This window comes from Vidua chalybeata, chromosome 16, assembly GCF_026979565.1.
Source record: "Vidua chalybeata isolate OUT-0048 chromosome 16, bVidCha1 merged haplotype, whole genome shotgun sequence".
NCBI lineage: Eukaryota > Metazoa > Chordata > Aves > Passeriformes > Viduidae > Vidua > Vidua chalybeata.
Genome location: NC_071545.1, coordinates 5,412,263 through 5,556,441, shown reverse-complemented (window position 1 = coordinate 5,556,441; position 144,179 = coordinate 5,412,263). Strand labels below are relative to the sequence as shown.

Sequence of the window (144,179 nt, the reverse complement as noted above, 5' to 3'; positions counted from 1 at the left end):
GACTGATAACCAGGTACAGGGCTGGGTTTTGATAAAGGAAGGCTTTGACAGCAAAGAACAACCTGAACAGACAAGACAAAAGGGTAGGAAAAGAGAAACGCATAAAATCTTTAACAGCAGAGAAAGGAAGACTGCTGTGTAGCCTCAAGGTTTAAACACTGCCTGAGAAATCAGTCTCTTTGCTTCAATCCATTAACAGTGTATTTCAAAGGACTGGAATAGCTTCTGACCATCAAAAGCTTTGCCGACCAGCAGTGAAAAGCCCATTCTGCCCATTCTACACCATGAAAGAAAATGTGGAGGGAAGGAAAACTCCCTGCCAACAGCTGTGTGTTGTCAAATCTGAAATACATTTCGTCTGTGACTATAAATTTCTCCAACACTTACTTGACAGAATGCCTACCTTGATAATTGACCTTAATTCCTTATACAAAGCTTTTGAACCTTCATTATACTTACAGATTCATTTGCACAGCTTTAAGTAACTACACGGGGCACGGGGGGAATGTGCTGTAATGAGAGCAGGGAAAACTTGCTTGGGAGCCACCCAGCAGCACTGAAGAGGGGCAGAAGATGATCTGATACAAGGAGGCATTTTAATTCATTCTTTTCTGAAGTATATTCAGTAGAACTGTCTATTAATATAAAGACCCTAATGTAATCCTACAAACATTGTGTTTTCTTGATGGCTTTTAAGTATTGTAAGAAAACTGATCATTGTAAGAAAACTGATAATGACCCTGTGGTGAAGAATAGCAAAAAAGAAATGGTGTCTAAGAGAAATACCTGGAGAGCAAGTAATGCCACTTTTACAGTGCAATTTGAGATGTCTATAGAGAGTGATTTGGTTCTTTCAGTGTTTCAGGCTGATGTCCCTCAGAATGGCATAACTCTGCATTAGCAGGCTGAGGGAAATCTGTATTCTAGTGGCCAAAGCAAGTTCATATATCAAAGACATCCCAGTCTAATTTTATATACATAAAAGCAAAAATATAAACCTGCAATTACCCTCATCTCTCTGTCACAATGAAAGAGCAAAAATTCCTAAGCAAAGTGTCTGTATTTAGGAGCTGCTGCTGCTGCTGATTTCTGCAGCACAAGGTGAGGAACAGAGCAAGCCTCCCCACCTCAGGGCATTCAGAAAGCATCAGGAAATGTCTGTGTCACTACTGAAGCTGCAATCAGGAGCTGAGTTGAGTGCACAGTCCTGTGAATCAGAAGCAGAGTCATTCAGAGAGAGCACAGACCTGCAGCCTGTGCTCCTCGAGGGGCAGTGCCAAGAGACAGAGCCTGCCTGACGCTGCCAGGGAAGGAGGGGACATTGCCACACCTGGAGGACAGTGGTGGCTTCACTGCTTCCAGCTCCTGAGCTCTCTCTGCCTCTCAGGCTGCTTCTGTCTAAAGAAAACTTTGACAGTTTTGTCATATCACAAATTGGTCCCAAAGCCACGTTTCTTCTGAACACTTCAAATTAAAGAGATTAAGCAGAACAAGACCTCATGCAACAGATACGGAGGAGCTAAGTAAAATAAGAATAAAACTGGTATGTACATGAAGGTAAAAAGGAGAAGGGGACTGGAAGAGAGGGACTGATGTGCTCCTTTGACTTTTAGGGGCTGCAAGGCACATTAAAAGCAAAACAAACAGGAGTGATTTTCTCTGTTATTGATCTTTTAGTCACAGGGACTCCAAGTATTCTCAGGAAAGAATCTATTGGTATGACTCACAGAAAAAGGGAATCTAAATCAGGAGAGCAAAACCTGAAGATACTGAGCCAAAACAAAGTGTACTTCTGAAGGACAATATCTACTTTCTAATTTTTGCAGCTTGCACCTCTCAAGGCTTGACTTTCTTTGCTTTCTTTTCTCTTTCCACCACCACTTCCAAAATTGTTTATAAGCTCAGCTCCAGCTCACAGTATAAAAGGGAATGTAAATCAAAGAACACTGATCAGCCTTGTTACAGACAGCTTGTGGAACAGAAATGTCTGAGGCATCCTGGCAGGTTTGTTGGTTTGTTGCAAGTGGGTTTCATTTTCATCAGATGCCATCCCAGCTGTGGATACCCACACACCTGAAGGGTGCAAACACCATCGTTCTCTAATCAGGCCCATTTATGATAAGCTATAAAAATTTCATCCAGCAATACTTACATCAAGCCCTAAATCCTATTAAAGCAAAAGTTTATTCTTTACATAAAGGTTGCTGCATCAATACTGACACCATGGAACTCTGCCTGAAGTATTTCTGATTCCCTTTATAAGTTCTACGTTTCACATCATGGAGGCAACCATGACAACAAACCCACTGAAAAAGCAAACTATTTTCTGTCACTAAAGAGAGCTATCATTGCATCTCACTCTAAGAGCTGATGTAGGACTAATAGCAAGGCACTGTGGAAAACTTACATCAAAGCTGTCCTTTAAAATTCTCTTTTTTTCCTACCCTGAGAAAAAATTAAGCTTTAAATTCATAGTAGGTGCTTTTTCAAATGACATTAAATGAATACACAATTCCAATTATTACCTCGTCTACTTTATATTTTTACAGTCCTTATTAGATTTCATAAATTAAAAACTAGCACTATATTTCTTATGGATTCCTATGGGATTGCAATAAAAATAAATTTGATCATTTAATCCTTTTCCATGGTCAGTGTCATTGATGGGATTCTGGCTCTGTCTTTTAAGGGAGTTTCAAAACTGTCATTTTAGGCTCTTTCTTCACATCACAAATTGGCCTGTGGTAATGGCACTTTCAAGGTGATACTTCAGGGTTTCCCAATTTCTTAGATGATCTCTTCTTCAGCTACAAGCTAATGGTTTATTTCAGGAATATGACAAGCCAGATAATCACAGATTTACAAGAGAAGGCAAGAACATTTTTGGAAGAAAAACAGAGCCTTAGGTATTGGAAAGAGATCAGGAGAGAAAATATCAAGTCATTACAGGAAAAAAACCAGGGATATGATCACAGCCTTCCAAGACAAGAACAAGGTTGCCTGAGGAGAATATCACTTTGTGGGGGAAAAAAACCCCAAACAATTCCCCTTGGAGAAATGTCAAGACCCTACTAATGAATGAAGTGGAGGTCTGGGAGAGAATCTAGACTGGTGGAAAATTGGGCTAGACCTTTGGAGGAGGGAACTGGACCTTTGGAAAGAAGCACAGGAATTCCCTGGACAGTAAAATCATTCACAAAAGAAAATAGCTGAAACCAAAGATGAGGCCCTCACATGCTTACAATGAATTCCACCTTGTAAAGCTTTGACTGTCCTTGAAATCCTCAGTCCTTTTCTGGGAACAGTCTCTGTTTCCTCTGATGTGACTGCACCATCTGCCTGGTCCTACCTCACCAACAGGTGGATAATATTGCTACATTTTTGTCTCTATCAAGTATATTAAACGTCAAATTTCTACTTCTCTTAATGAAATGCCGCCAATTTTTTTTTAATGTTGGTAATTCTCTTTCACTAAAATCAGTGAAAGTGGTGAATGTATTTAGTCTGTTTTGTTTTACACTGAAATAGAAAGGTAACTCCAAAGACTTTTGGATTTCTGATTGCTGTTTCTCGTGAGGTGGTCTGGGGCACTGTCTGTACATGAGACATGGACATGTACATAGAGGGGCATAGGGATGAACCCCAGCAAATACTGGGAGACTGAAAAGGAAGAGGACAGTGCTTAGAAAAAATCATGATTTCACTACTCAGAGTCCCATAATGCTATTCATTCTCTAAAAGTTATCCAAATACTCACTTACACATTCATTCCGTTCCAAGGAAGTTACAGAAATTAGGTTTATGAAACCACACGCTCCCTACATTTTTACAGTTCCTAGGCCTGACAAAATATTTTTGAATAAATGAAAAGTGGAGAGAAGAGGAGAGAAACTGCAATGGAAAAAGGATGTAAGTCAGTCTGGTGAACACAAAAATGACAGAAACCATTTTCATGGTGTAGCTGAGCTGACTGCAGAGGCTGCTTTGACCTCTGCAGTGTCTGGATGCTCACAGATTCATTCAACTGCATGGTGTATTCCCCTGAAATCATATCTATTCTTTCAAGAAAGGAATGCAGCTGATTTTCCCTCCTCATACTCCACATGAGCTCTGATGATGGAGCATTAATATTGAACTTTGCAGAGAAATCATCCCAGATGCACCATTTTCTCTCCTGTATGCACTGTGTCTCTCTTTGAGATAATTCCACAAACTGTTGTTCTCAGTGAGGGAGTAAACCCCTGTTTTTTTAGTGTTTGTTCACTGGTATTAGCCTGAGGTGATGCAGATGTCAAGCCTAATGACATAACCCAAAACATGCTCTGAAACCTCTGTGCTGAGCAGCTGCCAAAGCAGCAACATTGGGATCAGCAGGTCTGAGATGGACACAAAAATATTCCACATTAATATGCTGTAGAATATTTTAAAACCAACATAAGAATCATTAAATACTTTGGGCTAAGCCCTTTGGAGGGCATCTGGCCCAACCCCACACTTAATGCAGGGCTGACTTCAAAATTAGATTTACACTAGAATTAGAGCCACGACACCACAGGAAGGATTTCAAAGGACTAAAAAGATTCTCCAGATTATCATACACAGTTCATGAGGTTTTGATTATGCTGAAACTCCCACCATGTACGTGCACTGCAAAATATGAGCACACTGGTTTATTTCCTTCAGCCTTTCCCCCTTTGCTTCAGGAAAATAAAAGTGACTTACATTGACTTCAAGACCTTAATGGATTTCTTCAATCTTCTGGGAGAGAGAGAATTCCTGACTGTTCACATAGGAAAAATGATGTTTTATCAAGTGTTGGTGAGTTGTGAAGGAGAAAGAAAATGGAATTAATGAAAGAAGAAGATTGTCCCCAGATATACAGGAGACTATGGACAATGCTGTGGAGACTTAGGTTCTGTGGGAGTGAGATTGAGACATAAAAGATACAAAGAAAAAGATATAAAAATTATATACCCAGAATAGGTCAATAGTGCATAACCACAGAAAATGTTAAGACTTAAGCAGTTTCTAAGACAGTGAGAACATAAAATACAGGAAATTAATGCATTGAAATGAAAAAAAAGGTCAGTCTGGTTCACTTCAAAGCCAAAAAGAAAAAGCAGTGAAAAAAAAAATCTCGTTTAGCCCTGTGGACAATCCAAACATCAAAGGAAAACAGTAAGAAAACCACCAAAATACCTGAGAACAACCAAGATGAGAAATGTTATAAGCAGACCTACATGATCATATATAGTAAGAGTTTTTACTCCTGCTCAACTCGGCTCAAGGAATATAATTTGGAAAACTTCTTCAGCAAATCAGTACCTGGTGTTGAAACAAAGCCTCCCTTTAGAAAAGAATTCAGCCTTGAATTTTCAGTCATGAAGAACCACACGTTTTGGCTAATACTGATTTATTTTGAGAGTATACCTCTTGTTTTCTGAAGGGAAAATCCTGATAAATATCTATGACATCAACTCAAACAAATACAACTTCCTGAAGTCATTCTAAAATACAGCATCTCATAATCAAAATTTCAGCAGAGGCGAGCCCATATAAGAAACTGAATTGCTCTTCACTCAACAATGTGAATTTTCAAAATTAGTCCAAAAGTGACTTAGGGAGAGATTCATTATTGAAGAATCTGCCTGTTTTACATATTTCTTGATCATGAGGACATCATTAACATGATTGAAGAAAATGTTTCCCTCCCTCAAATATATTTAGCAGCAAATGTCTCATACTAGTCCCAACTCCTACACAGACTGCACTAAGTGAGGACGTGGCTCCAACCTCCAGCTCATGACTGCAGCTTCAGCAGAGTAGCAACCAAAACCAATGCAAATGATTCTGTTTTCAGATGCTAAATTATTTACTGCATGGACAAGAAGAACGAAGCCCAAAGGAATGGAATAGTAGTGGGTGTTTCATTAATGCTGATCAGGAGCAAGGAGAGCAGATGTGATGTCTGACAGGAAGAGATGGTTTGATGGAGCGGGCTCTGAGCCAGACAAGAAAGAGGAGCCAGAAACAAGGCCAGATGTAAACAAGGCTGCAGGAATTGCCCCACAGAGCAATAATATACAAAAAAAAAAAGCAACATTTAGTAAATGATACGCAGGATGTGACTTCTGATTTGACAGGCATTCAGGAAACAAAACAATTTCAATTTTCAGACGTTGTGAGTCAAGCTGAGGACTGTGAACTCATCTGTGTAGGAGAAGAAGCTGAGAGAGGAGCTGGGGGATGAGTGGGATCACTTTGCTTCAGGAACTGCCTTCTGGATATTCCAGGCTGACACATTTTGTTTTGACATGTTCTGTCATTTTTTGTCACTTGTATCATGTTACATTGTCTCCTGGACTGTAATTAAGTTTGACAGAGGAAAACAGACCAGCTGAGACTTAACATGATGTGGCAGTTAATAGATATGCATATTTGTCAATTGTTTTGCTAAATAAACCTCCTTGACAATAGACTCTGGAAAGGACAAAGGAAAAAAAGATAAGGAGTTCTCTCCTGTGCAAAGAAATAGGAGAAGTAACTTAAGTTGCTGGAACTCTCTTGAGTGAGTCTCCATGTTTCCATACACAAAGAGAGGCAGGAGCTGCTGTTTGGATTCAGGGCACAAGCTCTTCCTAACTGTACTCCATAGACTTAATTCATTGTTCCCATGGAAGAGAAAAAGGCAAGTAAAGCTGAAGAGCCTCATTGCCTTCACCCTTCCCAAGCCCATGTCCCTGCCATGCTGCACCAGAGAGTCCATCAGCTGTGTGCAAGCATTTCCCAGGAGGGAAATCTCTTCTGGCAATGACTCCCTGTGCATTAAGCACTGCCCAGACAGCTTCATCTGATCCCACTGAGAGGATCCCAGCCTCAGGAAACGCTGCAGGGGCGGGCAGGACACAGAGGCAGCTCTTCTGGATGTTCTGCTGTGGCTGTGTAAGAGCTGAGCTGCTCAGCTCAGGTCACTCCACACCCAGGGGAGCTGCAAGGGATCCCAACAGGCCCTCCAGGGGCACTGGGGTCAGGAGCATTGTGCTGCCCTGCATCCCAACAGGGCTGGAGGCTCAGCCTCACAGCCTAGAAACAGGTCTCAAAACACAAACCAAGAGATGTATTCTTGCTTTGGGTAGAACAAGGTGGAATTTTGAGTAATGTCACTGTTTAGCTCAGAAATTCAGAGAGCACGGTCCACAGTACACTCAGCTGCAGTAGTTTGGCTCAGCTCCACAAGCTTTGATTGCACATGGCTAATTTACTCAGTCCCAGAGGAAATCTCACTCCATGCCATTCTAAGAAACTGCACTACTTCTCTAGGTCTGCTCAGTAACATTTCTCATTTTAGCAGGACACTAATTAGTTAGATCTAGCCTACAACCTATTAACTGCAACTGGGAGGGATGTTCAAAGTCTCTCTCACAAGAAAGCCATGATGACCACTGAGATGGCCCTGCAGTGATGTGGACATCATCAAGAGACAGAGATGTTTCTTCAGCTCTTCCTAACTTTTTCTAGGAACTGATTATGTAACTGTTAAAAAGAAAAGGTATCTTTTACAGCAAAGCTATTCTTTTAGGAAAATAGCTTTCTCCCTAGTTTAACAGTTTAATTCTTTAATCTCTCTCAACTCTTGACCTTCATTCAGATTTACATGTTCCTAAGTGGTACCCTGAGCAGCTGGATACAGAAGATGGCAGGGTGTTAACAGGGAATCCTAAAAGGTTGTGTTTGGGTAGCAGTGTGTAAATAGTGCAGTTGGGGTGGGGGTGGAAATCACACTTGTGTGCTTGAAACTTACATAAAACGAGACAGATTCAGAAATCATTTTACATCAGGTTCTATCATTACACTATCATCATATTGCTTGCAACAAGCACATGCTGTAAGAAGCTGAGGTGCTCCTGGAAGATGCTGAATGTTCTGAGGTCTAACATCAGTGGGAGTTCTCTAGAGACGGTGGCTGGTCCTGCACACTGGGAAAGCCAGAATCTCAAGTGACAGTATCAGAACCTAATTTCTGCTTTGTAATTAAATTGGTACAGTTTAAGTTGCAAAACAGTTTAAAATGAGCAGCAGTGAATTTTGCTATAAACATTTGTGCTTCAGTACTAATTGCTTCCATTATAAACACTGCACACCACATTCTCCTCAGTGTAACTCCAGAGGGTACATAGAGTTTCCCTAGAGATAAATTATATTTCACTACCTTTGCATGGTCAAAGAACTCCCATTTACTACTGTGAGCACTGTAAAAATGGCCTGATCAGCATCATTGCCGTCTTGCAGCAAAAAGGAACAGAGTGAATGTGGTCCAGGTGAGATGTGGCTACCTCAGCACTGCAAAACCCTTGTCCAGGTATCATTCCACCCTGGTAATACAAGGTATGGACTTCAGAGCATCTCCTGATGGACTTCAGACTCTTCTCCTCCTGGACCAAATCTGTCCATGACTGGGAATCTGACACAGAGTAGAGCTTATTTTAACAGCTGTTTATATGACACCTAATAGAGCTGTTTGAAATTTGTTATGGGGATGCAATAAAGAAGAATTGTGCTTTGTCCCACACTGAGCTGTACTTACAGATTATCTCTATGTAATTCACCATAAAGTTAGGCCATAAACTGTTTCCCTTGGTTATTTTCTGTTTTTTCACATTGTGTCTACAGGGAGTAGCTCAGCCCAGACCTGTGCTGTTCTGTACATGAACAAACCTTGAAACCTTCTGACTTCATTATTCTCCTTTCCCTCATCTCTGTTGTTGGCATTTCCATATTACTTGACACAGTGTTCTTGGTGTCTAAACACTTCCTTCTCTCTCCCTCTTCACAGATTTTTTGCCTGTGTATTTATTCCTTTACATCTTTTCTTCTTGCACTGGAGCCCCATCTCCCCCTGCGCAGGTCCACCCTGTCCCTCTGACATCCAGCACCTCCTGGACACTTCTGCCTCTCAGGTGGGAGCAGGCTTTACACTCCTCATCTCCCAGGGGCTTGGGCAGGAGGTTTTTTCTTGCAGTTGCTGCCAAATCTCACAAAGAGGCACTTGCATGCAGCTGCTCTGGGACAAGAACAGCTGAACTTCGCCAAAATGTGTGTTCTGAATTAGCAAACTTGGAATTGTGAAGCACAAGACCACAGTAAAAGCAGCTCCTCTTGTGACACAGCTCTGATATTTCCTTATCCATGATATTTTTCCTCTTGTAATTCCTTGACTACAGTTTGGTTGTGGCACTATGTGGAAGAAAACTCTTTAATAAAGAGCTGAAACTACAAATAAAAACTGAAGAAGTCTTACAGATCAGAAGATTTTGTTCTTTCCATGCACGTATTTTAAAGGTGGTAGACTTTTGTTCTGCTCGATTTCTATGAGATGAATATGATGTAGTTGTCAAAGATAAGGAATTGTATTCTGGGAAATGAGATGCTGGAATGTCAGAGGAAGAGTTCTTGAGCTTTGGCACTTAAAAAATCCATAAAAAATAAAAGAGAAGGCAAAGGAAACTTCAAAGAAATAAACTGGGGGGCTGCAACTGGATGTAGACCAAACCAGCAGTGAGCTTTATTTTGTCATTCATTTTGTCATTGAGTCATTCCCAATTTGAGATTTGGACAGATGCTTGCTTTGCTGAGGTCCTGCTCATTTCAGAGCTCAACCCAGGAAGGAAATGGCCCTTCCTCCTTCCTGGGCTTTGTGAGCTTCCCCCCACTCCCCAGGGGCTCCTTCCAGCACATGGGGAACACAACCCTCATCACTAGAGACAGCTGAATAATTCAACAACTTTGTTGATTAGTAGTCATTTTCCTGAACTTTTCAAATTGCCAAAGTATCACTTAATGAATTCATAGAGGAGCCAAGGCTTTGGAAGTAATCAGCCTCTTCAAATGAGTTCTCAAATTGAGGTTTCTGTCATCATAGCTGTGGAGAGCAGAAAGTACCAAAGTTTGGTTTCACCTTTTCACCTGCATAAAATTTATTCTATGTCTGCTCCAGACAGCCCTTGGCCATTCTCATCCCACTTTGAACCAAACAAAAAACTTTCACTCAAGTTTTTTCCCCTTAATTTTGATTTTGGTCAAAACCTGGGGGCAGTACATTTTGAAATGGCTTTTTTATTTCCATGCTGAAGAATAAACAAAACAAAAAAAAAAAAAAAAAAAAAAAAAAAAAAAAAAAAAAAAAAAAAGAGGAACATATGTTTTGAGGAGAATAGAATAGCTCAGAAAGAGAGGACTAAAATAATTTCCTTGCCTGTGGAAGTCTATTCTATTAGAAAACTAAAATCTTACTCTTATAATAAATGCAGAGTAAGGCATCCCCTCCCACTGCAGTGTCCAGCACTTCCAGTCTAAGATCAGACTTGCATCTAGTCTATTAACAAATGAGATTCTTACATCTCTTAAGTCATAATGAAGCAATTTGGCTCCAGCCCTGACAGATGTCTGGACCCAATTCCACTTAAGTGGAAAGAAGAATGGCTGAAAACCCAGCAGGTTGACCTGAAATATCCAAGAGCAGCCTGAAGGATGCACCATGCCCACGGGGGCCCTAAAGCCCTGGGGAACACCAGGAGACTCCACCACCACCCTGGAGACGGGCACAGACTTCATGAGATGAAACTGCTGAAACTCCAAGGTCACTGAGCTGGGCTCTGCACAGCACCTCAGCCTGAGTGATCTCTTTAAAACCACTCAGGTGGAGAGAGAGACAGAACTCCTCAGCCAGGACCATTCTGGGGGCTTCACTGGGACCATCTCGCTTTGCATCAGCTCAGACTTTGGTTTCTGCTTTTCCTGCAAAGAGGAAGAGAACCAGATCTTCAATAAACCTCCCTTTACCAAATTCAGTCTCTGTTTATTTAGATGATCAGTAAGATCAAGTTGCCACTGTTTCCTTCATTGCCTGAATTCCATCCTTGCTGTCTGTGATCTGAAATTCATGTTTCCCCCAGCACTGCCTTGGAGAAACATGGTAGAAATTCCAATAAGGACAATGAAGTAACACAGGCAACAAAACTCACAGTTACAGCTTCATGTACATCACAGCCCACAGGTTCTGACCAGAACCAAGCCAATTAATCAAATACAATGCAATTTTTTTTATTACGTTTCATACTATCCCTTTGCCATTGACAAAAGACTGTTCTCTGAAAGGATGTTGAAAACAATTTAACATCTAACTTCTGTTGAAACTGTCTTCTACCATGAATTTAGAATTGTCCATCTTTTATACTATTCTATTAAAAAGCAAAAATAAAACAAGGTTGGTTTTTTTTCACGATTGAATAAATGTCATGCTACTTCTATTTATTTAATTTGATCAAAATATTTTGAAGCTAAATTTCAGTCAAACTCAGCTTAAACCCTGACATGTTTATATCATCTTATAACAAGTTTGAGAGCAATGATGTGCATATAGTAAAATAAAAATATTTGGGAATTTGCAGTGTAAATATAGAAGCAATAGACCTGAGTGAACCCCTTAGCTGGGAAGAAATCTGGACTTTCTCTCTTTTGCCCAAGAGTTAAGAGAAGTGGAGTGGTATCTTGTTTTCTGCACTCCCAGCAAAGGATGTTTTCACCTCACCTTTACTTGATCATTGCCACATTAAATGAGCCATGAAAGAAGCTGAGCTCAGCTTACACCCAGGCAAGTCTTAGCCACAACTGCAGGTATTGACCTAACTGTACAGATTAACTTCTCTTTGGATCTTCAGGCTCTCCTTTCTCTGTCTCTTGGGGACTATTCAGGGCTGGCAGAGACTTCCAGCAGTGCCTTGCAACACTGCTGCCTGGAAACAAAGTGAGATCTCCAAATGGACTGGGAATTTGGCAGGAATCAAGAACCTGAGACCAGAATTTCAAAAGAGTTCATTTAAAAGCAAACCCACCACAGACACTAAATATATTTAAAATTCTGCCATTGTTTAATTATGTTTGGCTTTCCATTTTCTTTTGCCAGGACAACCCATGAGAAATGATTACAGGCAAGTCACTGCTTTTACTGAGGTAAAACAAAATTTATGCAACTGTTGTGTTACAAACACAACAGTTTTGTCTCCCAAGAACAATCATTCCATAAAGAGACAAACAAATATTCTCAGTTGCTTTTCTGGAAAAACACATTTTATTTACTGATGGATGCTTCATCCCTTTGCATCCCTTTCCAGCTGCAAAACTTCTCCAAGACACTGGGACAAGTGTAGTCCTGCCATCCTCCTTTGTGATTCCAAGAGGCTAAAATGAGTCCATTATGACCACCATGTGCTCACCAAACTATTCACACTTGTTTAGTAAGGTACACAGTGACTTACTGCATCTCCAGAGAAAATTACCACTTCTTACCTCATGCATCAGATTACAGCTAAATTATTGTTCTCATAGTGCAAGGCTCATGTTTTATTCAAATTCTAACCAGTGCATTAACTCTGCCACTCAGCCAAGATTACAGCTAAAAATAGAGAGCACATGTCCTACTTCAGAATATGTTTAACGTTACCACCACCAGCATCTCAGATTTCACATGTGCTCAGATTCCATGGCTTTGACCTTCAAGAGAATTTGAAGAGTGAAAGTCAGTAATTAAGTAAAAAGAGTAAAAGAAAGCCTGTAGCCCTTGGCCACATGGTCCCAGGTGGCACGTGCAGTTCTGCATGCTATAACGTGCACTTCTTCAGTGGAAGACATAGTTAGGTTTATTTGGATTGTTTGACTTAGGAATAATGGAGCACATAGGCAGGAATAACCATATTCCACAAGCAGCCAGGTCAAAATCAGAACACGTATATTCAAAACTTCTACGGATTCACAGTAAAAAATTGCACTTGAGCTGTATCCATCCTTCACCCTTGATCTGCCAGAAAATTCATGCTTCAGGTTCTGGGAGTGTGCACAGAAAGAACTAAGGGAATATGAACCTTTCTCTCTCTTGGATACAGTCAGTGGTGCTGCAAGCACCAAAACTTAGCCATGTACTGGCTTTCATCCTCACTTGTTTCCTTCTGCTCTCATCACTCAAATCAGCACTGAAGACTTTGGAGCAGGAGAATTCCAGCCCTGTTCTCAGCTGGTCCTTATCTGATTTACACCATTCCTGATGGAAGAGCTCCCCTGTGCTACAGATGCCTGCCCATCCAGTACAAAGCCAGTTCCACTCCTATTCCAGCCTAAATTCTGGGCCATCCAAATAGGGCTCAGACCAGGGTATGAGCAGAGACATGTAAAGAATATTTTGTTATTTGCATATTTTATTATTCTCTTTATTATTGATATTCTTCTCAACCACTTCTGAAAGGAGGAAAAAAATTCTAAACTCTGTTTTTTTCTATCATCATCCTTCAAATCACAACTCAGTTCTTGGCCCACATACAATTCCATTTTGACACTGAGTGCACATCAGAAATACAGTCATTTATGATTTAAAATATAGCTCTTTTTATTCCCTATTGAAAGACTTTTTTCTTAGGCTTTCTGGGTGTAAAGACTTGGACATAAATGACCCACAAAGTGTCCTAAATTGGCTTTACATAAATAAGAATTAAGCCTGAAGCATTTGAAATAAATGCTCATCCAGAAATGGTTCTACATTCATTAATCAACCTCTTCAGCTCCCAGTTTAGACACATTAGAGGTGCTCTTCTGAAGATGAAATTGGCCTGTAATATGTTTATAATCCTTTTTAAGTTTCTTTTGTGCTCATTTTACTTTTTCATTCTATTTCCTTGGTATTCTGAAAATTAAGGGGCTAGAATTAATGAGGCCTGTCCCACAGTGCTTCAAAAGATTCCAAAGCCAACACCTCCTGCCAAGGTTAAAGATGAAAAGTGAAAACAACTCCATTGTATTTTCACCTTCAGAGCTTCTTCCTGCCTGCCTGGGCTGCTGTAGTTCCCCACTGTATAACAAGGCACTTGCTGCATTTTTATTACAAAACTCAAGCTTTGTTATCTGTAATTCTATACTTTTTTATTCACTGTTTAGGTAATAGACAAACAAAAGAGAAGAAGTACATATAATATTAATGTTGCCCTCTCTAGCAGTTGTTTAAATGGAAAACAGTTAATTGGGCACTTTTTAATATTATATAAGGCACCTGGACTGGAAGGCTGTGTACCCATTGGTTCTGGAATGTGCCTGCATTTTCCTTCTGCAACATGGAGCACACACATGTCTCTTGGGAGGGAAGGGTTTATTCTGGTCATTTCAGCTCATGCAGTATTTATTCTGCACACTTGATGATGAATAAATTAAGAAGGTCACTTCCTGAGCCAGGACTTATGGCCAAGGCAAATCCATTCTTGCTTGTGGCAGATAAAGAAGGGGGTTATTATAATATACTGCAAACGACAAATGCAGAGCTTCCAACAGGAAAATCTCTTCAAATTTTCATATGCCACAGAGGGGCAGGCTTTTTCTCCTCTTTGGCAGTTCCTTTCCTAGAATCTTCAATTTCTGGTGGAGGTTTTCTCCAGCTTCCAGAAATGCATAGTAGTAAAGCAAAAGCCTGACATAAATTAGGGTTTTTTGAATAATAGTGATTTCCTAACTTCTAATATTGTCAAAGAGCTAAAGAAAGAATTGAAAGCTACAGCTGATATTTATTTCTGTGTATAAAGCTTCACACACCAGTTCCTAAAGATGTGAACTGCAAATTATGCAAGAACATGTTCTGCTCAAAGGATGTTGAGACAGGTTAAGATGCACACAGTGCTCAGCTCATCCAAGATGTGTTTGAGTGGATGGTGTTTATTGTTTTGTTCTGATTTTTCTGAGCAAAAAAACTGGCAAAAAAAATTCTTTCAGAAATCAAGGTTACTTCTAGACGGACAAAGGCTTTTAAGAAAGCAATTACCCTGAGGGACGTAGGACTCATTATCAATATTGCAAAAATTCTTCTAAAAAGAACAGGATGTTTTTAGTATCCATGCTCAATACTGGTACTGCAGGTATGAAACTCCACATTTCAGTTACTCTGAAACCAGGGCAACTTGCTTGGTGGAGTTCTGGGGCTTCTTAATGTAAATCAACAACTTCTCACTGAATTCAGTGCAGCTATCCTGACAAAAGCTTCTCAAGTAGTGCCACCAAAGCAACAAAAGTAAGTGCTAACCATGACTTATGGTACCTGGAACCTCCATAGTCCAGAAATCTGCCCTAGACAATCCATTCTTTGATTGAGTTGTCGATCTATAAATAAGAAAGCAGATTTTCTTTTTCATAAATATCTCTTACATTAAATGTTCCACCACCTTAAAAGGCTAAAGTGTCACAAAGAAATTAGCAAGAAGCAGCTGTTCGTGCACCAGTAATAAAGAGGAGAGCTCTCAGCAGCATTTTCCACTTTTCAGGACAGACAAGCAAACAAACTGATAAATACAGTATACATGAATGGTATCATTCATCATGGAGGAAGCAGGGCCTTCAAAGCAGGATCTTGCACAGGTGGGGGTAGGGTGTTTAGCAGACCTGTAAATGGCACGAATGAAATGGTTGATTGCCAAGGGGCAGGGAGGGCTCCCTTGTGGGTAAACAACAGCCTGAAGACCCATTTTCTTCTGCTGCCCATTTTATTGGCATCCCTGCTCTGAAATTCCTTTGCACTTGTTATCTGCTCTGAAAAATGCCCAGGAATGAACTTCAGACCTTTAAGAATGAATGTGGTGTAGGAAAGAGAGCTCAGTATAAACAAATATCTGTCCTTCTATCCTGAGCCACATGAAACTTGGCTTTGGAACCAACCAGACCTCATGGGTATAAAAATAAATGAATAAAGCATTATATTCACTGCTGCAGAACTGCTCACAGGAGTAAAGTTCACTGTCTTTAAAGTGGCATAGCATTTGTACTCCCAGTAGTAGTGCATTTGTCTTCAACATATATGTATATCGATAACTTTGAAGTATCTAGCAGGATTATACTATGGGATAAATTTCAGAGTTTCTCACCTAATTTTCTACTAAATATCTTTATGGGCAATTGAGCAAAACTGCTGCATTTCCAGCACTGTCTGATCTGTGTCAAATGCCTACCTAAGGGAAAGGACAGCACCTAGAACTGCCTACTTCTTCCTCAGTTACAAAGAGAATCCTGCTTAGAGAAAATCAGCTGAGACAAATCCTTTTCCAGCTGACTGAGAGAACAGGATTCAGCAGAAGTCAATGGACTATGCTCTCACTCATTAATCTTTTTTTTAATAGGCAGCAGGAAAAAAAGTATCATTGTGATAGCAAGAAAATATATAGATATTTTACTATGAGGGTTAAGAATTATGTATGCTTTAAATATTTATCAAAATTAATTAAACTAAATATTTACATGAGAAAGTAGAGATTAGTCCCCAGCAGTACTATTAAATCTTCCATTTACAGGAAGAGATAGCTGTGCACCTGTGAGCCTGGCTGCCTGTTCCCAGCAGGACAAGAGTCACATTTATTTGTGAGCATCACTCTCTGAGCAAGCAGGATGCCTTCAAGATGAAAGCTGCTCTACAGGTACAAGGTGACATTATTGCAACATTCATCTTCTGCTGAAATTTGAGCCCTAATTATCCTTTAAATTACACAGCATCTAGAGGCACAACCACAGCTAGCATGAGTTATGTGCAGGGTTGAGTTGTGACTATATATTACGAGGCATCATCCAAGCTGCAGACCAACGGGATGAGAATGAAGAAATCCTCTATCAGCTTGCCATACACTAATTTGTTAACCTGAGAGATAGATCTGTGCCCCATTGTCCCGGGAAGTGGACAGGACATAAATCCTCAGGCACTACTAAGCACATTTCAGAGCAGATCTTTATGTGATTATGAACTAAATGTGAAATTCTCCGCCTGGGGAGGAGTCACACTCCCTTGCACTACAGCCACGCTGCAAATCAGCTCTAACAGACTCCAGCTGCTGGGAAAGCCTCCCCAGAGCAGGTCTGTGGCCAGAGCTGGGCTGGGAACTGCCCAGTCCTCCCCTGCCTTGCACAGCACAGGACAGCTCTGAGCTCTCCTTGCACCCCCTCAACCCCACAGGCCCCCGAGGGGACTCAGGTTCCGGGGAAGGGTTCACAGGTGAAAAGAGATGCAGGGACCAGCAGCAGCTGTCTTGTCAGGAGATGCGACCTGGGGCCAGGCTTTGAGAGCCATCGAGGGGTCTGGCAGCCAGGAGCAGACAGTCTGCAGGCAGTAGGATGTGTGTGCTCTGCTCTGAGTCACGGGCTGCAAGGCACTGTCATCGCCAAGCTTCAGACAAAAGGAGCTTTGTCTCACCCACAGCAACCTCCTCTCTCTGATAAGTAGAGATCATCAAGGCCAGGAATGAGCTCTGACTTTGAAGATTGTATTTTTCTACTTGCAACAACACCAGGTTCATTTTGTGGTGAGAGTCCTTATTCACAGCCACACAGTGTCTACTATAACTGCCTTTGTCACATAAAAAAGTGTAAATGTTAACACTGCTGCAGCCCTGATTTTCATAATTCAGTACAAGATTTACAAGTCCAAGACCAGCAGCCATTAAAAAATATCCTGCACAAAATCTGTCCCTTTTCAATTCTATCTCTACGACCCAACATATATATTGCTGATTTTATCACACCATTAAATTAGTACCACAAAGTTTCATAACTAGTCCCAGTGACATTTAAAAATATTGTTTAGTACTATGGTAAATAACTGAAAGCTGTGCTTATTATATGGCTTTTTACAGTCTTTATCATTGCAGTGATTTACCATTTAAAGCTTTATAGCAACAATATATGGAGCGGTGTAAGTCCCATGGTGCTCACAATATTCACTCCCCAGCTGAGCCACTGGTTCAGCTGGATAGCAGAGTTTAAACTGGAAGGAAAGGATTTGTAAAGAACAGAAGCCTCAGGTACAGAGGTATCCATTTTATATCCTGCAATTAAATAAAAATTTCTGTGCTGTGTTTTTCCACAGTTTATGCACTTCTATAATCTGTGTTCCCTGTTCCTCAAGCTTCAGCACTGCTCCTCCACAGAGTTGAAGACACTTCTGCAAACTTTGGCTTATTTGAGGTTCAAATTCACTTTGTATTGCACATATCCCTTCCAGAACATATTAGTGCACTCAACCTGCAAAGCACTTGTCACCTCAGCATCTCTGTGCTGCATCCCACCAACTGCTGGGCACAATTTGCTGACACTCAGCCAGCTTTCCTGGCTCTGCCTTCCACAGCACAGAAAAATTTCCAAAAATTAACTCCTTTTTTTGGCAAACATCTATAGTCCCGCTTCTGAACAATCACTTGACAAAAGCTGGAACTGGAGGAGAGAGGAAGCTTCCTTTCCCCTCCCTGGAGGCTGTCCCAGTGCCTCTGACTGCCCTGCAGCCAGGAGAGGCAGCCCCTCATCTGCTGTGCTCTCACACTGGCAGCAGACAGAAAAGGAAGCCATAAAACAGCAAATATCCACAGCCACTCTCCATTTTTAGCAGTTTTACCCACCAGGTTTGTAAAGGGCTCTCTGTAGCCTTCCATACACCCAAATACCAGAAGGAAAATGTTGAGTGCTGTCCTGCTGGCTGCTCTTGTGGCTCCAGCAGTGGATCCCAGCCTGCAGCACACCAGGAGCTGGCATTGCCACTGTCCTTCCCTGCAACACCCCTGCATGGCTTTTTTCTCTCTCCATTTGTGGAGAAACTTTCTATTCTTAATGCTCACACAGCTGTGCTGTGCCAGGCTGCCAGCCCTGCCCCTGGGTCCTCAACAGCAGAAGTGGAACAGGGAACACGAGGGAACCCAAACATTCAGCACCAAGCCTGGTGCAGCCTTCCAGCTGGAGCCACCAGTGACTCCCACAGGTATTTCAGGGTCACTTTAAAACCCTTCACCCAAGTTGTGTGAGCCTCTGCTGAGGGATTGTGGCAATCTGGGTCCTTGTGCCAGGTTCCACACATTTTGGCTTCTTTTTTCTACCTCTGTTGAGGTTGGGATTGAAGGCACTTCAGACAATAGTTCACCTTCAGGCATAGATGTTTATTTTTTCTTATCTATGTTACAGTCTCACAGCAGTGAGTTCTGCAGTATTTCACTAACAAGGCACAAAATGGCTATCTTTTGTTACAAGGTCTTTTAAGGCTAAATTATCCAATTAAGAAATGACACCTAACTTACTTTCCCTTTTAACCCAATAACTAATCACTCAAAGTCCACAATGTGGATTTTCTGTCCAATTACAAAACATCACCCAAACCCATGAAGACGAAGGAAGGAGAGGTGAAGAAGAAGGACCAGCCTCCACCCTAAAACCTCCATCTTGCTCTTTCACCCTGTGATATCACACACTTCTAATCAACTACACACCCATAATCCCAGTGCTACCAATCAGCTTTGGGAGCCTTTTCCATGGCCTCAGGTCAAATGCAGTGCTCTCCTGGGAGTCAGTCTGTCAGCACAGAAAGTCTAAAATCCTCAGCATCCAGAACTCGGACACACACAGCCTCCAGAGCCCCACTGAGAGATCACTCAGGTGTGCCAAGGGCACACACAGCCTCGGGGCTGGTTTGATCCATCCCCCCTGCACAGGGCACAGGGTCTAACCCAGCCTCTCACTGCAGCACTGACACATGGGCTGCTGCATTTCCTCACTGCATCGACAGTTCCTGAGTTCCCAACTTAAAAAACCTGTCGAGCACAGACTTTGTTTGGCATGCTTATGCTCAGAATGCAGAGGGTTGAGCTAGTACTGAAAAAATTCTCAAGGCCTTTAAGAACTGATTTCCCATTGTTTCTGACTTCCAGACAAAAGCAACAGCTTTTGACATCTTTGAAAAATTCAAAACCCTGTAATTATTGCTCATCAGATGGTGGCTAGCAGCCCTGTGACATTGCATGATCATCTGAATTTAAGATTTTCTAATTTGATTTTCCACCCAGAGATATACCACCAAATTAAATGTGTTAATAGACACACCAAATGCCTAATAGCAATCCCATCTGCTTTTATAGATGAATAGATGACAATGACAATCTAATTTTGTAAATGCTTAGAGTAAATGAAATATGAAACACAAGTCATATTTTTAGATTTTTACATCTAGATAAATCCTTTTCATTCAGGTCAGAAAAGAGGATGCCATATTCCTGCCTGATTATCTTGCAGAGAGACAAAAATTTAATATTTCAGAAATGCTACATGTAAAAAAATTACCGTTAAAAAGTCCAGACTAAAAGACATTATATTTTTTTTTTGTAGGGTTTTCTTGGTTGGAGTTTCTGTCTATTTAACTGTGTAACCAGTGGGATTTGGAATATCCTGGCTTGATAAAATGGCATGTTCTTTTTATTTATGATAAGAATTTCTGAAAAGAAGGATCATACAATCAGCTTCATTACTTTCTCTGCTGCTTTTGAAAACTACTGCCATAGGTAATTCTGTTAAAATCAGGATTTTGTTTTTGTTTTTTGTTTCTGAGAAAATAGAGAGCTGTTCCCTTTAAATTGAATGATTTGACTCGTGTTAGAAGGCCTCAGAGTTTTATGCATACAGGAGCTTGAGCAAAAGGCCTGACAAATATGTGTGCAGCCAGCCCAGCCCCACTCCAATACTGAATAACAAACTCTGTAGACTGAGATCAAGGTGCTTATCTTCCTTAGATTTGGAGAGGAGCTTTTTTTATTTTTAGATTACACAGAAAAGCAAAAGAAAACATCAATTATTCTAAAATGTAAATTATACTCCTTCCTCAATAACTGTCCACAGTCACATTCCATCACATTTTAATCTCTAAGCATTAGTTAAATCCTACATTCAAGCAAAGGGAGAAGGACTCATCCAGGAGTAGAATTGCAAATTCTTGATATCAGTGTTGAGTACTTCTTCCACACCCTCCCTTCACCCCTCCACTAACATAATCAGTTACTCACTGCATCATCCTGACCCTCTACATCTCCTAACTTCCAGCTCACTGCACCTCCGTGGCCAAGGGAACGTCCCCAGGTGCCCCACTGGGACAGCCCCAGCTGCTCCTGAGGTGAAGCTGCACCATCTGTGAACACCAGGGTCCCAGAGGAAAGCATCAAATCCTGGCAGAGTCATTCCTTATTCACCACATAGCAGAGCTCTCAGCCAACACACTTCAGATTTCCAAAGTTCTTCATAGCCCAGTATTTGCAAGTTTTTTCTGCTGTTCTCATTTTAGGGTAAAAGGGCAAATTGAGATTTACTATTACTCCTCATTTACAGGGAAAAAAATAGTTCAAACATATAAAATATTAAACAATTTTTTTCCTTAAAGTCAAAATCCAGGGCCAGCAACAGTGCATGGCAACTTTTAAGTCTTTCTTGAAAGCAGGAAACAAGTCAAAGTGTTTTATGTTTACTTTCTGAAGAGGAAAAATTCTTTCCCTCAGCATCTCTAAGAGGAATTAAAACTATTTACTAAAGAGCACCGAGATCACCATCACAGAGCCCAGCACAGTGTAAACAGGATCATTTATAAAGCACTAACACGATCATACTGAGATCCATGCTAGAAAAATCAGGGGGAGGTGTGCAGGGTCAGCTCGTGGCTGTTGTGCTGCCAGCCTGGCCACAAGATCTGACACGAGGTGGCCACTGAGCTCCTGAGCACAGCAGCCCTGGGGTCATCACTGCTGAACCTCTGGGCTCTGCTGGCAACGGGCCTCGTGCAGCCCGAGTCCCCCACTTGAGAACCAATCCCCCTCTAGCATGGAAATAAAAGACAGATGTTTCATTTTTTTCTGCTGAAACCATCCAGGTTTGTTATTTAAAGATGACTCTGACTTCTCATAACCCTTCCTCGTGCACAAAGATCAAAGCACTGTCCCCACGGCCACGCCATGCAGGCGGGCAGCACGCACTTCTTGGGCAGCTCCAATAAATGACCTGTGACTGCCTCTGTGCCCTTAATGTGAGGAGATTAAACATGCAGCAGCTTTTCTGAGGAAGCAAAACATGATGGACCAGGCTGTGTTCAAAGCAGGCATTAATTTGTGTATAAAACCAAGATTAAAGTTGCTCAAAAGTGCATTAGGACTAATCTTCACACCTTGGCTCATACAGAGAGCTGGGCAAGTTTTTTGCACAGGAAATAGCTGCAGAAGGAAAGATAATAAGGCTACCAGATACAAATTCACCCATCTCTATGTTGCCATATGATTTCATTTGATTTGAAATTTAGGCAGGCGGAAGCTAGCTAGGACAGCTGGCAGTGCAAATAACCTTTTCTTTCCCCTTTTTAAAGGGGATAATTTTTTCATCTCCCTGGAGAGACTGGATTCTGTCTGCTGGAAAATGCATATATTCATTTTGTATGAAACACTATATAACTGGGTTACCTTTGGAGTGGCCTAGTGATGTTCACTTCTTATTTCTTTGTACTCAAATTGCCTTGTCTTCACAAAGCTGGGGCCACTCTTCCTTTCAAAAGGCACTGTCTGTATTTGTGATATAAAACAAATAAAAGCAGTCTGGATTTATTGAGACATGCCCTTTCTTCTCCCTGCCTGATAAGCTGAGCTGATCCAATGAGGTGCTGACTTTCCAGTTATAACTTGTATCTCTGGGAATTAGGACCACAAATATTTTGTAGATTGTATCTCCCTGACAAAGTCTACACTCCAAAGAATATAGGATGCCCTAACTGGCAAAAACAAGCTAAGGTAAAGGAAATGTTAAGATATTTAGATTTACAAGATTACATTTCTGTAACACTGGGAGCTGCAGTGCATTGAGCCCAGGAATGTCCTGCTGCTGCCAGCGTTGCAGTGTGATAGGAGAGAGGACAGTAGGAGGTGATGCCATTTGCAAAGCAAAATAAACCAATCAAACACACCACACTGCAGACACCCTCCGTTCTTACAATAAAACTACCTGCTAACAAATGCCCACCTTGCACAGGAGGCCCAAGCAGTTCAGATAAAGGGTGGGTTTATCATTATCATTTCCCCAAGCAGCAGCTTCAGGGGCACTGAAAGGAGTTGCACATGAGAGCAAATACCCCCGTGTTCCTTGGGGGTGAGGTAAATCACATCACTGGGAGCACAGTCTCTTAATTTTCATCTTGTTTTGGAGCCCATTTTTTCAGCATTTTAAGCCACTGAAAGACACAGATGGGGACTCATAAAGGGCAGATAAAAACAAAACATCCACTCCATCTGTGTGAAGAGAGATGCAGAGGAATATTCCTTTGAGCTCCTTTGCAACATGTAATCATGCAAGGCTGCCTCTTGGTCTGGCACAAATTGGGAGTTTTGGAGCTCCTGGACTTAATATGAAGACAAGTGGCAAAAATAACATACAAAGAAAAAAACCTGTCTTTTGGTTTCTATATATCTGCCTCTCATGGACTCAAATTTCTATCAAGTTGTTTTGACTAATAAAACTTGCAGTGAGTGGATTTCCCAGCAGTGGCACCACTGAGTGCTGCTCAGTGTTACAGCCTCTCTGCTGCTGCTCTAGCTACAGTTTGTGCAGTCCTCTAACCAAGAGGAAAATACCACCACAGAGCAGAAATGTGTCTCCCAAGAGACTCAGCTCTACAAAACTTCCCTGCTCCTATTCTCCCTTCACATTTCAGTGGGTAAGAGTCCCAAAGTACTGAGTATTTTTGCCTGTGATTACTCCCATCAGTCCTCTTCTTACCTGCCTTTGGGTGAAAAAGGTGCACAGAATTCTGCTATACTTGATTATTAGTGCATGGATAATCTGTTCTAGCTCTGCCAAATATCTTGCAATTTTTGCCTTTCTTTTTCAATCTAAATTTGATTTCTCATGGGATTAAGGACATCTCACCTTATGTTTTTACTTATACCTTGCTTTCTCAAGCTTTCCTTGGGATAGGACTTGCAGAGAATGGCTAAAAAAAAAAAAGGTGGGGGTGTGTGGGAAGCATTCTCAGTGCTGCTAAAAATTAGATTTATCTGAAGAAGTTTGCTACTACATTCTATTACATTACAATGCCAGATAGAAAATAGCCATATTCCATATGGTTCACAATTGTGTGTTTGTTTGCAGGTTTGCTTTGGATTTGAGAAGCAACTGCAGCACAAACCCAGCTGAATATCTACACCTACAGACACTGACACGTGTGATGTGTGCAGGAATTACAGCTGCTGCTGTGGCTCCATAAGTTAGCAAGGAAACATCCACTGAAATGCTGGCTGGTAACTGCAGCAGGTCAGGGAACGGAAAAGGTTAGATCATAAACTAACAGAACTCCCTGAAAAATAAAAATTGCATTCGTCTTCTCCTGACCTTAAGATGTGAGACGCTTGAGAAGGCGAAACTCCAATCTCTTGGAGTAGATAAAATGTTCTGATGAGCAGTATGTGCTCAGCCTCCTGCCGGATGGGATTACTTTTTCCTCCCCTGTTTAAACTATATGTGCAACCTCTGCAGCCTCACTGTTTGCAGAGGGATTTTAAAAACTACTTCATTGTAAAAAAACTGTATCTGTTTCGGGTGGGTTCTTGAAATTCAAATGTAACTACACCACCAAATCTTCAGCTGATGTAAAGTAACTACCTGAAAATTCACCCTCTGTTTTTTAGCAATTGAGAATGTCACTTGATCAAGGAAATTATTCTTTCTGAAAAACCAGAACTTTGGAATAATTTATCTTCTTTTTGTCCCATTCTGTTATGCATAAGTTATCATACCTTCATCTGGGAGTGTCACAGTACATAATTAAATCTTAAAATTGTGTGGCAAATGCAGTGGCTGTGAAAGTTTGGACCAATGAACGCCACCAGATTTCAATACTACTCGATCCCCATTTCCTCATAAACCCTGCACAGAAACCTGGAACAGTGACAGTGTCTGTGGATTTTAGCAAGGACACTGCTCTGGGGATCAGCCACCACACTGTGGGCTCAAGAAGTGACCCCCCCTTCAGTCCTGGAAGAGGACAGTGCTCTTCCATCAGCAATTTAAAGCTTGTGTCTTCTGCAGCATATTGAGATCTTTACATCAAGCAGCTTCTTAGCAGTGAAATCCTTTCACCAGCAAGGTCTCAACTGGAAAGGTCAATAAACATGGGGAGTTACAGCTTCAGTGGGCCCAAAGCAGTAACGTAGGAGATTCCTGATGTGTTTGATATATTGCACCCCACTGGTACTGGAGCTATTCAACTGAAAAGCTATAAAATAACATCAAATAAAGCACTGGAGCAGAAATGATTCAGTCATTAACACCACAGATTCTCAGCCATTACATCTCCCCCACCAAACACACAGCAGAGCCAGCACAGCCAGACCTCTCCATGTGTGTGGAGCCCTGACAGCCCCATGAGTTCTGTTTGGGGGCCTTGGCACATGTGCCAATGGTATTTCCATAAATCACAGGAAATTGCCACAATTTGTCACATAGGATGTGAAATCGCATTGTTATTTTGCTGCCAGCACCACTGGCTGCTTTGTTTTAAGAAACCTCTATGCCCCAGGTGTATGTTCCAGGAAAGGCACTTACAGTATTTTTATACTACAAAATAAATTCAGATTCATCTTAGCAGCTTGATAAGAACTCCTCTGGAACCAGAGCTATAACACACCTGAGCTTGTGCAAAGCACAGAGCCCTTCTCCAGGAGAATCACTTCACCCAGCATCCCTCAACCACTGCTGCTGGCAGATCCAGAACATGGAAGACAGCAATGAAGGAATTCATTGCCAGGGAGAAATGTCAGTTTACCAAGATGAGAACCAGGGCATTGAAGAAAAAAAAAAAAATTATCATCTCCTTGCAGTCACTTCACCCTTTTGTTCTAATGCAGAGGTTTGCAAAATACTAAATAAATCAGAATGAGAAATCATTGCTGTGAAGATGATGTAAGGACAATAACGAATTGAGCCCGAGCCTGAGGGGGAGAGACTTAAGGAAAGCTATGAAGCACTGAAGCAATGAGGAAAATTGGAGGAGTAGAGAGCCCATGTAGGAGCCAGAGGAATAAAGGAGGTTTTATAGCAGGAGAGACAGACCTCTGAGCCTCTCACAATCCTTCATTTCATACAGCTTTGTTTATTATAGCATCTTTCTTTCCTAAGGCTGGAGCTTCAGACTTTGATTCATATTTCAGAGCTAATTTTTTTTTTTCTGACCTTGAAACACAGGAAAAAAAAAAACTGAAAAGATTTTTCAAAACAACTGCAGGGAAGCTGTAATGCAGCCCTTGCTTACCTCCTCCAGGGCTGGAGGCATTTCAGGCTCCAAAGGCATCACAACCATGAGATGTTCCAGGCCCTGTCACTCTGCTTGGTGTGAGACACTGCTCTTTGCTGGAGCTTGAGAAAAGTATTGGCACAGTATCAAAAACCCTACACAGGGTTAGCACAGGAATTCCAAACTGCCTGGGCAGGCACCAAAACTTACAAGGGAAGTTATCATATAGAGGCAACCTGACTTTTTTCTCCCCTCAAACTAATCACAAGGCTTGTGCTGATTGTTGAAGATGGGGCTATTAAAAGAAAGGGTCTGAACTGAGAGTTGCAAGCACATGAGAGACTTCCCAACCACTTCCTTCCAAATGCTGAATCAAACCTGTGGGTAAAAGGACATGAGGAAGCCTGGAACATCCATCCCCACAGCAAACCCACTCTGCAGGGACCACATCAGCAGAATCTTCAATGCTTTAAAGACATGGATGGGTTAAATGGGTGACTGCTGGGAAGCAGCACCGCTGGTGCCACCAGTGTGGGTATCTCACACCAGAGTTTCACATCCATCCCACCAAACTTCAGGGACACAAAGAGCACAATCAGTGAAGGGAGATAATCAGTGAGCAGAGACATCTCTAGAGGGCAATTCAGCCCATGCTAGAAGCAATCACCCTGGTATCTGTAGAGGAGCACAGGTTAAGTGTGCTCCAAGTTCCAGTGCCTCAGTGAAGTGTCTGAAGTTCAATGGAACAAATCTCGTCTAAGAGGCTTTCAAAGACCCTTAATTTCAACGAGTATGGGTTAGGATTTAACTTCATCCTAATTTGGCAATAAAGTCAAATGCAGCCTTAAGCATTTAAGAGGAAAAAAAAAGTCACAACTGAGATTTTTTTTCTGAGATTGCTATCTCTCTTTCAGTTTATCAGAGTGAAAACTTGTGATAATCCCTGTTAGATCCTTTAGTGCTGTTTTCAGAATTCTCCCTCTTAATACAAATCTAAGATCTGGAGACCAACTTTAAAAAAACAATAGTCTGCCAAAAGAGAAATTAAATGGTAGTTTTAATTTCTGGCAGGAGAACCAGTACTTTTTCTTCCCCCCCAAGTTTAATGTCAATGAAAAAGATGAAATCACATTCCCTCGCATAAACAATCAAACATGATTTCTTTTGCTTTTATGCCTTCTGTCAGCAGTGCCAACTTTTTTGAGTTACTGTTAAACACAGTCATTGTAAACAGAACTAAAACCTGTCTACTCTTATTATCTCACTGCACCATAAATTGCCTTGATAGTGAAATAACAGCAACAAGACTGCAGTGTTCTTGCTAACAATGCCTGCTATGACTGAGGTGGGGAGGTCATGTACACAAAGCCAAGAGCAGGCTTTGGCCACGGCAAAGCGTTAAGGGATAGATCAGTGAAAGCTGTCATTTATGCAGTGTCAGACACAGAGCTGCAGTTAATTATCTGTATTACTGCAGCACCCAAAAACCTTAGACCCAAACCCAAATTCCACCCTTCAAAGTGACAAATAACAGAGAACATAAAAAGAGCTCAGTGAGACAAGATCTAAAGCCTGCTGTGGAATAGACAGGGCCCATAACCCCAGCAGAGAGGAGATGCTGGTGTGCAGGTCCATGGGGCAGGGAACCCCCAGCTCACTGCCTGCCCACCCACTGCCAAATGCCACAGGAACACTTTTATAAGGGGAGAAGAAGCTGGGAGGAGAGTTTGGATGTAGAGAGCTCCTGCTGAGTGCAGGAAAACCTCCAGGATACAGCTCGCAGCATTTAGCAGCTGCACTTTTAAGGGTTTTAGCAGGGCCCAGGTGAGAGCTGGTAACTCAAGAGTAATAAAAAGGATCATGGGGAGGAGGAGAAGGGAGCAGCAGCCATGAGCAGTGCTGCAAATGGGAACAGTTTACTTATTCCTGACCTGACTGGGAAGGCAGAAGCAGCGAAGGAATACAAAGAGTCAGTGACATGGTCAGGGGTACAGACTGGAGGAAATCACCTTTCCAGAGGCTTCCCAACATCTATGAGGAAGGCAGACCACAGTCACCTAGGTGAGAAAAACAATTCCTCCACTAATTGAATAGAACAAAACAGTATTTCAGGCCCTGTTTTTATATATGAAAATGGGGGGTGGGGGGAAGTATTTTGCATCAGGAATCAGCAGGATTTAGACATTGGCCAAATAAAAGCATCCACATGAAAGTCTTGGTCAGGGACAAGGCTTCAAACCCACAGACAGCATTTTGTCTGTGCTGGTATAGTAAAGCAGCAAAGTGGGAATACAGATTAACCTGCAGCTCCATGGAGCTGGACCTGGCAGCCCCAGAGCTCTGAAAAAGTGTCAGAAATACTTAGATATTCTCTTGAATGTGGGTCAGGTAGTGGGAAACACAGCAGAGAAATGGAGCTGGATTTATGCTTGCAGATGGTGTTGCAAGACACAAGGTCTGGGTCGCAGAGAGGGGAGGGAAAGAGAGGTGAGGAAAGGTCCTGGAGAAACCTCTCATCAGAGTGGGAGGAGGCTGAGAGGGGTCTGGCTGACCCAGCACTCCAAACAGCATGAGAGAACTCTGTGGCTTCCCCTGGCTGGATGCACTCAATCCCATGGACAACATAACCTTTGGGACCCATTTCAGGGGTAGGTAGGTTTTACAGACACACAGACATACTCTCTGTGACTGTAAGTATCTCACTGCTTCTTGCAAGTGCAAACAGCTTTCCTGGCAGCACTCCAGGCTGCTGTACTCCCTCATACAGCTTTTAATAACCAGGCAGAAACTGGAGTACAAAGTAGTCATAACCCGTGTTTCTCTCTCCAAAATCCCTGCGTTGCAAAGAAAGAAGTCTGTCAGAAGCTGAACTTCTATGCATCATTCATTTCCAGTTGTACCAATGCATGCTTCTGCAGGTCGGGAATTGCTTCTTGCCCTGCAGAGCAGTGAAAAGCAGGCCAATAATGCCACCCACAGGCGCCCGGGTTCATTGCTGCCATGGATTTCCAGACGGGTTCTGTGATCCTGCAGTTAGCTGGAATGTTGGTTCTAACTCCACAGTGACACAGGTGCCTGTAAATTCACCTGCACTAAGAACTGCACTGCCTGTGCTGGGTCAGGGAACTTACAGGTTACTGTGCAGATGGCTTGTTTTCATTACAAAGATTTTGTGCAGGGAGAAACAAAACCTACACAGGTTACAAAATAGAAATTAAAAATTAAAAAATCCCTCCCATCTCAGTACTCAGTGATATGGAGATCTGGTGAGAGCATTTCAAGCAATCAAATCCACTTTCTTAATTAAAAACATACAACAGGTATGTTCCCACAATGTGCAGTTTATTTTATTTTGCCATTCCTATCTCAGAGATCCTTCAATTGTCATGATAATGACTGTGATGATTTAAGAATCCTCCTTTACAGAATAAGACAGAAGACAATTAAGAGCTCAATCCTAGGTATGGCTGAAACAGGGAGAGTACTGCTCACAGGTACTGTACTCATTCTCCTATTTCTGTTTTATTAAGAATCTTGATGTTGGAAACAATATTTTCAGTAATTGTTACCTGAACATTAATATAGGAGATTATGTTTAAGGTAAAAGGGATTACAGGGTATTTATTAGTTTATTCTCCCTTTCTTAGAGAGGCAAACTACAGCGTCACAGAGAGGCTTGGGATCAGACCACTCTGCAGGGGAGGAGGGAACGCTTTCTTACACATGCAGTGAAGGTGGGCCACCAGGGGAGGTAACACCTGGCACTCTGCACAGACCTACTGCATCTCATGGAATCATTTACATCCCCAGCCAGACTCACAACAGTCAGCTCTGAGTTCTGTGGGATGTGTGATGGCTCTGAATGACACAAACCCTTCTCATATTGTGTTGTGTCTCAGCCCCTCACAAGATGTCAACTAATCTGAATTCTCCAGGGTTTTCTGTCAGTACTGACTGAGGCCGAAGACATTGGTGTACTTATAGAAAATCTTGGAGGAGTCAAAAATACAAAGATAATGAGTAGATACAGGATTTCATATTGCAAGTGTCTTGCTGAAAAAGGGACTAGTGCTAGCAGTGGATTCACTGCATGAAACATGATTTGGGTGAGTGAGATTATCTTGGGTGTCTGCATCTACTGAATAATTTAAGAAAATCAGTAAGGGAAATTTTTCTCTATTGAAAAATAAATTTGAGAACTGACTTGTGTGAAATATGTTTAATATGAGAACCCAAGGATAAGCTCCTGCCTTTGATCTTGTGCTAGGCATCTTATGTTACATTTTTCTTAGATACAGTTGTAGATATGGCAGCTACATTCCAAGCCAGCATTATCTCAGTATTAAAATCATCCTAGTTTACATATAGCAGTAAGTCTTTGTGTATTAATTGCATAATCATTATTTGAACTTATTTATTGCACAGAACTTAATCAGCTGAGGGCAGATTCAGAGTAAATTAGAGACAGGGAATGAAAAGCATGAAACTGCTCTAGCCTCAGCTCTTACTAGACACACTCACACTTTATTGATGAAGTTCATCAATACTCTTATTTAAAGACCTGGAGCTCTGGAGGAACCACTGCCATGCTATTACTGCTGGCACCAGAGGTAAGAAATTATTTCTGCAACCTAAGTGCTCTCCAAGTCCCCCAAGTTATCCAGTCTCATTAAAATCAAAGGCATCATCTACTGTCCTTAAATATTTGAAGGAAAAACCACCACCTAAGGTATTTAAGTAAATGGATATTTTTCTCATTAAAATCAATGTTTAAATACTTACAGCCTTATCTTAATTACATAAAAGATGACAAACCTACCTCTCACCACCCCAGCCCCGTGGGACAAAGCCCATTTAATGTGATGAGGTGACAGCAGGTCCTGTCTCTGGAGCAGGGCTGGGCTCCCAGCAGCAGCCCCAGACACGTCCCACAGGGCACCCACAGGCAGGAATGAAGCAGAACAGAGAGCTGAATCTGGCTTTCCCACTAAAAATATTTATGGAAGAGCAATAAATGGCAACGATTTTGAGCAGCTACAAGAGAGCAGAGGCCTAATTTTGGTCTGTGCCCATTGCAGAGGCTCTGCTGTAACAGCAGCTCCAGGTGTTTGGAGCAATTGCACAATGCTTGTGACACAGAGCCACCCAAGGAGTCCAGCTCAACCAAATTGAGCTGTCCCCCAAAATAAACATGTTTGTCTACGTTTCTTTTTATGCAGTCATTAAACAAAAAAAGAAAAAAAAATAACACACAAAAAAAAAATAAAAGCACCACCCAAACATGATTCAGTTTAAAGATTCAGTGACAACACAAAACCATTCAGTTTTCCATCAGAAGTGCTGTATTTGTTGTCATACTGGTGCCACAAAGGATTTCACCAAGCAGGCAATAACACATCTCATGATAAATAAGACCAAAACACCCTCCAGGCAAATTTATGGAAATCATCACTCACAGGCAAGTGTGATAAAAAAGCATCAAGCTAACTTCAGAAACTGCTCCTCAGTGAAGTCCCTTCCGAGGCTGCCTGGGTGATTTTGAGGACACATTACCTCCAGCAGGGCTGGACTGTGCTGCTGTGAGCCCCTGCACGTGTGCTGGCTCTGCTTGACTGCTCTGTCACTGAGCAAGTGTCAGCTCCCACAGGCTGCTCTGCCCTTGCCTCCATCCATCACAGCAGCACCATTTGCTGACTGGCCAAAGAAAATGCCTTTCCTGGGGGAAACGCCCAGGAATGTGTGCTGGTGCTGATCCTTTGGTGGTCTGGGTGCTGGTAGAGCCTGCCAAGGTGAGTTTGTGACTGGGGAGACTGGAAAGCTGGTGCATCTGTAAATACAGCCAGACTCCTGAATCTGGACAGCAATTCTCCAGGGAATGACGTTCTCCCTATGGGAGACAGCAGCACAGGAACAATAGCTCCCTCCACGGAAAGCCCTTCTGGACTGGCCCTTGACAGAGGAAAGGGGCTGCTCTAAAAGGCCCAGTTATTGAACGTCCCAGAGCTCACTGGAAGCAGTGTTACACAGAGCTCTCTCACCTACTCACAGATTTCCTGTCCTCTGGACACAGCCTGCACCCAAACACCAACCCAACATGGCTTGGGACTTCATTACTCTTTCATGAGAGAGGAGAGGGGCAACACAAGACAGAAGTTTGAAGGAGTTCAATGGAGCAATCATGGGTTAAATCTTCAAATATTTTCAGAAAATCAATTGCAACTGTGCCTGGAACCGGGCATTCTGTAATTATGCTTTCACAAATATGTCCTATAGCCATATTTACAGCTAAAATCCTCATAAATCTAAAAGAAACACTACACTGTGATGTAGTGTAGCAACACCAGCCCCTCAGTGTGCCACATTTCACTGCAGGCTCTGAGACAAATCATGGCAAGTAGCAAGGGCTGTGCAACAGGAGAAAGCTCACAGCATGGCACCAGAGCTTCCCAGCATTGCTGGCAGAGGAGAGCTACTCAGAAAAGCAATAATTGATTCCTTCTAGAAATCTGCTTATTGATACCATTTCCTTTGGATTCAGTGAAAACAGCACAAGAAAAAGAGATACATATTGAAATACACCAAAGGTTTGCTCAGGAGAGGTGGTGATCCCCTCCCCTGGGTGCTGATGGTACCCACTCATACCCAGACTGTGATCTGGAGGAAGAGCAGGGCAGGGCCTCACTGGAGGAAGGCCAGCCAGCCTGCACCAGGGCAAGCCACAGGAGACAGGGCTGCCAGGCTTCCAGCCAGCCTGGAGCCTCCACCTGCTCCCTCTCCATTACATGCCAAGTGCCACACTCGCCAAAGGCTGACAAGCAGAGTTTAAAAAAAAAAATCCTTCTTGGTCTCTTCCATGTATTAGAGCTAAATCCACTTCAGTTAAGCTACAGTTTTCCATGTTTTCCTCCCTGCAGCCTTGCTTTGACACAGCTCCTCCCTCCACATGCTGCCCACACTGGTTTTGGGCTGCTTCTTCAGGTGGGAGCCAAGCTGAACCAGGCCACAGGGTAAGGACAGGCAGTCCAAAGTGACCCCTAATTTTGGCCACTTATAGTTCAGTCAGGTGAACTCAGCTCACACACAGGAACACTCCATGACCTGCCCCAGCCTTCAAAGCAGAACCTTGCCAGAATCACCCTCCAGCAGAGACCCAGCAGGACCCCACAAACAAACAACACAAAGATTTACAGTGAGGCTGTTTAGAAGCACACAAGGATCCCATCCCACAGCAGCTCCCCAGGGAATCAGGCACTTTGCACCAGCCAGGAAAACCTGCAGAACTGCATTGCTGATACACTTTGCTGCATTGAAGGAGAATTGCAAATGTTGTTATTTGCTCCACTGGAATATCAAAAAGGAAACACAGCCAGAGCTCCAGTGAGAAACAGCTCTATACCTTAGCAGTCATCTAGCAGGGGTGCAGCTTGGATTCATTCACAGGGAGGCAACCATGGAAAAGGTCAAGCACAGATTCTTTTTCCAATTATTCATAAACCATTAAAGTGATATTTAGGGAAAAAAAATATCAAAAAGTTTTCTTCTGCAAACACAGTTCCCTCTGGCATGGCTGGCACCACATAACCCATAAAGGATGAATCTTGAGTCTGCCTCCTCTGCCAAACCCACACAGCAGCTCCCAGAAGCACGAAGAGAGTAATTGGCAGCAAACGATGACAACATGAAGGCAGCAGGTCAGAAACAAACGCTCCAGAGGAGATCCAGGGGCTGGTTTGCTTCCCCCAGCACTCCCAGCCAGCCTGGGGGAGTGCTCACACCTGAGCACGTGGTAATGAGCCAAGCTGCCATCCACCATCCTTCCTTAAATACACTACAGACCCTTAACCAATAACAGCTTCTCGCACCTCTTGGGAAGAACTCAGATTTCTGGGTTCACTCCAACAGCTGCCTGCCCTGATTGCCTTCCTTAGGAGCCCCACGTGAGCTCAGTCCTGCTCATGCAGCCCCTCCCTGTCCTTCAGGGTCTGGCCCCCACCTCACCCCCTTCACCACAGCCAGGGGCTGCTTGAGAAATTCATGGCTCTAGAGGGTAATTTTGACCTCCTTGATCATAAAGTGATGCCACCCGAGCTGATGATCAAACCTGAAGTGCTCTTAGTGAAGGAATTTGTGTATTGCTGGTCTAGTTTAGGGGTTGGCAATAATGATGTAGGGTAACAAGAAAAGAAAAAAATCTACAGGCAACTATAAATGGTGATGGGCTCAATGAAAACCTAAAAATCTGGGGGATAGATTTGTCCCTACTAGGAGTAAGAAGGGAGTAAATAGCCTGTCCTATCCAGCATCCTTGATGTCTGTATACTAATGCAAGAGTTAATAACCACAATTCTGATTTCAGCAGGCAAATGGAGGGTGCTGACTCAGATGGGAAAGGTGAAGTGCTCACTTGTGTGTTTGAGCCCTGTTAGCAGAAAGGCTGAGGAACCATCAGGATCATCAGTGATTTCTCTGGAGTAGGAAGATGAACCAGATGGCCTCTCCCCTGCACTGTCTGTGAGCTGGGTGGGTTTGTATGGGGCCTGGACTTGTCAGTGTTCAGCCATCTGAGAAAAAAATAGTACAAAAAGCTTTGGGGCATTTTGTGTCTTTATGGTATTTGCACACAGAGAGGTTTGTTTCAGCATTTCTTTCTATTTGGGAACATTTGCACTCCAGACTTGCAGATGTTCAGTGCCACCTTTGTCCCTTCTGTCTTGTCTTGCTAATCATAGAATAGTGTCAAATCTTGTAAAATTTCCCTTCCCTTTTATGAGTTTGAACTTGTCATTTTAATAACAAATGTCTGTCCACCCTTGTATAAAACCACAATTAGAGATTTCTGAGATGCTTAGATAAAGCAGTCATTATTTTTATCATGACCCCTCTTTTCCCAAACAAGCATGGCTAATCTTTTCAAAGCAAGCATGCCTAATCTTTCAAGTTTCTCTTCAAGGCACTGCATTATCATGACCCAATTATTCCTGAAAAAGATAGCTGGGAAATTTCTATCAGGGTGATTTGCTCATAGAAAATGCAGTTACCACAAATACAGGGATGCCTTCATATCAGTTAGAATGGGTTTCTATGGAGAAGATTCAGATCAGATATTTCCTGGTCTATCAGCTTGATGAAATCTTGTTTGTTGCCCCATTCTTTCCTAATTGGATAAGCACAGAGCTGCATTAACCTGAGGTGTGCTGGTGATGGCTGGGAATTGCAGGTCATGTATTTAATTTCAACAGGGCAGAACACTGTTTTAGTTTTCATTCTCTGACTTTCACTTTGAATTCCCCAGATAAATAAAAGTAAATTTCATTTAATTTCTTCAAGTTGACTGAAGAGAAAAAGAATAAAAGTGGTCTGTGCCACTCATTTTTGCACTTCTGCACCATTCTGAATGCTCTCAGCAGAGGTTGGGATCCCCTCTCACTGGTCTGTCCCAGGAAAACAAGGTCTTACCCACTGACAGGACAGGATTTACAAGAGCTCAGCAGGGCTTTGAGAAATTCTAGGTGCTTGGAGGTGTCTGAAAGATTTTCAAATTGCAGTGAGCGTATTTGGGATTGTTTCTGTTTCTCAGTGTTCTGACTTTAAAGTAGGCATATTACAAAGAATTGAATAAAAACCACAAACAAATAGACACTTCAGAAGTCGTGTCACCCCTATCAGATTGCTGTGACATCAATGAAACTGCCTTCTGGAGAGACTAGGAAGTTTGACATAAACCTGTCCAACCTCAAAACAACACCAGGGTATGTTAAAGGTAATTTTTCCTATTTTCAAGGAAGCAGCAGCATGGCCTTCTCCCAGAGACCCAGCTCCACGACTCAGCCCCAGGGACTGCAGTGGTCACTGTCCCTGAAACAGGAATGTACATTTTATCCTGAGCACTGAATGACCATTCACTTTGCTGAAATGTTATTTCTTTTTATAAAAGCTTAAAGGGGGGAAAAAAAGGAGAAGGAAGCCAATGCTGCCACTTTGGAAAGCTTTTATTGTAATCAACCTTACAACGCTTTTTGTTGTACAATACAAAGAACATTTAATCTCTCCTGGCTGGCACATTCCCTCCAGGGTTTTGCTGCTGACAATGGGAGCTTTCACTTTGACCATGGCAAAAATAGTGTCAAACCCACTGCAAGGCACTGCTTTTACTCTGGACACATTTGGGAAATTCTAAAGAATCAATGACTTCATGACATGAGGGAAAAAATAGGGGTTACAGTTGGAGAGAATTCATATATTTCCTATAAGTTTTGCTTCCCATTAATACCACCTTCCCTAAAAAGTGTTTAACTTTGGTGTTGCAAATGGGTGCATATTTTGTTTTAACTGTTTCATTAATTTAAAGAAAAAAAAACAAACCAAAATGATGAGATAAGATTTCCATAGCACTTGTTCTTCCTAAATTTCCCAAAAATCTCTGAATGTGTGGTCTCAAGGCACTCCAAGTAGAAAGGGAAGAGGCAACAGAGGTCGTGGAGTGGAGCCACTGAGCTAGTGCTGAACTCTTTGTAGAACTGAAATGTCAGCTTTTCCTTCTCTTTTTCATGTTGGTTTAAAGGAAAGTGAAACAGTTTGCACATAGCAAGTTTTTGCCTGGATATTTTCTAAAGCTCAGGCCAAATTCAACCTCTGAGTTTGGAAAAGGGTGTTAGAAAGTTGCAATTCAAGAAATTCCTCTGTACTTCCAAATTTGTGCCAAGCTTTTACATTGCTGTATGGAAACTCCCCAAAAGAATTTGTGGGTTTGTTTTTTTTTTTTTTTTTTTCACAGAGAGCCAAACAAGTGATTTCCATCTGGATGACTTGTTTGTAGCTGGGAGAAGCTAACAACAAACAAGTGTAGGTGTGGGTTGAAGCCAGCTCAGAGTGAAGGCAAAGGTTGTGGGCAATGTGCATGTCCAGCCCCAGGAGCCATAAACACCTTTTCTGTCTAGAGGAGCCCCTTGAAACACCACAAACTCACTCAGCTGGTTACATAATTTCCTCTACTCACAGCAGCTGTGTTTTCCACACTAAAGGACATTTCAGATCAGCATCCAGATTGAATCTGCAAAACCAGCCAAAGCCAAATGAAGCTAAGCTTGTATTTTCACTCTCTGCCAGAGTGGCATAAAAAAGAATATTAGAGATAGAAGAGTAAATTTGTTGAGATGTGTGTGAAGCTCCTGGTGAGGCTCATGGAGAGGGTCCCAACACTGTCCTGCAGGTCAGAGAGAGACTGTGCCACTTGTCTGCCTTGTGTGGGACAGTCCTGCACTGGAACAGCAAACAGCCAGAGTGAACACAGCGTTGGGCAGCCCAGGGACTGAGAGGCTCTGGCACAAACTGCCCAGGAAACATTTCTGCACATGGCACACACAGCCTGTCAAAACCAAGCATGCAACTTCTAGCAGTGTACAAATAAAAAATAGGTCACAAAATAGCTAAAAAAAAAATCCCTTCTGCTGGCTAGTATCTCATTCAGTGTTTTGATGAACCCTGTTTGAGATCCTTATGGAATAAAGAAGACAGAATAAGTAGATGTTGGAGAAACTGTGATGGATAAGCTCTCATTGCTCTGAGAGGTGCTAGATAGTAAATAATCCATCTTGGAGAAGCTTTGAGAGGCTGGAGAGTTTTCCCATCTGCTAGAGATGTTTCTTAGTCTTAACTTGGATATAAATGCAGAAGGCAGGTCACACCTAAGCTGCTGCTCTGTTACCTTCTAGATGATAGGTAATTACTCATAAATGTGTCCTACAGATGCTGCAGGGATCCATCTCCACATGCCTGCCTGAGGGCTGATGGTTCTGGTTGAGTTCAGAAGAGACCAGAGCTGTGTGAGGAGTGGTAGATTTAGGGGATGCTCAGTAATTCAGTTTTGCAGGCTCTGAATGGAAAATAATAAAGCAATGATAAGGCAGCTAGTAATAAAATTGCATTTATTTTTGAAACCAAAGAATTGTACGGCTGTGTTAAAAGCAGGTAGCTTGCCAAGTGGGCACAGCCAGCCCAGCCTCCAGCTCCAAGACTTATGGCCACCGTGGGGCTGAGACATGCTTGGCCATCCTATAAAGAATTCCACCACCCCTTAAGGACACATCCCTGGGCTTCAGAACATCTTTGAGTGGAAAGTGCATTTTTGTGGCCATCCATCCTCAGTCTGCTTTGGTACAACAGCGTTGTTTGCCCAGCCCCTGGCACTGGTGACCAGCCTGGTTGCTGCTGAAACTCTGCTGGTCCCTGCTGAGGGCTGCAGCCCCCTCAGCAGATGGGCTGGGCTGGCACAGCCCGCAGGGACCGGGGTGGGTGAGATGCAGGAGGTGTGTGGAGGTGGGAGCACAGAGCATACAATCATCTATTTTGAGCATACAATCATCTATTTTGACTGGCTGGAGACAACCAGGGACATAAACAAGCTCCCAAATCACCCAGGATAAGTTAGGACACTCGACTGCTTTCCCTGAAATTAACAGGGAGGCTGGCCATTAATTCAACACAAAGAGACTTGTGCACTGACCATCATTTCTCTGCTGCTGGAGAGAGCTGCTTGGCAGCTTTCTGGAGAAGGAAAACTCTGTAGCTGAGACAAAGCACATAGGTGGGCAGGCAGTTGTGATAAAACCACAGGGAACGGGGAAAATTAGAACCATCTCATGCAGGACTTAGAAATTGAACAAACAGGTTATTTTTACAAGATGGAAATGAATATATAATTCCAGGGATGAGGAAAAAGACAGCATACAGCAAGTACCAGCATTTGCAGTTCCGCATATTCCATTGCTATTAAAAATAAAGGGGGGAAAAGGCAATGAAAGAAGTATTTTGAGAAGCAGACAGGACTGTGGTATCTGTAGTTATGTACTCTGCCTTCTGCATACCCCACAGTAATGAGAGATGTGACCCTGTAATGTGCTGCAGAATTGCTGGTCATTTTCTACTGCCATTAAGATGCAGAATGGGAGCTGCTCTTGCTCTCACGTGGACACAGGCGATTTTTCTTTCTTTGCAGTTTCAGCCAATCCACACTAACAGTCTATTGGACTGGCATTTTCTGTGCCCCTCAGGATGGAAAACCGGAATTGATTCCTCTGAGAAGGAAGGCAGCAGGTATTAATTATCATAAGGTGAACTTGTAACATTCTGGTTGGTTCAGCTCTTCCCCTTCATTTTTTCAGCTCACTCCAAGTCATTGAATCTCTTGCATCTTATCCCATTGGATGGAACAGCAAATCATTCAACATTATTAACCATGTCCAAGATAATTCTTAATATTGAAAATTAGCAGCAAAAAGTGGACAATCACCTGAGAAAGCATTTCTCCACTTGAGCTTGATGACCTGCAACAGAAAGTTTTGCAGTGAACAGCTCTTTGTCATTTGGAATAGCTCTGATACTGTTGCTGCTGTACTTTTCCACCACAGTGAAATCAGTGGTACTAACCTCGAGGCCACCAGAGAGCTCAGGTCAGAGGACCAGACCTCCTGCACTAGTAAAGCACAGTAACTACACCCATTTTAACACCCCCAGTGCACTGATCTGTTCCCAGAGTCAGGCTTGTAGGAATAACTTCCCCAAAATGTGTAAGTTGCTACTGCTGGATAGTGAGTGGCCAGAGTGCTGGAGATGGCATTTGGTGCTGGCACAGGGCTCTAAATTAGAAACTTAGAGAACCAGTTGGCTTTTCTCATCCTCATTTATTTTGTTTTTCAGCACATGGAAGAAGTTCAGACCCAACTTCTTGGCTGAAGAAGTTCAGACCCAAGGCTTTCTGCACAGAGCAGTTCTGAGGTCAGAAGCAGAGCAGCAAGCACAAGGCTATCAGGAGCTGCTCTGAGCCTCTGGAGTTCTTCTCTCCTGATAAGCAGAGGCTGCATGGTTGTACCCTATTCCAGCCATACTCAAGTGTTGACAATTAAAAATGACCATCCCAAAAGTAAGATAAGGTGTCGTTAAGTTTCATATGCACTTTCTTTTCAGATTCCTACCATCAATTATTCCACTTGTCTGTAATGGCTTCAGACTCTTTTATCTTCCTCTCAGTGGATTTCTCTGCTGCTTTGCATTTAAATTCACCTTGTCTTCCTAAATGCACAGAGAAACTGTAAGCAATAAATGAGCCAGGCAAAAACAAACATGCTGTTGTTTTCTTGGCTTTCTCTGCCATCCTGAGCAAAGGATATTTCTATATCCCTTTCAGAAAGCCATCCAATGATGAATAATTATTTGAAAACAAATGGGTAGGATTGTACCAGCCACCTACTTCTCAGCCTTAGAAAGAGTAGGAAAATCTGCCCATCCATAAATATTTTTTAGGATGATAGTTCTGAAAATAAAGTAGGCTGGAACATTCCCTATCAGGCCAGGCTGCAGCATTCAGCTTATATCAATTACTGTCTATTTGACATGCTTCATGCTCTCTTCATTAACAGGATGAAAGGTTTTATGGGATAATAACCCAGTTCCAGTGAGCAAATGTATTTGTGAGACCAAAGCCTGAGCCCTTTGTCCTTGCAGAAGGAGCCTTGAGACTGCAGCAATTGGCAATGGTCTAGGATGGATAAATCACAGGAGCAAAACTTCTGTCCCACAGAACACTGTCCCATCCATGAATCACTGAGGACAAAGGAGCCTCACTGCAGGAAAGCTGAGGGAGCAGAGATTATCTCGGTGAGGCTGCTGCTACAGGAGGGAAATAGAAGAGCCATTGGCCTCAGTCAGATATTGAAGATGCTGTAATTGGAGTTACTGTCATGTTAAATGGTCCCTCATGGTTTCCTCGTCTCAATCAAGGTTTGATTGAAAACCTGTGACCTGAATTTGCAGTCATTACTTTACCAGAACTTATTGGTTTTCTCACTCTTCAGGCAGTAGGCAGATGGTAAGTGTTTCCTAAAACATTTCTCAGCTGAACAGCAGTGACACTCTTCTCACCTCAGAAAATCCCAAAGCACATTACAAACCGCCCGGACAAAGAGGACAGATGTGTTTTCCTTGGATCTGGCAGGAGCCATGCTATAGCCATTCTCACCAGGGAAGAGGTATGCTTGGCTAATGGAAAATAATCGTACCTGGCTTTCCACCCCAGCTGTCCCACACTGTTAATCTCATTGTACCTGCACTCAAATTATCAGTAGGCATCCTCTTCTCCTTCTGCATCAACTAATTACATGGAAAATCTCCTGTCCCAACACAACCAGAGCAGACTGTGAGTAAGAGTGGAGGAGGCTGTGCACTAAGGGATTGCTAACAAGAGGCAAACACTCTTTAATGTTCTCCAAATTCTCCATTCCTCACTGGGGCCAGCTGAGTTAGGATCCAATGTGTGCTCCCTCTTGCAGCCTGACTTTGCTGGGTGCAAGAGCACAGTTTTCCCCTTGGCTGTGGTTTCTGGCTGTGTGGGACAGGACTGCATGTCAGGTTCTTGCTGCTAGGTTCTATTTTAGTTCACACAACCCATGCACCATAAAAAGAACAAAAACATCCACACAGATCAAATATTATCACACAATGGCATCAACATATCTCATTGTACAGTCCTAATCTATATTCTGTATAAAAATGTGGTATTCAAAACCCCACCATGTGAGATATAACCTGAGAGGAATCACAGTAAGGACTTAAGAAGGGTCTGTACTCATGGCAGATCAAATCAAATTAGTAGTACAGAAATGATTTGTTTTAAGCTCAGACCATGGACTGAATTTAGAGCTCTAAATCAGTGTTTACCTTGTTGAATGATGGGTTCTTGCAGGAGAGCATTTACTACAAAAACAAACCTTTTTATCCAAATCAGTGAGTGTCAGAGTTTGAATTATGGCTGTAAGAGAAAGTCTTTTGTTTCTGTCACCTCCTTAGTCAATGCTAATTTGACCAAGGTGTGAATGAGTTAGTGTTGCTCCCAAAAATTCTGTGACGTGCAAAAAGCCACCTTCTGGCCAGGACACAGAGCCTTTGGAGCTCCTTTTAGACATCCTCAGAGAGTCTGGATGAAAAATCTGCCTTCAGATGATGGAAGACAGGTTAGTAACTTGCAGGATATTTATTTCAAGAAGCAAAGTCATGGCTACAACAAAACAATTGAAGAAAGGAGAGATGCACAGTGGACACACACTGAAAGTTTCTACTAATCTGCTCCAAGGTGAGACTGAAGGGCAACAATCATGCCCAGCACAGCAGAGGAACAGCATATCAGGAGATAGGAACAGCCTGTGGAATTCAGCAGCAGCAGATTTGGGAGACACAAGGTCACTCTGTACAGGGGTGGTGTGAATTGCAGAGCCACCTCAGGTGGGGTGAATATTAGCTCACTGCAGCACTTGCTCCATGAAGCATTATTTACTAAAATACATATTTTTTCAATTTTCTGGTCTGTCTTTATTTTGTGCAGACCTCACGGTCTCACTGGAAGCTTCTACTTGAAAAGTCTCCTTTAGCATCTCTCAGAACTGGGAGAGATGCTAAACTGGCATGGCAAAAAAAATAACAATCATTTGGGAGCAATTTATATCCTGCTGTTATAGACTCACAAACACTCATTTCCATACCACCTACAGTTATGTGTGCATCTCTTTGTTCTGATATTGAGAAAAAAAAACATTTGTATTCTTTCAATACAAGCAATCCTTGGCTTGAATTTTTAGTTGGTCAAATAATGCTAAAGAAGGAAATATTGGAATTGCTGCCTGTGCCATGGGACTATTCAGGCAGGCAAACTCTATTACAGCCATGGTCTTATCAAAGGAAAGCTAAATCTCCTCATTAAATCTTGGTTGTTGTTATTTTCAAGAAGAGAGCCTCTCTACTGCAGGCAAAATGATGGAGAATGTGAAAACCAGCAGTGGCAGCCTGCAGAGGGAGGCTGTGTGTGGAGCCATCCCAGGGGGAAGGGGACAGCCACCACTGCAGCACTGTGGCACTGCTCAGCATCCAGACGTGGGGACAGCCACATCTGCTGGGCCCCAGCTCCCACCAGCATCACCTCTGGATTCTTGTGATGAGACACCAAACCCGATATTTGGCACAGGCACACAATCTGGCATCCCTCTGTCTCACCTGCACAGAAACCAAGCAAGCAAAAAGCCACACACTTACTTTTGCCTCCTGCCTGTGACTGACCTCTGGACATCAGAAATTCAGTCAGGAAGGCTTCATTTGACAAGGACACATGCCAAAGGTCACCTTTCCAGAAGGATGTCCAAATTCTGAACCAATAAGTTAAAAGTAAAGCAATTAAGAGCACACTCCAATGGAAGTGGCATTGAACCTGATTTTCTGTATTCATTTTTAATTATTCTTTGCATCCTTAGGCAAAATACTTTAGTCTGAATGCAGCAGAATATCCAGCCACCTAAGTCCTACGAGATTTGAGGTGCAATGCTAAAACAGAGCCCCCACAGCATCTCCACTAGACTTTTACTAGTCTGTCATCTGTTCAAATGGATATAAAGTTAGCCTTGCTTTCCCACTGTCTTACCTGTTTGGGGAGAAGGGGAAAAGCAGAAAATATGGAGAGAGGATGAGGTACAAAAGCTTGTGACATAAGGATAATTCTGCTTATTTAAAAAAGAAAAACAGAATATTATCTTGTGAGGGTTGCAGTTTGAAAGCAGTCTAAGAGGTTTTCAGCAATTATGGCTAATGTATCTAGAAATAATCTAAATGGTTAGTAAAATGTTTATATTTATGTTATATCAATCTAGATATTAAAATTGCTTTTTTGACACTTCAAATGCAGGAAGCTGTCTACTCCTTTCACTAACACTCTAAAGAAATGTTAATAAGACTTTTTCCTGCTATATTTTAAATGGAAGAGGTGATGTAAACAAACCTGCAGATGGCTTTCTTTGCTCTGCTGGAGTATCCAGCTATCCTTCAACCCATCAGACAGACTTTTGTTTACATATTCTGCATAAACTTGTTCAAGAACCTTTAACTCATGCCATGATCCAAAACTGTGCATCCAGTGGACAAAGAGCACATTCCCTGACACCTACTCCCCCTGCTCTAAGCCAGCTGGGGGACATTAATCCAATTACAGGTGAATGTAGGATTTAGGAGTGTAAGAAGTTATATTGTGAGATTTCTTTCTTTTTTTTTAATTTGTTGGCAATACCAGAGGCTAGGTTTTTATGCCAGTCCAGCTCGAATGAACCTAACTTTAACTCCCTTCCTTGGAGGCATTAACCTCTGCCTTGGGACCTGTGATCACTGCTTGGCCATCCTGGGAGGGGCAAACCTGCTGCTCCACAAACCTTGGGCCAACAGGCCTGCCTTTAGCTTTTGATACTCTGCTAAGAAGGGAAACCTGGAATCAGGCAGGCCTTACTGAAAGCTCACATCAAAGTAAGCCTTTAATTTATTCTGAACGATTTTAAATACCCCACGCCCCCAAAACAGCTGAAGTCCCCATTGTACCTAGAGAGGCTCAATTGCCAGAATATTTAACTACGTGTATAACAGAAGACACTATCTTCACTATGCATTAAATTCTAAAAATAAACTACTAAGAAAACATTTAAATCTTTGCAAAATAAGTTGGATTGTTTTCCTTTTGCTGTTGTTCCTGTTTGGTTGCTTTTTTTCTGAGAGCAGACTGGATTTACTACAAAAGAGGAAGGCATGTTAAAAGTACAAAATCTATAAAAAACTAGTGTTCCAAGGAGCAAGCACCTGCACCTAAGAAATCTTTGTTGATTGCTGCTAATATCTATGATAATTAAGCTAAAAATACCCACAAACCAATAGAATTTGCAGAGATAAGTCTATTGTCTTAAGCAAATAATGAAGCCAGGAACAGTTAAATTGATCTCATGACTCTCATTTCAATAATAAAGCAGCAACAACTGTTAATCTATAGCACTCAGTTTAAATTACAAACCCAGCGCTGAATGGGCAATTTCATTAGAGAGAGCACAGCTAAGAGAGAAACAGCTGGCAGGGAAAAAGAGTCATTCCCGTTGAAATCCAACCTTCCTGAGAGCTTCTTGTTGCTCTGCACCCGACTCATCACCAGGGAACAGTTCTCACAAATACCAGGTGCATCTCTTGGAAGCTTTTGGTGTCCAAGCAATTCCCTTTTATTTCACCCCCAAGGCTACCAGGATCCAGGGGGCTGAAGCAGCTGCCCCAGGCCCCACGGGTGGGCACTGCTCCAGGATGGACACAGGGACCACCAGGAAGGGCAGGAGAGGGAGGGGAGCAGCTCACCCCCACATGTGCCTGGAGCCACCGCACAGCTCTGTCAGAGAGGCTCCAGGACACAAAAGGTGTGTCCCCAGGGATAGGAGCAGCTCGGTGAGCAGATGGGAACTGGCTTTTTCCTCCTTTTATTCTTGTCCCCGACATTAACACATGGTCTGCAAGCCAATCAAACTCACCCACGGATACTAGCACTGCCTAGAAGAGAGAGTTATCTTTTTAAATTAGATCCTTTCGAGCACTTACACAGATCCTTGGGTATTGCAGGGGCTGTGGAACTGAAACCAATGAACAGCCGCAGTAGGTGAGGGGAGGAAAGGCTTCCACCATCTCTCCTGGCAGCTGTACAGAGCTTATGGGAGGAAGAACATCCTGTTCTCACTGAAGGGTGCAGGCAGGACTGTAAATATCCACATGGAACATATTTACTGAAGGATGGAGTGCCATACTAACAACCATTATTTCATGGGAGGACCAAATTTCACAGGTATTAGCAGCTTCCTGAAATAAAGTCAGAGAATCAGAGGATAACTGAGGTGAGAAGGGACCTATGAAAGCTTCCAGTTCAGCCTCCTGTTTAAAGCTGGGACTGCTTCTATGCTAAGGGAGGTTGTTGAGGGCCTTTCCAGTTCTCTTCTGATAAATCTCAAGGATGGAGAGCCCCCAGCCTCCCCAAAGAATATGGTTCCTGTGCTGCATAACGCTTACTCTGAGGACGTTTCCCATATACAAACAGGAGGCATTTCCCTTGCTGCAGTGCATGATCACTGCCTTGTCTTTGTGCAGCACGCTGTGGCAGCGGCTGAATCCATCATCCATCCTTTCCATTATGGTAGACAGTGATTAGATGCCCCCTTATCTTATCTCCTCCAGGATAAATAAACTCAGCCCTCAGAGCCTCTCCTGAAACACCATGTGCTGCACTCTCCTGAGCACACATTGACTTTCTGCTGGACTTGCTCCCACGTGCTGACCTTTCTGTGGCCCAGGGACACACCAAACCCACAGTGCTCACCTGGGAGCTGCAGCCTCAGGTGCTGAGTGGAGGGAAGTGTCTGACCTGTGGCCACACCTGAACAGCCCACAACACAGGCAGGTGTCACCACCTTAAATACACCTGCAGTGCCCCAGGTCCTCTCTGCAGAGCTCCCCGAGCTCTCAGTCCCCAGCCCATGGGGCAGATGTGTCCCCAGGGCAGGACTGGCTGTGTTTTACCTCACTGAATGTCATGAGGCTCTCATTATCCTGCTCCTCAAGATTTCCAAGGTTTTTGCCTATCATTGAAAATGGACCTAGAAGGTTTGGTGACATATTCTGTGTGCCTTGATGAAAAAAAGGAACAGCTGTCTCCTAAGGTTTCTGTGCATTTAGCCTGTCTCCCTCCTGCCATGGTGGTTTACACTAACATCACACTCTTAAACCCCAAATTCCAACTGACATCACCAAGAGTTTTTAGAGACTGCAATGACCTTGAGAATCCTCCTGCACAGCAGCAGGATCGGGATGTCAGCATTAGTGCTGGAATAGGGTTGTTTTAACAGGACTTTGCTGAAAAGGAAGGAAGATTTAGTTGCTGCTCAAGCGGAGGTGGGGGTGGTGTTGAAATCTATAACCAGTATCCCTGCTTAGGATTCTGTTAGCAAAATTTATGACACACATTGAAGCCTCATTTTCCCCCTAGTAAGAATATTTCTTTCAGCTATTTATTTTGCATTTCATGAGACCTTCTGCAGATGTAGTGAGCTATATAATTTTATTTTGCTCATATAGCATCCTGAGATCTAGATGCTTCAAAACCTGGGTGTATTGTAATGACTGTATAGAATATCTCAATGAAATTCTACATCTGCATCCTTGATAATTCATTTGATTTCAAGTGGAAATATTCATTGCAGCTTTTGCAAATGCTGATATAAGCCATGGAGTGGATGTTCACAAAACTCAACCTCCTATGCCCAGATTCTTCATAGAGTTCATGGGATCTCCTTTTTCACAGGAGTTGTGTAAAACATTGCCTCCCCCTAATGAAATTTCTATTTTTCCCCTCTCTTGCTGCAGTTACAAATGCATTGTACAAGTACACCATGGTTGTGCTTCTTTAATTTTGTTTTAACACCCAGGGAATAATTAGTTCTGTATCTTCTAATACCAAACAAATATATTCATTCAAAAATTAAATATTTACTTGCCAAAGAGCCATCACAAGTTGTTGTAAGTGCTTGTCTTCATTATGTGTAGGAAATTAAATGGACTTTGTACCATAATTCTGCTGGTATAATAAAGGATTATGCACAACAAGGGAGAAGTGACCCCATTTGGTTGGAAAGCAACAGCCCCTTCTCATTAAACTTTACTTCATATTGCAACAAGCTCAGGTCTTATCAAATATAACAAGTTCAGACTGCTTTACTGTGCTGAGACACCCTGTCTGCTCAGGAGGTACAGGGCTAACCTAGTTCAGATTTGGCGAAAACCTTGGGTAGGACCAAACATCCAGTGTTAGGTGAAACACATGCAGCCAGAAGAATTCTCATTCCCTTCCCATCTGCCAACATGGCATTGATGAAGTGGGAATGCTCAAAAAAAAAAAAAAAAAAAAAAACCAAAAAAAAAACCAAAAAAAAAACCACAATTTTTTTAGAAGTCCCAGAATTGACGAATCAAAAGCTAAAGGTAGACAGGTTGCCCAAATGTCTGCACCCAACTGCAGCTGCTTTGTCCTTTCCAGCCTTTCCAGGAGATAGATCAGAAAGCATCAAAGATTCTGCTTTGGGTCTTGTTTTAACAGATCATAATTGTGCACAAGCCATTGTCTACAGCTGAAAACAGCATTGGGACTGTTTTTGTAACAGAGATGCATTAGATAAACACATTTCCTTAACATTTACTGGACCCAAAACCTAGAAGTCCCCTAATTTCTCTTTCTTGGACACATCAGTTGTAAGCAAAACTCTCTGCCCTGTAGCTGGGGCACACAGTTTACACTCCTACATAACACATTTGTTATTCTCTGTTTGTTTGCTGAGGAATCTGATTTTTCCCCATCTTCTTTGGAACATCATAATGCTGGAGGTTTTGAATTTTGACCTTTGCCTTTGGGCTATTAAACACATGTTCCAGTCCTTTTAGGTAAGATATCCCAACTTCTAACTGGCTTTAGGAGGTTAAAACACATAGAGAAGACCTTTAGCTTTTTACATCAACTAATCTATTGCTAAACCAGTGGCAGTCTCCCTCTCTCTGCAGATATGCTAACCTCCTGTCACTACATGAAAGGGTTTAACAGTTTCCTGGGCACAGAATACACTCAAGCACAGAATTTTGAACTGCTTTTCACCATGGATTTCATGTACAATTTGAGGCTTGCAAGGCATTACCCAAATGAGACACGACAGTTCTGCTTTTCCAACAAAAGTAGCAATAACCACAAACACGTGACCTGGTGACAGTGCTGAAGTCCCAGCAAACCCCTGCATGGTCAGATAAATCAGGTGTACCCCAGTGCCATACAAGTGCCAGAGCTGCCTGCTTTCTGCCCACACCTGGGGCTCTGCATGGGCACACCTCAACTCAGGGGCACGGGCACAGCTCCCTGTGGGCACAAGCCCCCACCCAAGAGCTCTGTGTCCCTTCACTTCCCTGCACAGCTCTGCAGCCTCTCAGACCTATTCCACACCTTCCAGTGATGTTATGCCAAGCTGTATAGTAAAGTCAGGTGGGACCCCGACTCAGGGAAGAAATGATGATGTCTGCCTCCAGATCAGAAGGCTGAAGGCTCTACTTTATTAAAACTATACTGTATTACATTAATATACTATTTAAAGAGATACTATACTATTCTACATACTTACTTCTTACTTACCTGACTGACTCAAACTCATGACTCTGCTGAGAGCCCGAGCCACAGCTGGATCCCACTGGTCACTGACCCCAAACAACCTTCACCAGAATCCAGCCCAGCAATCCCTGCAGGGGAACAATCTCCACACCACATTCCACATGGGGAAAACAAAGGAGCAGAGATGAAGATTGCTTTCTCTTCCTCTCTCTGTGCTTCTCCTGAGAGAAAGAATTATATCTCTCTGTCCAGAGAATGGGAATGCCACAAAGCTGGAGAGCAGAGGCAGGCCCAGCAAGTGCCCCATGCTGCCTGCAGCCAGGTGTGTACCAGCTCTGACTGGTGACTGGGCACAGCCTGGGCCAGGTTACAGCCCAGGGCATTGCCAGCATGTGAAAAAACTTCCTAAGCCACTTTTAACCATGTTTAGGATAGAGGTTCATGCCCAGGCTTTAGACAAAAAATGTGTTTTGTGTTTCTAGGCATGTTCACAATCCTGAAACACAGGGAATCTCACCTTGGTAGTCCATGGCCACTTAAAGAGTTATGACTGCATGGTGGCCCTGTGCTGGTCACACAGGGAGCTTTTCCAGGAGCAAGAAACAGCCACACAGATTTTGCTCCTTGGGAAGACACCTGGGAAAACTTTTCCAGTGCTGGATCAACTGCCTCAGTCTTCCAGAGTTGCCTCTTCTTCTCCTTACCTCTCCCTGCCTAGCTCTGGATTCAGTAATTCTTAAAAGCGAACACACGTAAAGGTTCTTTGATCTCAGCTGTTACACAGATAACTAGAAGCTAGGCCCTCCTCAAATGCAGTGATTTTCTGGAAAAACAGGCAAAATTTTGCAAGTGAGACTTGAGACAAACAGCTGGAAAGCAGTTATTTCACCAAAGAACTGCCTGTGCTCAGACAATTCATAAAAACAAACCTGACAGAGTTTGTGCTTTTGTCACTTTGGCCCTGAACAGATACAAACCTGCAAACACAGGGCAGTGTGGAACAGTCATTTCCCCCCTTCCAGAATGAATAGGAAAAAAACCTGGGTTTTGCTGATGTGCTGAATACTGAGCAGTAGATACTTCAAAGAGCTTTCCTGGCCAGGACCCTTCAGCAGGGAGTTTAAATCTGCCTCTTGGTCCTGCAGAGGAGATCTGTCATGAAGGAACAGAGCTGCTCACTCACCTTCTCATATGTCATCTCCAGCAGCACTCTGACTGTCCAGAACATTTCTATTATCCACCTGTCAGTGCTAAAATGGAGAAAAGGAAAAAATATGGTGTGTTCTGTAGACTACATTTTACTGAAAGGGTAAGGAATGGTTTCAATAGTGTGTTGAAAAGCATGGGACATTTTCTATATCAGATTTTTTTTTTTATCTCAGGGCTTTCATTTAAGGAAATAAGGTATCACTGGAACTGGAAGTCTTAATTTATTGACTATTTGTAATTAGATGTTTGATTATGTTCAATATACAGTAACTTTTGATTTGCTAGTAGCCAAATGCTGCTACAACCGACACACTGATGATGACTAGTCTATCTTTACCACAGCAGTGTCACCCTCCTCTTAGAGGCACTACAACCACACTTAAATTCCTTCTCAGCAGATGGACACATGTTTTCACATCCTCATCACCTCCATGTGCTGTCTCAAGACTGCAGACTACACACCAGGGTGGGCTTTGCTCCAAAGGGATGTATCAACATCCCTTTGGACAACAGCACCCACTGGGCTGGTCCATGCAGCCCTACACATGCACATGTGAATTATCTGAGGTCCCGAACTGGTCTGGAAAGAAGTTAAAATTAATTAGAATTATCATTAGCAGGCAGCTGCTTGCAATGCCTTATAGTGAGCTAGAGCCTGGGCGGCCACCCAGCAGGGATGACAGCCTCCTCTCAAACAGCCCTACCCCAAAAATACCTTCACATCTCAGCATCTGGCCCTTGGGAGCCCATAATAACTGTGGATTTTCCAGAGCTGCAGAGGGATTTAAGCAGCTTGCTGGGGAGCAGACTCTCCTGAAACATTGCATCTCAATGCTGACATCCCCTGGGGGAAGAATAAGTAGGAGTTGGGACTTAACCTTTTGGGATGACTGTATGTGGCATATGCTTGGGATAATCAGTGGAATTGCTGAGTGAAAAGCTGTATTATCTTGAAATAAATATGCTTCACCCAGAAAGGTATTAAAATCAGCTTCATGCAATATGAACAATTGTTCACATCCTGGAGCATGCAGCCCTGAGCGGTTACTACAACAAAAAGGGATTAAGTGCCTCTAATTATTATTACTGTTATCCAAACATTTTCCTATCAGTGAGCCTGTAATAAATAGCCACGACATCTCATGGGTACAGCTATCAAATTTACTGTCAGTAGCTGAGCTGTTCTGATTAAGAGGCAGAGTTTTTCCAGTAAATACACAGATCTCTCTCTAAGGACTGAAGAATAAATGAGAACTGAAAATCTAAGGGGGAGAAAGAAAGGGCTACCACGTGAGCCTCATTCTTTGCTCAGAATGTCATGTTGCTGTAAATATAAAAGACAGTGGTAACAGAGTCCTTACCCCACTCACAGGGACTCCTCTCTTGTGTTATCCATCAGTTATTTCACAGGCTGGAAGCAGCAGAGTGCTGTAGTGTTCATGGCACATCCCTACACTAGCACAGGAGAGAGACAGTGTGTTCTGTCCTGGAGACCTTCAGCAACAGGAGCAATCCTCCTGTTCTTTTCCAGGCTGCAGCTTTAAAACACCTGTAAAATAAGCTGCCCTGATGCTTAAATGTACAGCTGAGCTTTCCAAAATAGATTTTATGACCCTTCAGAGACAGACAATTAACACAGTTAGTTTATGTTTACTCAGCTTCCTCCATTTTTATTTTGATTCACCAGCAATTTCTGGTGAAGTTTCCAGCCCAAGTCTGCAAACATTTAATCTTTGGTAGTGAGTGGTACTAGAAGCAATCAAGGAAGAGCCACCCTCTTAGATAAGGTTTTGTACATTCTAGACATTCAAGATGCAAGTAGGTGAAATAGATCAGTTTTTTTGTCTGATAGCTTTTGTTTTCATGTTTTGTAGACAATAAATGTTTTTCCAACTTCCTCTGAGGATTTCAGCTTTGGTTTACCCTCTATTTTTTTCCTGAAAAATGTGATGAAACAGAAAAAGTATTCCCATTCTCTTCTGACATCTCCTGCTGGGACATAAACACCCTACTCCACCTCAGAGCCTGCCTTAAGCCACCTTCACTTGTACCCCACCATAAGTGCTCTTCTCTATCAATGTTAAATGTTCCATTGCCATATTCCAGTGCTCCTCTCACTGCTGCCCTCACTCCCTTCTTGCTGGTGAGCTGGCATCTCTTTCCCATCCATTACCTCCATGGATCTTCTGCACTGGCCACTGAAGCCTCATGGCAAGTTGGGCTGATTTCATCTGGACACCGTGAATTGGAAACTTACATAACTGGAACACAGAGTAGCCCTGTCATCCATGTCTGGAGCTCTACAAGATTCCCTCAGGTCTGGGAAGGTACAAACTTCAATGGGAGCTTTCTCTGTGCCTGGGGCACTCACAAAATCCAGGTGGACCCTCCAGCATCAAGTGAGACCTGGCTCTATGGCATCTTCTCCTCACCTGAGGCAGCAGGGATTTCACTGCCCTTCTCTCACTGTGAATCTTACAGGAACCCCATCTGTAAGCCACCATCCCTCTATCAAACTGGCGAAACTGAAAGTGCCAGAAGCTTTTAGGAGGGATGGACAGACACACAGAGTCCGGAGAAGCAACGTCCAAATCTGTACTTTGAACCTGAACTCATGAAAGCGCACTCTGCCTGGGGTACAGAGAGAGGTCTCAGGGGTTTCACCTCTTCTCTAGGACTCAGCAGTCCTGAGATGTTTGCAAAGGTGTTGTTTACTGTTTGCTCCTCCAAATAAACTTCTGTTTCCTTGCTATGCTGTGGTAACCTCCCCTCAGCAGATAAAGTGGCTCCTGCTGATCTCTCCACAGGGCCATTGTTGGTTGCTGTATCAATCAGAGGAGCAGCAGGAGGGGTTTAAACAGCACACACAGCTCAGAGAAGATGGGAAGAGAGAAGGAGATGGCAGAGGGAGGGGTAAGGGAGAGCACAGAAGAAAAGAGAAGGGGAAAAAGAAGATGAACAGGCTCATTTCTCCTCAAGGTCCACGGTCTCCCAGGAAGGATAGAAACGTTATCCCAACTGCCCTGATAAACACAGCACAGGACAGGCACAGGGACACCTGACTCCTTTCCTGCTCCAGGCAGCTGAGTAAAAGAAGCTGCTTCCTGAAGAGCCATAGGAACTTATAGGGTTGTTCCTCCTAATAGCTGAAAAGGATTCTCACAGATCAGAAGCTGTTTCAAGTCCCATCTCACTGACTTTCCAGGAAGATCTCTGAACATCCACCAGCAGTAGCCAGAAACTCATTCCTTGGAGCCAGAGCAGAACAAAGAGAACACAGACAGGCAGGAGAAAGTCAAGGGGAAGGAAGGCTTGGCAGAAAATAAAGTAGCTTCTTTTCTTGCTGGAGTTCTCTATCCTGTAATTTACCTACAGCAGAACTGTGCAAATTTGCAATAATGGCTGGGAGACCCATTGTGAGCTACTGAACCTTATGAATTACAAAGTAATTGGAAAAACACAAAGAAAACAATGTTTTGCTCCATAAAGCATTCCTAGTTCCTTTACTGGGATGGCTACAGGTCTAGTAATTTAAAAGCACTCTGAAGTATGCTGCCATACTTAACAGGAGATGCTTAGCAAAGAAACAAACAAATGCTGAAGTCCTAATAAAGAGAGATTTCACTGTGAGCAAGCAGATCAAAACTATTACAACAGTAAAAATTAGGTCTAGGAAGAAATATCCAGAACCAAATGAGCTGTACCGGATTTTACAAGAGTGCAGGTTGACGAAATTACATTTGGGGCTGTTGTGCAAACCCTCACTCAGTCCTCTGTGCTTTAGGGAAGCCCCCTTGTCCATGTGCAGGTGGCACAAGGCAGAGCTCAAACCCCTGTGGTGTGAGCAAGCACCCTCCTCTGCAGCCTCTCCTCTCCTCCTGCAATCCTTGGAGCACTCTGGGACAGACTGTGTTTCTGAGAGCTGGCTGCTGCTGGGCATGCATCCTACAAAGTCATGCAGAGAAGACAAAATCCTCTGCCATAACACTGGCAGACCTCAAAATGAGTCTGGGAATGGACAGCAACAGGTAGAGTTCACCCCAGGAGCTCTGGCTGGAGCACTGAGGGGCTGCACGGGCCAGGCTGCACCTTCAGGCCCATCCTGAGCCCCTGACAAGCCTTAGAACCAAAATGAGGAGAATGTTGCTCTCCACTTTGTCACTTCTCTCTATTTCCAGCTATAATACTGATACTCACCCCTTATGTGCACAGTAATAAATTAGGAACACGTACCAGATGATAAAGATGGTTGTTTACCCTTCCTTTTCATTTTTCTTTCTCTGGATTTGCTACCGATGTGCTAATTAGTAATGAATGAGTTTAATCCTTGCCCTTTTTCTTTGTTGATTATTTCTGTTTATTTATGTTTATTATTTCTGTTGTTTGATTATATCTACAAAAGGGAATTTTTTAATATGTAATGTCTATGTTAATGGGATTTGGGGCATGTATAAATCATCTGACCCTGATAATCATTGTTGAATAAGTACTTCTGAGATGGATAACTGCCCACAGCCCCCTTCAAAATCCACCATGGTGCTTTTTAACCCTCTTATTTTTTTGGACCCTCTATGAGGAGCCTCCCTTCTCCCACTAAAAAAACCTGTGAATGCTTTCAGAATTTGAAGAAACCAAATCCTTCTAATGGTTTTGCTAATGATTGGCTTAGGGTTGTAGTTCAGCTTCCTGAATTTTAAATCTTGATGTTATTTGCATTTGTATTACATTAATCAGAACAACAGGCTGGCCTTACCCCCACAGATGTCTGATTCCCACAAGGGTGGGGGTTTGCTTTGAAATTGTTAAAAATTCCTGTAAGTCTCTATCATTGAGTATGTGCCTAATTTTCCTACTAAATTTCCCTTTTTTAATAAAGTCATAAACATAAGAGGTTCAATATTTGCAGTGTTAGGATACACCTCCCCCAGCCTTTTTCAATCAGCATCATCAATCAGTACTTGGCCACAAGCCTGGTCCACATAAATCACGTGAGGCAGGCAGTCACCCTCAGTGCTGTCACACAAATATAGCAGGATGCCCTTTAAAATAACACTGCAGTGATCCCATTTTGCATTTCCAGAGATGTGTTTATCCTAAAGGGATCCCACTCCAGCACAAGATGCACTGACTGCTGCTGGGAATCCAGGATCTCCAGTGCCAGCTAACGGGCACACAGCCTGCACAGCTCAGAGAGAAGAAAGATTTGGGGCATGGAAACCAGCACAACCCAAAGATGCCTGTGAGCCTCTGATTCAGTCTGAACAGAATGAAATCCTCAAAGTTTTCCTGAGTAGCTCCCAGTAAACTCAGCTCTGCCGAGCACAGGGGGGATGAAGGCAAAGAGGTGAAAGCCAGAGTTGAGCACAAGAGGAAAACAATGGCAGTTCCTCAAGTTGAGGTAGGAAAGGAAGAGGGAATGTAAGTCTTTGAGATAAGTCTTAAGAATGGGTGCAAGGAGAGAAGAGAAATCATCTTGGCAGGTAGACACAGCTGTCCTACAAGTTACATTGTCCCCTGAGAAACACTTGTGCACCCAAAGGTTTGCCTATTCTTTCTAAATGTGACAGAGATATTCCCTCTTCCCACACATCTTACTCCAAATAGAAATTAACTTGAAATTGAGTGACAGGGGATTTCGTTCTCTTACAACATCAGGTTTTCTATCTGACTCATGAAATGGCAATACATCTTGGATAAAAGTTTGGGAAGGACCGGTTACTGCCAGACAGAGAAAATTCCGGCTCAGGAGTCCATGATGCTTCTGTAAAAGCCCTTTTAACTTTTAGCAAATAATTAATGTTTAAGTAAATTTTGAGTGAGGATGACCTTGGAAATAAGAAGAGATTTCTTCTCAGTTTTAGCCAAGTTTTGCTGCCTTCTCAAAAAGTCCCCTGAACAGACTCCTCATTTACCCAGAGAAGACACTGCCCTTCACGCAGAGGGTAAGAAAACATTGCCAGGCACCACGGGGAGAGTTTACTCAAGACACCCACATGCCAGAAAGCAAATGCAGGGTTCCCATGTTTATATGGATGGTGCATCTGAGGGAAAGCCCAGGAAAAAGCTGTGATGGGGACAGGCTGGGCTGGCTTGCCGCCGTGGGGCAGCGCCGCTACAATAAACACCTCCTCAGGAAGCCCCTGCAGCATGGGCTTGTACAGAGCTTTAACAGAATTAGTCCTCCTTAAAACACAAATATCAAACAAACAAACAAACCACGAGTGGCAGCACTTTCTCCTTCACCACTGACATTTTGATCCATGAGACTGTAAGCACCATCCCATCAAACTCACTTTGTGAATTTTTAATATGTGTGTTTTGAGTGCTCCAGATGTTCCCTAAGTTCCTTCCAAACTTCTTTTTGTCTCCTGGTGAACCAGGTTTGGTCCTACCACAGCAGTGCAAAATGCAGCTGACAGCACCATCGCATAGATGAAGTTCTTAGAATTTATCCAAGCTGTAGAAAAGAAATAGCATAAGTAGTGCTGCTTGCTGTGTGCTGTTTGGGTGGAATACATAGCAGCATCAAGCACAGAAAAATTTGATTTTGTCTGACTGGAAAACATAGCATTCAGAATGGAAGATTAGAAGGAAAAAACACGGCAAAGCAGCAGATATTTTGAAACATCTACCAGGTGTTAAAATCTGTTTGAGGATTGTTATTTCCACAGATCTAAACTCTAACATAAAACACAATGTTTTTCTGCCCCAAGAGAGCAGGGTGGCTGGATGAGACAGCTACACCCTTTTCAATAGAATATCACAGGTGGGAATGCACTGGTTTTTCACCAGAGTGACACTGGTAGCACACATCTTCATTACCCAATGAATATAAGGAGAAAATAAACATTATTAAAGGGTTTCAGTCTTGAAAGTGTTTTGAATGTTTGTACACGGAGCTTTGTTCATATAAATAGGCAGCAGAATTGTGGTAGTCAGTACCTGTATATAAACACACACACAGAAAGCTTTGCAAGGTCTGGGTCTGTTCCTCCCAGCTCTTATCAATCCATGCTAATAGAAGGCAAAGGGTATTTCTGACTCAACAGAAGAAAATGTTTCTTAACTTTGACTGAACCAAGCACATACACTTTTGGTGAGAAACAAGTTTCATTGGTAGCAGAACCACTTGTAATTTTTTCAGCTCTGTTGTCCTTTCATGAAACTTCAGCTAAAACTTCATCTTTTATGCTGAACTACCACAGAAGATGCTAAAATTACAATAACTCCTGTTAAGTTCACAACTGCTTTCAAGATGCACAAGTGAACAAAACAAAAGCTGCCTTCCTTTACCACCCAAGATGCTGCTGCATTTCAAAGGGGTGATAGCCAAATGCATTCAGATGATAAGAACAAACTGTTCAAGGAATGATTCTCAGCAATGACTAATATTCGATAATAGCAGCCATGAAATGAAAGCAGCGTTAAGTTTTATTAAATGATTTTCCACTGCCTCCACACTGAAGCATTAGCCTGCGCAGCAGAGAGCTCAACTGAATTAACAGTTGAAAAAGAAGCTTATAGTCTTATAGTCAGGAGCTATTACAAAACATATTCCCAGTGATGAAATTCAAAGTCCATGGGAGCAGTTGTTTTATGGATATGGAAGGGGGAAAGAAAGGCAATCCTTGTCAGTAGCCCATGAGAAATGAAATACCAAACTCCCCCACTTCACCCTCCTCTGCAGAGTCCCACATTAATCCTTCCTGTGCTGAGAATGAGCACAGGACAAACTGGGGGCTGAAAGGCCAGGAGGATCCAGGCTATGTCCCACTGCCATCAAACCAGAATCCTTCCAGTCCTCATTCCCACAGAGGTGTAAGTGCTTATTGCTTATTCTGCAGGTGTGGCCTCAGCAGGGGCACACCTTGCAGTTGAAAGCTGCTTCCCACCCAGATTGTAGCCTAAGTGCATGTATTTCACAGCCAAATGGACTCACTGCAGATGTGAAGGGACCCCTGGTGTCCCCGTGGTACAGGGGTGTTGCCAGTCAGCTCCAACAACAGAGTGTGCCACCAGCATGTGCTGTGGCCTTGGTTCTCAGCTCAGCTCAGAGACCCCCGAGACTCCAGCCCCCCTTTCCAGACAAGAAGGGAAGTGTTCCCAAAGCACTTGCTCTAGATAAAACACCTTAAGGTTTGGCCTGCCCAGATGAAATCACCCATAGACAGATGTTTGGCCATCCTGCCACATCCCTGGCAGTGCCCAAGGCCAGGTTGGACAGGGCTTGGAGCAGCCTGGGACAGTGGAAGCTGTCCATGCCATGGCAGGGCTGGAATTAGATGAGCTTTAAGGTCCCTTCCAACCCAAACCATTCCATGATCCTCTGTCCCTGCTGAATATGGCCCTGTAGTGGGGTGAGTGTATCACCCACGAGGAACCCAGCAGAGTTACAAGGACTGAACTACTGCAAACAGTTTGGAGTTCCCTCAGTTCAGACAAATAAATAAAATAAATCAACATGGTGCAAACAGAGTGACCCAACTCCTCTTGCTCCTTCCTGTTAGGCCAGTGCTGGTACCTCTGATGTGCTCTAACTCCCACTGTTTATTCATCTCAGAGTTAATTATACATCTAGTCCTAAGTTTCTTCTATCCATTATTTTTACAAATAATTGAAAGAGTTCAGTCTAGAAAGATATTCAAAGGAAGACCCCTTGTTCATGAGCTATAATTATCAGCCTAGAGAAGAGATATCTGTGGCTAGAAAATTTCAGTGGGGGGAAAAAAAGAAAATTGAAACCAAGATGCCATGTCTGAAAAATGGTCAGCTACATTCACAATGAAAATCAAATCTAACCTTCATGCAAGTAAACACTGGGTAGACCACTCACAGGTATTGAGGATTTTTCAGCAATTGAGCATCTAAATTAGAAAGCACAGTGTTCAACCACAGGTTCTCAGACTCCATGTAGGAAACACTGGATGGAACTTGTGGTCTATTAATGAGAAGGTCACACAAACTCCTGATCTTAGTACCTTTAAACTGTTGACAGCATTCCCCAGCCAATGCTGCCATCCTTACTGAAACTCCAGCAGTTGGCCAGATGAAAAAAACAAACCTTGCATGATAAAAAGTGAATTTACTACCCAAAAAGATCAGTTACAAAGGCTGGTAGGTCAGAGACACTACAAAAGATACACAATTTGAAACACGGGTGCATGTTACTAAAATATGAAAAGCCAGTTACTTTTTTTAGCTGTTCAGCTTAGTCATTAATACCTGCTCTGGGATCACTTTATGCCACAGCAAATAAAGGAAAGATGACAAGGGAGCTCCAGTCACTGTGGCTGTAGGAAATGACAGGCTTTGCATCACCATCTTTCTTGCCCTTCCTACTCTCTGCCTCCAGGGATCTGAACTCTCAAGTCTGACTCTGATTAAACTCCATGTGTAAACTCCATCAGAAATATCAGTTTACTAATATTTTCTTGGTGAAAGAAGGGAAAACAAACCAAGATGTGTGTATGCATAACAGCAAAAGCCTAATTCATGTGAGGCTTCTGCTGTGGCACATCTGATGATACAGAGATCTCCCAGATCTGAACCTATCTGCCCAGCTCCCTTGGCTGGACACACAGCCCCAGGTGACTCCCTGCTCTCCCCACACAAAGGATGGATCATTCTGCTGCCTCACGCTCTCTCTTCTATGCTTGCCTTGTCTGAGCTTTCATCTGAGCCATGACTCTGCTTCACACAGTTATGGGGCAAATAATCCCTGCAGTGCTGCCCACAGAGCCTGCACAGTCACTGGTGACAGAGAGAAAGCATTAACCAGCCTTGGTGCCAACAAAGAAGGCAGCAGTTGCCCAAGTGTGTTTCTGTAACAGGCCTAGGGATGCCTGCATGGTGTTAAGAACATTTGTAAAGCTTCTTCATGACTATTAATTACTTGGAAATACAGGAACCTAATCAGCTTACAGAGCCAGTCTGCCTTGGCCTATTTACACAACACGTTGTTTTGCTGCCAGTTGCTGTGCCTGAGCTGTCACAGCACATTTCCTTCCCCATCCGAGTCCGGATGTGCAGTGACGGGCATGTTTGTGCTGGAGCATTACTTATGCAGGCCAGAAGGTCTCCATGCCCCTTCCACTTCTTCAAGGGCATCTTCCAGCTATAGCTGTCTGTGCTATAAATACTCCAACCTGGCCTCTCTTTCCAGCCCAGGCACACTGGCTGTCAGGGTACAATAAGAACACACAAAGGTATGGAATGCACTCGGACTAGAACAGACCCACCAGCTCCCAGAATGGCCACAGACCACTTGAAAAATTGTTTCATGGTATTAAAACTTTGTATCTCATTCCCTTCAGCTCCAAAACATCACAACTTTTTTTCCAGCATTGTATAGCTGGTACCACCCTGTTCCAAACACCATCACCACCTGACCTGAACTGATCACAGATAAGTGTGCAGCCCTGCTGGGTGATAACCGTGGACTAGACCCCTCCTGATACTCACTACCTCCTTTTAGCTCCAAATCCAAAATACAAACAAGAAATCCAAGCTAAGAAAATATTCAAGATCAAAATCTATTAATAAGGACCTGCAATGTTGGTTATGCTCAGCACTAAGAAATCTACAGCTTGGAGATTTAAGTGTGATCATCGATTAAACCTGGTCCTGGTTTGATTCTTGAGGTACACTAGAGATAAACTGTGAAAGAAGTGACATAAACAAAATGGCTTGGCTTTAGTGGAGGACAACTCCAAGATTTAGATGAACTCTATAGAAATAATGTGACTCTGTTTTTTTCTTTTCTCTGGCAACTCTCCCTTCTGTTTTTCTTGCCCTCTGATTGTGTCGCTATTTTCAGTAGTTCCTTGGAGGGGTACAGAGGTCTCTAACTAAGGTATATCAGGCTTTTTCAAGCACTTAGGTGAGCCAAAACATTGCCAAAATAATGTACTCTGATTTGCCTTTCCTATCATTTCCCAAGCAGCTACTTTCCTTCTTTAAGAACCTAGAAGGATTGCAGTGCCTAAATTAAAGGTGAAGGCACAAAGTTCAAAGACACAAAATAAGAACTGCATTCTTATTTCCACCAAGCCTGTTTTTCCTTTTGAGGAAAGATGCATTGACAAAATTATAACCACACAGACCCATTCATGAGAATCAACAAGGAGGCATTTCCTCCCTTTGCCTTGGTGTCCTTGCTCTTTCCAGGGGATTAACACACATGCCCAGACAGACTGCATGGTCACTTCCCTCACACACTCAGTTCAGCAGCCCCCAGATTTTCCCCCAGTGCTGCCTTTAGGTTTGCTGTCTCTTCATTTTATGACTCTCCCTCTTTCCTTGGCTTCTTTGTGCCTTATGAAAACAGTATGCAAATTTCTTCAAATCTATGTCCCAATTCTATCTAAACTCATCAGCAGGTTTTATTCTGTTAGTTTGCTTTTCCCTCTTGGAGAATGGCCTCATCATCCCTCTCATTCTTGAAACAGATCTCATCTCCAGTCCCAGAATATCTTTACAAACAGCAATACATCCTGTCTCCTTGCAGAGCTCAAACATCAGGAGCTTTCTCAGGGAGGTTTAGAGTGGAGCTGCCCAACTCACCCCACTCCTGCCTGTGCACATGCTGAGCCCCTTACGTGTGAGGGAGGTGTTTGGTGGCATGTGTGTAAACTGCTTGCCAGGTAGCTTTTACAGGCAGAAAACATCACCACTGAGAAAGGGGGAAATGAATGAAAGGCTGACACAGCTAAAGCAGTTCCCAAAGTGGTCTGGAGAATCTGTGAGTTACATAAATGTACTGACCTGATCATTTGGCACCTAGACAGCCATGGACACAAACTTCTCTGAAAACCAGTAATAGCAGATGTTAGTTCTTACAGGATCCTTGAAACCACTACCTAAAACCAATGTAAATCTTGTGAACTAAAGAAATGATGGAATATTTTGAAACATTTGGATATCTTGTGCATCTTCTAACTCTTCTATCCTGTATCTAGCAGAGTGCAGCTGATACCCCATCTACTCTCAACAGGCAAATGTCTGCACTGCAGCACTTTTTAGTTGACTTCTACAAGAAGAGATGGCAATCTGAGCCTGTCTACATCCTTCAGCTGCTCGACCAACTGCATCTTTCCACACTGAACCTCCAAGAAATTCCCCAAAAAGTAAATTCAGCACATCCGAGAGATTAAAAGACCCTCACATCTAACTGCTACTGGAGGTTGGTACAACCTGTGGCTGGGAGATGTTCCATGAGTTCAAATATCTGAACTCCACTCCTGGCTTTCAGATCTTCATAACCTTGAGTAAGTAATTTTGCTTTTCTTTTTCTGCTCTCCAGGTTTGTGTTTCAGGTGAGAGATCCCTTGGGAATGGCTGTGTCTCACACAGTGTGCTGAGATAGCAGAGCCTTAAGATGTAGGACTGCAGACTTGACTGGGCAGTACACCTGACTAACAAAGGAAATAGCTGCAAGGAATGTTTCCTATCAGTTTTTAAAGTTTTGTTACACATGCTTTTTGCATAAGAATTGTCTTTTTCACTTGAAACTAGACATAAGAAAAAATGTCCTGAAGCTCAAGAGATTTGGATAGATTTGTCATTAACATTCACAGGGGCATATTGCAAGGTCTGGTTCCTGTGCTGCCTATCATCTTCTGGCTGCTGTCCATTTACAACAGATGGGCTGGACTCCCTTGAGACTCACAGCTACCTGTCAGGCCCTGATATAGCTGTGGAAATTGTTCTTGATCCTCTAGCATAACTCTGCCTCTTGTTTTCTAATGCCTTCTGAGAGAATATCATCCCTGCATGTCCCCTTTCTGCAGTGATCTGACAATTCAGAGTAGCAGTCCATGTCCTACCTCCTGTTTGCAGAGACTTTGCTCCGAGGTCAATGTTCTGTCTGGCAATTTGTTCCCATCAATACTTTTTTGTTTACTGCCTAGTAAAAGTGTCTCTGGCAAACCCATGGTATTTCACAAAAATCCAGGGAGCTTTAGTCAGAAAAGGGCATAGTCGTTAAGCAAAATTATTGGAAGTATGTTCATCTCTCCCAAATGCACTGTAATATTTTCTTACTGTGACTTACACATTGCAACACTGGCTCATGGAACAGGTTCACACTTACATATTTTAAGACATATCCTCTTCTAGGTCACTGCAGGTGACTTCTAAAGCTCCTAAGAGAGAAAGAAATTAGATTTCAAGGACACTTTTTGAAGGTACCCTGAGTGATCTAAAAGGCCTCCTGTGGATTCCCATCCTGACACCAGAAACTGCAGGTTCATGGCAGGTTCATGGCATCGTGCTCTCTATGAAGACAAACTAGTTGCAGCCTGGCCAGAAACAAGCAAAACTCTGCAGTTCAATAGAGCATAGGAACATGCTCTATTGAACATGAAACAAGTAGTTCAATGCATAGGAACAACCAACACCTAAGAATGAAACAACTCTTGTTCAAACAAGATCATTCATTTCCCAGATAGGCCAAAGTGCTGGTGCTTTAAAGGAGTTTCCATTGTATTTCAGCTCCAGGAGCCCAGGTGGTGACCAGCTGCCAGTACAGCCCCAGCAGTGACTTTGAAGGTGACTGCTCTTTCTTCCTTTTTCTTTCTATGAGGATCCCAACGACCTTTAGAATTTTAGTATAAAAATTACATCTTTTTCCAAGATGTAACCTTTAAGAGCTTTTATCTACTCATAAGGAACACTTACACAAAACTGAAATAATTAGCAAGTACATCACTGTGACTTAATAAAACCATCAGCATTAACCACAAACACACACACAAACTCTAGAGCTCACCTGCAGAAGCAGGTGTTGTTATCTCACTGAGCCAGTCCCTTAGAGATATCCACATATATCCCCAAACCTATACTGTGCTTCAGAAGGGGAGAGCAATAACCATTTTTGGTTATGTGTTTTGATTATTTTTATTTTTGCATTATCTCTGAGGTGTGTGGAACATAAGCAGCTACATTAAGCAATTACCTGTATGTGGGCCAGTAGAGCAGCAGCTTTGATGAAATCCTGAATTCATGATGTAGAATCACACCTCTGCAAAAGACTCTTTGATCATACACAAGCCAAAGAATAACCATTTCAGGGTCTTTCCTGCAGCTGGTAAATGAGGAAAACCCATGCTTACATCCTTGGGGACCTTCTTAACTAAAAACAGAAAAGCTGCAACAGCAGCAACACTGCATGGTGTGTGTAATCTGCTTAAGCACTGCATGGGGGTGCCTCTGATTCCAAAAAATACTCTTGACATAACCTACAGGTACTTTAAAGACCACTGGCAATGTTCTTGAAAGGATTATAAACCATTGCTGCTACAGTCCTGCATTTACCCCAGCCACATGGGAAACTGTCTGCAGATTGGGAAAGAATTAGGAACAACTCAGCTGACACATCCAAAGCTTGTGCAAACTGGAGTCAAGTGAATCCAGGAGAGGAAGGAGAGCCCCCAGCAGGGTTCTGAGGCACTCACTGCTGTGCTCTCAGGGCACCCACTCTCCAGCAGCTGCCTTCAGTGACCCAACATGACAGCAGTGCAGCTCCTTAGCCTCACCCCTGCCTTTCCTGGACATGTTGCAGTGGCTTCTGAGTCCAGTTTAGTTCTGTCTCACCCCACCAGGATCCTCACCTGTCTGGGGCCCAGCTCCCTGAGCCAGTTTCAGCCATGCCCATGGCACACACAGATCCATCAGCTCAGCAAGCAGGCAAACACCCAGGCCTGGCTCACCACAGCCCTTGTTAGGAGACAAAAATGTGCACAAGGGACTGGGAGATCCTTCACCTCCCAAATCCCCTCAGAGCACATCTTCTGCCATCTAACATCAAAAGCAGCCCAGCTGATGGCAGCTGAAGGTATCCTGCAAGAGCTCTTCCCTTTGTCTAACGAAGGCTGCATTTTCCCAGCACCTTGGAACAAGTCAAAAACCATTACCTCAGTACCAATTACACCTGCATGAAATGAGAGCTGGAGGAGCTGAGAGTGAAGTGGTTCTATTCCAGGGAGCAGCCTTCAGCAGCTTTTCCACACAGGGATTTTCTGCACAGAAAATTGCCCAGTGGCCACAGAGACTGGAAACTCTATTTCTGCCTTACTGCATGGAAGAGATGAATATCATAAGTCTGAACTATTAAAATAAGCAAAGCCATAAATTGTTCAATTAACATGAAGCAGTCAAGGTGAGAGTTCTCTGGAAAAAGTACTGAGGCACAGCTTGAGTTCATAGCAAGGATATGCTGGAGTGAAGATATGTGACCCATTTGGAGGGAAAACAAAGCATGGAGTAACTTCCCAGAGTGTGTAAAAGACATTTTCCTCAGGTTCCAGAGCTAAATACAATATGTAAGATTGGTTAGTTCAGTCTTTAACAACACTTCTGGACAGATGAAGCCTTAGTACCTACATTCTTGGAAAAAAAAAGGTTTTGCTACAGCCTAGATGTTAAAAAATTATTCTACTTCAGATTCTTAAAATTCCAGTTGAATTTCAGACATTTGGAAAGTTGAGTAAAATTAATTGGTGCACTTTCAGGTTGAGAACAAAGGCTCGGTTACAAAGAGAAATGCTGCAGCAGAATTGACTTGATGTCTTTTCTTGTCAAGCTGCTTTTAATGTAATAAACAGTAGCATCATTAATGCATTTTACACCACTGAGAACCATAGAGATAAACCGTGCTGGGGTTATACAAAATCTCAGATTTCTGCAAAGGCAAAGCAATAAATATCAACACTTTTTTCACACAGAAATACACAAGAATTCCAAATGTGAGAGCAATGAATACCTGTAAACAGCTCCCTTACTCTTTTCTGCTTTTTAAGGTAAAACAACAATAAGAGAAGGTTCTTTACTTGCAGCATCCCCAAAATGTGCATCCACATTTCTCCAAAGAGGGTGGATGGGGGATGGAAAGAAGACAAGGAGATGCAGATGGCAAAGTGTTCCCACTGTTGTTCTTTACAGCTTTCTTGAGCTGCTCGTGCCTGAGACACAAACAGCAGGTCTGGCAGCTGCCCAAACACTCACCTGAGCCCAGGTACAGCCTCACAAGGTGTTCCAGCAAAGCAAACCCTGAGTTTTACCTATTCCCAAACCCAATTCCCCCTCCCACTGCTCCAGCCAGCAACAATACCTCAGTCACAGAGCACTTCTTCCTTATACACCCAGCTGCCTCCAGAAGGGAGGCGCAGATTATTCACCTGCACACCCAGACTTCCAAAAAGGGATAGACATTTCCATTTTAGCCCTAAAGACACAACATTTTCCTTGAACTACTGAATGCTTCAGTGGCTTCACTTGAAATCCTGAGCATTCAGCAGCATTCCTCTTCCCAGGGTCACGCAAAGTTTATCTTTCCAAATCACTCAGTGCATCTGTAATCAAGCTGTATCTTGGCTGTAGTCCTTAGGTTTACATCTTACTGTCTGTCACTTCCTTCACAGGTTCACAGGAGGTCAGAGCCCCCTGTCCTTCACATCTTCTCTCACTGAAAACATATCTAGTTAAAGCCAAAAGACAACTGATGGAGCTTCTCACGCATGACTAGAAGATTTAAGATATTTTCCAGAGTGGAATGTTTTCCATGGTGTTTTTTTTTCCGCTGCCAAGTGGTTGCTCATGCAAATTAACTGTCTCATAAGTGAAAGCACTTCAAGAGATGCTCTCAGAACCCCTCCAGATCATTATATGTAAAGTTGCTATGATATTTCTGATTTAATTCAGTTCTTACTGTGAAAGATACTAGGTTAATCAAAATATGAGGGAGCCCACCATCTATTTTTAATTAATAAAGTACAAGCTATTGTGAAATCAGTAAGATTTCATCAAGGTTAAATGAAGTGCTCATCCCCCAATACATGAACACAATTTTCAGCTGAGGATCATGCAACAATGCCAGAAGATGAAGAATGGAATTCCAGGCACAAATGTGACTGTCCCTGCAGCACTGTAATAAGGTGGCCTTGAGCTCACACAAAAGCTTTCAAACAGTAAGGCTGCACTTTTTCAGAAAGTATTTTAAAGTGTGTATAAAATTCAGCACATCTTTCAGTCCCATTAATAAAAGGAATGTCTTTTAAACATATCCATAAATCTAAATACAGACATCAATTTTTCCCTGACTAGATGATTTAATGAAAAATTTATTTTTCTGAGCACCTCAGGAAAGCAGCAGCACAGGCAGCAGCATGCAGAGCCACCCACTGTGCAGAACTGCTCTTTGGCCAAAGGTCCAGGCAAAACCTTTGCATAATCCTAGAAATGCCTCCTCAGAATCTTGTTTTGTTTACATCAGCCTCCTCATCAGCCTGAAGAGAGCTGCTGCTTTCTGTAAAGTGAATAACAAATCTGTAGGCTGGAGACTGATGTTTATATTGCCTTCAGTGACTGACAGGAAGAATTAAACATTCTGTCTTACAATGGCTTCATCTCTTTGACTCCCAGTGTCAAGGCAGGGCTCTGCATCAAACATTCACTGCAGGTACTCCTCAGGTCCAAGGGTGGCTCTAGAGAGGTCTGAAGTGACTGCATTTCTTTAAAGATAACTCCTAGTTAAGGAAAAGCTTGTAATTACTCGTGCTGGAAGTCTGAGACTATGATCTGCACACAGGGAACAGGACAACGAGCACGATGGTCTGCAGGACAGTCTGTTTTGCTGAATAACTGGATCTTGTTGTGACTCCAGTTTAGATAATCAAAATACTTGTTCAATACAAGAACTGGAGCCCTGACACCCATAATGTGACAAAGCAGCCTCGTGGTGCATCCTCACAGCACTGGCTGGGTGGGCTGCACAGCTCCCCGGGCCCAGCAGAGCAAGTTCTCCACCACAGAATGTGCTACTCTAAGAACCAGCCTTAAAAAAAGAAACTTGCATAGAACTCCCAGTCACTACAAAAGGTGTTCACACATCCCAAGTATACTTACGAATTGTGCTGATGAAGAGAAAAATTCTTACATTTAAAAAAAAAATTAAAACTGCGTTTGAAAAAAATTGTTTTTAAAAGCAAATCAGGTTCTGAGTCCTGATATTGAAGGATATTTAAAAATTAAAGCCAACAGATAAATATTGCAATTGATTTCAGTCATGGACTAAAATCTCTCTGATGTCTGGGGGAACTTAAAACTCACCAAGTCTTTTGAAATAAATGCTGATACTTTCCCCCCAGGTTCAAAGAAATTGGAGAATGATACCAATTCTGTATTCAAATCAGCCCATGAGGATTAGGCAAAGGTAGCTATTATCTCTGCAAAGCATGTGCATAACAATGAACATTTAAAGAGAAGAATCTTCCATTTCAGTAAAATTTTATGAGAACACGAAAAATGGTAAAACCTTTATCTCAGACACCTTATGCAACATCCTCCTCCTAGGAGCACTTTTCTCTCTGATGGGTTTTACAATATTCTTATTCAAGAAACCATGCTTTCCAAAATGATTAATTTGCAGAGATACATTCTCATTTTGCTGTGTTTTAAAAAAGAATAATTCTGTTTGAGAGACATCAATGTTTTTTGATACTTGAAGCATAGACAAGGTAAGATTCAGCATGTTTTATTGACTCAGTTTTAAAAGTCTTGAAATTCAACAATTCTCACTGATTACAGCTTGGTTTGGGAAAATATGATTTTTATTTAAGGCAATAGCTAATTCTTCAGCTACTTTGCAGTGTAACATTGGGATTTAGCTCTGACAGTGACCGTAGGTCTTTATTATTAGGAAGTTATTTGGACAATTATTCTTAAGCTAAATCCAAACAAATGCCAAGAACAAATCCAAGTAATTTGTAAATAGAAACAAACCCATACTGCAACAGCTTCCAGGAGCTCCCAGGACAGCATCATGCATTTCTTCCAAATCTCTGCACTGGGAAATGCATTCTGTCACCTGTGACTGCAAACACAACCTTGAAAATGCCTCATAGCAGAGCAATAAGTGGGTCTAAACCCAGAAAACAGCTTTTATGTCTATTTTTTTTTTCAGTCAGTTCCATAATTCCAGTGCTTCACTTAGAACAGGTCAAAAGTTTTAAAGCAAAAGTTTCTTTCCAAACAGAACAGTTGAAAAAAAGCCTGGATGTGGCACTCAGTGCCAGGGTTTAGTTGATGAGGAGGTGTTAGGTCATAGGTTGGACTTGATGATCTCAAAGGTCTTTCCCAACCTAGTTCATTGTGTGATTCTGTGATTCTGTTACATTAAGAGTTCTTGCATCACACTTGACATTTTCCATATTCCAATTCTGATAAAACCATAGCATCAATTAAAAAAAAATACTGAAATACAATAAAATTTTCTTCCATTTAAAACAAAGTAGGGATTTTCCAAATCCAAAACTTCCAAAGAGTTTCCCTGTGGCACAAAGTGAGGTTTACACTTCTTAGCTCATCCCCCAGTACCACCAGCACACCAATAGCTCCCTTCCAGCCCTGCAGACCAGATCTGCAGTGAGTCCCCTCATGCTCACCTGCCCTTACCAGCTCCTCTGATGCTGACAGAATGGACAGCCCTGCAAACCTCTGGGAAAAACAGCATCAAATTACGGGCACATGAGAAAATCTTCATTTTTTTACTGTTAAAACTTAACCTGTTCCTCCTTTTGCATGGATTTTTCCATTTTCCCTAGGTAAAGTGATCCATTTTGGCTGTCTGACAGCATGTAGAGCAAAAAAAAACCCCTTTGATCTACTCTGCTATGGATCTGCTTGTTAGAGTACCTTTGGAGAATGTTTATTTCTCTGGAAATAGAAACATTCTTGAGGATATGTTTTTCTGCAGAACTTTTTGCTTTCTGCTGAAAGGTCAAAATCCTTCAATTTCTTCATTTCCTGGATTCTCTATCACATACCCAAGGAGTGCAGATTACCATTGGCACTTCCTGATGTTAGCATTTAGAGGCATGGGATGGCTCTGAGTGGGTTTGATTGCTCTAAAACAGATTTCCCTATCAGCTATTGAATTCAGGATTCAAATTTTTAATCCTCTCCTGGAAATTGCCTTTTTTGGGTTCTGCTTTCCTAAAGCAAAAGAGAATGTTCCTAAACTGTCCTTCCCTTTCCTACAGCAGGGGACTGCTCCTTTTTTGAGGAATTTGGTCTGAAATTCAAAGGTAAATTGTCATGGGAATGGTACCTGCAGGAGCTTGCTCTGAGCTGGACCCTGCCAGCTCCAGCGATTCCCCACAGGATTTACTGAAGGATGATGAATGTCATCCCTCTCCAGACAGAATGCAGAAGTTCTGAAAGGAAACTGTGGAAATTGATTTCCCCTTTACAAAAAAGGTTAATTACAGAGCCTTGGGAACGTGTTTGTTATTTACTACAAGCAGTAAAGAGACCACCTTTGGCTGGGTAGCAGCTTAGCCCAGAGATTAAGCATCCTACTATTCCAATTTTGCAGCTGAATAAACTTAGATGTGGAGAGGGGACAGAGCCATCCCACCGGCCCCCAGTGACCTGCTTGAGGAAGGTGGTGTTCCCAACACCCATCCTGCCCACCATTCCCAATAAATGCACCCAAGGGGATGCAGCCAGCCCAAGGGATGAAGCCAGCTGAGGGCACAGCCCACTGTGACCTGGAAATCAGTGGCAATGAGCACAGCTTGTCCCTGGATGAGCCACTTGGGCACAAGGATCATTCCTGGTCCAAACACAGCCTTGGCTTTTGCCAGAGCTTGTAGGGCTGGCTTGGTAGCACTGCAGCATTCCCAAAGGCAGCCAGAGCCCTCTGGCATGCACCCTGCAGACTTCAGGGACCAAGTTTTGGGCCAGCTGAGCAGGCTGGCAGGAGGCACTTGAACCATTCAGCCAACTGGTTCGACCAAACACCGCCCTTCTCTTTCTCCCTACTTTGTACTCACATCTCTTCTCAGCCTGGCTGAGTTTCATGGGGAGGAGATTTGATTTGTTTGGCTTTGTTTTTTCTCACAACAATCTTTAGGAGCTGTTGAATACAACACTTTCCTTTGTGGCTGTGCTGACACCCATGGACATGAACCCTGAGGGCAGATGGGCTGCAGGGACCTCGACAGCCTGATGCTCTGGGGAGGGAAGGGTGAGAAGCCCTGCCTCCACTCCTGCAGCTGTGGGCAGCTGATGTTTCTATCCTTGGAAAGGTCAAATGCCTCCTAAGAGGAGCATTAGGAAGTGGACAGCACTCTGCAGAGCCCAGCCCAGCTCTGTGCCAACACAGCCCCGCTGCCCTGGGGAGCTTTGGTCCTGCCACCGCAAGGATGAAACCCCACACCAACAAATCAATTCATTCCTTTGATCAGGGCAATAACCAGAAGAGAAAAATGGGAGAAAAACTAACCTGACCATACGACATTTGTGACCCTCTGACAAGAACACAAAATGGCAAGAAGTCCTATTTTTAAAGGCCATCATCCTGCTGCTGTCGGACCATGCCCTCCACAACACGCCCTCAGAAATAAAAGCTGGGCTACCACCTAAAATCACTGCAACATGCCTCTGGTTTAAGGTCTCCCTCAGGGAAACTGAAGTTTGTGGGGAAAAAAAGCTATCCAGTATTTATTTTCTATCTGTGTGCTTAAATTTAGCCATGACTGATTCTGCAGAGGAGCTCTGGATCTGTCCAGAAGAGAAACAGAAGGCAGAACCAAGATGCCAATAAACAGCCAAGGTGTAAATAGGATTTACACACTCACAAAACCATAGAAAGATTAAAAAAAATAGGTTCATGGTCTTACATTGCAAATGAACAGTTATAAGGAAACTAGTGGGTTTTTAGTCTCTTCAGGTTAAGAATATATTTTTAAGACTTCAGATTAATGAGACCTAGTGCACTCACTTAAAGCAGGAAAAATTCTTCCTTAATTACTCGAAAGAAAAACCCATAAATTACTCGAAAAAAACCCCAAAAACCTATAATTAATAGCTACCAGAAATAATAAATCAGCCAGGGTAATCTCATTTTCATTATGCTTATTCACTCAAGAGATTGGTCAAATCAAACCCAATTTCCTTCTTCCAGAAATAAATACACTATTATTTTTAGCTCATTTCCCAGGACTATGCAGTCACTGTGCTTGGGCTGCCTGCCTGTTTGTCCACCCTGATAAGTTTGGAGCCTGCTGGCCAAGTTCAACTTGAATTAATGACAACATAGTAGTCTAAGAGATCTTATTGTCAGACCTGTTTTGTGACCAGTCTCTGGCCACAAAGGAATCAAACAAATGGCTCTGCTTTGGCAGGCAGAAGCAACGTGGTGTGAAACCTCCTTACCTGATTGCACAGGAATGGGTGGGCACAGGGAGAGAGGGAATGCAGAACCAGACATGAGGATACAGACAGGTCATAGAGGCACTGCATGGAAAGCCCACACAGTCACCAAATAGCCAGTAAATATATCTGGGATTTCAAACAGAATCACTTATTATCATACCATATTTATTTATCCTCCAAAAAATCAGATTATTTTAATACTAAAAATATTCCATTACCTATATGGCAAAAAATATGTTAGAAAATTTCCTGACATTGACTCAAAATTCCCACAAATTAGGGGGGATAATCCTTAGCAAGCTGGTGAGCAGGTTATGTTCTATGAAGGAAATTCCTAAGCTGTTGTTTACAACCTATTTCATGTTATTATTAAAATATTTACTGAATGGATATGATGCAATATCTCCTTCTCTTTGCAAAATTCTCCTAAGGCCAAAAATAGGTTATGACTTAAAAATAACACGCACCACATTGGAAATCAATTACTCTCTGACCAAGATCCAATAACCAAGTCATGAGCTGTCACACTTCTATTTTTAGGAATGGGTTCTGTTTTTTCCTGGGCATTGGCAATGACTTCTTTCCTTATGTATCAATTCTGTAACGTGACCGACCATTTACTAACTGAGATGTTTGACACACAACCTTGTGACAGTTTTATGGCAAATGCTGCAAAATAAACCAGCATTACCCAGAGCTTGGGCTGCAATACCAAGGCGTGCCTTAGGAAAACACCAAACTTCTCCCAGGTGACTCTTCAGCTGAAGTGAACCAGCAAAAGGGGATGACAAAGTGGATCACAGCCACAGGAGCCAGCTGCTCCTACAGTCCCATCCATGCTCTTCCTGGTCAGAGCACTTGTGGATGAGAGTGCTGGACTTGTACCAGGAGAGAAAAGTCTTTGATCAGCAGGAAGGAATGAGCAAAACCCACAGAACATCTCAAACCCCTGCATTTAGGGCAAAGACAGCACCCACCTTGAGTGTTGCATACACTCCAAAGAAACAAATGGGGAACAGGAGCAGTGGAGCAGCCCAAACCAGCTCAACAGCAGAGTAGCTTGGCTCTTACCATTTAGCAGTTGAACAGAGCTGGCAGTGAAAGGGTATAAAAGGCCCTAACCACCAGGAAAACTTAACAATCCCAGCATCAAGGAGATTCCCAGTCTGTGTGGCAGGAATGGTCTGGGGAGGGACCATGCTGGGGACAGTGGCTGGCTGGATTTCCTCTGCCTTGACTTGCCACCAGGGATCAGAAAGCCACTGTGAAGATGGAGTGAGAAACTGCAAGAAGAAAGAAGAAAATCAGTATTTACAAACTCACAGGGAAATTTTTCATGAGGACCTGTTACATTTCTGCTCAAAGCCTGCTGCACTTTATGTTTGCTTTTTTTTTTTCCCTTCATTAATTCTGATGTTGACCATTATCACATCCTCCTTTCTGTAGTAATTACAGCAGACAAGAGAGACGAGCCTGAAACATCAATGGATGCAAGTAACACTTGACTTTATGGTGTTCCAAATCAATTCTCCATAGTGTGGGCTTATCTTGAGCAAAACAAAAGAAATCTGTGAGAAACTAAGTGCAGCAGAGAGGGAAACACAGGTTGGTAAGCACTGCAGATGAGGTCCCTGGTAGTCTTTTGAGGAGGATGTGACACATTAAGGTGCAGACACCTGAACTCTTGCTGAGTGCACTGGACAGTGTAAGCTCAGTGTGGTTCTCAGCCCAGACCCAGCATGAGCAATCCCACAACAGCTTAAATATATGCTAAAGGGATTACCTGGCCAACATGACATTTCATGTGGTGCCAGCTCACCTTCAAACATGTGGCAAAATACAGGCAATAAATTCCAGGATGCTGGCACAACATCCTGAATGCCACCAAGCACTGAGCAGCTCTAGCTCTGTCAGTGTCACACGCTGTGACAAATTCAGACTCACCTCTTTTGCCCCTAAGGAGCAGCTGACAACTAAACAGCAACCTGCTGAGATACTCTAAAGTATCCTAGCCACCACTAAGATGGGGTGTGACTGAAAAGTCCTCCTCACTCCAGGTTTTGGGATTTCTCATAGACCTTTGTCAGTTCTGTTATCAGAGTCCTGCACACATGTGACGAAGCTGGGGACCAGAAGCTCAGCAGCAGTGTGGCACTGTGCTGAGGGAAGTGCTCAAGGCCCTTGGTTCTCCTCTTGAGCACCTGAGTCTACAACTTGCAGTTCAAGGCTCAAATCTAATGATTTCACTAGTGACTCACCAGCAAACAAGCATTTTCTGCACTCTTTAGTCCAGCAGGATATATACTTTTCAAAAAGTAAAAACTTGTCTTTCTTTGACACAAGGGAGTTATACAATTACTTAAAAGGAAGTAGATAAACTCTAAAATAATGCCTTTTTTGCAATTGCTGTGCTGGTTACTCTAGGCTGATGCCTTTACCAGCTGATTGCAAGTAAGATAGAGAAGAAGATGCATGAGCATTTGTCAGAAAAAATACTTTTTGATTTCCCTTAAAACTCTCATTTATCAATACTTTAGTCCATGTTTAGCCTTATTCCACATAATCTTCATTAACTTTTGCCACTAACATTTCATTAAGTTTTACTATCATTATTGCTCACCGAAGTCTAAAGCAAAAGATGAACCTAGGAATGGAAAACACTTTATTTATCCCTTATGCAGCATGCATAAAAGGAGTGTGGTTTCTGTTTCTCTGCCTCCCTGGGGGATTCACTGCTCCAAAGAACCCCACCACCTGATGAAAACACCTTATTCCTTACCTTTCTTATTTGCCTGTAACTCTGAGAAGAAAAGCAACACACTTTTGCAGGACAGCCAAACCTCAAACTGACCTGGTGAAGGGGGAAAACTCCTCTGCAGCACTTCTGCTCCCCATGGGAGAGATTTTGACTGCATCCTCACCAGCAAAACCTTGGTAGGATTTCAGTGTGGCAGAGCTGTTATAAATTCATGAGAGCACAGCAGAGCTCAGCGTGGGGCCTGTCTCAAAGGGCAGTTTCACACAGCATCCATGTATTGCTTCCTAAGGGGCCACCTCCTAAAGTCTGTGAACAAGAGCACGCTGCCACTGCCCCCACAGAGGCAGAGTGATCCCTTCTGCCTGATGGCATTCCCCAGAAATGCAGGAATTCCACAGACCAGAGACAACAGCTCCACCTGGCAAAGGAAGGGAACAAATTAAACTCAGCAGCTCTGGGAGTGCTTCAGCATCTACTTGCAGCAAGTCCTACAAGGATATTTGTAAATGGTTTGGAGTTATTGTAGTAGGAATGATTTAATAGTCAAATTGGTTTTGCACAGATCATTGTTATAATGGTAGCATGAAAAGGAGGGAGAATTATGCTTCCTCCTGAGCCTCCTGTATTAAAGTTAATTTCATCAGGATAATCATTACCTGGAGTACCCAGTCCTGTGAAGACCTTTCTTTTCATGCATTAGTGAATTATGTTTTAATTCCTCATTATCAGTGATGGAAATACTACGCAGAAAACCCATCACACACAGATAATTTGGGACCATGCACCCATCTTTGCTAGCTGCCTCCAAGGAGGAGCTGCTGTGCTCCACATTGTCCTCACACACCTCAGCAGCACCTCAATTAATAATTCTGTGTATCATTACCTGGACTGAAGTTATTCTTGATCTTTGACTCCTCAATACAGAAAAATGCAATAATATAGTGCCAGCCAGAGGGCTGGCTTTCCACAGATCATTCAGAATGTTTTTCTATTCCAAATCTGAAGCCTTTACAGACACTCCTACTCCACTGCTTAGTGAGTCCTGTGGATGTTTCTTATCTCATCTGATTCTCCTTGTCTCATTCTGTTAGAGACCCTCCCTGTTGGATAAAGTCATCAGGTCTTTGAATAAGGAGAAACAATTTCTTTCACTTGATTAACTGCATGAGTTAATGCTATCAGCCCCATCAGGGGACAGGAGCATGAGACAGGCTATCAGGGAATCAAAGTCAGTCACAGCAACACAAATCTCTGCAGCAGCAGCATGAGGTTTGAATAATCAATTGCACATTCCCAGGGAATTTGCATCCAATAATAAAAATATTTCTTGCAGCTTTCAAAGTATTGTGTTGCACAGGAGATTGGCAGTAAAAGCAAAATTCCTACGGCATCACTTCTTAGGTTATTTGCAGAGCTTGACATGGGTAAGGTGCAAATTTGGGGCAATTGAGGTATGAGAATATGACATTATGATAGAGATATTTGTAAGTAACTGCAATTATTAGAACAAGATAAATTAACTTTGGCTCTATCCAGGTGCCACTGGTCAGGAGAGCACCTATGGCAGAGTGAACTCCCAGCTGCCTGAAGGCTGAGAGAATCCTGCCCAGGCTTTCATTAACTAATACCTCAGTAAGTGCTTCTTGGTAAGTGTGAGGCCTAAGGCAGTGCTAACCTGCTCAGTGGTTGTTGAGCATTTGAGAAAGAGCTGCCCACTGCAGCAGGTGAGTGATTTCAAACCCACAGCTCCTGTTGGAGGTGGCCCACAAACCCTGAGCTTTCCTGGAGCTCAAGGACAGCCAGTGCAGCCCCAGTGCAGCCCCAGTGCAGCTCCAGTGCAGCCCCAGTCCCTCCTGCCTTAGCCATGACCTCCTGTGCCTCCAGCCCGTGAGCTGCAGGGCAGGTTGGAGCTTTTGCTGGGGAGGAGACAAAGTGCAGCACGCTGGCCAAGTCAGATAAGGCTTTTGCTTTTAAACCAAGCAGTTTGGTTCAATTGCTGATACACACAAGCTATTTTTGTCTGATGGGATTCATCAGTCAATTCTGGTACATCAGTATCCACATCAAAACTGTCACATGTGGTAGATGTCTCAGGGAAAGGAACTAGGACTGACAAAGTCTCATAAGGCCAACCAGGACTCCAGAGAAACTCTGGGAATTTGAAGCCCAGGCCAAGAACCCAACTTGGTAAGTTCCTGTCTGAAATTAAAACCTCTGTACCACCTCAGTCCCAGAAGCTTCCCAGAATAAACCTCACTACAGCTACCAAGAACGTGGAGTGAACTGCAAAATAATTACACTCATCATGTGCCAAGGGAAACCTGACTGATTGCTGCAATGCTGATTAGTTGCCCCCCCACTCTGGAGAGCATTAGCATGAGAGCAGAAGACACCTTTGCTAGGCACTGAAATATCAAGGTTATCTCTTTGGCAGCGTGGCTGAGGCTATAGTCCCAGGGAAGGCTTGTTTCATCTCACTAGCAGAGCCTCTTCCCCTCCTGCTGCCCATACCTCTGCGAGGGTGAGGCGTGACCACCCCAAGCAAGAAACCAGCCCAGTCCTGGGCACCTCCAGGCAACCACGATTCTTCCTGCCTGCTGAGCACACTGCTCTCACACAGCTCGATGGTACAGTAACTTGCTCCACTCTGCAGCAGCTGCTTGCCAGAGATTAGGGCTTCCAGCACTTTTTTTTTTTACTAAAATAATTTATATCTTCAATTCCCAGTCAATTCTCAGCCCTGCTGCAGTTCAGCCATCTGACAGGAGCACACCAAATGTCATGTTTGGGAAATTCATGTGTATATATATATATATATATATATATATATATGTAGGATATTAATATATCCTACTTGGGAACTTTTATATATATATATATATATATATTAAGTTCCCAACTAGGATATATTAATTATCTGAAGCCCAGCCTCCAGGCCTTTTTCAAAGCTGCTCAGCTCCAGCCATCACATGGTGCAGGAGGAAGCAATAGGTCTCATACCCAAGAAGATTAACTCTCCAGAGCTTTTCTAATTAGAGACACTAGCTCCTTGCCAAGGAGATGTGCTTGCTGCAGCTTATTTTAGCTCTGCAGTTCTGACAAACCAGACACTTTTCTTCTTATGATCTTGTGTAATTGGAAGACAAACTTTTTCTGAATAATGAATGCTCAGAGGCACCACTGTTCATGAAGCAGCATACTCTCATGATAAAAACAGATCTACAAAATGATAGCTTAACTGTAACAGAGAATTTGCCCCTGTAAATCCCAGAAGCAGTGAACAGTTGAGGTTGGCAGGAATCCCTGCTCCAGCCCCTGCTCATGCTGGAGCCAGCCTCACCCTCAGGTCAGGCTGCTCTGGGCTGTGCCCAGTGAAGCTCTGAGGGTCTCCAAGGACTGAGGTCTCCCTGCCTCTCTGGGTCCCCATGGCAATGCCTGACCACTCTCACAGCCAGAACAATTTTCCTACCTAACAATTCCACTTGCTGCCAACAGCTCATCATTGCCCTTTGCTACACAGCTCAGAAGGGAGTCCATCTCTAGTCTCTGCAATTTCTCACAAGATTACATTTATTATTTGAATTTATCTTTGGTGCTCTGCACATTCTAAGCTTTTAAAAAATGAGTGACTCTGGAGCGTGAAGTCCCTTCTGCAGGAAAACAAGTGAACTAGGACCACAGCCCCAGCAAAAACTCCTGCTAGGCAAAGGAATGTACATTTTCCAACTCACCTTTCCTTTCTGCCATACTCTGAGGGGTGTTTGATAGAGCTCCCCAGGAGCAGAAGCACAGCTCCTGTCACCACAGAGCACCAGAGATTCAGTGACTCATCCAGACTGAGATGAGGATTAACATGCTTTCCTAACTCCTTTTGAGCTTCTTCCTTGTACTGGGACAGAATTCACAGAAGTTTATAGTCCTTTGTTCTTCCCCATAACAAAGGGGGAGAGAAAAACCAGGTCAACAAAACCATTTTTCTTCCTCTTCTATCAGTTTTGAGCAGCTCCAGGCTCCCTGATGTGCAGCATGAACTAATAGCACCTTCAATGGAGGGCTGAGGAGCCAGCAGATGGAGGTTAGGGGTGTACTGACCTCTCAAAAGAGCAGTCCAAGAGCAGGACAAAGCCAACACTTAGGTGTTGTGGAGATTTCCATTTGCCCTGATGGTTTCACTCCATATTACCTGTGTGCCTCAAACCTCTGAGCTGAAATCACGAACAGGACCTGCAGTGCCCACCCTTCCCCACAGCTGACGTGTGTCACATCACAGAAACCAGGAAAAGATGGGAGCAAACCAAAGGTCAATGCAATATAGAGGCTTTAATAGAGTTTTCTGTGCTTTTTCCCTTGGACAACACTGAGGGCTCAGCCCTTTGTCTTAACACAGCACTACAGGCTTTGGCAGGTATGTAATAGAAAAAGTACCACAGGGACATTTTATTGTGTTTCCTTTTCTGCTTCTCTCCTTCCCCCCACTGTCTTGGGAAAAAGTAGGTAGAGGAGTTTCAGCCATTGCCAACTGCTCTATTAGAACAACAGAATTTTGGGAAGCCCCAAAGCATTATTTGTAGCCACAAATAAGCACAGTTTATAACTAAGCCTTTCACATCAGCAGGTCACAGCAGGGCACTGAGGAAGTGATTGTGTACCTAAGCATGTTTGCATCCCACCTAAATATCAAGCATTAATTTAAAGTGTTAAATGCCCACAGCCCACACACAGCACCCTTCAAACTGCAGAGGGAGAAAGAGCTGAGGTGAGCTGAATAACAACCCAGATGTTACCTTGGTCTCTGCTTCCTGCAAAGTGAGCCCACAGGGAATGCTGTCCCATCCCATGGAATAAATGTCAAACCTCAGGTGAGATGAGCCCAGATCCCCTTCCCAACAGCCACTACTGCCACCCACAGCTCCCCAGGAGTCAAACACTGAGGCTCTTCGTCATTCTGCATTATTTAAAAATTCAGCTGTTGATTCTAGCAGTCTGTCACATCATGGCATATTGCTCGTCTCTCTTTAGAACAGATAGTGTGGGGTGTGTAAAATAACAGACACCCCCTTTTCTCCTCTATTCAAGCTTTAACTCCACAGAAGAAACACTTGTTCCCCAAACCTTTGCACGCTGCTCCTACAGGCAAGGTACAGGCTAACACACTGACCCTGAACGAGCTTCTTGTAGCACAAATTCAGCAGCAGCACCAAACCACACGGCAGCTCTTGTAATTGCTTTCTACTAATTTACATTATACATTAATCTAACATTGTACATCAATCAATAGGTGAGAAGATTTCACTGCTCACTGGTTTTGAGGAACCGATTAAAGGAGTGATGAAGAAGATTAATTTATTACAGGATCTGCCAGGAGGCTAAATGCTTGCAGGAGGAAAGGAAATATTGACTTAGATTTACCAGAGGAATAACTCCCATTCATATATGTGTACATATATATATAGAATAAGATGCAGGAATATGTGCACCAAACAGCTTTGGCACGTGCTGTCGAGTGGGTTTGCTGGGCACAGACTGGAGATGAAGGATGGAGAGAAGCAGCATGGAGCTTCCTTCTCTTGCAACCCTCTGCACTGCTGGAAAAGCACCGCTGGAAAAGCACCGCTGTGATTCTCTGAATGCAGAGACTTAGAAGCCTCTAAGTGGTAAAAGGTGATAAAAACCCACCTGTGAGCCTCTGTGAGCTGTGCAGCCATCAATCCCACAGGCTCAGCAGGGGCATGGCAGGGGACCGGACAGAGTGGCCCTGGGTGGGTGGGTGGCAGCAGGCAGGCCAGCACAGCACCACACAGGACACAGCCCAGCGTGACCAAGCAGCAGAACCCCATCCAGCAGCTGCACAGCTGCTTTTACCACCTCCAACACCCAAGGTGGCTGTTCAGTGTGCTGGGACATGGATGTGCCCCAACAGCATCTGCATCACTTCTGCTCACAATGCCAACCTCCAGGGCCCACTTCTGCATCTACCAGCCCATGGTGGGCCTGCCCCTTATTTCATCTACCTAAAAAAAAAGACCCGTTTTCCATGGGGATTTAACTGCAGCCTCACAAAACCCTGACACACATGTGGTACCAGTGCCACTCATCACTGGGAGTTGGACCACACCAGCACAAGGAGGGACACCGACCCTGCGGGTCAGGGTGGTGGTAGCAGCCCCATTAAATGGTGGCTGCAGTCCTCCTGAATGGCAGAGAATATTCACACACAAAGGCAGTGGCTGGGGGCCCGATGGGCAGTGACTCACCCGTGGCTGTGTGTCCCTGTGTGCCCTGTGTCCCCAAGGCTGTGTGTCCCTGTGTCCACTGTGTGCCCTGTGTCCCCATGGCTGTGTGTCCCTGTGTCCACTGTGTGCCCTGTGTCCCCAAGGCTGTGTGTCCCTGTGTCCACTGTGTGCCCTGTGTCCCCAAGGCTGTTTGTCCCTGTGTGCCCTGTGTCCCCATGGCTGTGTGTCCCTGTGTCCCTGTGTGCTAGGCTGTGTGCCCTGTGTGTCCCTGTGTGCCCTGTGTGCCAGGCTATGTCCCTGTGTTCCAGGCTGTGTCCCTGTGTGCCCTGTGTGCCAGGCTATGTCCCTGTGTGCCAGGCTGTGTCCCTGTGTGTCCCTGTGTGCCAGACTGTATCCCTGTGTGCCAGGCTGTGTCCCTGTGTGCCAGGCTGTGTCCCTGTGTCCCTGTGTGCCAGGCTGTGTCCTTGTGTGCCAGGCTGTGTCCCTGTGTTCCCGTGTTCCAGGATGTGTCCCTGTGTGCCAGGCTGTGTCCCTGTGTCCCTGTGTCCCTGTGTGCCCATGGCTGTGTGTCCCTGTGTGCCAGGCTGTGTCCCTGTGTGCCAGGCTGTGTCCCTGTGTCGTTGTGTGCCCATGGCTGTGTGTCCCTGTGTGCCAGGCTGTGTCCCTGTGTCCCTGTGTGCCCATGGCTGTGTGTCCCTGTGTGCCAGGCTGTGTCCCTGTGTCCCTGTGTGCCCAGGTCTGTGTGTCCCTGTGTGCCAGGTTGTGTCCCTGTGTTCCAAGCTGTGTCCATGTGTGCCAGGCTGTGTCCCTGTGTTCCTGTGTGCCAGGCTGTGTCCCTGTGTCCCTGTGTTCCAAGCTGTGTCCCTGTGTTCCAGGCTGTGTCCCTGTGTCCCTGTGTTCCAGGATGTGTCCCTGTGTCCCTGTGTGCCAGGCTGTGTCCCTGTGTCCCTGTGTTCCAAGCTGTGTCCCTGTGTTCCAGGCTGTGTCCCTGTGTCCCTGTGTGCCAGGCTGTGTCCCTGTGTGCCAGGCTGTGTCCCTGTGTTCCAAGCTGTGTCCCTGTGTTCCAGGCTGTGTCCCTGTGTCCCTGTGTGCCAGGCTATGTCCCTGTGTGCCAGGCTGTGTCCCTGTGTCCCTGTGTTCCAAGCTGTGTCCCTGTGTTCCAGGCTGTGTCCCTGTGTCCCTGTGTGCCAGGCTATGTCCCTGTGTGCCAGGCTGTGTCCCTGTGTCCCTGTGTTCCAAGCTGTGTCCCTGTGTGCCAGGCTGTGTCCCTGTGTCCCTGTGTGCCAGGCTGTGTCCCTGTGTTCCAGGCTGTGTCCCTGTGTCCCTGTGTGCCCATGGCTGTGTGTCCCTGTGTGCCAGGCTGTGTCCCTGTGTGCCAGGCTGTGTCCCTGTGTGCCAGGCTGTGTCCCTGTGTCCCTGTGTGCCAGGCTGTGTCCCTGTGTTCCAGGCTGTGTCCCTGTGTCCCTGTGTGCCCATGGCTGTGTGTCCCTGTGTGCCAGGCTGTGTCCCTGTGTTCCAGGCTGTGTCCCTGTGTCCCTGTGTGCCAGGCTGTGTCCCTGTGTTCCAGGATGTGTCCCTGTGTGCCAGGCTGTGTCCCTGTGTGCCAGGCTGTGTCCCTGTGTCCCTGTGTGCCAGGCTGTGCAGTGCCTGCAGATTGTGCACGGTGCTTGTGGCACAGCTGGGATGGAGCAAGAGCCACCGAGTGTGAAAGGATTGGCATCTGCCCAGCAGGCTCTGCTTAATGGACTGCTTTGGATGCACACATTTGGACAAGGAGCAATCGATACTGCACAGGACAGCGCAGCACAGGCATTGTCTGCAGCCAATTATGCTGCTCTCTCTGCTGTACAATATTCATTTTAATGTTACCCTGAAGGGAGGGAGCACGGCAGGTCAGCCAAGGAAAGTGGCAGTGCTGCTGTACAACCCAGCCCTCCTTTCTTTGAAAACTCATGTCAATCCAGTGCAAATCCTGTCAACCAGGCCCTTACAGAGCATGGTTCGAGGAAATCCATTAAGCTCTCCCCTGTTCACTGTCGCTGCCTTTTTGTCTTGCCAGTGCCACCAGCAACAGCTCCCCAGGGAAAAGCAGGACAGAGTCCCAGGGACTGAGGTCACCCTCCTCTTCCTGACCAAGCACAGGTTGTTTAGAGCAACAGAAATGCCTAAATTGAGCCTGGATACCTGGAGACCTTAGCCTATGCCTTGGTATCTGACTATTGGTTCACCCAGCACAGGGCAGCACCAAAAGGAAAGTTGTATTATGGGACCAAGGATGCTGCTCTGAGCCAAAGAGCCTGTCTTCAACACAGCACTGCAGTCTGTTGCGTCACAGCATCCTTCATCTCTTTGCACATCAAGTCAAAATCTTTGAAATGCCACAACAATCCCTTTCTCCCCACCTTCATCTGACTCTTCTTCAAGGCTGAATCTCCCCTTACAGTATCTTCAGTGCTTGGAACTGAGTCTCATACTAACAGGCCTCTGTTTTAAAGCCTCAAAATGACAAAAGAAAAAAAAAAAAAAGACCAGCACCTGGAAAAGCAATTAGTTTAATTGCTCATTCTGGGTGCAAAAAGACCCTCAGTTGTTTGAAGCCCTTGATTCAAAGGAATGGCTGTTATAGGCAGCTGACCAGCACAGCACACACTGCTGCCATGCCCTCTGCAGCACCCGGAGGTGCTTCTCTATCCCAAATTACAGGAAATTAACATTTTCAAAAGCTTTTGAGTGTTCCCAGGCAGGAAGCGTTACAGGAGGCAGCAGAACCAGTATTATTTATATAGATCCCATTATTACAAACTAGAACTCCACCCCGTCACTGTAATAAAGCATTACCCAGGAGGCCACTGAAAAACCAGAATAAAATCCTGTAATACAGGATGAAATAAGAACAAAAAGGAGGCAGCCTTTCAGATGCCTTGATGTTATCCCTTTAAACAGAGCTGCCCTGACATATGCTGTACATCACAGGGGACTGGCACGTCAGCAGAGCGCTCCACGACAGCCACAGGGCTCGAAAATCCACCTTTCCCTTCCCACCTGTATTTTCGGGTTTAATTCTTCCTGTTTTGTTTTTCTACTGATGTGAATGTCTCTTCTGTTGGGGGATTTGGCAGTAAGAAATCCCAGGGGATACCCCTGGCAGGTACTGCCTGATTGGAAGGCCATACTGAACAATCCTCATGCAGAAGATCCCTAACAGGGACAGATTGAGGCACATTCCTCCTGAAAAAACAGGTTACTGCTCTGTAGAGCCCCACAAGCTATGATGTGCCCTCTCTTTCCAAGCAACCAGCTACAGAAATGACAGCAGCAGCACGTGCCACAGAAGCAAAGCCAAGTATTGCCTGGCTCTGGAGCCTGCCCAAAGGATGAGCAGTTCCCACCTGTGCAGCAGCCAGGGTTTGCACTGTGGCTCCAATGTACCAGTGCTGCTGACTTGGGCACGGCTGCAGGCTTGGCTGGGGCTGGGTTTACACCCATGGACCAGGTGGCTCTTTATTTTTAGGCACAGGCTTCTCAAATGTGGTGCTTCAGGAGGCGGAGACCCCTTCCCTCAGCTCCAAGTGAGCCTTGCAGCACCTCTGCAACAGGCGAGGCACACCCAAGGGACAGGGAAAGCCAATATTACTGGTGCTCTTGCTGAGGGAGCTGCAGAAAGAAGCTTGTTAGTATTGATACAGAAACCCAAAACCAGGACACCCTGCCCCTCCTATTTGTGGAAGCAATAATTCTCTGGAGGTGCTTAAAGAATACAGAACAAACCACGCACAAAGTAACCTCATTTCAGAGCTGGATCCATTCCAGGACAGTTGTGGACAATTATCAACATCTGGTGATTTGCAGCAGAACTTTCAGTCAGCATGGAGATGCCCATGTGAGACCCTGAGGAGCAGTGGGCTGGCACAGTGAAAGGCTGAGCTGGAACTCTGCAGCACTGACACAGCCCCAGCCCGTGCCTGCCCGGCAGTGACTGACCCCCTGAGCAGGGTCTGCCAGCACTGCCCTCCTGCCTGTCAGGCAGGCTGGGCACACAGCCAGCTGGGACAGGCACAGGCTGGCCAAGCCAGCCAAATTAAACCCATCCAGAAGCACCCACCCAGTTGGGGCCAGCTAAAACTGCTCATTGCCACCAACAAGGTTCCTGTATTTTAACTCTCAGTGTGTTTCACAGCACTGCTGGGACCTGCACCTCTGGCCAGAACCCCTTCTCTTATGACAAACTCTCATTAAACAAACTGCTAAACAAGCAGATTTGTATGACTTCCCAGCAGGTGAAGGAGACCCCTGAGCATACAAAAAAATATAGCAAAATCCACCTGAGGACTGTGGATAAAGCTCAGTATAAGCCAATACCTATACATAAATGGAGTACTGGGGAAAGATCAGCTGAAGATCAGCTAATCTGCATGTCATCAACCATGGAAAATAAAATGTCAAGTAAACCAGGTGTTTGGGTTGCATCAGTACTTTGACAGACCTAAGCTTAAAGCAGACTTCCAGGTGCAGCAGCTTTTCAGTCTAAAAGTATTTTATAAAAGAAAAAAAGGCACTCAAATTATTTTAAAATTAGTTAACCAATAGGTACTACATGATAAACAGACATGTAGGCAAATGGTTTCTGTCCTTGATCCAAGCCTATTCAGTCCATTACTCAATTATGTGGGGAACTCACAAAGCCATTGCTGATGCAGTGTGTGCACAGCAGTACTGGGTGCCAGGAACAGCATTAATGATGGCAACAGATCTGGAAAGCTGGGCAATATCCGTTTATTTGAGCAAAGTGCTCTCAATAGCTGCAAGTGGCACAGTGCCTGTCTAAGGACTGAGTACAGGGTCACACTAATCATATAGATAACAGCAATTAAGGAAAGGAAATGAGGAGGTTTGTACAGAACCAGCCGTACGTGAGCTCCTCATGTGATGCTGTTACTGAGGGGAAAAGCAATCCAGGGCTACATAAAGAGGAGATTAACCAGCAAGCACGGGGAAAGGGTGTTATTTCAGCATCCAGTATCCAAGATACCACTGCTAAATGCTGTGAGCAGCTCTGGTGACCATATTGCAAGGATAGGCCTGGAAATTATATGAAGGATTCAGACAAGACTCTGAAGTCATATTGGCTGTGGAAAAGTTGCCTCATAGTAAGAGGCTTTTGTGACTCAGGCTATGCAGCTTTCCCAAGAGGTGGCGGGGATAATTCAGCCCCAGTCTGCAATTACTTCTGAGAGGAAGAAAATCTGATAGCAGGTGACTCCTGGCCCAGCCAAAATGGACATACTGCAGAAGCAGCAAATGCAGCAAACATTTTAAAGCAGAGCCCTGGGCTGTGATCAGCTCCACTCCACTCGGTGAGAAGCGTGAGTGACGTGTGGACAAAATGCCAGGCTGAGTCAGGAGCCCAAAGCAGAAGGTGCAGGTGGAGTTTGGATGTGCAAAGCAGCACCTCCTAGCTTGGACACACAAGTGAGAAGGGTGTGGGGGTCCTGCAGGTGACAAACCTCTCCCAGTTAATGGCCCTCCCCAGCTGCCCCATCTCTGACCCATGTGTGACACATCCCTTAACAGTATCAAAAATGAGGTTAATGGCAGTGGGAAAATTAAAGATGCTCCATGGAGTGTACCTGGGGAGCCAACAGCTCAAACTGCCTGCCAGGGCCATTTGCAGCACAGGACACTGAAATCTTTGGGGTTTATTCCTCATATTGACACATGGACAACCTGAGGATGGTTTGGGGCTGTGTTACTGTACCTTTCCACTAAGACCACTGCAGGATTCAATGAATTTTAAAAATGACAGATGATACCCAGGACAGTGCCCCCAGCTGCCTCAGCACAGCTGCCCAGCAGCCTCACAGCCTCCCCCCAGGTCCACATGGTTTGCCCAACACCCACAAAGCCTCAGCAAAGTCACCAGGAGGCAGGAGCAGGACAATCCCCTCCCCACTGGCCACCTCACATCTGCAGAACTGCAGATTCTGATGCCAGCCTGAAGGCAGAAATACTCATTTCTGCTCACTGAAGAGTGCACTGGGGTCAGGTTATTGTGCACAAGAGGAGTACAGGAGGGTTCATCAGGCCTTTATGCCCAGTTATACATAAATGAAGCACCCTCTGCAGTCACACGTCTGTTGTGCTTCCCAAACCACCACAAGCACTTCCACCCAAACCTGTGCATGGATTAGCTGGGGGGGACTCTGCACATTATCCAATTAAAAGGAAGGGGGAAAAAACATGACATGAAAAACATTTCACGTGTCAAAACAGCAGATTTAATTCAAGTCTGGAATTTGTTAGAACGCTGCAACTAAAAAGAAATACAGACTGGCATTATGAAAGAATATATTGTAATGGAATCTGCAGCATCAGATCTTTTCCAGGCAAAAACTACTTGTTACAATAAATGATCTAAAAAAATCAGTATTCATATAAGAATCTGTGTGCATCCACAAAACAGGAATTGCAAATACATTAGGTTTAAAACAATCTCAGAAAAAAACTCATTTTCAGTTGAGTTCCCCCATATCCTGCCCTCTCAAATGACTGCAAAGAGTATCCATACAATCTCAGAAATCCCATTATCTCCCTGTTCTCATCATAAATTCAGCAGTGTTTCTTTAGTGTTTCTTTGATGAATTACATTCCTTCCTAACATATTATTTTAGTAAAAAGTACACATCAGAGCTCTTAATTAAAGCCCACATCTGTAAATTGGATTTTATATATATATATGATTGGAATATATACAAGTGTAGAATATAAATATAGCACATGCATGTAGAGATGGGATCAGGATGTTCCATTACCAGAACAGCACTATCATTTCTACAGCTCTAAAAGAGCCTATTGTGATCTGTGATTTATGTGTTTGTGGGAGCTGTGCTTGTCACCCAGAGCTCCATGCCTCCTTCATTCCTCTGGTCAAAATATATTAATTTTTTTAGTTTGTCTATGTGATAAGCTATTCTGGAAGAGTTATTCTTGTGTGGATGCCCTCAGTCTGAAATGAAATACTTTATCATTTTGATTTAGCTTTATCCATATGCTCAAAATTCCCCTATTCCACACGAGGAAACCAAAGAATAAACTGAGCAGCAAGTCTGCTTCCAGTCCAAATGTCCTAACACTGGTGTTGGGCTGGAAAAGCTCCTCGGTAACAAAGTGCCCTCACACACTGGCTGTACCCGTGCACCCTCCCGGGGCAGGCACTGCTCCAGCCAAGAGGAGAGGTGCAAGGGAAGAGAGAAGTCTGCACAAACACCATCAGGGGATACAAGATACCCACAAGATACCGTCACTGCTCTTGTGCTCATCACATCTGTGAGGTGCACTTGCACCTTTTGCAGAGCAGCAGCTGAGGTGTGTGTGGGAATACAGAGAATTCCTGTATCCAAGGGATTTGGGTGCTCTCATCACAGACTTCCATCAAAAGCCCACAGTGGTTCCAGTGACTTGCCCAGTGCAGGAATGGAGCCTGTGACAAGGCAGGAAATGAACCCAAAAGTGGCCTAAGTCCAGCTTTGGAACTGGCCTTTGCAATGCTCCCACTTAACACAAAACTGGCCTCTTTAGGAAAAGTGTCACTACAAGACTCTCATTTTATATGACTTCACTTAAAGGTACCTTATGCCAGGCATGTAGGAAACAAGAAATTAAGGCAAAGCACAGAGAGGCCAGCCATGCAGTTTGGATTTGTTTGCAGCAGGCGATGGGAGGGCGATCCCTGAGCCCGCAAAGCCGTGGGGTGCAGCTCCCCCACTGAGCACATCCCCGAGGTGTGGGCTGGCACAGCGACCCCTCCCCAAGCCAGCGGCCAGGGCAAAGCCTTTGGCACAGACCCCACAGAGCTGCCAGCGGGGCACAGGCTGACCTCTTCTCCATTAACAGTGGGTCTGGCCAGGCTCGGTGCCAGGCTGGGGCAGCAGCACGGGAAGCAAAGCAAACCCAGCGGCCCCAGCACAGAGCGGCACAGGTGACAGGGCTTTGCAGGGGCTGGATCCAGCTCCGGAGGCTGCAGGAGCTGCCCCGGTGAGTCACGGCCGTAGGTAGGTCAGGCTGCAGCCCAGCAGCCCCTAAAGCATCCCCGCGGGAGACAAGCAGCCCGTTCACCTCTCTTTTCCCAGCCGGCAGGAATGAAAAACCCAGCCAGGAGCTTTACAGCCTCTTTATTTAAAAGATAAAATGGAAATAAACTTTAGAATGACGTTAACTAAAACTTTCTAAAATAAAACTTCCATTAAAAGGGGAGGCTGAAAGCAGATATTTCTGAAGCTGCCGCATCCTCCACAGCGCTCGCACTTCGCGCATCCCGAACCCCCGCCCCCGGAGGAGCCGCTGCCTCCCACTGCTCCAGCCTCGCGTTCCCTGCTCCAGTTAAAATAAAAGGGAAGGAACCCTGCCTGCAAACACAGGCTTGCCCGGAGCCCAGGCTCCCAACGATCAACTCGCTCTGTCAGGTTAATTAGCACATAAATTAAGAAATGCTTTGCTCGCAGTAGTACCAGGCACAGAAGGAAAGCTGTGGGCATGGAAATGAATGAAGCACCAGGGAGCCAGGACACAACTTTTTGTCATATCTATGGCCCGTGGTGCAGAGTCTCTCAATAACCGAAGCAAATTTTAAAATCACCCTGTTTCTATCATAGTGGCTATTTCTTCCTTGGTTACATTTCAACTTTTCTGCTTTATAAGTTAGGACACATTTCCCAAATATTTCCAAAATGGGCATCTAAACTATACTTCAACCTTTCTGGAGCCAGACCATAGCTGGGAACCATCCTGAAGCTCCACCACCAGGTCAACCCCTCCATCTCAACCCCTGCCACCACATCAGAAGAGACTGGTACATCTACAACCACCTTCCATCCCACATTACCCCCCCTCACACCAGGCAAGATCTTTGGACAACGACTATATCTTATAAATACATTTTTTAAAATAATTTCTATTATTTTTATGAAGAACCATGAATTATATACATCAGTCAAAAGAAACCTAGAAAGCAAGGAGGTCAAAATGTCAGTGTTCACAATAGTGAGCAATTCCACTCAGCTGCCCAAAATTTTCTTGAGGTTCCTTCTTACCTGAGGATGCCACAGTCACAGAAAACACTTGAAGAAACTTATTCTTCTGAATGGAGAAAAATGAAAAAAAAAATAAAAAACCTTACCAGTAATACTGAGCCAGCCTGCCAGAAGAAAATGGAAGACAAAAAAAATATGATTAATGATGCCTTAATCTTTTAATGCAATAATTTCTGCCTTCAAGGGACTTCTGGTAAATAGCACAAAAAGTCTCACCAGGAAATTCCCAGACACATTAATCTTGCTGCTGTGCCCTGGCAGGTTCTCTGTGCAGTCAGAGGCTCCTCAGTGCAGCGAGGGTGTTGCTGGGCCAGCAGACAGACATGAAAACCTATGTCAGCTCTAAAAGCAGCACAGGTTCAAAGCCTGCTCCAGCTCGTACCATGGGGAACCCCATCTGGAGCTCTGCCACCCCCTTACACACTGTCAGAATGCTGAAATTCCTGTTGTCCCCACGTCAGCAGCTCCTCCATGGAGCCTGAGGTTATTTCTGGTGCTCCACCATGGCATGCTCAGGCCACCTCTGACTCACTACCCCTGTTTGCTCCATGTCAGGACAGCACAGTTCCCAGGTGACTCACATCCTGCGTGACCAGGCCTGTGGTCCATCCTGTGGTCCATCCAGTCACACCTCCCAGCCACCATGATGAGTGACAACCCACCAGAAGTGTTTCCATCACTCCTGCCTTCATCCCGTGGGACAAGTAGGCCTGGGGGTAGCAGACACAACAGAATTTAAAGCTGTCCAAAGCAGGGTCAAGCAGCTCTGAAGAAATAGTTGGGTTCATGTGAACACACCATGAATTGTGCTTTTCAGAGCACCTGTTAATTTTAGGAGGAGCATCGAGTGATGCAGCTGAGGGCTGGAGCTGCAGGTCAAGTGTCACACAAAACACAATGCTTTGTGGAAGGGCCCCTGGCCAGGGAAGGGAAGGATAGGGATGGAGAGAAGATGGGTACATGCAAGTAGATAGGTAGGTTTTCTTTTGACACATCTTTGGTCAATAGATACCATTAGATTATGTAACTTAATTTACTTAAATCTCCTGATTTACATACATTTCATCCTCTTCTGCCTTGCTTCAGATAGCAGGCCTTGAGGGCATGGATTTGAAGGACTGGGCAGCAGCTTTACAAATCCATTCCCCAGAGATCCTTAGCCTCAAACAGGCAACAATCAGGTGAACACTGAACAACAAACGAGGCACACCTGACTCTGGCAAACTGAACTCACATTGGCAAGAGTCAGCTGTAAAAGAGCTGCCCACGCTGGAGGGACAGAGATTAAAGGGTAGAGCTTTAGGAAGTGCTTCCAGGCATGCAGGTAATCATCCAGACATGAGTAATGGCAGGGGCAGGAAGCAGTGGGAGCTGGTACAGGAGCATGTGAGCTGTGCTCCTACCATCACCCCAGGCAGCACACGTGGGCTCCCAGGGCAGAGCCACACCCTGGTGACAATGGGCACGGGATTGGCAAACCCTGCTCTGAGAGCTGCCACCCAGCAAAGAGCTGCTCCTGGAAAACATCTAAGCAATGTGTGCTGGGGATTTGTACTTGGCACAGCCAAGTGCCCCAGCATGGGGAAGGAGGGTCCCTGCAGCATCTTGGGATGCTCTCCAAGCATCCCATTTAAGCCAATAAACTCCACAGTTTTACAATAAGTTATATAGGGAGTTGCATACATGTCTTGCATATGTACCCTGGGCATCCCCAGATATCTGCAAAGATTAAGGAACTTGACTGTCTCACATTCTGAAATGCATACCATGAACTCAGACCATTGGAAAAATGGCACCATTGGCATTCTGCTTCTACTGGGGATGCTGCCATTTCAGTACAGTTTAAAAATGCATGTTGCTGTTCCCACCTCCTCCATCTCTCTTCATACTTCCTCACTGCACTTCCCCCAGTCATTTCAGCACATCCCCATACATTCATTCATCATCCCCCCCAAGCTGCCTTTATTGGATCCTGCTTTGTATTTGGTGCCCTGAGACATTTCTCTTCATGCCCAAGAAGAGCCAGGAAAATAAACCTGTAGAAGAACATAGAATTGCCTTTAAAAATAAAAACGTATTACTTTGAGACAGCTCAGCAGTATGTCAGTATATAACTAATGAGCACCCTTATTTTCTAACCCCTTTGCTTTATTTGCAAGCCTTTGAAAGCCAGGCTGTGTGACCTGGGGGTCAGAAAGGGCCAACAAGCTCAGATGGACCAAATAGCCAGTACCAGAAAGACTCAGAAGTACCTTCAAGGACAAGAAATATGCAGGTGAGAGGTAGAAGTGGTTAAGGAGAATACTCAGCACGTATTATCAGGCGAACATTATGGCACCAGCACCTGCTCCAGAAGAAAAGACTGTTCTAAGTTCCCAGAGCCCATAAACTCTAAAAGGTTCCATGGATGCAATTTTTCTCCCCTCTCTCCCCTCCCTTTCCTTTCCCTTCCTGCCCATTCATGGAACCAAAGTTTGACAAAATTGCAACTAAAGTTCCAGGCTCCCGGCTGTGACTGCTGAGACCTCCCCTCCGTGCTCATTTGCACAGGGCTTTAGCAGACTGCAGAGTGCCATCTAGACGAAGGAAGGAGGATGTGCTGCGAGCCAGCCAGCTGGAGGTAATAAATCCTTCAGGGGTGCATCACAGAATGCCTACAAGATGCTTTGCAGAACACCTCTTTGCACACTTCAGATGTTTTGTGGCAGTTTTTTTAAAGTACTAAAATCCTCCGGTGGCTGAATGAGCAATGGTCTCAAATGGCTTGTGGGATGAGATGAGAGCCCTTTTACTTTAGCATTTGAATATTTATGCATTCTCATAGAGAAACATTTTAGCTCCTTATTTTTTCCAGGCTATTTAAGGTTCAGACGACCACTGAATCAGGACAGTTTTTAATGCTGGGCTTCCAGACAGAGTCTCATTAAAGGACACATGGACCTGAATGGGTCGTTGCATGCAAATTCATGAATTTTTTATGTATGTGCAAATATTTGCCTATGGAAAGGCATTGGAAGGCATTGACTCCATGAGCAGTGGATTTTTAGCAGGGTAGAAATCTTGCCTGTATCATAAGTGGAAAAATATTAATCTGAGATGACCACAGAGATGTGGTGGGCAGCAGCTGCTGCAGGGCCTGCTCCAAGGGACAGTGTTCCCACAAACCTGCAGTAAGAAACCAAACCACATCAACACCAAATTTCTGCTCTCTTGTCTCAAGAAAACAGCATTCTCATTTCTGTAATAAGTATGAAAAGTGCAGCAAAGTCTCTCCTAAGCTCATACATTTCCCTTATACCCAGCCATGCACAATCACTGCCAATCCCAACCACCCCACAGAACACCAGCAGCTCCACAGCCCTTCACAAACAATGCTGAAATGCAGAGACCTCCTAAACGTGCTTGTGCAAGACTGAAATGTGCCTTTGCTGCCCAGGACAGCCTTCTGGTTTAGATGAGCCTGAGGATAAGCCAGTGCTTGCGCAGGTCATCAAGGAGGATGAAGTTCCCACTGACCTGCTTGGGCAGGAAAGCAGGTCCTGCTGCCCCATTACCTTTGTTAAATCCAGCGTGGCAATCACTCCACTGCACCTTGCTGCCTGCCCTTGTCCAAGCTCACAAAATAACCTCAGGAAAAATTCAGCAGAAGGCTGGGCTGGGAACTCAGCAAGCAGAATAAACGTGTTCACCTTTCTCCTGTCAAAACCCGACCTGACAAATTCACCATTTAAAGTAAAAAGCACTGAAACAGACCCGTGAAATGGTTTGGGTTAGAAGGAACCTTAAAGATCATCTTGTTTCAACCCCCCTGCTATGAGCAGGGACATCTTCCAGCATCACAGGTTGCACCAAGCCCCTTCTAACCTGGCCTGAGACACTTCCAGGGATCCAGGGGCAGCTGCTCTGGGCACCCTGTGCCAGGGCCTCCCCACCCTCACAGCAACAGCAGCCAAAGAATGCCTCGTATCAAGAGTCCATATTTAAGAGACAGCAGCACAAAGCTGCCCTTGGAAGCATGATCATTTCTTTGGGAGTTATAAAACCTGGCACTAGCACAGCAATGTAATAAATAATAGAACCTGGTGAATAATGCAAATAAAACATTTTCTCTTCCTATTTTTCATGTTTTTAAATATATTTCCTTCCATTGCTGTCAGGCCTATTCTGCTTTGCCTTTCACAAACCTTCATGCAAAGCAGAAAAAAATTGCAAAGGACTTGGGAGAGAAGCAAAAGGGCTGCTGTCACCTCTGCCTTGTTCCCCCTTCCTCTGCCTTATTCTCCCTTCCTCTGGCACACTCTGTCAGGACCAGGAAGCCGGGGGCTGGATTTAGATTCAGCAGGAAAGCTCTCCCAGCCTGTAATTATGCTGACAGCTCCATGAAAGCTTTACTTTGGGTCTAATTAAGACTTATTAGATTTGAAAACAAACAGAACTTGGTTCTTTCCTGTATGATAGACCCTTTACATGTGCAAAGCAAAAAGGGTGAAGAAAAAAAAAAAGTATGGAAATTCAAGGAGGAGAAGGAAAAAAAAAGAAAAAAAGGAGGTCTGTGTCCAGCATTTTGAGTCAGGGCATGGAGCTCTTCATGAGCATCACCATTGGAGATGGTGGGATGGTGGCCAGAGGGACAGAGCCTGACTCAGAGCTCCTCACCCAGTGATTAGGAGCCACTTGCACATTGCTCCCCAGTATACTGTGGTTAATGCTGTGAAGCAGGAGGGAAATTCAGCCTTTCAGAATTTCCCTTTCAGAGTGTTTGATGGTTGAGAGATGGGGCAGGAGGGGAGGCAGCACACACAGGTTCTTGGGGCTGCACTTCCACAGCTGCAGGAGAGAATGCACAACCTGAGCTTGCCTCAGTCAGCATGAATGTCACCTTAGTTTGTGTACTGAATACCTAATGTCAGTGCAGAAAAAGGACACTAATGCAGAGCTTTTCAAAAAGACATTCACAGGAGCTGCACCAGACACCAGCAAGTTCAAAGTTCCCACCTGGTGCAAGTGGATTTCCCTGTCCCCAGACAGACACAGACAATAAATGCAGTTCATTCACTCTTTTCATAGACTTTGCTCACGTTAAGAGCAGAAGATGATGAGAGTGTGTGTGCTGAGCTGCAGTAAAAAGCCGTCCTTCGGCAGCGTCCGGGTGCTGAGCCCAGCACAGCTGCTGGAGTGCCAGTGCCCTCTCCTGTTCAGTGTGCACCAGCTTCCCTGTTCATTTACGGCATGTCTGCCGCCTTCAGCGGCTGGGGAAAAACATTCCCAGCCTGACATCCTGCTAACAGCCCATTAAAAATGGTGTTTATAAGGTTAAGGGAAATGTGAAAATGCTGCAGAACTTCTGTGGACGCTGTGTCCTCTTTGCTGCAGTCCAGAAGAGTTATCGCTTGCATCGGGCCATTTAGGAAGAAATAATCCTCAAATTATCCCATGTCATTATGTACAGCAGGTTTGCATCTTCTTTCCAGAGCACATCTTCAATGACATCCACTTTTACTCTGTGTGGCTGTAACTTGAACTCCAGCCACTGCCAAATGTATTCACAAAGTCACAGAGGAGGAAAGCGAAGCCAAAGGGAGTCATCAGGGACTGACATTGGGGTTTATCCTCCCACCCTACCTGGACAGTTTTCCAGACTTTTTACACTGTCATGTACTTACAACAGCACAGATTTGTCCTCATTTTACCACAGTATTAAAAGCAGTGGTGCTGCTACAAAGTGTTTCCAAAGAGCTGTCTTCTCAGCCCAAGGATTTCTGAAGGGCAGCTGTGATGAAGTTTTCTGTTCTGATATTATTAAGCATCCTAAAGCAACTGAAAGAATTAAAAAGAATGAGTAGCAAACCTTTTCACCTATTGGAAAGTGGGAATATTCCCAGGGACACTATCCCCAGATGCCTTTAGAATTGTTATTGATGTGCCAACAGAGGGAATGTTTTTTCCACCTTCTGAATCACCACTGCCTGGAGCCACACTGTAATGTGGGAATTCCAGCACCAGGCTACTACAGTGAATGAAGATCTCCAACTCCCATCCTTGAGAGAGTTGTCACTTAATGACACATGACAACATAACCCTTAATGGCTTAAAACTAAGACAAAAATAACCCAAGGCTCCTCAAAACAAGCTCAGCTGAGCAAGGTTTCTGGCAAGGGCACTGCAAGCTGAGCAGTGAAGGCCCCCGATTCAAACAGAATTTCCTAGTTCCTGTCCTTATAACCCCTGCAATGACCTTTCCTCCTGCCTCCCCTCACAGAGTTCACACAACCTCATATCCCCAGGGCCCAGGGCCACCCAACAGCTCAGGAAGGAGAAGGGTGACACACAAACTGCTGAGACCATCTCAGCCCTACCCAGAGCACGTTAACGAGGCTGACAGAGACAAGCCTCATCAGCTGATGGAGAGCAAAAACCACCCAAGTTAAGCAGAGCAGGAACACGTTTAGCACATCTCAGCTTTAGGAAGCTTACAAGCACCCTTGAGCAGGAAGGAGGAGCCCCTTGAGACCCTGCTGGGCAGGGCACAGCTTTGGTGGCACTGCTGTCACCAGCACCAAGAGAAATTGCCCTACAGGGAGCCAGGGGTGGACAATACCTCCTGGCAGAGTCAGGCTCTCCTCTGGCAGATGCTGGGCCATCTGAAAGCTAAATTGCTCTATCTGGAGCAATACCAGTTTGCCCAGCTGAAAACCAGGGCTCAGGTGAGCTGGCAGAAACAGCTCACCCTGTAAAGTGGCTCTCCTGCCCCTCTCACTGTCTCAGTTATTCTCACCAGCACCAACCAGCAAGAGCAGGGTCTCTGTGATCATAGATGGGCAACCTGACATGATGTGTTATTTCTTATATTTCCTCTATGTTTTTCTCCAAGTAAAATTAGTAAGATCAGACAAAATTTCATACTAAAATATTGCCTAGGATGTTGGTGGCACTATATTAAAACAATATCTCTCACCTTAAAAGATGTATTAACCTGTACAATAGCTTAAATTAATTCTGCTTTGTGTTCTGGTAGCCAGAAACAACAAATACAGCTGCTCTGCTATCAGCTGCCAGGTCTCCTGCCACTACCCTTCTATAAACCTATTTGCTGGCAGCTCCTGCTGCAAGCAGAGACCTGCTGTGGTGCTCACAGGGGTCACAGAAGAGCAAGGCCACTCTGCAGCCACTGGGTGTTAGCAGGGTGACACCAGAGAGCCCTGCTCCAGCCAAAGAGCAAAGCTCAGAGCACCTGTGCAAGGGCCTCAGTGGTCACACCCAGGGGGTACCCACAGCTCCTCACATGCACATTTGGACATCTCTAACTTCTTTCTTCTGCAGCTTAGATCTATGAAAGAAACTAATCTGTCACAGTTTGGGTGCTCACACAAAACCCATCCGTATACCAGGGTTTTTCCAAGGATGATTTTGGGTTTTGTCTGTTCTTTCCATAACACGTGCTCACACTGCAACAATTAGGACCAGATCTGGAACATACTGAAAGCCAGCTGGGAAATGGGGATTTATCCAGGAACAAGTTTTGGGACTCTTACAAAACAAGGGAGATGTTGCAGCAAAGTAAACTGAAGTTCAGAAGACACTAAAGGTGTTTCCACACCACAAACTGGATTGGTTGGAGTCTAAAATGATTTCTATGCAATGACTTGTGGCTGTTACTCCAAATTCCCAGTTTATAGGAGCCCTACTAGAGCACTTTGAGGAAAAGCCCATCAAGGCACTTCCACACTCACCACCTGTGGATGCCAGACAGACATGCCAGCAGGAAGCAATGCCCCATACTTCTGAGCAAGTCAGTCCTGAAATAAAATCTGAAGGGAAAGCCATACATCCAAGAGCCTACCTCTATTGAAATGCACTTTCATCAGGCCAACAATGGCCAGTTTCAGGCCAATTTCATCAGAGAAATCATCTTTTTTATGTCTAAACCATCAGGTTTGGGGTCTTCTGGCCTGAAGCAGCAGCAGCTGAGCTGGAGCTTCCCAGAGCTGGTTCATGTGCTGTAGGTGTGGGTATCCCCTCCTATGCAGGGCACCAGCCAGGTTAGCCCTGGGGGGGATGGGGCCATCCTTCAGGAGGTGACACACACCATGACACTCCAGGTGGGCACGTCCTCTGCAGCTGAGGCTCCTGCTGTGGCTCCACATCACACAGTGCAGATCCAGCACAGGCTCTGTGGCAAATCCACCCCACAACTCTGCTCCAAGCTCTCCATGGCTGCTAAGGGAAGCTGCTGAAGGTTTCCTTTCTGTGGGACAGAACATCAATTAGTCAATGACTTTAAAGCCATTTATGGCACTAGAGGTCTCTGCTGAAATTCCTAGTTATTGCTGATGCCTGTACCTAGCAAGCTGCTTTTCTCTCTGCTGATATTCAGTCTTGCTGAGGTAGTGTCACCATTGCAGGGACACCACAGTCCCCATCCAGAAAGACTCCCCAGTGCAGCACCCACTTCTCTTGTTTTGTGGCCCAAAAGCATCACTTCAGGGTATGATATAAGTCTGTAAATAAAGATACCATGTATAATACCTGTGATAACCAAATTGCTTTCATAACAAATTGCTAGCAGCCTCTGAAATCTCTAAACACCCAAAAGTAGAAAGCATTTAATTGCACTCTGAGTCACTGATGGATTTTAGTCCATCTGTAACACTTAAACTGAGCAGCTACCTCCAATAGCTACATCCATATTAAGAAATAAGAAAAAAAGTCAAGTCCCAAGCACACTGAAATCAATACAGCTTTAAGTGTACTCATTTGAGATGAATCTAAAACCCTCACACATTAAAAAGTGCCAGCTCAACATTTTTCTAGGAACTGAATCACCTTCCCACCAGCCCCACAGGACTCCAAAGAGTGTTTCAGAGAGGGGGGAAATGTCCAAGAAGCCTTAAAAAATAGGGAAAAAACTCAGGGTGGCAACAATGAGTAATTTCTGCCATGTACTTCCAAAGGTAAGGGAAAAACAGGGGCTACCCAGAAGAAAATTCAGGGAACTACCCAATGAAGTGCTCTGTGCAGCCTTCTGCTTTCTTTCAAAGGGAAGAATATTTTCTTTCAACTTCACATAATTTTAAGACATGAAAAAATAAAAAAAGAAACTAAAACAGCCCAGCAAGTCAGCTAAGTAAATACTGGCATTAACTAAAATTTATTGATGGTAAGTAAATAGTGACTCCCAAAACCTTCGTGTAAAACCAAGTAGCTCCCCCACTGCAAGCCACAGACATGTTCACCCCAGTATTATTTTGCATGTTTTAAGTCATGCCTCCACTCCTGAGCACACTCTAAGGTTTGATCAATCCTACACTTACATCAAAAGAGCAAAAAGTTGTAATAGCTGTGTAAAGAATCGATTTGTAAGAAATGGAGGAGGGAAAGTTACCTGCATGGACTAATAACTTTATAAGGCTTCCCAAAAGAACATGTCAAAGCATTTTAAACTACAGATCTTCTAATATCTGATCCATAGTTCATTCTACAGCCACAGCACATGAAAAATATGTCAGAATCTGTGCTCTAAGTTGCTGAAACTCATCAGAATCAATAGGAAACCTGGAACAAAGCACAGCTCCCACTGAGATGAAAACACAAAATTCCTGTGGACTTTGTCTCACAACTCTACACTAGGGACTATACAGATAATATAAACACAGACTTGTTTAAAACAATGAAAAAATGAGAGGATGTGAGGAAAGGGAAGAATGACAGAAAAGGTGAGGTATTGCTGAGTGAAAGCAGAGTAAGGAGGTACCACTGGGGGGCACAAGGGGGAAACGATTTGCCAGAATAAGATGCAGATCCACCACTTTGGTTCTACTCATAGAAATGGTTAAAAATAAAAAACAGTTTAAGAAATGTACTTGCTTGTTTGTGGCAGCCGTGTCTCCCGTTCTGAAGTCCACAGGCATCTCAAGGGCCATTCCTTCAGTCAGGAGGGTCACAATAATACAGCAGTGCTATTGATCTGCACTACTCAGTGCCTGCTTCAGCCATACCAAGGGTGGCAGACAGCCCTGGCAGCCCCTCACCTGGCTCCAGGACATGGGAGGGGTTTCACACCCCATTTAAATTTATTTCACCAGGAATTTGAGCTCAGAGCTTTACCTCACCAAGGTAAGCTCAGGGAAAATCCACGTGGCGTCAGCACGCTCAGCCAGGCTCCAGTTTGCTGCAGAAAAGTGAGTCCTGTTTCCTGGGCTTCACAAACGGAGTCTGTGGAAACAGTCTGTAAAATGGGATTTCAGTTACACCTGAGCTGGAACTATTCAAAAAAATTCCTTTTGCTTTGAAGTCCTCGATGCAGGGCCAGAGCCATTAGTGCAGATTCAAGCTCAGGAATGATTTTGGTTTGGAGTGAACATCTGTTCCCTCCCTGTGCCCCTCAGGCTGGGCAGGAGCCAGCCTGGCTTTAGCTCACATTCTCTCTAAGTGTGTGTAAAAACTTCTTGGGTTGGCAGACCAGACCTGTTTGACACAAAAACAAAGGTGGCAGTACAGCCCAGGTGGAACACAAGTCTGCTTCAGAGGGGCTTCAGCTCAGAGACACCACGGCCATCTCTGACCCCTTCCACGCACCCTGCCAGTCTGCACAGGGACCTTTAAACAACAACCAAGCCAACCTGCCCAGCCAGGGGCAAGACCTGCTGTGAGCCCGGGCTCCTCGCCAGCCCCTGCAGTGTCACTGCACCTGCAGCACACCTGGGAGCTCATGGCAACAGCAGAAACCAAACCCTGTGTCCCACACCACAGTGACACCTCAGAACACTGCTCCTCTGCAGTCTGTCTTCGGGCAGTAAGGTGCCATGACCATGCTTAACCCCAAACGTGGCTCAGCCCTGGCAGCTGCGGTGGGCCCCGGCCTGGCTGCCATCAATCCTTCAGAGCAAACCCTGCAGGGCAGGCTGTGGGCAGTGTGATAAGGCTGTGGGACAGTGTGATAAGGCCGTGGACAGTGTGATAAGGCCGTGGACAGTGCGATAAGGCCGTGGCTGCCCGTGGCCAGCACCGAGGCTCTGCTGGCTCACACCCTAGATGGCAGCAGCACCCAAGGAATGGGCTGGGAAACCCAAATCTGCCCATGCCTGATGGGGTTTCACGTTCACATAAATCCCATCTGAAGGCTTCTATCTAAAAAGAAACTCCTCTGGAAACCTGAACAAAAGGAGGACGGTGTGAACACAGAGTGTTTCTGGAGGCTGGGAACCGAGGTGCCAGATCCCCTCACGACAGCCCAGCAAGGACAGAGCCAGCTCTGCCAGGCAGCCTGCAAAGATCACACACACAGTCTGCTCTTTTCTGTCACCAACACACTTTTCTGGCACAGTAATGGCAACAAACCTGCTGCCAAGGAGTAACTGGGAGGGCTGGACCACCGGGGAGGGATGACACCCTCGGCATGGGGAAAGCTTGGCCTAGTTCTCTGTGTAATCCTTGCGAAGTCATATGCACACCTTGCAATAATTGTACTTGTTTCAGTGCTGGTGCACGTGTTCCCAGCTCCCTGATGGTTTCTCACTACCCAGACTAGGGGACAGTGCCAGTGCAGGAGCACAGCCCTGGCTCTGGCACACAGGGGGACATGGCTGCGTGGGACAGTGCTGGGCAGCAGAAGCTGCAGGGCCATTCCCGCTGCTCCTGGGTGGATGCACACCCTGTCAGGATTTTTCCAGGAGCACGGGGTAGCAGGCAATGCTGGGTCCCATTCCCATGCTGACACACAGGACAGGCACTGCACAGCACCCATTTCACTCTGCAAGGTGTCAGAGAGTGCACAAAAGTCAGCTCACACCAGACCCTTCTTTCCCTGCCCATGCTGGCCCTACCTCTGCTCTCCAATGCTTTTGCAAACTCTGCAGCGCTGCAGTCAGGGCTGCTGTGAACTCCTGGGAGTTCACTCTATTCCACCCCTCATTCTGAAAAAACATTAATATTTTAGCATCAATAAGTATTGATTTTCTTTTTCCATCTTGCATTTCTTGAGCACATCCTGTATGGAAACAAACTTGAGAGAGAAGAAAAGAGAGCAAATAATGTTGTTTAATTTGCAATGTATTACCAGCTTCATGAAGTGAAATGCTAAGCCTTGACTTTTCCACATGGATTAAGTGTCCCTGTGGTAGATAATGGACACAGTAGGTCGACAAATGAAAACCAGAGTGAGATACAAGTAGCAGAAGTGGGAAAGCACCACTCCATCCACTGCCTCATGCATCTCCCTGCAGCAACCAAGGCACCAGCCTGAGCCTCACCCTGCTGGGCTGGGCAGTGCCACAGCTTTTACCACATCTCCTGAAAAGCATCTTGGCCATCTTGTCACCCATGTCACTGCTGTCTGAGAAGAGTTAACTTCGGGCTAGATATTCAAGAGTTATTCTTGTACGATAAAGTCATGATTATGGAGATTACACCAGCTCTACTGATATATTCAAAAGTTTAAACACAAGAAACACACAGGATTAACAAAAAGTGACAGTTTCAGCTCCAAGGGCCTGCAAAGTTGCCTTCAGCCATGGAGAAAGTAGGCAAAGCAGGCTGTCAGGATGGATTTTGATCTTTATAAAGGCAAGATGACAGCACACTGTGCTTCTAAGGATACAAATAATAGCTAGTAAATTCAAGATTTTATGTTGCACAGTTCTGTTCATTTGATAATCTTAGGAGTTCTTCACCTAAAAAAATAATTGCTTCCCCACCAGTCACAGGAGCAGGCCAAGGCACAGGGAAGCAAACCCACAGGGGAGGGATGCAGTCCTGCCATCACACAGGGCAGAGCATCTCTTGGCACAACGTGCTGGATGCCACATTCCAGAAGAAAATCTGGGCTAAAACACAAAAAGCAGAACTCCAGACCCTGGGAGAGCCAGGATTCCTTCCCCACACCTTGGGCTGCCCATACCACCTTGCCTTTCTCTGCCTGCTAATATGGGGACAAATGCTGCTTTTCAAAAATATTTACACAGTAGCTGGGTCACTGCCACATTATGGGCATGCTCCAGAGTGAGAGTCCCAAAAAACCAGGGGCTCCACCACCACCTGGGACTTATGGGACACGAGATCTCTGTAATCTTGGAGAGGATTGTCACCTGCTCCTCTCTACCTGCACCCTGCAAAGATCAGTGAGCTGCAGCACAGCCACCACTGGCACGTTCACCCCTCTTCTTTCCTGTGAGGCTCCAGCATGGGAAGAAGCTCCTCCAGTTCATTCCCAAGCAGGGGAAATTGGCATGGCTCCATAAAGCTGCTGAAGATCTGGCTCCACTTGACAGTTTTATCTGAGATCATGATGAGCTTGACTAGAGGGTGCCAGCTGGATTGCTCTGGGGAGCCCTATTTATAGATAACACTTGAAAGGGCAAATTCAAGGTGATGGCCCCTGGTGGGCCGTTTTTGTATTTCTTCAGGAGATCCTTACTCACACCTACCCAAGTGCTTGCCAGGCAGGTTGGAAAGGCAGCAGATGAGAGCTCCTGGTGCTTTGTGCTTTCTCCAGCCTCCTGGCAGGAGCTCTGCTGCCATCTTGCCCTGCACCACAGGCCCTGGACAGCTGACACGTAGCTGCACATTCTTCAGACCAAACCTTCATTTTTGTGGTCAGAGCAGTTTGGGGATTTTTTCTCGGAACAATGAGATTCTCAGTGCAGCAACAGCAGATCACCACTTTTTAGAGCCATCACCTGCTTGCCTGTGAGCACAGCACTTGTTACTTGACTCTAGGCATTTTGTTTCACAAAGAACATTGCAAAATCACTGGCAAGAATCACCTGAGGAATTATTTTTGTTTGCTGAAGAACTGGTTTTCAAAGGGATAAAGGGACTAGGCGTAGCATCTAAATAATCCCAAGGGCTCTTTGCATTGCTTTAGAAAGCTTGGGAGATATTTTAAAGCATCAGCATCACTCCCATGAAATCCCCTGTGACACAGAGATGCCTCCACTGAGCCTGAACCACGAAGCAAAGCCACAGACTTTAAAAAGGAGAGAGGATTCCCCTCCATACCATTGCATCAGGGCTTTATTTGGGAACTTAGGCCACTTGGCTTTGCATAGCTCTAAGTAATACTGCATGTGGACCACTGTAAAAATGACTTTTTGAAGTCACCCAAGTCATCCATTGGCAACTACAGCCAATGCTGAACCAGGAACACAAACCTACAGGAACACAAACCTACTCCATCCAGCCTAAGCCCAGAGCTACTGCAGCTGAGGGCAATGAGAGCCCACAGGAAAATCCCCTTCACCTTCCAAGGCTTCTGTATCACCTCTTGCACATCACATTATTCCTTCTGGTTTTCAGCATCTTCTGCTGATCATCTGTGCATAGTCTGGGCTCACTCAGGCATTGGAACAACTTCCAAAAATCTGAATTTCTGGTGATTTTAGGCTGAAACAGAATAACTAATCTGGAGTCTACTTTTCAGGCAATATCCCAGGTTTATGTAAAACAATTTCAAGAAGCCAACAGCTCACTGGGTGCTTTTCTGAGACACTGTCCAGTAAGTAGAAAGTTGTAACAGGTGTAAGTTCAGAGTTAGGGTTTCTCCATAAGTCATAGAAGAAATGGACATAACACTTAGAGCCTTAACTGACTGTGTATCTAATCCTCAGTGTTCTGCCCTTTCCCCCATATCGAATCACATCAGAATGCACACTAACAGAATCCAACGTATACAACGTTTCACTCCCCAGTTCACTGGCTTGGCCTTAATTCAGAACCACTGAGAAACTTTTAATTGGAATTTCAGCCCTTACAAAATGGCATTTTTATGCCTTTATCAAAACCAGGGTCGGTCAGATGTTCTTCCTTTGCAGGCAATGGTTCCATCAGGCAACACAAACTCGGCACACACCTGCTTCACAATCCAGCCCAAACCCACCCAGTTCCTTCAAAGCTCATGAAATGTGCAAGATGGAGACAAGAAATCCACATAGTCAAATTTGGGATTGGTTTCTGCTTTGAAGGGCTACCTGTACTTTTGTTGCAGTTTTGATGACAATCTTTAAGTTTCCAGAGGAGCATGTGCCTCATAGGAAAGGAAAATTCATCTGTTCTTGCCAGTGGTCAGTGTTTTGAGCAGCAGATATGGCTTGGCAGCAAGGACAGCAGTGCCCTTTACCCCCTCACAGATAAAACTGTGTTGAGAAGGTCAGGAGAGAGAAAATCTTAAGACTAATTCAGGTGGAAAGTGAGCCTGGGAGGTTACCTGCTCCAATCTCTGCCCAAAGCAGGTCCAAGAACAGGATGGAATCTGCAGTATCTTCAGGGCTGGAAGCCCCACAACCTGCAGGCAATCCATGATTATGTTAACTTGGAAAAACCACCACAAATTATATAAAAGCACTTACCAGAAACACCTGGCCCTTCAGACAGGCTGTGTTCAGCACAGGGAGAAGCTTCTTGGGTAGGGTCACACACGGGAGGAAGAAAACCAGATGCAGACAAGGCTTGTGGGTCAATCAGGAAAGATCAAGTCAACTTGGAGACTTACTCTGAGGGAACTCTTAGGTCTTGTGTTGAAGGTATTAAAGACCCAATTGTTGAAATTGAAATATGTAGAATCCATTTTTCTGGAAAATTTCTACACAGGACAGATGAACTGTTCATAATTTGGGATATGCATCTAGGCCTAAGGAATTCTGAATTCTGGCAAGACTACCTCAGAAGCTGTTGTAGAGCAAGGAATTGCAGACAAATCAGGTTTTAATTAATAATTTCAGACTCCAAATGAGCTACATCCCTGCACTGTCATCTGGAAGCACACAAGCCTCTGCAGCTACAACATTCAGCATATCTTCAGCAGATTCCTGCTCTGAAAACCGCAATCACTCAAATGAAAGACTTTAAAATTCCTTTTAGCAGTAAGACACGCATCTTCAGTGATTCACATTAAGGACAACAGTTTCTCCAGGGAGAGGAAAAAAGCCTGCCTACCCCATGGGAGACCACAGATGCTCTTTCACAGGAAGTAATTTAAATGTAGCCAGGAAAAAAATAGGTTTCACTGAGTGAGCTTTTTCAGCAGAAAAGCTTAAGAGATGAAAGCAAAAATACAAATTATAGTTCCCTCAGTAGAAAAAACAGTAGAATTACTGGCAGGGCATTCAATGCAAGTATCTAGAAGATGGTCCCCCTCAGCTGAGAAGTTCACTCACCTCTAAGCATAAACCATGTATTTCTTTTTGTTGGGGCTTTCAGAGAGAATACAGGTGTTATTTCCTCTGCTTTCAGAGGAAAACAGGTGTTAGAACACTTTTGTTGAAGACAGCATTAGTTATCTTCAGCTGTACTCCATGAAATAGATATAGCAATATCACTCTTGCAAACTCATGGCAAAGCTCTCTCCCCAGAGCTTTGAAATTTGAAATATATTCAAAAAAGCACAGCAGGTGTTTTTAAAAACAGCCACAAGACTGGCCTAAAGCATACCAAAGATGCACATATTTTTGTGGTTTGCAAGTGAATCTTGCAGAGAGGTAACACTAGAGACTATGAGTTATTAATTACATGAGATCAAGTAATCTCTCACTTAAACAGCAGAACTTGGTATTTTCTCCCCATCTTGATCTTGCATACCCCATTATAGATGGTACTCAAGGAGTTCACTTCAAAACAAGAAAGCTAAGTTTAAACAGCAATATGAAAATGGGAATGCCCAGAAAAACAACAAACTAACCTCTGGACTGGGCAGCACTGGCCTGTTCTGTGAGCAAAGGTACACAGGGCTGCATGGGCAGGAGCTGGACGTGGTCCTCTCAGAACTCCAGCAGAAACAGAACAAGGTTCTGAGCACACCTACTTTAAATGCAAACATTTTGTATCTTCTGCTTTGATGTTTTATAAAAAACACACCAGGTGTTCAAAGTACCAAAAAAAAATTCCTATGGCTTGAGTTTCAGAGCTGGAAAAGCATTGTGAGTTTTTCTAAGATGCAATGTTGTTACTCCATGACAACACCAACAAGGGACCCCAGGATTCCCCTTCATGCCCAGCTTGCTGTTCTCTAGTACCCAGAGACAACTTCACCTTAAAATAAATCTGATAGAAGAGCAGTGAAGTATTACAAAGCATGATGAAGACTGGTCTTACAAGCTGTTTTAACCAGCTGATTGATGCATTTAGTATTGAATTGTAAGGTTTTCTACAAGGCAGTGTCTGCCCAAAGGGCTCACAGCAGATTCCAAGGAGATCCTGGTACCTTGTGCACTCCCCCTTCACATCCCACTGTGGCCAATGAACAGTCCTGGTGTTCCACAGCCCCTGGTAACTGCTGGGACAGCAGCACCACCAGCCGAAGTCACACGGGAAATGCTGCAATCTCACCAGCCACTGAGGAACATCTGGCTTCCATCTCTTTTACAAAACCCCAGAGCCAGGTGATGCTTGCCTCCTACACAGAAGGGACCCAGGTGGTTTATTCACACAGCCTGTGTGCGTTATCCTTTTGGGACAGTCTGAGAGGGCCCAGTGGGAGCAGGGCAGCACAAAGCACCAGTGTTGGCTCAGGGCTCTGGGGGAATTGCCCAGGTTCCATCTCTCCCCAGGAGCCCCAGGCTCAGACAAGGAGTTCCAGGGCCTTCCCCCTGACCTTGCACAACCAGAGGCTCTGAACGAGCAGCCACAGGGCCCTGTGGCCACCCCACACAACCACATCAGCCCCACCTGGTGTAGAGCACCCCACAGAACACACCAGGCGTGCATTCCTCATCTCTGCCAAAGGATTACTTAGCTCTAGGCTAATAACTGAAAGATGCTGGGTTTTAGAAGCCATTTAAGAATCTTTCTAAATTCCTGCTGGAACACTTTGGTGGCAAAGTAAGTGAAAAAATGTTAACATTAATTAAAAAGATACTTTTTAAACTTGAAAGCCCCTATGAAATAAAGCTTTCCTTCATAATGGAATTCTAAAACCTGCTGATAAAGCAAGTGGAAAATAGTTTCCAGGTTTAGGGACACCCACATGAAGCACAAAATGCCGCTAATTAAAGCGCCTGATTTCACTTAAGTCCAAAGAGTCTGTTGCAAAAGACTGGAAAGCTCTACTATTGAAGTCAACACCACTTAACTTCCTAAACTATGCCACTTAAATCTCTTTAAGATGCTTCTTTTAAGTATTAGTGATGTTGAAGCCTGCAGAACATCTTGTACAAATGTAGTACGCCCCAATTTTCTGTACCATCATTAGTCCAAAGGAGACAAAACTAAACCCTGTTTGGTGTAAGCTACACCAAACAGCTACCACCAAAGTGCATTCAAGGAAAGTCCTGATCTGCACAACCAAGGCAGCCTGTCAGCTCACACTAATCACATCTTGTCTGCGATTATTGGACTGTATTATTCAGAAACTTAAAAGAACTACGAAGCAGCCTGATTAGTTGTATTTTTTTTATTAGGTTTATTATGACTTAGAGTTTCTGTTACTCCAGCTGGGTAAACCACATTTGAAAGTAAGTTTAACTGCAGGACTTCAATTTCAACCAAAATCATTTTTGCATGACTTTATTGTAATATAGATTTAAATTGAACATTTAAAACTTACTTCATTAATAAGCAAGCCAAGCTCAGTAGCTTCAGTGCAGGATGTACTTTATGTAACTGCCGCACATTCAGGTTCGATTGGATGTACACGGAGAAGAGACCGGGCAACTGCACGACTCAGAGGAGAAAGCAAAAGTAAGCACCATTTTTACCAAACTAAACAGTTCTCCAGTCAGTGTTCCTTACTGACAATCAACTCACTTCTGGCTCCAGGAGCTACAGTTTGGATATAGCTGAAAGCTATTTCCAGAACATCAGTTTTCTACACTGGCACAAGAAATAGTCTTCAAAGCAAGAGGTACTGGACTTTTTTTTTATTTTTTTTTTTTTTTTTAGAGACAACCTGTTCTCCTGTGTTTATCAGGTGAATACATGCATTTTTGATCACTCTGGCAGAGGTTAAAGAACAAACAACAGTTGGGGCTAAATGAAAAACAATCAAAAGTTGCCAAATATTTAAGATACAAGCAAAAAAAAAAAAATTAATGCAACCAGTTTAATATCAAAGTCTGCTTTCTTTCAAAGAAAAATGGCACAAATTAAATAAGAAGCCAGACAAATTTAGTTTTAGATGGTAATAGACTGAATTAATGCTTCAGAGCATTAACAGGATTTATTTATTTCACTGCAAGAAAGGGGAGAAATAATTTGAACAGGCTCTGTATTTGGGCTAGAGCAGCAGCACTGCTACAGTTCAGTCCCTGCGTGCAGGACTGATACCAGTACGATGTCACCTTTACCACACCAAGAATAAAGTGTGTTAGAAGTTGCAGAGCATAAGCATCTTACTTGTACAAGCCAGTTAAAAAATAAAGAGAAGAGCTGAAGAATGGTTCTCACACCTGTCCTTTCTATTCAGGACTCCACCTTTCTTTTAGAACAGAAAAATCCCTCTGCCAATAGTCTAATAAATACTAATGTATATTCAGATACCATCTTCAAAATCTTTGCTGAAAATGCAGTCTCCAAAAGAAACGAGCTTTATGCAGTATTAACATCTTACATAAACTAAACCTTATGAATTGTAGTTAATAGCAGTAGCTGAAAATAATGTATACTGAGTCTTCAAGTGATGTGCAAGTTCAGCTATGTAACACAGGTGGGGGTTGGAGCAGTTCTTAGCACTTTTCTTTGGACAGTCCTGACAGCTGTCCATGAACTACAGAGCCTCTCTCTACAGTACTGTGCAACTACTGACATCTTCAAGGGCTCTTCAGTGTAAAGAAATGTGATGGAAGCACCACAAGGCAAGGAAATAAGGCTCAAGTAGAGAGCCTTGAGTATCTCACACAGCACTGCTGTCTTGCCTTGACTACAGACATCCATGAGAGAGTATAAAGGGCAAACCTACCGTGAAGTCTGCTTCGAACAGCAAAGATAATACAAAAGAGATCTGACTCTACAAGCACGTAAGCAAAAGTCTTGAAGAGCTGTGTATTAACATGGAGCTCAAGGTGCCTTAACTTCATCAGAAACCACAGTTTTTAGTACTGGGAATCTAGCATAATTACATTTAATCCCAGGATCAGCCTATGCTTCCAGTTAAAGCATGCACACCACCTCTCTAAATACCCCTTTCTTCAACGTGCAGGGTTGGAGCTCTTAATTTTCTTATTCTTCCTGTATTATCCCTTTCCAAGGCAGAGATTTAGAGGCCCTAAAGCCAGAGTTCTCCACCAAACACTTCCTCCCTCTACATATAAAAATAGTCAGGACACTCTGAGACTGACATCTGTCCTTCCCCACTCTGAAACAGATTTGCAGCAGATCAGTCTTGATCTCTAGTTCAGTTTTAGACTATGCTTAAGTTACGGCAGCCAGAGTTCAATCCTATGAATGTAAGCTAAACACAAAAAGAAAGCCATTTATCCTTTTTAATTCATGCTTACAGCATGTTTATCCAGAGTTTTATAATCAACTTCCAGTTTTAAATTATTTTCTTAGCACTTCACAGAACCTGCACATCACTCCCTCCTGAAGGGGATGGCATCACAGAATTTTGTTTAAGTTAGTCCAAGTTTCCACATGTGACCAGAAGTCTTACTTGTTAGAACACACCCCTTTTCCAACTATTCCCCACATTCCCTCTCCTCCCACCCCTCCCCAGCAATGGGCAATTACTTCACAAGAAATGTAAAATAGGATATGGGTGTACACAAAACCTACCCTTCACTAATACTGAACAGAAAAGCCTATTTTCCAATTACAGGACATTTTTCTCTAAATTTAGGTCAGCACTGGTGCAGTCTGCACTGTGTATGATTACCACAAGGATAATACCAATAAGTACATATATTTTCTCAAACTGATTTAAAAGCCTATGAAGTTAATTGGGGAGAAGTTTAATATTGCTACTTCAGAGCACTAGAACACACAAAGTGAATCCAATAAAGATCCTTGTATTGATTCAATATTAAGTATTAATTGCATGACCATCATAGCACCTCTTTACATTATCACACAATCACCAGAATTATCAACTGCTTTTAAAACTAAAAAGGGTACAGTCCAATATTTATAACTTGCACACTGTTACTATACAGAAACTAGGTGCATGGTACAGTGCTGCAAAAATGGAAGCCTGCAGTTTTGACAAAGATGCCAAGTCATGTTGTAGACAATTTCAGTCAAACTGGCAATACTGTTTAAGCAAATACTCAAAGCAGGAAATAAAGGACAAAAAAAAAAAAAAGAATTCTATAGCCAAATAAACATCTGAAATTTCCTTTCCCTTTAATAATACAAGTAAGGTCACTTTTAGCCTTGGAACAGATACATGTTCGCCTATGATGATCTTGCTAACTACTACACAATATCTGATGTCCTCTGCTAAGAATATAGTTTAAGAAAGCCGCAGTTACAAGAGGCATCTAATGTAATATCTAAAATTTCCTTTATGGCATTTATTGAATTCTTTGTCTTAAACAGTGAATATGGAAAGATGGCCTCATGTTTCCTTTTCAATAGTACTCTGAGGATCAAGTGGCTTTCAAGCAGCATGGTGGGTTTGAAATTTTTGCAGTTTAGATCATTCTGTTGCGTTTATGAGTTGGTGAGTCTGTAATGACATCGCCACACTGGGCTGAGGTACGCTTTCTAGTTCCACCATTGTCCAAGTGGAGTGCCATTTCTTCTGATATGAAAGTGTTCAAATCAACATCATGGAGTCCATTTCTCCTTCGACTAGCATTGGAGCCACTGCTCACGTGAGTAGGCGAGCCTGGGGTACTCGAGCGAACACTTATACTAGCCATTGCACCACTAAGACCTGGGGAGAGAGAGAAAAAGGGCTTCAGTCAGACAGCACAGAAAGTTCAGTTCCCACGTGTGCCACACAGGATCGCACTCAGCCAAATTCCACTGAGATCTTAAAGACACTTCATCCTGCTATTTGTACCACTCCAGTCCAGAGCACACCTTCTCAGCTTTCAGTCCGTGTAATCCAGTAATTACCAGAACTGCTTTTTCTGCCATTAAAAGTGAGCCTATACATCAGGATGTAACAGCACACTCTCACAAAACATTAACTCCACAAGGCAAGACATTCTATTCAGAACAGGGACATACTCGAGAGCAGATAATTCAGTTTATAGGCTTCACACTGAACCAGAGCTACACAGCCCTGCGAAGGACTTTTGAGTTGAACTGACCTGGTCTTGTGTCAATACCATCACCATGCTCCCTTTCACTCCCTGAAGGAAACTGCAGTACGGCAGCAGGTCTCAGACAGGTGTACACCACGGCTAGTTTATAAATACAAACTTTTATTTCATGGCTAACACTAACAGCCAACACATTAGTATTATTAAATTCAGAAATGCACTTGAAGAAAAAGCAAGGAAAACCACATAACAATCACCCAAAATTTGTTATCAACAGATCTGATACAAATCACTGTTCACAGGTACCCTGCAAGTACTTTGGTCTCTATTCAGATTAATGGTGTTCAATTCAAATTGAAGTTTATTTCTTGTAGAAACAAGGCCATAAAAAGACAATAATGAACTTTCATACTTATTTAACCTCTGCCTTCTGTAACATTACAATTTTACAAAAGTGGGACATTCTAAAACATAAATTTAGTGAGGACTAATACACAGAAGTCTAACTACTTTTCTCAATTTCCAATTCAGGCTGTATTTGGAAATAAACAGGAGCTCAGAGATAAGACACACATCTTTGCTATCATAACTTTTTCAAATCTCAGTATTAGTAGAAGAGTACTGAAACATCTGTTGGCCCTAGGAAGGATAAAGATAGATCTGCATATTTTCTAACAATAAGAACAAGGAAATGTTGAACTGTCCAGGAAGATTCCACTCTCAGTAACCTTCAAAATCTTAAGAGTTCTCTTCCCCCATCTCAATTATTCTATAGCTCTGGCCAGCCATCACAAATCTTGTGTGTGCATTAATTCACATCTCTGTGAACTGTCAAATGCGTAGCCAAAAGTCACTGACTGACAAGTCAAGCCTAACAAAACCCAATCCATCAGCTGCTGGCAGGCCAAATAGGCAACTTCAGAGGCTCTGGGAAGAGAGGACTGCTAGAACTACAACATCAGTCACCAGAAACCTCAGAAGCTGAAGTCTAAAAGCCATCCGCAGCAATGGCAGGTTGATACACAAGTCAGGATGGAGCAGCCCAACCAACTTCACTCTATTGAACATTACTGAATGAACACTTAAAGCTTCCAACTTGTAACAGCACAGGAAATACTTTACACAGATCTGGCATTACACAACAATCAGTAGACACAGCCACTAATCACAGATTCTTTCTTAGGGCTCTTGCTTACAGCTCCAAGTGGTGTTCAAACAGGGCCCAGAAGTACAGTATGAACTCCACGAGGCACCCTGCAGATTTTATTAATAGCAAAATCATTGTTCATTCACAATGGCAGAAAGTATTTAAACAGAAGAAGCTGTTTTAGTGTAAAGGTAACTCAGAAATGAGGTTTGTGACAGCATTCCCAGGATTAAGGACAAGCTTAAATTCAAATCCATTAGGAAAAGAATTTCCCATGCATCCACCAAATAAAGCAATGCAGCTAAACTTGATGACAAATGTATGATAAAAAGCCAATTCAGATACCATGTCTTGGATAAACTACTAACATACACAATTTGGGCAGGTAACAAATCACAATTCAAAGACATCAGTAGTTTAATTTCAACTGGCATGACATACGTTAGAAAAAACATTAATTCATCCTGTACATTTAAATTGCAAAAAATCTGACAGCATACAGGTGACATTTCTTCAAATCCAAACTGATTGTAGAGATTTCCCCCCACATCCCTATTCCAAGCCAAACTGCTGTGACCACACAAGTTCAGTCATTACTTACACTTAAGAGTCAACAATTTACATCACTTATCAGTCATTTACTGTTATACAACTCATACCAAAGGAGCAACATAGTAATTCAGTTTTAGCCTGACATCTTTTTACTACATCTAGTGCCCAAGTAAGGGAAGAAAAATTATTCTAAATAAACCCCAAAACTGACCTGTGATGTCAAAAAACATTTTTTGGCACCACTCAACAACTGTGTTTTTAAGTGGAGCCTTTTCAAGTAACAAGCATTCTTTAAAATAGTTGATACAGTTAAAAGATGTATCTCTAACACGCTGCAGCATATTCTAAACCAGACTGCCAAAGTTCACAAGCAATGCCTAAAGCAGTCACTGACTTCCCAGTATTCAGGTAATGCTGAATCACTGTTCATTTAAATACACAAACAACCTTCAGGAGATAATTAGAAGTTAAAATCTTCAAGCCAACTTAAGTGTCTAAGGCAGGAGAGTAGCTTTGAATTAATTTCTATAGATCAGAATACAAGGATATTGCATCACAGCATGGGCTTTGAGCTACAGGTTAATTTTGCAACTCACACAGGTATTTAGTACCAGTAAGAGCCATGGCTGGATACACTGACAGACTGAGTGACAGCCTCAGCTCCTGGCAGTTAGCCACATGACACAGCACTGCCCATCCATCCAGAAGAACAAAACTGCCAAATGAAACACTCAGATCACAGTTTGGATTGGCTAATTGAGCTAACATGGAAAAGTCAAAGCAAACTCAAGGCATATATTAAAATATCAAGATGCCACTTCATGGAACCAATATCTCTTGAGAACAATCTGCAATGCTCAAAAAAATCTACTTTTGGTCAACAGGGAAAAAAGAATTAAGTTTTACCTCAAGAAGCTGTGGCAAGGCAGAGGAAATCTCAGAAAAACCATTTACTGTGAATTACTCTAAGTTTAAGCTTTCAGCAGACTCAGAGCTCTTCCCAAAGCATTTAAAGCAGTAACTGACACTAGGAAGTGGTAAGATGACACGACTGTCAGCAAATACCACTTCCCAACCTCAAATTTCTATATTGTGATTAATATGGCCTAACCACAGGCACACCAGTTTTGTCCATACAACAGGACAGAGATCCAAAGAGCTGCTAAAGTGGCTTCACTTTTCCAACAATCTCACACCCACCTCTGAAGTTTCCCACTCCTTTCTACCAGCGACATCTCCTTTATTCTTAGAGGCCTTTAAGAAGGCCCACATGGCTCTTACCCCTTTTTGAATTTGAAAGGTTTGAAGTGGAAGGCGTATCTCAAAGATTTTGCAGTACCTAGTACATTCTCTTTGCTGTCATATCTTTCATCAACAAAATGACATTTCATAGACAATGATTTTACAAAGAGTTATATTCTAAAGGTCTTAGAGTACTATTAGAAAGAGCTGTGACCAATACTAGCCAATTTATAACTAAGTACATTCCAAAATTATCAAGATATTAGAATGCTTGACTGGAGTATGTTTCATGCATTACAAAATACTTTAAACTGTCAACTCAAAATTATCAAGTTTATCACCACTGGCCTAACAAACTGTAAATGCTGTTTCATCTGCACTACAATCATGCCCATGTACAACTTATTCAGGTCACTATCACAGCATAATATACTGGGTAGCTACTGTTCCACAGAGTAATAGTACTAACTATTGTTTCTAGAAGTTTTAATCAGGAAGTATCAAAAGGAACATTCATGCTTAGGTAGTGTGACTAAAGCAGGAATTAGTTAATAACCCCAGATACATACAAAATGGCAAGCAGAGAGATCCTTGTCACTCTTCTGTCATATTCACCCTTTCATAATACTGGCTCAAAGAGCAAGTTTTAGCAGCACATACCAATACACAATTCCATCACAGCTATATATATATATATATATATATATACACACACACACAGCTTTTAAATTAAATTGTGTCAGACCAATCGGAACTCTGTTCTCCCATTCCCTCTTTCACCAACTGCTGCTCCTCCACTCTGCTAAGTGCTCCCATTTTAAACTGCACTTCAATATTCTGAGCAGCAAATATGAAGGCCTAGTGGAAACTCTTAAGGGGCCAGGTCACACACTTCTATGTGCAAGTGCTCTCCCTACCCCACAGAGACCAAATCACATGAATTATACACATCAACATTAAACCTAAGGAGAAGAAGAACTAATGTTCTCTCACCGTACTGCTGCCCTATTTTTTTCCTAAATTCACCTAATATTTGATTAAGAATGCTTAAGTCAAATGCATTTCAACATTACCTTTCCAAGCTTTCTGCTTTCCCCTCCTCATATCACAGCATTTTCTCCCATGATGCTGGGAGGACAGTCTGTGAAACATGGAGCACACCCCACAGTGAAGGCCACGGGCTGTGCACCAGACTTGGTACTGCAGCTACAGCCAGGCACAACGTGGCCGAGCATGTGGCAGTGTTTGGGAATCTTGTACTGTTAGCTCAGATTGATGTAATTGTGCCATTTGAAACTTCTCTCTTACAGAACTGGAAATGTCAATACACATCCAGAGAGTAAGTGAAGATACATCCATACTCTCCCTAGCTGCAATGACACTTCAGGGACTAATGGAAGTTAAAAACCCAACTCTGTAACTGAGATGTTGGATAATAAAGGTATTATCTTCTACTACCACATCTTAAAACACCAAGATCAGACTGAGATTTCATTAAAGTTTCAGAAAACTGCACTGGCACTTCAGATAAAAACCTCATGTATTACCTTGAAATAACTACTCAGCTTTTCTAAAAGGCTTGAACTTTTCAAATATTCACAGTTCAAGTCACCAGCCGTGCTATATTTCAAAGGTTACCCATCAGCACGCTAACAGCGAAAAGCTGATAATAAGGGAGAAGATGTTGTTTACCGAAGTTTACTCTCTCAAGAGTAAGGTTCCAAAGTCTCATTCTCACTAAGTAACACTAAAGATTTCAGTAACAACTGCAGAGCATAGGTGCCATGGAGTTAAAAATAAAAGGGAGATCACAAACATCTTAAACATTCTCATGCCTAACTTTTTGTCATGATAATTTTGCTTTTAGCTACTGTAACAGGTTCTTCTCTGCTCTTCTGCTCTCAAGTTTTCTTGCAGTAGGAAGACTTGGTAATCAGTATCACAAGATTAAATTCTGGGGTCAATATCCTGTCAAAAAAAAATTGTGAACCATCTTGCAGAGATAAAATACAGGTTAGACGTTACAGGGCTGGAGACAAAAATCCAGTTTTAAGATATTTCTTTTCAGATGAAGCATACAGTTTCAAGATTGCACTGATGCCTAAAGGATGCTAACCTCTAATGTTTTAGTCTAGGGCATACACTTAGAATTCTGTTTGATGTTCCAGGAAATACTGAATTATTAGCTATTTTGTTACCACTGCTTCTGTCAAAATTTTCAGATGTGCTTATGATGCATTTAGGGGTTACATGATTAAAAAAGAGGTATTTTCCACCATCAAAGGGGAAGGTCAACAAGCTATAATGCCATGATCTTTAGACACATAAGTACCTATTTCTGAGAAGTCAATATGCCAGCTCTGCTTCCACTGAGCTTTACTTGGTGCCATAGGCTATTCATACCTATCCCTGCTTTACTATAAGAGGTCTTGCTGCAAGCAGCGAAGTTTTAGCATTATCCCCCAAATCTAATTCAACCCATCCACATGGCCAGTAAAGAAATACTCTATTCCCACCAGGAAGCCAACCAGCACAAAACAGCCTCCCACCTTTACATGCCAGTTGGAAACTCCTCTCAAAACCTCTGGGCCTGCTCCTCACTATGATCAGGTTCTCATGTTCCCTCATGATACTTAGAAGCAGCACTTTCAAACAATGTGCCAAAAATTACTATAAGCACAAGCCTAATGAGGACAATTTACACACACCTGAAGATCCTTGGCAGGTTTCAAAATCAAAACATAGTTTTGAGAAGCCCTACAATAAATAGGAAATGAGTTCATGAGATTGCTTAATCACAACTTCCTTAAAGAAACAAAAGAAAGGGGGAGAAGCTGGAGTAATGCAGACATTGTAGGCAATAACCTAAAAACAGTTTTAAGGCCCAAAACAAGCCTAGTCACTAAAGGATTAGTACAAAAGCATTTGTGTCAAGGACCAGATTGAAACTGATATGAGGAGAACCTAATCCAGAAGGTGACTGACATGTAATCTTGTCAACCAGCTGATGAAGGGGAAAAGTACATTCTGAGCCCCTGTTGTGCCACTAGAGAGGACAGAACTTCCTCACGACCCTGCATTACATTATGAAATACGGGAAATTTTATACATCATTGTTCAGATCCTCATCCTATAGAGAAGTTACTTCCATAAACCACCTCTGTACAAAGCAGATGCTTGGAAATGATACATGGACACAAAAAGAGCCATATTACCAAAAAAAAAAAAAAAGCCTCCGAGTTTACTTAGAGAGCTCACTGTGCTGAAGTGAGCATACCTAAGCTTCCTCTCACCTGAGACTGAGCCTTTACAGTTAAATGCAGCTCCACAGATTCAACTATATTTTCAGAATAGCATTTTTACAAGGGTGCTCACCACAGTGAGAGCCAGCTTCTGCAGCTGTTCTCATGAAATTAATTTTATCTACACTGAGTAAGCAACAGTGGTGCACAGAATTCCCTAGCCCCCTTCCAGTATGAGACAGGAAACTGCCAAAACCAACGTGACTGAGTGGGGAAGCATGTTTGGTTTAAATGGCTGTCACCTAGACAGTAACAGTGTCTGGACTAGGCATCTTTAAAAGCCGTCACAGCACAGCAGAAGCCAAGATGCATTTTCAGGAATTCATGCTTCTAATTAACCCATCAATTCTATCCTCCCACTGAGAATATCCAGACAATAAAAATTTCATTTAGGTTGCACTTCTAGATAGCTTAATTTTCATTTTTAGAATGTCCAGGGTTTGTACCTCAAGGTATCTGCTACCCTTTTGAATTTTAGAAGGCATAAAACCCAGAGGTGAACTGCCTCATCTCACCTCAAGAGCAATTTAAAGCACATCTGTCTATCCCATAATCCAATACAGAATAAGCTACTGAATATTCATGTCTGAAAAGAGATACACCCAACATTGCTGGTGATGGCAAGGAAGGCAATTCAGTATGACACTGGAAGACATGTAAATCTGAAAGTGACCTAGAACAAACTTCTGAACAGGACTCAGTTATTTAAAAAATGTATAACTAAAACACCCTTTCCAGGGTACTTTAAGTAGAATGCTGAACTGCATTATCCAGTGCCTAACAAAGGTGCTAGAGACAGAGCCACAGACATCAAATTCCCTCCCCCTAAGCCCTCAAAAATTTGCTAATAGTCAAATCTTAATATTTAAAACTAGTTGCTAGCATAGCATTGCCATTCTCCAAGAATTCTGTTTACTTTAGCATTGGTATGAATGCCAAGTCTCTTCATGCTTCAAAAACACTACCAAGACTTGATACTTAACTGCTGAGTTCACAGCTCTGCAATATTACAGACCCAAATTTCATTTTTATTCAGTACCTTTTCTTCATTCAAAATACTCAACTATACAAATTTCTAGCAGCCAACACATGCCTTGTACTTGCAAAAGCTCCCTTAAAGAACGAAGGGGATACCTTCAGCTGGAACACCAGGTACATGACACATTATCATATGCCAAACATGCTTTAAGAACCCCCACCCAATTTTAACCAAGTAGTATTGAAAAAGTGACTGTTACCATGCAGAGCTATGGCTTCACGGAAGGGCTGCAAATCAGTCTCTACAGATGAGCTAGTTTCTGTTGAAGTAGCTCGGTTAGGGGATACTACAGTCAGTCTTGGGGGAGCTCTAGAATTTCTTGGAGGAGGGACTTTTCCACAAAGGAAGCTGATTAAGTCTTCTCTTCGAATAGTTCTTCTGCGTTTTTTAACCCAGGCTAACACATCCTTATTCCGACGCTGATAGCCAATCTGAATTCCTAAATCAAAGCTTCGCTGGTGGGCATCCACACTCTCTGCAAGAGGACAGAAAAAAGTTCTCTTAGTGTTACACAGCAATGTAAAGCATGGCACAGCACTGATGTGGCCTCCTGCCAACCACAGGAAAGAATATCTACATCTTCTACAGGTTACACCATAAGGCAGCACCAAGGTGGCTGCAGCAGCAAAGAAGAGTTCCATTAAACCTGAAGAGAGTATTAGCCAAAACATTTCATCCTCTTTACAAGTCAGGTAGTCAACAGCAACTCCAGCACCACTTAAACAGCATTTACTATACCTCAGGTCAACACCACAGCACTGTTTATTTACATTAAAAACACACTCAGAGCTTGTCAGACTGAGGAAGATACTTAAAACAATGGACAACAGAATTAGACACACAAAGTGCATCAATACAGCCAGGAAGCCCTAACATAAGAAAGGAGTAACTGCTTTTCATCATTCTGACACGTAAGAAACTGCCAGAAAACTCAAGATTTCTTTCAAATTCTTCTATTTTCAGCTGGATTTCAAGTACAGAGGCAATTCACAGGCCACAGTCCTGAAACTAGTTAGAACACAAGTGTCCCCAACGTCTTTCAATTAGCCAACATACCATTTACAAAGGCTAAGAAAGTTTTCTTCTCCATTTAGGATCCCATGGCAATTCTGATATACAAAAGTATTAAACACACTATTTACAATAAATCCTACTACAAAATGCAATTTCCCTCTCTGTTAAAGTAACTAGTCACCTGTGCACATCAGTTATAACCGTGTCTCCAATGTATTAAGTTGCTTTCAAACTTCGGGAAGTGTATTTCTGGCTACCAGTTTGAGTAAGTTTCAAACCACAGTAACAGGTGGGACAAATCCTGTTCACTACACAATTATGCTCATCTTGTTAGTCATAAGTTTGCTATCAGAGCTTTGACAACACCTATTTCAGTTTCATGTAAAGTACTGTTATGTTGCTCTTGCTCCTTAAAAGACATGAACATATCCTCTCCAATTTTGTTTACTTGAATTCCATAGAATGCTTTTAATGTGGCAAAGCTGATTTAAACAGCATTTTATATTGTTGTTTTATTAATGAAGCCCAAGACAAAAGCCAGAAGATAAAGGTATTTCTTTAAGAACCGCTATCCCAAAACATTGGTTTACAAACAATGATGTACACATCTAATGTAGTTTTGTCACACTCCAGAACCCAAAAAGTACTTCTATTAAATGTTATTCTTGGACTTTTATTCTAAGGCACCACTGCACAGACCATGAAAGACAGCACTGAGGTCTACACTGCCAAAGAGCAGCACTTCAAACCTAACACAAAAGACTAAAACCACCTCTAACTGAGCTGAGTTAAATTTTGGGAGCTTTCGGAGTATAAACTAAACTAGTAAATAAAGTACACTTAACCTGTTATTTTTATCCACTCTGTACTACTTTGTAATCTGAAGGCTACATTTACAAATGCTAATTCTTCTGAAAGCAATGGTAACATGACAGATTATTCTTCCTGCCATTTTGTACTCCACAGCAGCCCAGACTTCAATGCACTGGCAGTAAAAGCTGCCCAAACACTCTGGAGCCAACTTGGAAACTGAAAATACTCCTTTAATCACTTCCTGAAATACCAGGAGTGTCCTTCTGAGGCTTGGAGGCCGGCTTTACGTCAATACCCTGCTTTCTTTGTGTATGAGAATGCTTTACAAAGTGCTAACTGTGAACTAGGTATGAGGTCAAACACTGACTGCTGATGCAGCCCAGAGAAGTTTCAAGCATCATTACCCCGGGTAGATTAGATTTTTATGGTAAAAGCCACAACTACTTTGTTTACAAAGTTAAGCTGGCAAAACCTAAGCAGTCAAGCTGCATATATTCTCAAATTACTAAGTCAAAAATCAACATTAGAAAATATTCAGGGTTTTTTTTAATAAAAACAAGGTAAGTTGTAGGCTCAGAAGTCTTATTCTAACATATACCTAGAACTTCCCACAGTGGCCTTAAATTCTAAATCCTACATCACAAAGCCATGCCTTCACTTTTTTCATGCAATCAAGATAATGAAGTGCCTTGAATGCAGTCTCTATCACCAGCACCAGAAATTCAGGACATAAGACCATCAGTGTTGTGTGATATTAAACTTCTAATCTATATTCAGAAGAAATGCTGACATTCAAAACATCATGGCATTCTCATTATGCACCATTCCTCGGGTTGCTCTTGTTAAAAAGATGATGCCTCAAAAATCCAAGTATTTATCAGATCAGAAAGCAGCTGACAAGGCAAGAGGCAGTTTGTGGTGTTCAGTTCACCACACCAAGTATTCCTCCAGTATTTTGATAGAGTCCTCCAAAACAAACAGTACTGAGAATGTGAAAAACAGGAGTTTTTTTTAAGAGCCATGTTCACCACTAGGGAAAGCAAGCTCACAGTAAGAGACTCCAGCTTGTCAGATATGACAGTGTTCAGCTGGTTCTACCATGTTATCTCCAAATTTCTACTGACTTGCAAGTTAACTGAAAACTGAAAGACGGCATTCCTGAGTAACTCAGGTACTTTAGGATCAGTGTGAAGAAAACATTTGTTTCAGGTGCTGGTTTTTGGTTTTTCTGACCTAAGTCAGATTCCAGCTTATTTCCCCGATCACCTACTCATTGGTTAATCACATCATTGTCAACAAAAAGGCTCATTTTGCCTAGAGCACAAGTAATCTAACATTTTAAGCAGAAATAAACAGCCAAAGTATTCATACTAAAGATGCTGTAAGGGAGAGCCATGCCATTTGAAAAGACAGACCATAATTATTCCAGACAATTTATTAACACTACCTGCTGCTACTCTAGCACCATTCTCAAATGACTGTTGTCCCCAGACATGTTCTAGTAACCCACTCCCTCAGGCCAGCACCTTCCTGCTCTGAGGTGCTGCCCCTTCACATGACCTGACACATGCACAAGCATTCAAATGCACCTTCTGCAGGAGGCAAGACTCTGGCAGTGAGGGCTGTGCACCTACATTTCCTCCTTGCTCTGTCCACATCTGCCAGAAATCTGATCACCCATCACAAACACATCAAGTTCAACTGCTTAAAGCAAATCCAAAATGACAAAACTGGAGGCAAATGAAGGAGCATAGAGTTAGAACTACAAATAGTGCTGTATAGACCAAGGGGAAAAAAGTCAAACTATAAGCCAGAAAAACAAACATCTGGAATTTTAAAGCGCTTCCCTTCCTTGGAATGGAAGGCAGTGACAATGGGAATCACAATGTGCCAATTTCAGCCTTCACTGATATGTATCATTTTAGCACAACCTTTTTAACAAAGTAAAAACCACTGAATGATCCTTCCGCAGACAAGAATTCCTGGGACAACCCAAAGAACTGCAAAGTTCAGAAGCACCCAGTAAACCAGCACTAAAGCACAGCCACATGCAGAGCACACTCCTATAAAAGTTCTGGCTAACACTGCCTTCTTACAGCCACACTGCACACAGACATAATGACATTCTAGTGCTTAAAATAAACTGTGAGGCTTACTTAAGAAGCCTCAGTGCCACAAGAAGATAAAACTTTGTCACATAACAGCTATGCAGAATTTTATGAACACTAAACCCAACTTCGCTTCACCACAAAAGAGAAGGAATTATACTGACACCCCAACATCTAATGCACCATGAAATATAAGCAACGCAGGGAATTTCAGTAGTTTAATGAGCCATTGTACGCTTCTCTTGAATTCACAAGAAAGAGACACGTGTTAAAATACCCTTTTTCAAGGGTCTCAAAGTGAAACAGATTTTAAGTTTATGAGTCACTGACATGAGGCAACAGAAAAGATTCAGCTACCGTCAGCTAAAGTGGACCAGGGAAAACCTGCAAGATTCAGGAAGCAGTCTCGGGTTAGATTTTATCAGGGTGAATAAGAGACATTAACAGGCCCTACTTATGAGTAAGCCGGGGCAAGAGGCAGAGTGGGGCCCGGCTCGGCGGAGAGGGCTGCCGGGGCAGCGGGGGGCAGCCCCTTACCTTTGTAGAGGTTGGTGACCGCAGTGGCGGCGTTCTGGAAGGGGACCCAGAGGGAGAGCCCCGGCTGCTGGCACACCCGGTCTGCAGGGAGGGAAGGACACACGCTGTTTATTTTGGAGTCACCCGCTCCGAACGGCCATGTTAGGTTTCGCCATTTTGTTCCACCTTCCGGAGGCAGCTCCGGATCGGGGCCGAGCGGGGCGGGCGGGCAGCGGCCCGGCCGGGGCAGCGGGCGCGGTGCCCCCAGCGCGGCGGGGAGCGCCCGGCCGCCCCCGCCCCGGCCCCGCCGCACAATGAGCCCGGCCCCGCTTCGCCATTTTGTCGGGAGTCTCTTCCCGGGGCTGGGCGTCGGGAGCCGCCGGTAGGGCCGGGCTTCCCGGCCCCCCCCCCCACCCTCCCCGGCACTCGGGTCTCGCCCCCGCCGCCCGGACCCTCCCGGCGCGGCCCCCGCCGGAGCGCCCCGACACCCCGCGGCCGCGCTCCGAGCGCTCCGGCAGCCGGGGGAGGGGGTGCGGCCGGGCCGGCGCTGGAGCCGCCCCAGAGGCCGCGCCGGGCGCTGTCCGGGCCGCGACCGCGGCTCCCCCTCCCTCTCGCCATTTTGTTTTCCCGTCCGTCTCTGAGGGCGGCCGCGGGCCGGCAGCCGCTCCTCCCGCCGCCTCGGCCCCTTTGTACCGCTGCGGGCACCTCCCCACCCCGGCGACTCGACGCCCCCACCCTCCACTGCCCGGGCCCCGAGCCCACCGCGCTCCGCCGGCCGCCTGACCGCAGCCGCCCCAGCTGTGCCCTCCCTAAGCCCCCGACCGTGCTCACCCTTGTAGAGCTGCGCCACGGCGGTGGCCGAATTCTGGAAGAGGTGCCAGAGCTTCTGCTGTTTGTGCTCGGGCTGCGCCGCCGCCTCGTCCTGCAGCTCCGGCGCCAGCGCCTCCTCCTGCTCGGCCTCAGCCAGGCACTGCCGCTCCCACTTGCTGAACCAGTGCTCGGGCCCGTGCTCCTGGATCTCCGCCTCGCCCTCCTCCTTCTTGTCCTCCATCCTCCGCCCGGCTCCGCGTCCCACCGCCGCGTACACCCGGTCCCGACAGCCGGCCGCGCTCGTTCCGTGCGCCGGGCCGGCCCTACCTCACCCCCATGCCGGGCCCGCCCGTCGCTCCGCCGGCCCCAAACACTCCGAGCGCCGGCACCGCCCCGAGCGCACTGAGAGCCCGGCCGAGGCGCCTGGGAACGCGCAGCCGGCCCGTCCCGCCCGCAGCGCCCGATTGGCCACCACCGCCCCGGCACCGCCGGCCCGTGCGGGATTCCCAACGCTCATTGGCCCGTTCACGTGTCCGTCAGGCGGGACACCCCGGGGGGCGGGGCTAACGCAGGTTTGGTTACGCCGTCACAGCCCCGTGCCGGGGGCGTCGGCGCGGTGCGCGTGCGCAGTGCGCTGCCTCGCGCGGCCCCGGCCCCGCCCCTGGCGTGAGGCGGCCCCGCCCGCGCCCCCCCGGCAGCGCCCCGGGGCCGCCCCGAGCGGGCGCGGCGCTCCCGGCCGCCGGCGGCCCCGGCAGGCGCCGTCCGCGGCCGTGCCGGGAGGTGGCAGCGGCCGCCGCGGCTCCGCTGAGGGGCAGAGCCCGCCCGGGAGGCACTTCCCTTCCCGGCCCCGGGGGAAGATGGCGGCCGCACAGGGCCCGAGGGCCGAGCCCTGTGACACGGCCGGGCCCGGGTCCAGCGTCCGGCGGAAACGGCTGAGGGGTTTGGCCCGAGAGTTCAGACCCGCCGCATCACTTTTCTGCCTGTTTTACACATTATTTACCGTTTCTTGATTCTGCGCTGTAGTAGGCACAGTCCCAACAAGCAGACTGAAGCCACAGCTGCTTTGCTCACGTTTAAGAGCGCTCGTTTACCTCGCGATCTCGTCACCTCGCTGCTGTGGAAATGCACTTCCCAGCTGCTCCAGCCGCACTTCCAGTCACAGCGAATGTCCCCTGCTCGGAGCGAGGCCCGGCACACCTCCCTCCACACCTGGGTTTGCACCCGCGGTCCCCAGGCTGCGCTGCCAGCGCTGCCCGCGGTCAGCCGGCTCCAGCTGTGCCGCCACATCGCTAAACCCAGTACACACGCTGGGCTGGCAGCCTGCTGTGCCCATCCCACCCCGCGGGAGAAGCACTCACCGCTTTATGGGCTCTTCCCTCCTCCGACAGGCTGTATGATCCAGTCCGTGCTTGTTCCCTTTTTCAACTTGGATGTCCTTACAACTTCGTAAAACATCCAGGAATTCAAGCCTAAATCATATATAGTGGGGAAAGAGGTGGTATGAGGATATAATTGGAACTGTTGGGTTGGGGTTTTTAATCTCTGAGGACAACTGAAAACTAAAGCTGCAGCTACTGCATTTCCCAAACCATTGAGACTAATTACTAAGGACCTCCTACTTGTGGCACTCCATGGGAGTAGAAGGGGTAAGAGCAGCCATAACTTTGTGCATGTCTCCTGAAGCTGAAATTGTGGCACTGGCTTTTAATATAAGTCTCTCAGATCTATGACACAAATGCACAAAGCTTTCTTCTTTTCTCGGAAGAAAGCCTTCCTTTCGAGGTAAGGCTCTGTCCAATTCTTGTTTAAGATTATGAACTTCAGCCAAATTGGTTTTGTAAATCATCCATTGATCAGAAGGGCAGTAAGTACATATTGTGGTGCAATGTGGATTTTTCTCCTGTGCAACTGGTTTAAAAAAAGCAAAGAACAGAAGAGATCTTCTCTATTGAATAGGATTTCTTATAAAGAACCTATAACTTGGAAATACTCATTCCTTATACCCTTAAATTGTTGAAATATTGTAAAGCATCACACAAGAATGTGTTCTAGTATTTTCCAATAAATCAAGTACTGAAATTCATCTCCTTCATCAGAAACACAGCAGAATTTCCTGTCACCTTTCATGGGTTTTGCAGATGCTCTCTGAGATCAGAAGTTAGGGCAGGGAGCTTGATGGAAGAGGAGGAGACATGGCTTTTTGTACTTTGTGTACCACACATCTGTTTTTCTGACCATTTCTAAAGAGTTGCATAATGTTGGCAACTGTGAAATAAACAGTTCATTCCTGCAATACAATGTAGTGTCAGTTGTGATTTATCAGGCAGACTGTCCTGAAATTTGGCTATGCCTGATGCCCATTCAGTGCAAATCAAACAGGGAGCAGTAATGCATCTCTGGGCAATCCTGGGTAAAAGCTTAGCACCCGAATTTCCTGCTTTAATTTAGACAAACCTGGCTACACACTGTTCTCAGGAGTAGCTATGGCTGATAGAAACTACTGGGATTCTGAGGGTTGTTTTCCTTTTACACGTTACACCAGGTGGGGTGGATAATGTTGGAGTTGCTGTATGAATTGTTTTTATAGTTTTGTGAAGTGGCCATTGGTGATTTCTGGGATAGTAATGGAGAGAGGCTTAGCTGAGAACATAGGGATACTGTATTTTGAAACTAGAAAATGTTATTTTTTGGTAGAATAAAGAAATTTAACTTGGTCTACAGAGTTCTTTATGCCACCTGAAGATAAAAAGGGTGTTAGGGCCTTGGGAAAGGAGCCAAGCACTTTCTGGGACTAGAAGAATAATGTACTCAATGAGTCTTGCTGGTAGAGAAGGAGAATTAAATGGAGAAGGAAGACAATATTGACTGACTTTTTGAGGTTATTTGCGGTGGAGGCAGCAAAGGAGAGAAGAAAAAGGAACAAAAGCACTGTGTGAAAACCCCTTAACATACCCAAACACTCTTCTTTCTTCCCTACACCTCCTAAGCAGCTCTGAGCAACTCTGATTCACTAAAAAATCTTTTCTCCCTAGAAATAAAGAACAAGTTTTGTGCTTTTGACCTGCTGTCAGTGGCCTGGCACAAACACAGCTGTGCTGGTTTTAGTTGCTGGTTTTGGTTTGTTGGCCAGAGTCAGGTGCACAAAGACCATGAGGGCACTGATGTGCACATGGCAAATGTGGAATCTGAGTAATCTTAGTGTTTTGCCTCTTAATTTCCCCCATGGGAATGCTGTAGTGATGAGAGCAGTGTGGCATCCCAACTGAAATATCAAGGGAGATAATTACTGGAGCATGATGAGAATATGCTAATTGTGGAAGGCTCTGAAGACTTGTTTTATTCCCTTATGTAGACTCTTACTGGGAGTTGAATTTAATGATAAATAAGGGAAAGTGGTTGTTTTTTTTTTTGTTATATGAAAATATGGAATGGGGGAGGAGAAAACTTTCTTGATAATACAATCTATCCAAAGTGAACACTAAAATTTTAAATTATATAAAGGTGTAGATGGCTGAATATAAACATGGGAATGTTTTCACAGTGCAGCAGCCAAACTTGGACACTTGTATAAGAGAACTTTCATGATATTTTAAGAGGAGGAACTGAAGGGAGTAGGTATTCATTTCACCAAAGGAAAAAAACATCTGAGTGACAATATTTTCATTTCTCTTCACCATTTGTCCTTTGGGATCAGACTCTCAGTATGCTGTCGTCCAGAAAAGCAGGTCAGCAGGGAAGGCAGATACTCAACTGCAAATTGTAATGTTTCTCAGACAAAATTATTCATCCTCGGGAAGTCCAGCATAGTGTGGCTGAGCAGGCAAGCAGCAGGTATTTATGAGAAGTGTGGCTCACAGAGAACAGCCGTGCACTGGCTGTTGTATATCACATAATCAAGACAGTTTAAGCTGCTCCTGATGTGCTCAGATGAGTTTTTATGTCTGCTGGCTGTTACTGCTGTTCCCAACTGAAAAATGTGACGATAGAGCACCCTTAGTGCAAACACTCCATCAGTCTGAAACAGAAACCAATTGACAAATGTTGAGACCATCAAAGTATGAGGGTTCCTTATGGTTGCAAGAGCCTCATATTCTCCTGGTTTTGAGTCTGGGAACTAGAAAAGTAAGGAAATTGGGTTAAAGGATTTCTTTTCTAATATGTGCTCCTAGGTAATGGTTTGCTCTGAAAAAATAAAACACTGCAAAAAGGTTAGTTGTATGCTGTTTTGGATTTTAAAATGTTGATAACTTTAAATAAAAGATGTATCAACAGTGTCTGCATCATTCCTGCAATTTCCTGGGAGCACTTTAGTAACAGCACTTCTAAGACTATGATCAAAATGGTGTCACATAAAAGCAACTTGAGTAACACTTGGTCAATTTGGTTTTGCCTAAAATAGTGATCCAAAGACTTTGCCCAAAAGCTGTTCTCAGTTTGAGAAGGAAAGCAGTTTGACTCTGCAAGAACAAGAATCTCCAAACCCCATGTCAGGACTCTGATATCAAAATCATTAAACAATCCAGACAAGGAGCAAAATTCTCCTTTTGTGGGAAAGACCACATGACTCCTATGAGATACAGATCATTTATGTGTGAATTCAAACTCTACCAAAAAGAGTAGGAGACACAGTTTTCAGTTTTGCTGGGTAGTACCTCACTACATATTTGGTTCCACTGAAATGAAAGGTATTTCTTGCATAACAGGGTAAAACATGAGGTGAATGTGCAGTTGTCCTCCTGCTCAGTACTTCAGAGCAGCCTAATCTTTCTTCATGCCTTAAGAACTGCTCTGAAAGGAGAACTTTACTTGTCTATAAAACTCCTCTAAACAGTTTGTTTGTTTTTCTCGAAATTCAAATCTCTAGTACATCATCAAAAATAGAAACAGTTTCTACATAGCACACCAATCAAGATTTGCCAACAAGGTCCTGTTGCTGAGGGTTGTATACAAATGAAGGAGATGGTCTTTGCTGTGAAGAACCAGCAAATAACATTTTGATGTTATACAATGAATGAGCAGATGACTTCTAATAACACCACCCTATTTGTCTGTGCACAAGCTGGCAGTCCTTAGTGTTGTCAGCACTAAGACAGGTCTCCAAGCTGAATTCAGTTTGGGAGCTTGTGCTATGGTTATGGTTAGCTGGCCCAATATGCAAATTTTTACCCAAAATTGAATCCCAAAGCCATGTCCAAGGCTGCAGGAGAAACAATATCCCATAATCTCCAAGTGCTACAGGTCATATTATAACTGTAAAACTTTCTTAATTGCTCACTGCCAATACATGACTGTATTAAAAAAAAGTCAGTCTTGGAAAAAAAACAATGTGGAGCTCATCTAAGTGTCTCTTTTCTTAGTAGAGTAGATTATTTGTGTAATATAGTATAGTACCTTCGTGAGACAGGAAACCAGGGGGTTTTAAAAAATCTTAATGAAAGCAGAATTTCTCCATGTGAGCTTGTGGTGGGATGTTGGGATATTTGTCACTGTGTAAATTACTGCAGCTGGCAGGTGTTTCAGCACTTTCTGTCATGTGTTAGTTGGAGGAGGAGCAGGATGCCAGAGGTCTCCAGCAGGTTGCCTGCATGCTCCCAAAGGCAGTTCTGAGTCACTGCAACATTTAGTTGCTCTCTTTTTATAGAGCATCACAGACTATGAAATAAAGCATCGTTTGCTGTATCACTCTTTGCAGAATGCTTTGGAGTTGCAGATTGTAAGAGTGTCTCTAAAGCTAACCCTGTGCTGAGGTGGGTTTGTTTGTTTCTAGGCAGAAAATCTCCATCGAATGGCTTTCTCTCTGAGCTGTCAGCAAACCTCCACACAGCCAGTACTGTCACATAACCCACCACTTCTGAAACCAAGAAATGGGGTCATAGGCAGAGCACGAGTTTATTACTTGCTTTGGTTGGTGCAGTCATGCAAACACTCATTTTGTGCTGCTGGAGTTGGCTTTGGACAGCAGCATCTTCTCATAGCTGATATCGTTGCAAATGAGAAAAAACTCCCTTTCTGGTACCCACACCAGTGCTAGAGCAGAGCCTGCCTCAGCCTGCCCGACTAACTCACACTGGCCTGTCATAGTTGAGATGGTCATGGTTGAGACAGGGACAATACAAAGCAACACACCCATTTTCAGAAGGCTTCAAAACCTGTTTTTATTCTAGCATGCATGCTTTTTATACATTCTTACAAAGCTCACAAGTTTACACTTTACTCATTGGTCAGAAGAGACAAAAAAGTGCTTATTGGAATAGCCAGTTGCAGGTTTCTCTTATTTATCCTTCTCTCTTTCTTGGTTTCTCTTTCAATGACCTTGGTGGGAAATTCTTTCAGAGGTAAACATGGATCATCTTATCAAACTTCTCTCTAGGTCAGAGAAGTTGCTGTGAAACCTCTTCCACACTGGCCTGGACACACACCAGCAAGAGTGCTGCAGGCTGATTCACTTGTACCCCTGGAGCTCTGTAGGGAGTGATTTTAGCAGGATTAGATGGCTGAGTAAGCCGTGACAGCCAGCTCCCTGATCCAGCCTCTGAGGCTCAGCAGAACCCCCACTGAAGCTACCAAACTTTTTGCTTGCTCAAGGACAAATGAATATGAAGGTTTTCTTTCAAAGAGCGAGTGGATATATTGTGCATAGTTGTGGGCAGACAATGAACAGAGGTTAGACATTGGATTTTGGATACAAACTTCAATGTCCTTTCAGTTCTTCACTAAATTATTTCTTTCAAAAAGTGCATCTCTCCCCACACTCTTCTAATCAATTGAGTAGGAAAAATCCAAACCACATACTCCCGTGTTGTTATGTATGTAATGACTGACTGCTCAAGTTTAAAGAATTTCATGTGCTAAATATATTATTTGCAGTCCTGCAGCTCAGCTATTGGAGGATTCAAGAGCAGTTGGAATACCAGTAATATCTTGGGACCTTGGCCAGGGAAGACTTCATTTAGTTTGTATGGGAGTAGGATGCATAAAACTTCCCAAAATGGGTCCTCTTGCTTCTCTGCTCAATTCTCCACCTATATAGAGGACATAATACATTTCTATGCCATCAGAAGAATGGAATAATACCTGCACTTCAGGGATCCCCATAGTGTCAGTTCTTTAAAATCTTCTTAACAATTTGTCCTGAGCAAGCAGAACGTGAGCTGGGGAAGGTAGTGGAGTCGTTCAGTCTCACTGGATAATGTATGTGATTTCTCTTCTGCAGTGACTGGTTTTCTAGCTGAGGAAAGGAGAGGGTGATGTCCTACTGACTCCAGAAGTGCTTAATGAAATACCTTGTCTCGCCAGGCAGACTGCATAAGAGTTTTGCCATGAGGTGTTAATAAAATGTTTCAAATGAAACAGAATGAAAATAGTAAAGAACACAAAGTTTAACAGAACAAATTCTGGTTTGTAGATGTAATGTGACATTATCACCTCTAGCTGTCTGGCTGGCGTTTGCCAGAAGCCTCAGCCAGGGCAGCAGGGGTGGCAGGGCTGTGGCAGGGGTGGCAGGAGGTGGCAGGAACCCCAGCACCAGCTCCCCCAGAGCAGTCTAAAATCACTTCCCCCAGTGCTCAGGCCATGTTCTGCGCTCCCTTCTTCATAGTGAGGTAGTGGTAGGGTGGTAGAGGGCAATGCTGGGAGGAATCCAACCAAAACTTCAGCTCAGGTCATTAAACCTCTCCAATACTCTCTATAAAGAGCGAATGCTGGGCCCCAAAAGGTTGCTGTGTATTGAAGAAATTGAAAATACTCTTTCCCAGGTTTGACCCCATTTTTCAATAGCTCTCTGCAGCATGAGAGAGCTGCCGCTCCTGTTCCCAGTGGCTGCTGTTGGATGGAGTGCAGGAGACTTTAAGTGCCACTGGAGCTGGGGCTCGGGCTTCAAGTGCTGCTTCAAGTCCTGAATGCATCAGGCTCCTTTGAGAAGCAGGGGCAGGGAGAGATGGGTGTTGCAGAGTGCAAGCCTTCTGTGATGGGGCAGTTTTCTGGGTTGCCATGGTGAGAGCAACCACCATGCTGTGCTCTGTTGTAACAGCCTCCAAAATACAATGGCCAGAGTCTATTCCAGTGCAGATTTATGAGGATGCTGAAGCACTTACTCTAAAGCACATTTTTCTCCCCCCATTGCTATAGTCAGTTGTTGTCAACAAATGTTCTGTAACTCTTCCTGTATTTTACTCCTGGGAACAGACAGAAACAAACTCTAAAATCTAATAAACATGGAAATGGGGTATGCTTTCTCTAAAAATCAGGGTTTTTTTTCCCTATATTCTCTTTGCCTTTTATTCCAGATCTGAAATTCTTGCTGTGGCCTTGCAGATCAAAGCATTTTGGATCATCTCTGCCTACTTTTGCTGCTCCAGCTCACCCCATGTCATTGTGGGCAGCGTCAGCCAAACAGGGACAAAGTACAGGCACTCACCAAAAGGTCCTCAGCCAGAAGTTTCCCTCCCTTTCTTTAATGTCAGCATTCCCAATTGTCCGTCACATGCCAAAATAGATCAGATTGAAGGCATTTTTTTCATCTTACTGTGTTTGTAACAGTACTGCTTTTTAGTCAGATTGGTTCCCCAAGCTGGTCATTGGCTTTGTGCAGTGTGGAGGTGCTGGGACACATTACAGTGACAGAGCAGACATGAATCAATATAATGTCATCAAGCAGCAGCAGCTAAATACTGTGTTCTAAGTCATTCTTCTCTTCTGCAGGTAAAATATTAGCTGCCAAATTCCTTCACCTTTAGCTTGTCTTTTGGGAGGAAAGAAGAAAGAATAAGCTAAGGGAAGGAGAGTTTTTTAAACATTGGCCTTCCCTGAGGTAAAAATGTCTGCTGAAATGGTGAGGAAAAAATCATAAATAACCCCAGTACAACTTGTAGAACAAATAAGGCATTCTAAAACTCAGCTGAAATTTGTTTTAAATTCCCTGTGCCCCCACTGGCACACACTGGCTTTAGCAGGCTGTGTCAGCTGGAGCCCTGCCAGCCCAGGGGTGCTCACTGCCATCCATCCAGTGGTTTATCTGGAATAAAGTACGCTCGTGCCAGCTAGACGGTGCTGTCTGTGGTTGGTGCTGGGTGCCAGGTGGACAAGAGCCTGTGGGATCTGCTCAGGCTGGGAATGCCTGGGCTGAATCATCATTTGGAGCACTGGGTTGGTTTCCTGTGCTGCCTCAAGTCTGCCACAGGTCTGAAGAGACTGAACTTGCCCATTCAGAGCAGAGCAGTTTTGGTACCTTTGCAATGAGTGCAGTGAGTTCTACCTGGCTGCAAGGTACCTATGATGTGTTTTCAGGGGCAGCAGATGGGTCTTGTTGGATATTTTATAAAGTGTTTTTAGGCCTGGGGTTTTCCTGTACCCAAAACCCAACAGTTGTCACAGAGCACAGCAATGAGATCAGCTATTTGATACATTTCACTTCTTCCCAGGAATTCTTACTATTCTTCCTCTGAAGTCATGCTTTCCTGCTGCCACCTCTCTTGTTGTTTTGTTAGTTTTTTTCAAAACTGAATTGTTCTAGTCCACATGGCACATCATATTTTCTACATCATGTTTTCTCCATTTTGGAGGGAGCAACCATCATATATCATCATATATGCCTTTCATAAGCTTCATTTGTATTTATTTCTGTCAACTTAAGGTCAGTGTGCCAGGTCCTTCCCTCTGAATCAGTGGAAACAGATTGTAAAAATACATATGGGATATGTATTAACATTTTCTTCTCTGGAGCAGACTCGGTGTCTTGGCTCATGCTGTGCCACAGCTGGCAGTTCAAGGGATATTGGGGATGAGGATGGAGAAGAAGGTGTGTGTCAGTGCACAGATGTTCAAATATTTGGGAGAAAAAGATAATTATTCTATTTTAAAAAGCAATATGTTTCTCTAAATAGCCTAGAAACCTCACATTGAGTTAGACTTGGGAAGGGATGCACTGCTGGTTTTCATTTGGGGAGCTTAATACTGCACATATGCTTTTTACAACTGCTTTATCTGAATTCATGACAGTTAGATTATCCCTTGGCTTTATATTAGTGTCTAATATATTTAATATTCATAGATCCATAATTCAGCATGTGTAATCAAATAATTACAGATGCCATTAGCTGAGTTATCACACTAATCTGGGTGTATTTCTATGGATAATAATTTAATGAAATTATCACTTAATTTCTGGAGCCCTCTGCACAGAAATGAAAATGAAATGAAAGTGCCGCTCTTTTTCCTTCATTAAGAAACTCCAGCCTTGATTAACAGGATCTGAACATCCAAACATTTAAAACTTGGTTTCCTGAATTTCTACTCCCAGTGGCATTCACAGGAGGACACCAGATTAAAAAAATAGAACAGAAACTCCCCATTTACACAAAGGCTGTGTGGGAGGGAGAAGGGAGCAGTGGTGCCTCCTCCTCCTGTGCTGCACTCCTGGAGCAGGGAGCACTCCAAGCCTTTGCATGGCAGGAGCAGCCATGGCAGGAGAAGCTACAAGGGGGAGGATCTCTGTTGTAGGTGGGTGCCTTCCACCCTAAAGCCTATCTGTGGAAGATGTTGCTCATCAGAAAGGCCAGGACGGCAAGAGCATTGGGAAAGGACATCTGAAGGGGAGAAGGGAATGGGTGGCAGAGAGGCTGTTCCTGCAGAGCCTCAGCACTGACAGAAGGCTCAGCCCTGGGTGTGATGGGGCCTCACCTCTGCTCTGTGCAGGGCTGTGTCCCTGCTTTACATGGTGCAAGTCACACAGTGACAATAAATGGCTCCTCACTGTCACTGACAGCAGGGGTTGTTTCTGCACTGCTTTTGAGCCAGCTTTGAACTCACATTCTCTTTCTCAAATAGACTTGAGAACTATGATATGAGCTCTGTGCTAGGCCAGCAGCTGCAGAGCAGTTGGATCTCCAGGCATTCCCTCCAGATGTTCTCTCTCACCTTACCTGATCCTCCCATCACCTCAGTGTCCATACCCTTTACCCCTACACACCCTACAAGGGCAGGGCTGGGATTCTCTGGCATGCACAGGGGACAGCAGCTGGGGCAGTGAGCCTGGCACCAGCAGGGCAGCAGCACCAGCTCCTGGATAACCCAGCCCGTGGGGCTGCCCTGCCCTGTGGAGCCACAGCTCCCCTTGGACTGGGAATGCTGCACTGGGAAAGGCTGCACCTACCCAGTCAGGGGAGATGGAAACTGCCAGGGGTCTCATCAGGAATACAGGAGAAACAAAATAAAGGGATTAAAGAAATTACTGGATTCATTATGAGCATCACAGTGGTCTGGGTGCTTCTGACTTAGGAGTTCCTCAAGTTCCCACTACAAAGCCTGCAAGAATCTGGCAACCATCTTCAGCAGTGAGGCAAGTACAGAGAACAGCTCTTCCCTGGTGCACACCCCCACAGCAATGGTTTATGGACTTCCTGAGTCCATGGCTCTATCCATTTCCAATAACAATAATGCTGATCTTCCCCTTTATAAATAAAAACAAAGCTGTTGGGAAGTTATACGCTATGGGACCATTTTCAGCAAACCAGACTGTAAGCAGCCCTTTTTCCTTCTGTTTGACCTGGGAGTGAGTGCAATCTGATGATGCAGAAGGATGCTGTGGTAACAAGGTGTGAGTATGGGGACCCTGCCCTTCAGCACATATGACACCCCCTGGTCTGAAACTTTGTGGCTGAGATCCTCTACTCTGTCATATGCAGAAAATCAGATTTTCATAACAGAGTTTCTGGTAAGCAGGGAAAATAAATTGGAATTCTAGATCAAGGTTTTTGTTGAAGCACTACCTTATTTCTGGGTTTAAATCCCTCCTCATTTTCAGACCTACCCTTGGAAGTGGTTCTTCACTTTCTATGCTAGGTATTGCTGTGTGCTATTAAGGGAATGTTATGTTCCACTTGAGAGGTGGTAAAGTGAAAATCACATAAATACTCAGAAAGAGCTCTTTAAGATGCTTCAGGACTTAAAGTGCTATGAATTTGCAAGCTCTACTAGCATGATCTCCTTTTATGGCATATGTTTGTATCAAAATATGGTATTTTTACACTCAGATTTGACACATGGATTCCTTCCAACAGGAATAGAAAGAAGGCATCAGTCATCTGTATTTAAAATCCAAATGGAGGATGTTGCATGTAATAACTGGCACTGGGTAATGAGAGGGAAGTCACCAGTGACTTCTATTGATCCTCAAAGTGTGACCCTGAGCAAGTCCTTGAATCTTCTGTGCCTCAGCCTGTGATGCTCAGGCATGATTAGTGTGTGTACTTTATCAGCAAGGTTGTTGTGCAAGTTATTTAATGAGTGCTTGCAAAATGATTTGCGGCATTTGAATGGCAGAGGCTGCGTAATTGCACAGCACTGCTCGGGTGTATAATTGCAGAGGCTGCAGGGAGCCTATGGCGAGCCACTGGCTGCCTCCCTGCTGAATAACCCACGGGCAAATGAGCATCTTAGTGCTGGGAGGAAAATCCAGGTACCCTGGAGCATAAGTGTGGATCCTCTGCATTTCTGGGCAGTTCATGCTTCCTTGTGTAAAACTCGGGGGTAGAAGTCTGCTGATGAGCGCTAAGCAGATTTTCCTAGTGCAGTCTTCTGACTTGAAGATATTATTTAAGCAGAGAAAAGTCTGTCCAAGTCAGCAACAATCTCAACAGCAGGGAGAAAATACCAAACTTTGAGTGTGTCTCCATCAGGATGAAGATCTTGCCACTCGAGGTATCTGTGTCCCAGAGAAGGAGTGCAGTCCTTGCATGTATTTTGTCAGGCCTCTCTCTAGCCCTGTGCTCCTCACATGTCCAGCTGGAAGGTCAGCCTGTGGATGACTCTTAGCTGTCAGATAATACTAAACCCTGCCAAACAAAGATGCTCAGCAGTGAGGAAATTGGGCACTGGATCTCACACAAGAGCCAGGATCCTGCTGTGCTTACCTCTCCCTCTGCCACCTCTGCCTTCAGGGCTGATGTCCTCCCTGATGTCCTGCCCCTGAGGACAGCAGACACAGCTCCAGCCAGGGCTTTGGCCTTCTGTCTGTGTAAATAGAACAGTTTTTTTTCCAATGTTTGCACTAGAATTCCCGAACTGCAGCAGTGCAGAGAGGGACTGATTCAGCTGTCACTTTTGCCACTCTTTTTTCTCCTGAGCAGGTGCCTTTACAGAGAGTTCTTCTAGTTTAAACTTCCCAGCTGTGTTAGGAAGCTTTGACATGCACCAAAAGACATAAAATATTTACTGTTAAAAAACATCTCTAGGACCAGCTCCAAGGACCAGCCTGTGCTGAGGAGATGAATTCCTACTGATTTAGCCTTTTGCCCCATACCATACCAGTTTTATTAAAACTTCCTCCTCACCTTTTGAATTGTGCTTTCCTCTGCAGAGCCAGGGCTGTGTGTATGTCTCACCCCATGTATGCAAAGCCCTCAGGCTTTAACCCTTAACTCAGGGTTAAAAACTAGCATGTGGATCATTTTGTTCCGTGCAAAGGTACATGCCCATTAATTTGAATGTGAGTATAAAGTCCATGGATTCAATGTAATCTGCTTCATTCCTCAGTAGGGATTTCACTGGGATGGAAGGAATAAAGCTGCTGCCCACCCTTGGACACAAGCTGACTTTGGAGGGGATTTCCTAGTGTTTAAGCTTTAAGGTAGCACTAAGACAAGAAGTTTGGACTGTTGTAGCTATCTTACTTGGTTTTATTTTCAGTTCATTTCCTTCAGGAACTACTTGTGAGCATAATTTGAATAAGCAGCCTTTAGTAATAAGCCCAGATGTGCTTCTGATCATAGGTGATCTGTTTCTATAGTGGATGTTGAGTTACTCTTTGTGATTTGGGAAGAAAAAGACTCCTGAAACAAATAAGCCCATTTCTTAGGCAGATGCCAATTTAGGTTGTAATCTAGAAGTAATTATTCTTTCTACCACTGCAATTTAAAACAGCTATGGAATGACATTGTGAGCTGTGCTTTGGACAATGTTGTTGAAAACCATGCCCAAAGTCACTAAAGGCCAGAAGGCTTGTTAAATGGAAAAATCATGGGCAAAACTCTCAACATCTTCTAGAAGGAAAGAAATCTGTGAGAGCACTTCAGGTTTCTTCATTCTAAGTGCAGATCTAATTTTTTAGGCCAGCTGAACAAAATGTCTGTCTAGAGAGCTCCAGAAAGAGCAACAAAAGTAAACTATAAATATTCAGCTCTTGATTTCAGATTTTAATAAATTATGAGCTCTGGGAGAAGCAGTTTTTCTTTCAAATAACAACTGGCTTGATTCGTTTGATAATTTGGTTGTATAGTGCTTGTCACCTTCTATCTGGATACAATCCACAAATATCTGGCAACACTTTAAGATGACACATCCCAGAGGAAATTGGGTCCAAGGGTCTAACGAGGAACAGCCACCCCGGTGGAAGGCGCAGTCTGTCTCTGTTCCCGTGTCTCCAGCTATAAATGAAGTCTCCTGCACGGGCAGGTCTGATGTGACACGCTCGAAGATTACCCGACCTATACAACCATCAGGGAGTGCTCCGGTGCCAGCCCCGGGCTGGGGGCGGCCGAGGCTCCCCGGGCTGTGTCCCCGCAGCCCGGCCACGGGCAGGGCGCTGCTGCCAGCCCGGCCAGCGCTCCGTGTTGCGGGAGCACAGCTGGCACACCTGGGGCTGGGCACACCGGGCACCCTGCCCGCCTGTACCGCTGCCTTGGGCTGACAGTGTGGGCGCGGGGACTCTCTCAGCTCTCAGGGAGGTGAAGCCAAAGCAGACATGGGAATCGTTAAGTTGCCCCTTGTTGGTGTTCCCCAGGTCACAGCCGTGGCCGCGGCCAGCGTGGCACCCCCCGGGCCCCCCTGTCGCCGGGAGGCCGAGCAGCGGCGATGCTGCTGGCTCCCTCCGGGCCCCGCAGCGCTCCGGGGGAACCGGCAATAAATTATTATTGCGCCAGTTTAGAAATTGCCCATTGATTTTCAGTGCTCAGAGGCGGATTTCTGGGTGGGTAAAACCAGGCGCGAGCTGAGCTCTCCCGGCGCCCGGAGCACTCAGCGGGAGGAGGGAAGGAGAGGCTGGGAATGCCAAGTGCTGCACACGCAACCCACGGAAAGACATCTGGGAAGGTGAATGACAGGGCACTGGCTGCCCTCTGCTGTCCCCTGCTGCCCGCCGCTGTCCCCTGCTGTCCCCTGCCCGTCACTGCTGTCCCGGTTGTCCCCTGCAGCCCGCTGCTGTCCCCTGCTGTCCCCTGCCCATCACTGCTGTCCCCTACCGCCCCGTTGTCCCCTTCCGCTGCTGCCAGGTCCTGCTGTCGCTGCTGTCCCCTGCCGTCCCCTGCCCGCGGCCAGCCCCGTGTCCCAGCCCGGCTCACAGCCCTGCCCAGCGCTTCCCCAGCTCCCAGGGGTGTCTGCAGGGAGCTCGTGTCCCCGAAGCCACACGCTGCCTGTGAGAGGAGAGTTTCTCTGGTGACTTCGAAATTATTTCATGTAACTTCAGGCTAAGCAACATTTCCTCCTTTCTTTAGCTTAACGCCCACCTCCAGGGCAGGAGAAGGGTGGCCACGCTTCCCCGCAGGCTTCCACCTACTGACCTTCCAGGGCGGGTTAATTATTTTAAGATCTACCCCAAATATATTTAGAAATTCCAACAAATAACTTCTCTTCCAAAATAAACACTTCCCAGCGCTGCGGGGTTTACCACAGCATCACCCTACACTTCAAAGTGAAAACATGAATAACTAACCATAAATGTGACTCTCGCACTCCACTGAACGCATCGGCAAAATTTCACAGGGAACCTTTTCCTTTAATAGAAACCATCAGATTAAAGTCTCCCTGCTGCTTTAAGAGGGGGAATTCAATTTACCCTCAAAGATTATTAAACACTAACGCAGCTCTAACTTCGGGAACCTGTTTAAGAGTGTTTGTTTCCAGGAAAGAAAAGCCTTTTGGAGTTAAAACAACGAGTTATGTAAGGAGTGACTTAGAGAAATACTACGGAGAGAAATCCCGGAGTATCAATCACTGCTCCAGGTTACTTGCAGGGCCATCCAACCCCTCTTCGGTGTTAATGAGGGAAGGTCAGCGGCTTTTGTGTGGGGCACAGAACGGATGGGCTGCACGTTAGCACTTGCCTGGCGTCGTCAGTGCTCGTGGCGGGTGAGGCAGAGGCAGAGTCGCTCACGGTCCCGCAGGCATCAACAGCAATCCCTCGTTCCCTGGGATCTGCAGCTGGGAGCAGACCTTTAGCACAGGTTCTGGCCCACACTTGTTTTGCATCTTATTTCAAGCTGCTGCATCCACTTCTCTCGTTCCGGTCGGTGCTGCGGCACCTTTGGCTCCTCAGGCTGGAAGATGTGCTGGCAGCGCCTTTTCTATGGGATGGTGCCAAAAATGTTTTTCCTTCCTCTGGATGGAAGGAAGATTGCACTCCTACCACCACACTCACTCCGGACATGACAAAATAACCGGGCTGCTGCCCTTCCACGGGACACGTTTTGCTCGGGAGTGCCCAGGAGCCGCTGGCCGCCTGCACAGCCCGGGCTGGCTCCCCATCCTCGCCCGGCTCGGCCTCTCCATCCTCCATCCCACCCTCCTGCAGGGGAAGCAGCAGGTCTTTTTCCCTCTTGTCCCTGTCAGACGCCGTGCTGTGTCTGCCCACCTCATCCCCCAGATTCCCGGGTTTTAGGGAAGTTGCTCTTCGGGTTGATGGGGCTGATCCCGAGCTCAGGCCGTGATTAGGAGCACTTTTGTCGGGTACTGCCTCTAAAAGCACAAAGCTTCCCAAATCACCTTGTCTACCTCTGAAAGAGCAAGATACGGGTTGTGAAAGAAAATTAACTAAAACCTGGGTTGAAATTCTCACGTTTACACAATACCAGCGTGTAAAGCTTAGGGAAAAAAAAAAAAAAAGGCAATCAATTACACAAAATATTGCGAAATGCCTCATATAATAATTGAGAATTAGCAACGCCGCAGGAACCTGTGTACCTGAAAGGCCTTTTCTGTCCCCTGCCAGCCCACTTTAGGGACAAATAGGTGGTTGTTATTAAAATCGGGAGATTAGGGGGAGCTGCCAGAGGCCAGGAATGTGGTCTGTTAAGCAGACATCTCCCATCCATCCTGGCTGGGGGTTGGGCCAGCAGCTGCCCACACAAAATTCACCTTTTCAGCCCCAAAGCTCCTCTCGGATTTGCAGCTTTTACAGAGCTTTAGCTCTGCATTGTTTTTAGCTTCCACCGAGATGGATCATGGTTCACTCGCTCCTGAGATTGTGTCCATGTGCCTGCGCTGTGCCTTATCCTTCTTCTGCTCGGGCTGGCAGCATCCACTCGCTTGATATAAAGGGACATGGTTTTTTTGGCTAAAAATCTCCTGCAGCAAGGGGGACTCGCATACAATACCTGGCAGGAGCTCCTTGCAGGCTGACTCTTAACTGTCAGAAATTCTTGTTAAGGCAAGGCTGCAAAGTTTTAAATACAATCTTCTGTCCTCCCCATTCCTGCTGAGCGCTCAGATGTGCTTAAATCCCTCTTGGTGACTCTTGAAGTATGCATGTGCTCAGATACAGAGTATTTGTCATTGTGCACACTCAATGTTTGTGTCAGTGCCATCGCCTGTGGGCAAAACAATGAAATTTCCTTTTCTCCAGAAGTGGGAGCAGAGATGCCCCTCTGTGAGCTCGTCTCTGTCTAACATCAGAGAGCGATCCGCAGATTTAAGATGCATTCAGCAGGTCTGAGGAGGTCCCCTTCCTGCATCACTCTTCTCACCTTGGAAATATCTCTGCAGAATTGAAGTTTTTTGGGTGGGGCTCTCGGGAGGGCAGCCGTGGCAGCCACGGGGCCAGAGATAGGCCGTGCCTGGGGCTTGGCAGTGAGCCCTGGCCCAGCGGCGGGGTCAGGAGGGAGCTGCTCCCGTCCCGCGCGCAGAGGAAGAGGAGAGCACTGGCACCGGGAGCAGCTCGCTGTGACACGGCGGCTGATACCCACATTCATTGGGAGCAGGTTGAAGGTAGCAGAGTTAATGTGGTGTTTCGATAATGGCCAGTTCCTCATGGGCACAGCAGCCCAGAAAATCCCTTCAGCTGATGCCAGCGAGGCGTGTGCATGGCAGGCTGTGGCAGCCAGCAGGGAGCTGGGTCTGTGCCGGGAATGCTGCGCGGCTGCTGGAGTCCAGCGGCACCGCGGAGAGGCCGAGCACAGGCTGGTTTGAGCACTTTGTCTTTAGAGCACTTTGTCTTTAGAGAAGCGTGAAAGGTCTCAACAGGCACCTTCGCACCAGAAACACTCTCCTGTGTGTTTGCCTTTAGGCGCTGCATGATCTCTGTGTCTTTGGTGCCTCTGTCCCTGTGTAGTCTATCTAAAGCAACATTCCAAATTCAAATGGCGCACCTTATGGTCCTAATTGGGTTTGGTTTGGTTTTTTTCCATTGTGCAGCTTTACAGCTATGTCTTTCTAATGAAACAAGAAAACCAAACCGGATCCTGAATGACCAATGTCATTGCAAATGCTTCAAGAGCAGACGCTCCCGGGATAACCAGTGGGTGTGTTGCTTCCTGGGAAGAAATAATTTTCAGGGACCTTCATGCTGATATTTAACATAAACCTCTGTCTAACACCTGTTAAGGGGAACAGAATCTCCGCTGAGGCGGGGAGGAGGTCAGGGTGCCGGGAGAGCGGAGGGATGGATGAGCTGGCCCGGCTGCGCTCCTGCTCCTGGTCCTTGTCCAGCCTCCTGAGCACTGCCTGCCGCTCCAGGGGCGGCGGGGTTAGCTGGGAGCCAATGCAAACCGCAGCCTGCGGCTTGAGCGACGGGAGAAGATTGAAAAGGTGTGCACAATAACCTGAGTGCTTCGGAAATCACGGCCATCAGCTCAAATTAGCATTAAATC

The 144,179-nt window shown here is 44.3% G+C and overlaps 1 protein-coding gene and 1 long non-coding RNA gene across 6 annotated transcripts; both read right to left on the bottom strand.

The window, feature by feature from the left end:
- Nucleotides 1-87,776: 87,776 nt before the first annotated feature.
- LOC128796201 (uncharacterized) lies at nucleotides 87,777-103,894 on the bottom strand. 3 transcript variants are annotated; one of them, XR_008433749.1, is made up of 4 exons: nucleotides 100,510-103,894; nucleotides 98,490-98,890; nucleotides 90,866-91,359; nucleotides 87,777-90,753 (listed from the first exon to the last, which is right to left on the bottom strand). It is a non-coding gene; the product is annotated as an uncharacterized LOC128796201 (long non-coding RNA). The 3 variants fall into 3 exon arrangements; XR_008433750.1 differs by having other exon boundaries at nucleotides 87,777-91,359; nucleotides 98,490-98,894; XR_008433748.1 differs by having other exon boundaries at nucleotides 87,777-91,359.
- An 8,002-nt stretch (nucleotides 103,895-111,896) lies between these two features.
- Nucleotides 111,897-125,791, bottom strand: HAPSTR1 (HUWE1 associated protein modifying stress responses). 3 transcript variants are annotated; one of them, XM_053957381.1, is made up of 5 exons: nucleotides 125,347-125,789; nucleotides 124,537-124,617; nucleotides 120,264-120,539; nucleotides 112,831-112,923; nucleotides 111,897-112,448 (listed from the first exon to the last, which is right to left on the bottom strand). In XM_053957381.1, exons 1-5 carry the CDS (start codon nucleotides 125,564-125,566, stop codon nucleotides 112,204-112,206), a joined length of 915 nt encoding a protein of 304 aa, XP_053813356.1. In that variant the 5' UTR covers nucleotides 125,567-125,789; the 3' UTR covers nucleotides 111,897-112,203. The 3 variants fall into 3 exon arrangements, with proteins under 3 accessions (XP_053813356.1, XP_053813357.1, XP_053813358.1); XM_053957382.1 differs by lacking the exon at nucleotides 124,537-124,617 and having other exon boundaries at nucleotides 125,347-125,791; XM_053957383.1 differs by lacking the exon at nucleotides 112,831-112,923 and having other exon boundaries at nucleotides 125,347-125,786.
- Nucleotides 125,792-144,179: the final 18,388 nt, after the last annotated feature.

Excerpts from the sequence above, each read along its gene's own strand:
- HAPSTR1 (XM_053957381.1), bottom strand. The coding sequence starts at position 125,566 with ATGGAGGACAAGAAGGAGGAGGGCGAGGCGGAGATCCAGGAGCACGGG. Across the intron at positions 124,618-125,346 it reads CGTGGCGCAGCTCTACAAGG|ACCGGGTGTGCCAGCAGCCG; the intron begins GTGAGCACGGTC and ends CCCTCCCTGCAG. Across the intron at positions 112,449-112,830 it reads TGGTATTGACACAAGACCAG|GTCTTAGTGGTGCAATGGCT; the intron begins GTCAGTTCAACT and ends CTCTCTCCCCAG.